Genomic DNA, 141,681 nt, shown 5'->3' with positions numbered 1-141,681 from the left:
GCAATTTATTGTTACAGCAGCAGCAGCAAATAAAGAAATACTGCTTTAAGTTTCAACTTTCTCTTAAACTCAGTCTAATCTATTTTTGTAATGATGCTCTTTCTTGGGGGAAGCCTTTTGAAAGTGGAGGATTGGCTACATCCCATATCCGTGGGCAATGGGTCTGTGAGTATTTCAGGGATTAAGATGTGGTTGATGCTGTAATTGATGAACTCCTGACCTACAAAGCTGGGTTTACTCATAGTCAGACTGCAGGATGCAGATGCAGAGGCTGGAGCTTTGCTTCACACTTAAACTGTGTTATAATACCATCAGGGTTAAGCGGGGCAATCGCAGAGAGGAATTTTGCCTGTTGTTCAATAATTATCTGCAAATGATCATATAATTATCAAGGTTCCACCCGATTTGCAGATCAGTGGCACAGCTGACATATCTGCAGGTAGACATGCTAATTGCCTGGCAGAAAGTAACACAGATCTGCTCCATAATACTGAATGTTTTTAAGGGTACCTGACTCCTTGTGAGAAGAGGGGGGGTTTTAAGTGATGGGCTGCAAAGATGAGGTCTTGTCCTTCTTCTGTGATAGTACTGAACCTTACCCAAGGGTCTTTTCAAGGCAAATTGAACTTTTCAGTATGGGCCATACCTGGTAGCATTCAGCTCCACAGATGTTCTCATCTGCAAAGGAAGCGTCCTCCTGTACTGGAAGGACAGTGTAATACACTGGTCTCAGAAACAAATTCCCTGTGTCTTCTTGGGAAAAAGCCACTCTAACAGTAATTGACCCTGGTATTGTCCCATCAAGAGCATATTACAAATGTGGGGAACTTTATTTCCTGTCAAACTTTGATTGCTCTTTGCATGCACTATTTTCCTTTAGTAGTGGAAGCAAGTTGAAGAGATGTGATACATGACTTTATCGAGCACTTCTGGCAGCATCAGCTGCCTGCCACTGTATTCCTCAGGGAAACCTTTGCCCATGTCCCAAACTGTAAACCCATTAAAAGAGCCAACGTGTAAAGAAATAACAATCACCCAGAGGTAACTCTTCCTACTTCACTGAGCAGGTGGTGTGCAGGCCCTCAGGTTCCACCTTTTCATTGTGCCAAGATTCATGGAGACGCAAGTCTGGGCTGAGGGCTGGAAGGGAAGACTGCCAGGAAGTCCACTGCTCACTTTTCATCATGTGAAAGTACTGAGATATCTGAAATTGCAAGTACCATTTTAGATTACATTATTTTTAGACATTTTTATAGCTCCTCTGCTGCACGAAGGCTGCTATAAATGAACCACAGCTCTTGTAGATTTTGATTCTCTTGATGAATGCAAGAATTTTTATTCAATGTTTGATATTCAGAAAAGCTAAGCAAACAGCAAGTAACCCAGAAACACAGTCTTGTGCTAATAGAAGTTTTACATTATGCTGTCATATTTTAGCTGCTTTTTCTAACCCTGACTTTCTGATCCATCTGTTATGAGTTAAAAGGTCTGGAACTGAGTTAAATTGACTCTTGCTGGTAAAGGATAATTCATATTATTAACAGTATTCAACTACAACAAAAACTGCAGAAGCCTGGACCATTACATTAGGAACCCCAAAGTGATTTTGATTAATTCAATAAACAAAAGTAAAAGCCAATAACCACAAAACTCCATGTGATACATTCTTGTTACTTTCTTATCTCTTGCAAGAAACCACTGAATCTTTGAATTAGCCTGTTTTTCTAGCAGAATCCATCTTGGAGAAAAAGCCTATTGAAATTTGTTAATGCTGAATTCAGGAACATTAGAATTTCAGTGTGTGAGTCACCTACAGGAAAGTTTCCCTCCTGACTAATTTATTTCTGTGTTTTTTTTTTTTTTCCTTTTTTTTGATACGTTAATGCTTTGCTTTTACTCCAATACATTCTTATATTTTTTAAGGAAGCAAAATGCTAATCCATGCTCTCAGACCAGATATTTTTCACATTTTCTGACCAGTGCTATTGGTTTTTCTAACTTCTGTTGTATGGATCCAGTGTTATGTACTGCAGTATCTATGTAAAGACATTAGTTTCTCTGTGATGTTGAAAAAACTTTGCATTTTTAACTTAAAAATGGTTGTTCCATGCAGGAAATAACTGAGTCTGACAGCCAAGTCACCTATCTTCTTTTTTTTTTAATTATTATTATTATATTATCTTATAGAGTAGGAGAAACATGCCTAGAGAAAAGTTAGGGGAAAAAATAGAAGTAGCTTGTTACTGTGCGCCTTCCATTTGGGATAGAAAAGCTCCACATGTCCTGCACTCTACCTTTTATTCCCTGGCAAAGAAGTCATATGACATGAGATGTGTTTGATGTTCCTACTGCATTCACTAGCCTTCGTGGTGCTGGTCAAATCAGTTCAGCTCATCGTGCCTCAGTGTCCCCAGTTCCAAACAGGGCAAGATTTTAATTACGAAATGGTATCAACTCTGCCTGTGGAGGTTACGTATGATTATCAGCTCATGGTCTGTAGGTTTCCCCTCACACACACACACACACACACACACACACACAGAGCAAATGCTGAAAGAGAGTAACACCTCGTCTTTCATAAGCAACCTGGCAAGAGTTCAGTGCACGCAGAGCAGTAATGATTACAGCGTAAGTCTAAACCAACATCTTTTAGCCAAGGATAGACTGAAGAATGGAACAAAAGGGAGCGACTGGGGAATTACAAAAATCAGCATAGAACAGTCTTAGTGCTCTGTTGTTCTGACATCTTGCAGGTTTTGAACTCAGCTTTTTGAAGCAGCTGAAGGAGAGTGGATCCTGACAACTCATTTGCTCAATCCTTACTGTTCTGCTGTCACATGTATTATTTTAAAATATTATTATTAAAAACTAACGTGCTTGGTAGAAGATTGCCAGGCCCTCTCAAGACAGAAGTTCAAATCTCCTGTCTAGACATGGATTTTGAAAGACCGAACAAGTTTGGCTAATGAGGAACACCGTGATATCAAAATTCATTTTCTCCCTACCTGCTGAAAGGGAAGGAGTTAAGTGCCTTGCTGGTAAAGGAATCTGAATAATTCTTTTGCAGCTGCTTCTCACTTGCAGAATGAGTAGGGCTTTCTGCTCTCACTGTTGTGGAAGTGGATGATTTGGTCCTGCAGTGTCAAGGTTGCTCTGCTATCTGGGAAGGAAAGTTTATCATCAATACTTGCTATTTCTCTGAGATTTTCTCTGGCTGCCATGTGCATTAGTGGAGTCCTTCAGAATTTTTAAAACATTTAGACTCACAAATCCTCTCTGAACTAGGAAAAATGACAGAATTAAGGCTCAGAGAAGAAGGTTTTTTTGCCTGAGGTCATCTGGGCCGCCTGTGGCATGAAAGAACTGGAGTCTTTCACAGAGGGTAGGACTAAAATCATTAAACTATCCTCTCTTCTCCAAAGTACAGGAAACAAGGAAGTCATTCTCAAAATACTTTTTTTTTTTTTTGAGGGTGGAGAAAGTGGAGAGTGTTTTTTTTTTTTTTATGCACACTCAATATTTCAACATCAGCCTATCTTGCTGTGGAAAGCTGCTTTGTGATATTAAATGACATTCACATTATTCTTCCCAGTGTCTTTTGTTGTCTACAGTGAACAAGCAGTGAAGCTCAAGGGAATCACATCAATTTTTATTTCGACCCTGGCTGACAGAGATATGAACACTTAATTAAGAGTTCTTTCATCTCATGAAAATAGCTCTGAAGATCTGAACCTGACATGTGAGCTGCCAGCGATGCTAGTCAAGGCAAAGTGTCCAACTGCAAGATCTTCATGGGAGCACTTGCCCTCACAAACCATTTCACTTGGGAATGAAATCTAGGTGTTTTCAAGCGGATGCCCAAACTCAAGCAAGAGGCTACTGGTTTCTCTTAGCTGGTCCTAAGGATTCCTGATTCACACAGGGACCAATCAAGAGGAGGGAGAGCTGCTCAACTTTGCAGGAACAATGCAATCAGTTCAGGCGTACAGTTGGCTTTGGCTTCCCAAGTGCCATTAGTGAGAAAACTGATTTATTAAATGACTGGTTACAACAAGATGCACATTCCTTTTCTATTTATTTACATGCATGCATGTGTATTGATTAAAATCAGTCTGGTTTTGCTACATTAAATCAGAGTGTTGATAATTAAGCATCTGTGCACAGGGCTTAGAACATTAGGTGCATTAAAGAAATAAACAATAGTTTATAATAGGATCATTAGAGCAGTCTTAGCAGCACTTACAACATTTTTATTCAAAAATGAAATATACCCTAAGGAAGAAAAATACCAGCTGTGGAACACAGGGGATTTAAAATAAAAAGGTCAGTTTTAAAGTCTTTAAGTAAATAAAGACAACTCAGCAACAGCTCATGTTTAAAAATAGACTAAGTAGCTAAAACAATAAAATGTGTTAATTGTAGGATCTGGAATATATCAAAAGAACAAGTACAGCCACCCTCATTACCTTCCCATTGTTCACAGTGAGGAAACTCAGTATTAATACTGACAAATGACATACATCTTTGTGTATATATGCACAGCAAATACTTACAGACCTAGGAGTGTTGGTTGTACAAGGCCAAGAAGGAAATAATTGCAGATGCACCAAGGTTAAAACAAACTGCGTGCGTATCTGTACCAACAGCTCAGGTCTGCAAAAACCATCAGCTGCCCCTGAGTTGGGGGAAGTTTATAGGTCCTGCTCCTACAAGAATGTATCACATGGAGTTTTGTGGTTATTGGCTTTTACTTTTGTTTATTGAATTAATCAAAATCACTTTGGGGTTCCTAATGTAATGGTCCAGGCTTCTGCAGTTTTTGTTGTAGTTGAATACTGTTAATAATATGAATTATCCTTTACCAGCAAGAGTCAATTTAACTCAGTTCCAGACCTTTTAACTCATAACAGATGGATCAGAAAGTCAGGGTTAGAAAAAGCAGCTAAAATATGACAGCATGATGTAAAACTTCTATTAGCACAAGACTGTGTTTCTGGGTTACTTGCTGTTTGCTGTCCAAGTGGCGGAGCAACCTCTTAACCCATACACATACAAAGGCAGCACTTCAATTTATACACATTGTTTCTAATTAACATAGGTATCTGGCAGCATCTGCAATTTTGAGTGTGACTAATGTGCTATTATTGTTACCCACTCATCTACAGGGACTTTGGCTCACAAAAAGTAAAGCAACTCTGTAGGCTAAAACTCTCCTATTTACCCTTTTATCACATATCCTCTTAGCATGTAACACAAAATATTAATAATTTCATCCAAGAAATTAAAACAAAAGAACAAACAGTTTAAACGAATTAAACCCTGTACAGTACTGGCTGGATTTCAGCCAAAGCCATGGAATGTTGGTAGCATCTCAAAGAAAGCCACTTCGGGCTCTACTAAGGAGACAACGCCTCCCGTTTTTCATGGAAGGGGCTGTCGCTGGGCAACACAATCGTCTCCTTAGGGCTTTGGCTGCCTACTCGGAGGCCACAACCGACTCTTTGCCCCGGCGAGCCTTCACTGGCACTGCGCGAGGAAGCACCAGAGCTGTGCCTCCGTAGATCCCGGAGAGGAACAAGGGGCCGAGAGAAATCAGCCGTGCGGAGGGGCCTGAAACAGGAGGAAGGAGATTGACCTCAACACGGTGAGAGCACAGCACCCCACCCCATCCCACCGCTCCAGGTAAGCGATAAGGCATCGCACTCAGCGGTGCTCTGGCCTGCGGCTCCGCCAGTCTCCTGTTGCCGCGGCAACGCGTAAACCCTCCCGCAGGCACTCCCCGCGCGGCGACTGATTGGTCAGAGCGGCGGTGACGCGCGCGGGGGTTTTATGGTTCTCAGCTGGAGGGGAAGTGGCTGGAGAGGGTGAGTCGTAAGCTCGCAGGCAGGACGGAAGTCGGCGTTGCCGCCGCCGCCATGACTTTTAAGCGGAGCCGGGACCGCTTCTACAGTACCCGCTGTTGCGGCTGCTGCCATGTGCGCACTGGCACCATCATCCTGGGCACCTGGTACATGGTGAGAGCCCGGCGTTGGTGGCACGGCGCCGCTGAGGGGGCGGTCATGGGTGGGGGGAGGGAGACGGGTGTGCAGCGCGCATGCGTGGAGCTGGGGCTTTGCTCAGCTTTGGTGCGCAGGTGTGGGACAGCGCGCGTGCGGCGGGGCGGGGGTTTTGAGGGGGCTGTGGCGGGGTTGTGGGGGTGGGCGCATCGGGGCTGCTTCTCACCGCAGGAGTTGTCCCCACTCGGGAGTCGGCTGTGTCTTGCCAGCTGTTAAGACTGTGCCTCGTGCCGCTCCCGGCGGGGGAAGCTGCACGGGTTTCCTGCAGTCATCCGCGTGATTCGAGCCCCTCTTCCTTCCCGGGGTGTGTTTCGGGCTTGCCTAACACAGTTGTTCCCCAGCGGCCTCATCTGTGGCGGCTAGGGAAAGAAAATAATGTAGAAGTTCAGGGCATCTTAATGTGGCTCTCTGAGGGGTTTTGTTACTATTACTTTTCTTGGATTGGAGGGACAGGGACATGTTATGTTTCAAGCAGTCCTGCACTTATCCTTCGTAAGACAGGAGATGCGTGGGGAGATTGGAATTTGGGTATGTCAGGGAAGTTGTGGCTGCCTCACCCCTGGAAGAGTTGAAGGCCAGGCTGGATGGGGCTTTAAGCAACTTGGTTCAGTACAAGATGTCCCTGCCTGTGGCAGGAGATTGGAACTAGATGAGCTTTGAGGCCCCTTCCAACCCAAACATTCTGTGACTTTATAATTCTAAGATGTGGTTCCCCTGAGTAGTGTTTAACCTCTGAGAGGAAGGTGAAGCTCTTCAAAATGAGCATGGCTTCCACTTGTTCCAGTTCCAGTTGTTTGGTACTCTGTATTCTCAACACAGAGGGGTAATACAAACAGATCTGATTTCCAAAACACCTCTTGTTTTCTGACTGGTTGGTGCTTTTTCTGAGAGGGTGCTGTGGTGGTGGAGCTGATATGTTAAAGGAATATTTTTGCAGTAGAGTGAAATACTGTTTTCACAATAGTACCAGCAAGTTAAGGCATGGAGCGTTAACTTCTCTTAGTTCTCTTAAAGGTGAGCTGAGTTCCTCTTTACTGAAGTCATTTCCTCATTTTTCCTTCCCCTTATGCTCATGGGCTGTAAAAAATGTGAAGTTAGTTTAAAAGTGTTACATCATACCTTTTCTGTTCTCCTGAAGCTGTAACCAAAGCCTGTATTCTCCTTTATCATTCCCCAGATTGTAAAAATAAGAAAATTCTGGATTTTCATGCCTTGATATAAAGGAGCTGTGTACAGAAATTGCTTTTACAGGCAGTGTGGGGGTTTGAAGTTTGCAGAGTTTATGGTTTATCTTCAGCAAATACATGGATAGAGTCTTTTTTTTTTTTTTTTCATCTTGGTAGTTCCACTGATTTAAAAAAAATACAGACGAACAATAAAATGGCAGGAGAGTGGAGTGGAAGAAAAAGCAAGGTGGGTGGTGGGAAGTGTACCAAAACTCTAGGAAAGGGGTTTTGGGGGTTTTAGTTTGGTTTGGGTTTTTTTGTTTGTTTGTTGGGGGGGGGGGTGTGTGTTTGGTTTTTTTTCTGTTTGTTTTTTATTCTGTTTGTTTTCTCCTTTTTCAAAAGGAAATTAAAAAAAAACCCAAACAACATTGTGGTCTTGATTAAGCTCTTTTAGTTTGTGTAAAATAGAAAAGTAAGGTCCGTTGCAGTACTGGACAGCAGACTTGTTCTGGTAACCTGCAGACACTCCAGAAGTTTTACCCCGTGCTGGTGGAAGAGATCAAGAATACGCTTCTGTTACCTCAAGTAAAAGCATAAATTGTTAACAGTGAAGAGGCACCCATTCTTGTTACAAACCTTCTGCCTTCCCTACTTTAGTTTTCTGCTTGCAGGAGTATCTAGAAACCCAGCAACTTGGTGGAATGGTGGGCAGGGATGTATTTTCTATGGCCGCAGACCCAGTAGTACTTACAGCTTCTACCTCTCTTGCTGTGCTTCTGTTGCATCTTGTTGCTTGGATGCAGTACCTCTTCCTCCTTCCTGGGTCTCTGCAAGTATTTGTAGTACTTATGGACCGACAGTGGAAAGTTATGTGGGTCATCGATGAGGCTTCAGAGCTGGAGCAGTGTGTGAGACCAAGTATTGCTTTGTTCTCTTGTAACTGCAACAGATTCAGGCTGCTAGAAGGGAAGGACATAGTGAGTTCAGGGTAGTAGTGTGCATGTTCACAGCTGTGCTTTTTCTATAAACTGTATCACCTTAACTACGTATTGAAAATATTTACCCATTTCTTTCCAGCTGTCAGCTGGGAAAAGGTGATAACTCTTAAGTCTGACAACTGTTAGCTGATTGAGCTGAAATAAGTAAGGTCTTACCATGAAGCCTTAGGTGGTCTTGCCTAATGCTTTAAATCAGAACTCAACTATAATTCATACCTTTTGAAGGCCAAGTATGATTTGGACAGTGGTAATTAAACTTACTTTTCTGCTGACCAACAAAAAAATATTAAATGGCCTAGGGCATGTTAAGGTAATTAATGCAACATTTAAGTGTGTCACTAACTTCAGTCTTTCAGACACTAGCTTGTGATAAGTATGTCTAAATTAATTTAATAATTAGTGCTTGAAAGTTGTAGTGGGACAAATAGTAGTAACTCTTTTAGGGTGGGATTTTTCATTTATTTGTGGGGTTTTTTTGAGTTTATTTTCTGTTGGTTTGTTTTGCAAGGGAGGTAGCTTTTTGGTGGGGGAGAATGCTCAGTTCAACAATAGCTTCATGTTACTGAAAATCTTGGTCAGCTTTTATTTACTGGATAGACTATGTTCTTGTGCTGAGCAGTCCTGAAGGGATTTGATACCAAACACAAAATGGAGTTGCATAGCAGTCTACTCCAGATGTTTTTAGTAAGATAAGAGTTTTGGCTACTTAATACATGTGTGTTATTCTTATGTAACAGTTTCTTTAGGCATTTTCCTATTCCTTGCTTATTTGTGTACTTACAAGCCTTGCATCTAAATAACTTGTCTCCTCACTAATCCAATTATATCGCTGTCCTTATTGTGTACTTTAGTGAGTCTACAGAGACATATAAGGTGTCATCTTACAAAAATGTCTGCTGCTGATGCTGTGTTGTCGAACTGTGTGTTTTAAGCATGCTTGGGTCTCTGTGCTGTTGTTTCTGATAAATACATAAAGCTGTATGTGCAAAAAGATGAATTAAGAATGTTTCTAGCATACTCATCCTTAAGTTCCTGTGCTAATATAGTTTGGTTTACTCTGCAACACCCGCTACTGTCTGTGTAGGAAGGAAACAGAAACCTTTCTATTCCAAGCTCCGTAATTGCAAATGTGTGGTTTTGGAGTTTGTTTCTTCCTGTAAGCTTTCTTACTAGGCACAGTGTTTTCCAGAAACCGGAAGCATGAACACTGTGCTAGCAAAAATCAGATCAGAGTTCAATAAACACTCCAAAAGTACTAGCATTGTTTCGGAGGGAGTGGCTGTTTCGTTCTGGCAGCAAACTTCAGGGATGGAATCAAAATGATGCAATTGCTACTGGTTAGCAGGAGGGTGAGGAGGATCTCGAGTCAGTTTGTTTACTGAACAAGATCACCAGAAATGAAGAAATGTAACTGGTCCCAGTCTAATCTTGAAAGTGCTAGAAGGTCTGAAGCACCCCATTTAAAATTATTTTTATTATTTCAGTATAGTTAAAAACCAGAACAAACCCCCCATCTTGGTTTGTTTCTTCAGAAGCATATTTAAGAAAAAACACAGGGAAAGTCAGAGATGAGAAAGATGAGAAGGTGGAGTAGTGTAAGGCAGTTTTCTTCGTTCTTGCTCATAAAAGGGAATAAACAATTTATAAGTTGAATTCTTGTTTATGTCCAAGACTTTTAGTTATTTGCAGCTCTTGAGGAAACCTGGACTTTGTGCTCAGGCCTCCAGAGAGACAAAGCACTTGCATAATTGGGTTTTAAATGTATACCATGGAGATACAGCTCACTGATTGAAAAGATAATGCTTATCCCACAGCCGTTTGAGTTCTGATCATATGGGGAGCTAATATTTCTGTTACCAGTTTGTAACAAAAAAAGCTGACTTTCTATTTTAATACCAGATACTGTATTTTTTAATTTGATATAAGCTACATGAAACTTTAAGATCAGTTATGCCAACTATAACGGCAAAATACATTTCTTAAATTACTACAAAGCTAATTTTTTTCATCTTAGTGGAGTAATCTTTTGAATAAGAATTTGAAGATCCATTTTGTACTTCATTTTTCTCTTTTTTTTTTTTTTTAACTTTCCAACAAAAAAGGCTAGGTTGGAGACTGCTGGGTCTCCTGAGGTATCACCTCAGAATAGGGCACTGTTCACCAAGTTGGATTTGTCAGCTCTTAAGGGGATGGTGGTTATAATCTTGAGTTTACAGTGATGCTTACCTGTGCTGCGAGTTTTCTGACTTCCCCATGTACACCATTTGTGAACATATATTTTATTCACAGCGAGTATGTTCGTTGAAGCTCTGACGATGCCTTGCAATTCAGACCGTACTCTTCCTGCTAGTCACACTGACTATCAAGTTGAAACCGGCATTGTGGTCTTGCTATTAAATCAAGCTTCTGTGAAAGTTGAAATCCATATATTGAATATGATGAATTGCTTAGTGCTGTGATGTGATTGACAAATAGTAGTAATGGAGTCCTGGAAACCCTGGGGTGTTTATTGGCAGAACTTTGGGTTTCTTGTTTTTAAGTTACTATTTTTATTCTCTCTCACTGTTTGATCCTAATAGATTGGATTTTGAACAACTCTTTAATTTTCTGTTTTCCTTCATGCCATTTCAGGTTGAGAAAATAATACTTAAAACTGCACTCAGTAACTAGTGAAAATTGCAGAGGACTTCAGTATGCTAAATTAGGACCATGGATAGAATGAAAATAGGATAAAAAAGCAACAAATGCAGGATCAGTCTCACCATTCCAAGGCGTTCAGGTTCTTCAGTACTTCTATATTAATTCAAGTGCTGCTTGCGCTTTGCCTTGAGGCAGACTGCCTATCATGGCAGTAAAACTTGGTATTTAAATAATAATTGAATTTTGTCCTGAACTTTATCACTGTTTCAATTATAATTTTGACTGTGTATAAACAATAAATGAATGTGCCTCTTTGTGTTTTATGAAGTAGAAATCGGTGCTTCAACTGCCAGAGATCTGAATCTTGACATAGGCTTTTTAAAACAGGTATAGAGCAGGAAGTTGCTTCCCAAAGTGTAGGTCTTTGGTTTACTTTGAGAGGAGGAAATAGAAGCCTTGAAAATACCTTGAGAGCAGAAAGCCAGAGTAGAGAAGGATGAAATGGGAATAGTGAGAGGATGTAGTATTCTATACATTTGAATAATGGGGAAGCAAAATACAAGATTTAGACAAGTGGCAGATGAACAACTTGACAGTAAGCCCTGAAGTGTGTTGTGAGGGGGAATGCTTGTTTCAAGGCTAACGATGTTGGTGTCTAAACTTAGTTCTTCACTGGCAGCTGTACTAGTTACTGTGTTTTTTTACATTCTAAGGCATAAAATGGAGGATACAAGTGGCTGAAAGTACCTGGAATTTCTAATAAGTTTGTATAATACATGATGACATGATAGCATTTCTACAGAGCAATCAGCTTTGATTTCACTGAAAGGTTCTTCTTAGCAGAAAGAGTAAGCAAGCTTATTGCCGTGATAGCTCTAAACCTTGGAGGGGGCAGAAGACACCCAACACACTAAAACTAAACCAAACAACAAAATCCTGTTTAAAGGGAGGGGTGGGGGGAGGGAGGGGAACCCAAAAAACCAACAAAAACCAAAACCTGGTAGCAACAGTGAGTTGATGGTAGGAACTGTAAGTCTTAAAAGCTAAAACTCCTTTTAAATGGTCAAAAGGTTTTTTTACGTTACTGAAAACTTTTGTAACTGTGCATAGCCACTACTGCTATCATTAACTCCTGGAACCAAGCCAGTGTAAGAAGAACTATCTGGCAGATATGTGTAAGTTGTAAGAAAGTGCAAACCAGTTTGGCTATTTTCTCTTGAGGCTAATTGTAAAAGATCTTGCTGGCAATGCCTGCACTGAATACTGATCAGCAGCTTCAAAATGCCACCATTACACTTCTTTTTGTTACGCAACCTTTGGCATGTTTCTCCACATACTAGTAACAGAAACTGTGCCCTGTAGGTCTTGAATAGGTTATAAATACTGTGAAGACATGGGTTTTTCCCCCCTGTCCCCCGAATCTTCAGCTACTTTTGATTCTCTTGAGCTTACTAGTACTGAAAGCATTTCTGGTATTTAACAAAATGTGAGGGGAGAGACATCTGTATGTGCATTCACTCCTTCTTGTATTAAATTATCATTTCTTGGAGGAAACCAAGAAGCAAGCTACATTTGATCAGAGCTATAGTCGAAGTTATTCCTCATGTTCTCGGTATTTACTGTGTGATGCTTACACATTGCCTCGTTCCGCCTTCCCCCTCAGTGCTGTCTTGAGAGAAGGGTACAGTACCGTATTTGTGCATTGAGTTAACTCTGCCTTTCAATTTGTTGTAGAAAGCAGAAACCTTCCAAATGTTCCTTGTTGCATCTGTTTCCTTCCTGGCCTCTTTAACTGTTTCCAGTTTTCTGGTTCACGGATCTCTGCATTCATCATGCAGCATTTAAACTATATCATTTGCTCTCTACAGACCCTGTCCATCCTGTTTATTTGCAAAGTTGTTTAGTTGTGATTCATTAAAACTAGCAAGAGTTCAGTGCTCTTCTGGGTGTTTTGATAGTAGTTTAACTAAAGCATCTTGAAAATTTATTCAGTTCTGTGTTGGGTGGTTTTGTTCTTTTTTTTTTTTTTCCCCACATACAGGTAAAGCAAAGATTCTTTCTAACTAAAATAAAAGTTTTATTAGTGTGTCTTTGAGAAGCTCATAGCTGTTGCAGCATAAATAACCTTTAGGTACCTGTGATCCTTCTCAGGTGGTGAACTTGCTGATGGGCATCTTGCTGACGGTAGAGGTGACTCATCCAAATACAATGCCAACTGTTGATATCCACTATGAAGTCATCGGAAATTACTATGCTTCTGAGAGAATGGCTGGTAGGTGTACAACTCTGTTGTCTGATTAGAAATAAAACATGCAATATCATGGTGTAATTGCCTTACACTAGATGTGTAACATGCATACAGCTTTTTTATATGGTTGTCTTGTTGTCTGAAGTTCTTTTTAATTATTCTGGGATTGAGTTGTTCTACGGGACTGTTTTGAGGGTTTGAGAGTTTTGTTTTATATTCTTCATGTTAATTATTCATGTTCTGGCTTGAGGAGCTCTCTCTGTTCTGACCTGTGACTGTATCTCGCGTTTGCTAGTAATGAAATGAGAGTGGAAAAGGGCCAAACACCTCTGCCAAGATTTCAAATGAAATTAAAGCAGATACATGTAAAATGTCACACATTCAGTAATGACTGTTGGTGTTCTTGGTAGCCTTAAGCTTATATGACTAAAATACATTTAGTGTAAAATGGCTATCATGTGCTTTTGACTCTAGGATTCTTGTTTCCCATGTTAGGATATAGGCCAGAGGGGTTTGTATGCATGAAGGGATATTACAGTTTTGATTGTGCCATGTGGATATTGTGAGTAACAGTACTTGCTGCTTATGCTGAGTACTTGGGGTTTCCTGATCAGTGCAGTAAATTTTGGTCATGGGAGGACCTCCTTCTTGATGCCAGCTGTGTGTGTAGATATTATCTTGTACTGAATTGGGTAAATGAGCACTTCTGCATTGTATCTTCTCAAATCAGTTGCAGACTGGAAAGTTATGATTCTCAGATAATCTCTTTCAAGCGTGGGAACCACAACAGTTTGGCTTCAGCATTGCTAAAAACATTAACTTACCACATCTATAGACTCTCAAACTGGTTTCTTTCTCCATGTTTAAAAACATAAACTGTGCTTGCTGAATGAGAGTATAATCTAACTTGTGGAAAGCGGCTGTGCTTCTGTCATCAGTAATTGTGATGCACAGGGAGAATCTTTATCATTCATTTTCCCTGAGTGTCCTGGATTCTGCTACCACTTGGCTTCTGTTCAACTGCCTTTTCTTGTAAATAATGGTATACCTTCCATGCAGTGATTTCCTGTTTTCCTTTTTGTTACTGAAGGAACAGTGCTACTCCTGCTGCCAATGACTGAATTATATAATCAAACCATCTTAAAGTGTAAAGGTTGATACTGGGCTGGCTTTACTTAAAATTCTTTCCAGTTGTAAAGATAATCACCCACATAACTTTAGCACTGACATATATTGCAAATCAGCATCTTTATGTTGTATTACTATCAGTCTGTGTCAGGCTTCTAACTCACGTATCTGAGCTTTGTTCAGCCTTTTGATTAAGGCAGAGGGATTTTTACAAATGCCTTCTGGTTTTCTTGAACCAGGTCTTCTCCCATTGATAAAGGTGAGACTTACCTGGTTCTGCTGCTGCTCGTTTGCACAAATGTAACTGTTGAGAGCAGAACCTAGTGATGGTAGAGCTCAGGTATCTGTCAGATGCAGCATGACAGCTACAGGAAATGACTGATTGTTTTTCTTTTAATGCAGAAAATGCTTGTGTTCTGTTTGCAATCTCCCTCCTCATGTTCACAATCAGTGCAATGATGGTGTATGGTGCAATCACTGTAAGTATGTTTATAGCCCCTGGTTTAAAACTTGCTACTTGAATTTTTAACTATCTTCCAGAATGTCACTATTTTTCCTTTATTCCCCCCGCTCCTTAGCATCGTGTAGGCTGGCTCATCCCCTTCTTCTGTTACCAGCTCTTTGACTTTGTGCTCAGCTGTCTAGTTGCCATCAGTTCTCTAACATACCTGCCCAGAATCAAGGATTACCTGGATCAGTTGGTAAGTGTTTGTTCAGCTTCAGTTGATACTTTACATGAAATTAAACTTTGGTTTAATTGTGTGACTGAGCTATAGTTACTTTCCTGTGCCTAAGACTGAGGAATTCAGACTACAGCAGCCACAGGGGGTGAGTGCTAGGGTGGTTATGAGAAGGAGACCTTAACAGAGGTGGAAGTGCTAAAGGTGTGCTTGTTCCCTAGAAGGAAAGCCAGTGAGAGTAAAGAAAGAATTGTGATGGGAATTGTTGGTTTAAACTGTCTTAGCTGCATTTGTACTCAAAACAATAACGTTCGTGACCCTTTGAGCAGTGTGGTTCTACCATACTTTTGCTCCTGCAGATTGAAAATGTGTTGATGCTTATTTGGTGGGGAAAGGGAAGAAAAGCATAGATAAGGGTAGCTATACAGGATCCTACACAGTTATGGGATGGAATCTGAGATTCTGAACATTCTTTTTACATTCTGCATGGCTCTTATTTTGCAACAATATCTTCTAAGAAAACTGTAACAGAGTTTTCATTAACACTGCCTGTATTTTAACTGCAAGAAGACTCAATGGGTAGAATATGCCAAGTTAATGGGGGTTACAAGTTCTTTCTGGCTGGTGTTTACATTTTTCAAGTAGATGTTAAAAAAATTACTTTTTAAAACAGATTAAAAAGTTGTATTGGAGAGAGGCTTTGTTACTGTGGTCAGGGAAACAGAAGAGTGAAACTCACAAGTTGTTTTAGCTCTTCTGAACCTTGGGGAAATTTTTGCATTCTACTTTGCACACAACTTACTGTTGCACTGACAGGAGGTAATCGACATGTAACTCTCTGAAGACTTGTAGAGGACCACAGGTACAAATGTTGTGCTACAGCTGTTAAAAAGGAAATTTCATGGATATTTGTATCAGCATGGGGTTGAGGAAGTGAGTAGGGGCATAGTACAAGGCTGCAGTATAGGTAGCCCTTCTCTGAAGTGAGCTATACTTGAAGGACAGGCAGTATGAATACTGTGCTTCATGGGAGGATAAAGAAGAAACTAGTGAGAAACAGAGCTCTTTGTTTATGGGAGAGTAGTTTATGCAAGAGTTTGATTGCATTTGGTGTGACATTTGGATGTTCTGTCATATTTGTTACTATGCAGTGTTCATGCTTATCTGTTCCCTTTCTCTTACTTCCTTACTTTTTTTTAACTAGCCGGATTTCCCTTACAAAGATGATCTTCTTGCCTTGGACTCCACCTGTCTCTTGTTTATTGTTTTGGTGGTCTTTGCTTTATTTATTATCTTAAAGGTAAGTTAAAACTTAACCATGTGTCTGTTCCATGAGTTACTATATAAAGATGTTATCAGTCTGAGTTAATTCCCAGTGCTTGATGTTGTCGCTCACTGTGCCTAACAAACCAGGGGTGAATGTTTTGGAAGGAAGGCAGTGGAAGGAGGAAATGCATAGGTTAATTCAGAGCTGCATCTTTCTATCTACTGAAGGGTGATATTACCAGTTATTTTCTTATTGAAAATCTAAATACAGAGGCATTCATTTGAATTACAAAAACTATTGTGCTGACAAAGCAGGTTAGAGAAATGAGTTGGTAATATACATTGGCCATGACAATATTCCTTTATTGCATTCATATTGTATTTAAGAAAAAATGAAGTAACAAAAAAGAATTTTCCTAATCCTCTATACTTTTTCCAAGAGGAATGTCTTGCTGGGGGAGTGGAAGCCTAATATGGTAGAGTTTTGTAGTGATTAGAAAATTCAGTACCTTGTGTATAACCATATGCTAGCCTGACAATGAAAAATTGAGAGATTAATGTTATACAGATGATAATAATAAAAATGTAATACGACAGGATGTCTTTCTGCAGCAGTTAATGTGAACTGAAAGTCCAGGCTACTCTGCTCTGCTATCTTCTTGCCTTTCCCAGTTGTGTGTTTGTGCTCTCATTTTCTCACTGGTAGCTGGACAAGTAGCAATGTTATCTCAGGGATGAGTAGGACTGTGCTGGTTTATCTTCCTCCTCCTCCTTGTCTTCCTCCTGGCAAGTTTGGACTGATATCCACAGAAGCACAAGCCAGTCGAGGATTAATTCAACTAGCACTGCAGAGGCAGATACATTAGCTGAATTCTTTTGCTAAAACCTGTGGCTCATGCTCTGAGTCATTGTTACAGCAGAAGCTAAATGCATGGCCACATCTGGGAAGTGGCAACTGTGCTTTGGGGATGTGTTGACTAAGTTGATTTATGCTCCTTTATGTCATATGAATGTAAGCCAGCATCTAATTTCTGAATCAGTTCATTTGTATGAGGTGTTTAAAAAGAGAAATTTCTCTTCTTTTAGGCATATCTAATTAACTGTGTATGGAACTGCTATAAATACATCAGCAACAGAATTTTGCCAGAGTTAGCTGCCTACCCGGCTTTTGAAGCTCCTCCACAGGTAAAACCTCTTTTTTGAGATAAAAGGAACCTATATCGTTTCATTTTGAAGTAGAAAACACACTGTATCATGTACATTTACAACCCTTTGTCCAGCTTTGTAAACAAAGACTAGAAAGATGGGAAAAAAAGCTAAAGCAGCTGATGTTATAGTGGGTTATTTTTTAGTTACAATCTTACAGTGAACAAAGTAGGAGGCTTTATAGAGAGGAGTCTTTGAATGTTCTTTTAGTGCAGCTTTCTGATGGCACCAGTCAAATTCTTCGTTGCTGGCTTGCAAAACCAAGAGGTGGTGGGGTGGAATGGATGACCTTTGGTTAGGTTCAGCAGAGCAGTAAACACCGTTGCACCTTCTTCCACTTCATCACTATCTTACTGAAAACAGCAGCAAGTTCTTCTTAAACATTTACTTGCAACAGAGGATTAAGTTGCTGATGGGGCAACAATGCTTTTGTTCTTTTGTTTGTTTTTTTTTTTCCCTAAAACTTTACGTTAATCTCTTCAAAATGTCTTCTCCTCAGTATGTTCTGCCCACCTATGAAATGGCAGTGAAGATGCCTGAGAAGGAACCTCCACCTCCCTACATACCTGCCTGAAACAATTTTTATGTTGATTAACATCTGTACCAGCTTCCTGGGGGTTTTGTCTTTTAATCTTGCAAAACTGCTTAAGTAATAGAAATATTCAGGGCTTTAGGAGCAAACTGTTCTGTTTAAACTGTTTGATACAAACTTTACAAAGCAAAACACATCTGAGAATGATTTTGTTTGCTTTAATTTTTGTTCTCCTTAATGCTGTTAAACATTTTATTGCCTTAGGGCCTTATACTGCAAGGATTTATGCATGTGACTAACTGGTGGCTTTTAATAATACCAACTGAGCCAATCTGCGATTGAAGTTAGCTACAATTATAAGTGTCTGCAGGATCATGCCCTTAATTTATATAATTTTTTTTGTAAAGTAGGTCATAAAGACAATCTGGTCGTGCAGCAATATGACAGTTTGCCTTTATCCAGTTTCTGGAGGGGAGCAGGGTTTGAATGTGGTATATATGCGACTTTTTTTACTTTGCACTTTCCTGATGTTATCTTGCCTTCATTGTGTTTTTTTTTTTTTTTGTTATCCCATGTCTTGAAACATAGCAGTTTTCAGGAAGAAGTGAGGGTGGCACAGGACATCTATTACCATGTGCTCCAAATGCAAGAAAAATTAAATAGAAATGTGAAGATGGTTGCATGCTTCTAATCTTATATGTATTTTTCTCTTTGTGATAAAGGATACTTAAATAAATCTTTTACAAAACATTTACCAGTAGCCTCACTTGGTTTGTCTGTTGGGTTTCAGTGTGCTGCAAGTGGTCCCACATACATGCAGCTTCATGTACGTGAGCTTCCTATGGGTTGTTTAGTGGCTGGTCTCTTCTTCAGCAGATGTCTTCCTGTGGGTGGAGAATGGGGATTCCCTTTGAGGTATTATGCTCAATTTGCAGCCTTTGCAGGTCATGTACTCAGTTGTCTTCTTGTCTGGTTGCTACTTACACATAAGCTGGGAAAAGGGAATTGTACTGGAAGCTTCAGGCTCTCAGGGCAAATTTGATGTCTGAAGAGCTCAGGCATTAAGAACAGGACAGACACCCAGAGGGACTCCAGTGTGGTTTACACTGGAAAATGTCCTAAGTTACTGAATGGATGTTCTAAAAAAAGAAACAAACGACAAACTCAACTGAACAACTTCCTACTCTTCCTTCTCTGTAGTTAAGAAGTTAAAAGATAACTTGGTGATCTGCTAATGTATCTGAAGAAAAAATGGCTTTCTACACTGGAAGATAAAAAGGGAGTTGGGATAAAACTGGGAAAAAAAGGATTCAAATATCTACAGCACAAAGATTGTTGGTTATTCCAGCCTGTTCAACCATGTCTCCTTTCTGTTCCCCTAACATGTCTGTAAGTTCCCTCTGTCCTTACCGTGCCATCAGTAATAGTTTCCTGAGTTTTCCTTTCACTGAAGTTTTCCTTTACATGCATTTTCCTTTTACATCTGTGAGAGCACATTAAGCCACGGTGGTCCAAGGACCTTGTGCTGCTCCTCTGGCACCACTTGCCCTTCCAATCACCCTGTATACCTGCCTCTGTTGGCAGAGGTGCTCAGTGTCCAGGTTTCAAAGGTACTGCACTGGGGCTTACAAGAGGACCCCATAACCAGGGAATCTGCTGGCCAAGCACCTTAACTTGGGGAAGGTGGGGGGGGTGGGGTGTTGGTGCTGAAAGACCATGTGAAACTGAAGTGGTATAAGAAACACAGCTGGAACTGCTGGGGTCATGTGTTGTACTCGTGTGCCCATCTCAGCATACACTGTGGCCACAGCCCATCTGCACCAGGGAAAATCCCTGTGTGTTACAGAAGGAAGCTAAAGCCTTGGTCTGTCCTTTGTTGGCTGACTGACCATGAATGGGCATCAGAGGACTTCAGTGGGTTGGGTATGAGCAGAGCCTGATGGGGGCACTGAGGCTTCCTGAAATACAGCAGGGTGATCTCACGGGTGAGCAGTATTTGGCAGCAGCGGACACTGCCTGAAGTTGCTGTGAGGAGTGTGCATGTGCTGTTGCTCAGAGCTGCAGCTCCCTCCAGGAGATGAAAGCTGGTTTACTCTACCAGACCATGTTCTGTGGCTTTCTGTGTGAAGGAAGGTGTTCCCTCTCCCCTGATGCTGCTTGCAGTCTGTGAGTGTATGATGGCCTCATCTACCAGGCAGTCAAGACTACTTGCTGAAGTGGGGCAATGCCTGCCTGGGGCGATACTGTTGGTGGGTTGTGAGGGTGTGTGGAGTCCTGTTCCAAATCATAGAACAGTTTGGGTTGGAAGGGACCTTAAAGCTTATTCAGTTCCAGCCCCCTTACAATGGGCAGGGACACCTTCCACTAGACGAGGTTGCTCAAAGCTCCATCCAACCTGGCCTTGAACACTGCCAGGGATGGGGCAGTTACGGCTTCTCTGGGCAACTTGTGCCAGTGTCTCACTAACCTCGTAGTGAAGAACTTCCTAGCGTAATCTTAATCTACTCTCTGTCATGTTAAAGTCATTCCACTTTGTCCTGTCCCTACATGTCCTTGCAAAAAGCCCCTCTGCAGCTTTCTTGTTGGCCCCTTTAATGTCTCCCCAGAGCCTTCTCTTTTCCAGGCTGAACAAGCCCAACTCTCTCAGCCTGTCTTCCTAAGAAAGGTGTTCAGCCCTCAGAGCATTTTTGGGGTTCCTGTTCCTCTTACAGAGGTTAAGGGCAAAATGGTCGCCTGTGTCAACTGTGGAGTCAGCAAAGGTGTCTTCTAAAAGACTGTGCTGCAGATTGCAGTGGATTCGTGACCTAAATCGTGCTTTCCTTTACAGTTTGCCGCAGCTTCCCACAGGAACTGGCAGATCTGCAGCGCCAGAGACCAGACAAAGTGCCGTAGGTTAGGTCTGACAACAGGGGAGGTGGTTTATTGTGCCTCGGTGATCACGCTGTGGGGGTTTTCTCCCGTTCTTTGCAAATACTGGCCCAGAGCTAAAGCCTTAAAACCGGAAGTGCAAAGTTGGCAGATCCTGATCGAATGATTCCAGCGCTGGGAGAAAGGCCGCGGTTCTGGTTCAACTCCCGCTGCTCCCAGTTTTGAAGTCTGTCTCCGCCCTGGCGCTAGCTACCAAAGCCGAGCTCCGATTCCCCCAGCCCTTCCTTCCCTCCCGGGGCGGGGCGGGAGGCCGAGGGCAGCACCCACGGGCGGGGCAGAGGGGGGCAGTCCTCAGTCCTATCCCATGCCGTGGCCCCTACTGCTGTCGGCAGCTTTAAAGGCGGCGGGGAGGGCGGTGGCGGCGGCGGCACTATGCAGCAGGCGCTCGGCATCCTCGGCTGCTGCCTGGCACTGCTGCTGCTGCTGCCCGCGGAGCGGGGCTCCCCGCACCGTCTGCGCCGGCAGCCGCGCCCGCCCGGGAGCCACGCCGGTGGCCTCGCCGTCGCAGGTACCGGCCCGGCCAAGGGGTGATCCCTCCGCTCGCTGCCTGCCTCGCTCCCTGCTGCACTCGCCGCTCTCCAGCGCTCCGGTGTAGCCCGCGCTGCTTCTGTTCCCTGTATCTTACGTGCTGAGCTGCTCAGAGCATTGCCGGAAACCTGCGCCCCAGGGACACCTCGCTGTAGCTGCAGTGGTCCGAGGAACGCTCGCTTGCAGGGACAAGTGCCAACTGATTTTTCTTGTGCAAAACTGGCCTTGCTAATCTCTAAACCAAACAGCTCTTCCCTACCTGGGTTCACTTCTTGAAACGTCTTTATTTCAGAGTCACGGAAGGATCAGGCTACTGAAAAGGTTTTGGTTTTTTTTTTCCCCTTAATCTAAAATGTATTTTTTTTTTCTGCCTACAAGCCTTGTATTTGTTTTTTTTTAGGACACGAGTTACGAGTCTTTTTCTTCCATGTCTTGAGCTACATGTCCATGTACAAACATTTCTTCGTTTTCTCAGCTTCCCAGAGGGCACAAAGCCATTCTTCTAAATCATTATGCAAAAAAAAAAACACCTGAGTTGTGGACTGCGTGTAGAATTGTCTATAAGACACCCGGAGGGCATCCTAGCTCCATCCAGTTCGTTGCTCTGTCCAAAGGCAAAATCAACTCTGCTGCTGTGTTTCCTGATAGAAGTAAGCTCTACCTGCGCAATTTGATTTTTTTCCCTTCCTTTTCCCACAAGAGAAAAAAAGTTTTTTAATGCATTGGAAGAAAAGTTTTGGCTTTTCTGTTTCTGTGTAGATTTCTATGTCAATGAGGAATTTTGGAAGCTGTGTAATTTATTTTTTTTTTACATGCACAATTACTTCAGAAGTAATTTCTTTTTTTTTTCTCTGCTCTAGAAGCCTTGGAACGGTAACAACTTATAAAGAAGCCCTTATCACATCACCATTTGCATTTCTTCCTGTTGGCCTTTATTTCTTCTTGTTGTGTAATTTGGATTGTGAGTTACAAACAAGAAATAATTTCTAATCAGCAATCTGTATTGTTAGGACCTGTTCATGATGTAATCTAGCCTGTTGTTTTACCATTTTATTTCTGTAACTTATAAAAATGGAATTCAGGCTTTATCTTTATGAAAATAAAAAGTAAGTACATTATATACAATTGCTAAATTTCTGCATTGGCTGTTACATGTGAACACAACCCTTTGTTTCAAGGATAGTTAGACATTTTGTGAGCTCAAATGTGGACCTATCAGTTAGTGCTTAGAAAAATTCAGTTATTGATTACTTGTCAAAATTAACACTTAAGAATTTCTAATGTGTTACTCCCTATAATTTTAAGCTTTTTAGGAAAGAATGAAGGTTGCCAACATCTATCTGGTAGGAACAGTTTGCCATGACAACTCTCACTGCCCAAGGGGGAGAGCTCTGGTCCTGTGTAGGAGATGACTGAAATGTTTCCCTTCCCTCTTGACAGGCGCTGCCTGCAAGAACCAGCCCCTTGACCTCGTCTTCATTGTAGACAGCTCCCGCTTACAATCTTAGGCCAGCGTGGGTTGTTATTCTCATTTACAGAAGAAACAGGTCATGTATCTGGAGTATTTAGAACTTCCTATAGATAGCTGTGACACAGCCCTACTTGCAAAAGTCAAATTACAACATTTTAACAGTTAAAAAGTCATATGAAGTAGAATTTTCTAATAGATTTCTAAGGAAATTTCTTGTAAATGTGTCTCCATCAAGTAATGGCTAAAATTGGGTGCAAAGAACATTATAAGAGCATTAAAATAACAGCCATTGCCTCAGGAACTTGGTTGGCAATGTCTTGCTTTGTTATTTCAGAACCTTACTAAAAATTACCACCCATACCTCTTGAATACATTCAGAGTGAATAGATGTCTTTTTGTAGGTATGAAATAAATGTATGGAACTATCTGCAGGCAGGACACTTTGCCCAATAATTAACATAGGAAAAGCCTTGAGGTTTGGCTTGACATCATGTTGGGTTGCTGATGTGACTAGACCCTCACTCTGGTAGCAGGAAGGGTACAAGTGCCCATCTAGCTGGACAGGTATGTGTGCTGTGAACATAGCACTAATTCTCCACTTACGTTCTTGCCAAAGCAAGTCCTTTCATAGCACCATAGAAAAATCTCTTGTTCTTAAGAGTAAACCCACTGGAAATTATGGTCTTACTAGGCTGGAGGATAAACCAAGGAGAGCTCACACATATACACTTCCAGTGTAACTGAATGCAGTTAGCCAGAATCTGTGGGATTCATGAACATGAACAGGGTAAAAGGAATCATTTTTTAAAAGGTTCCTACAAACCAAATGAATCTAAAAGGGTCTTGTAAGACTTTGTGGGTAAACTGGGTCTTTTCCAGCTCCAGGCTGCTTTTGCTCAGAAATCTAGCCCACCAGTGACAATTAGGATTTTCTTTGCTTTGGCCAAGGCAAATAAATTTGTTTGTAGGGTGAACCAAAAACAGTGAAACTAATGTTCAGGGGCAAAATGGTTGGCTAACATCAAGTTCTTGATGCATTGAGAGCATCATTCAACATGAGACCATCCTGGAAGTGGAAAATCTTAGTCTTGAATCTGTCCAAGTCAGTGGAGGCTAGACTTTCCTACCACAAAAATCTGACCATTTGAGTCTGAGCTTCTCAGTTATGTTTGAAAATATCACCCACAGATTTTGTTCATAAGTCATGGAGATGAATTCTCCTATTCCCAAGGGTGTAGCAGAATGAAAAGATGTGGATTGGTTTCAGATTTGTTTTTACAAATGGAAGGACAAGACCTTATAAGCCGTATTAGGGGACATCAAAATTGTCCATTTTATAGAAAAACGGAAGTGTTGCCTTGCATTCAGAAATACATGAGAAGATTCAAGCACTCTGTCTTCTCATTTCTTATTTCACCACTGTGGCTTTCCAGTTTAATTTTACCAGTAGTCCATCACCACATTGTAAGAGTATTTAGGTTTCTTTTACAGTCTGTGGGGAGAAACAGAGGCACCAAAGAAGTGGCAGATCCAAAGCTAGATACACTTGAGAAAAACTAATCAGTAATTAATAACTTATTTGGTTAGACCAGCTGTAAAGGAAAAGACTGTCAACACATATAGTGCATTGCAGAGATGGCCCAGCATTACCACAGTTGCGTCGTGAGTCCTGTCACCACAGCACACATAGATCAGCTGTCATCCATCACACTGCTTTTCCTATCACTGTTTGCTGTTTTCTCAGTCTGATGAGGCAGATGACCTTACTGTTTGCTGAGGAATTAGCTGGTCCCCAAGAATTCAATCTCATTTTGTAGTTCGCAGTTTCAGCTTTTCAGTTCTCTGAGGTTTGAACATTATTTCTGTACTGTCCTTCAATTCAGAGATCCATGTGCATGTAAAGCTACCTTACTGTAGAAACTTTATGTTTTCTTTTGGTCTTGACTTTTTAATCTGATGGGTCAGGGCAACTGCAGCCCTCACACCCCCATCTTGCAATGGTGGGTTTTTTTGCTGGCTGATACATCTGGATTATCATGACACAGACACTTCTTTATCCCTGAGGAGACAGTGTTGTTATCCTAGCACCTCTGAGTCATTTTTCTTGTCCTCCTGGTCTTGAAGTTTTTTCTGTTGCTATTTTTGTTTTTTATTTTATTATTTTATTTTATTTTATTATTTTCTGTTGCATTTCAGTTTACATGGGAGTTTTTTACAGTGCAGCAGGAATTAATAAATCAGGTTTTATGCCAGTGAGCAGAAGTTAGTAAGCTGCCAGACAGTCACATATGTTTTGGGATTATTTCATAGAATCATAGAATAGTTAGGGTTGGAAAGGACCTTAAGATCATCAAGTTCCAACCCCCCTACCATGGCCAGGGACACCTCACACTAAACCATATCACCCAAGGCCTTGTCCAACCTGGTCTTGAACACTGCCAGGGATGGAGCATTCACAACCTCCCTGGGCAACCTATTCCAGTGCCTCACCACCCTTACGCTAAAGAACTTCTTCCTTATATCCAATCTAAACTTCCCCTGTTTAAGTTTTAACCCGTTACCCCTTGTCCTATCACTAGAGTCCCTAGTGAAGAGTCCCTCTCCAGCATCCCTATAGGCCCCCTTCAGATACTGGAAGGCTGCTATGAGGTCTCCACACAGCCTTCTCTTCTCCAGGCTGAACAGCCCCAACTTTCTCAGCCTATCTTCATACGGGAGGTGCTCCAGTCCCTGATCATCCTCGTGGCCCTCCTCTGGACTTGTTCCAACAGTTCCATGTCCTTTTTATGTTGAGGACACCAGAACTGCACACAATACTCCAGGTGAGGTCTCACAAGAGCAGAGTAAAGGGGCAGGATCACCTCCTTCGACCTGCTGGTCACGCTTCTTTTGACGCAGCCCAGAATACGGTTGGCTTTCTGGGCTGCAAGCGCACGCTGCCTACTCACGTTCATTTTCTCATCAACCAACACCCCCAAATCTTTCTCCACAGGCCTGCTCTGAATCTCTTCTCTGCCCAACCTGTAGCTGTGCCTGGGATTACTCTGACCCAGGTGTAGGACCTTGCACTTGGCATGGTTAAACTTCATGACGTTGGCGTCAGACCACCTCACAAGCGTGTCGAGGTCCCTCTGGATGGCATTCCTTCCCTCCAGTGTACCAACCGAACCACACAGCTTGGTGTCATCGGCAAACTTGCTGAGGGAAGGCAAGGGACAGGTGCTTGTAATAGAAAGGGACTGGATGAAAAAGACCAGGTCTTTTTCATTGCTGAGTTCTCATTTCCAGTATTATGTTACAAAACGCTTAAAATCACTCCTCTTGTACCCTTTCCAATCCATCCTGGCTGCCACCTCAGGCGTTGTGTTATTTCAATGCAGTTGTTCCAGTGTCACAGTATCACAGTATCACAGTATGCTAGAGATTGGAAGGAACCTCAAAAGATCATCTACTCCAATCCCCCTGCCGGAGCAGGAACACCTAGATAAGGTTACACAGGAATGTGTCCAGGTGAGTTTTGAATGTCTCCAGGGAAGGAGACTCCACAACCTCCCTGGGCAGCCTGTTCCCGTGTTCTGTCACCCTCACTGAGAAGAAGTTTCTTCTCAAGTTTAAGTGGAACCTCTTGTGTTCCAGTTTGTACCCATTACCCCTTGTCCTATCATTGTTTGACACTGAGTAGAGCCTGGCTCCATCCTCGTGACACTCCCCCTTTATATATTTATATACACTAATAAGGTCACCCCTCAGTCTCCTCTTCTCTAAACTATAGAGACCCAGCTCCCTCAGTCTTTCCTCATAAGGGAGATGCTCCACTCCCTTAATCATCTTCGTTGCCCTGCGCTGGACTCTCTCCAGCAGGTCCCTGTCCTTCTTGAACTGAGGGGCCCAGAACTGGACACAATATTCCAGATGCGGTCTCACCAGGGCAGAGTAGAGGGGAAGGAGGACCTCTCTCGACCTACTAACCACTGCCCTTCTAATACACCCCAGGATGCCACTGGCCTTCTTGGCCACAAGGGCACAGCGTTGGCTCATGGTCATCCTGTCATCCACTAGGACCCCCAGGTCCCTCTCCCCTACACTGCTCTCTAACAGGTCGCTCCCCAACCTATACTGGAACCTGGGGTTGTTCCTGCCCAGATGCAGGACTCTACACTTTCCTTTGTTATATTTCATCAAGTTATTCCCTGCCCAACTCTCCAGCCTGTCCAGGTCTCGCTGGATGGCAGCACAACCTTCTGGCGTGTCAGCCACTCCTCCCAGCTTAGTGTCATCAGCAAACTTGCTGATAGTACACTCAGTTCCCTCATCTAAATCATTGATGAATATATTAAATAATACTGGTCCCAGTACTGACCCCTGAGGCACTCCACTAGTTACAGGCCTCCAACTAGACTCCACCTCATAGACTACAACTCTCTGGCTTCTCTCCTTCAGCCAGTTCACAGTCCACCTCACTACCTGATCATCTAGACCACACTTCCTCAATTTAGCTGTGAGGATGCTGTGGGAGACTGTGTCAAATGCTTTGCTGAAGTCAAAGGTAGACCACATCCACCGCTCTGCCATCATCCATCCACCGTGTTATTTCCTCATAAAAGGCTAAGAGATTGGTCAAGCATGATTTCCCCTTGGTGAAGCCATGTTGACTGCCCCTCATAACCCTCTTATCCTTGATATGCCTTAAGATGGCACCAAGGATAAGGTGTTCCATCACTTTCCCAGGGATGGATGTGAGGCTGACCGGTCTGTAGTTACCCGGGTCCTCCTTCTTGCCCTTTTTGTGTCGGTCATGACCTCTTTCTTCTGGCTATAGAATGATGCAAAAGATGCCTGTAACTTTCTGTGATAGTGACAATGCACTGACCTTCACTGCTACTAATCCAGCAAACAATGCAAGATGTACTGTTGTAAGCATAAATTATTCATGACTGTTTCTTTCCTTTGGGATAACTGAAATTCTTTTTCTGTAAATACCCTTTGTAGCTGTGAATGTGTGTGCACTTGGAGCCCATGACTGTGAGCAGATTTGTGTGAGCAACAGTGGATCCTACCTTTGTGATTGCTATGAAGGCTACGCTCTGAATCCAGATAAGAGAACCTGCTCAGGTATTACTCCTTCAGTAAATATGCGCAACTAGAAAGATACCACTTTTTAACACCATAATGGGATTTGAGAAGCTACTTGTGTATTTCTGTTGAAATCGTGAACATCTGTATCTTAATAAATAAAACTTTGCTGCAAGTAATGGTGAGAAATAGTTTGATTCTATCACCATCCTTGTTATCTGTATGCCTACAGATACATTCATTAGGGCCAGATGACAAAACAAAGTCTTCAGATGTAGACATTATATAGATATTTTCTCCTACCACTCTAATTCTTTCAATTACTATTGCAGTTTCTGAGCTGATTCCAAATCTATCTGATAATGTGAATATGAACTTCATCTTAAACTGCTTTTTATTAACAATTACTTGTTTAAACATGTGTTTTGCAGCTGTGGACACATGTGCACCTGGAAAACACGACTGTGATCAGATCTGTGTGAGAAACAACGGATCCTATGTCTGTAACTTCTATGAGGGCTACACCCTGAATTCAGACAGGAAGACTTGCTCATGTAAGAGTTAAAGGCTGCTTTAATATATGAAATTCATGGAGACATGGACATGTTTTCTGTGAGTTACTCTCATTGTTTCTAGTTGAAAAATTGCTTACAGACATCAACTCTCATTTTAAGAGTTGACCTGGAGCTTTTCCCCTTGGTTCCAATAACAGCAGCACTGCATTTTTCTTTAAATGCATTGATAAAAAAAAAATGCAATGTGGCACTTACCTACCATTTTATGGTCTTCATAGTACTTCATAAACTTAGTCCCTGAGGGAGAATGAACTTACTTGGAGATACCCTCCAGCACTGTGTCTCCACTGAAGAGTGAGTGCCACAGATCCATAGAGAACTTAGAGCCTGATGATTTTCCCATGTCCTCTCCATCTTTCCTGTTGAAACGGTTTTTACAGCTTGCTGTTTCTGCTCCCGAAGTTGTGTAGGGTTCTGCTATACAGCAACCCTGGTCTTATACTGACAGCAGCTTCTTCCTTTTCTACTCCTTGAATTGGCTCTCTGAAAAAAACAGCTTATTATAAAAACTTTTTTCTCTCCAAATACTTCTCTTTGTTGTTTCTTTTAATCCAGAAGTTTTGAGCAGCACCAGCCTTAGGGTAGCTATTTTGTAAGTGCATCCCTCCCTTTGAGAGCACATAAGCATTCTTCCCACTTAAATTTTCACTCTTCTTATTTGTGAAGAGAGAACATAATCTTCTTGTAGTCCTGCTTATTTGTGCATTTGTTTTTTTCTCAGTATGGCGTTTTAGCTTCATCCTTACTGGGCATATTCAGCACTGTTATAATTGCTCATGAAAATCAGACTTGTGTGAGATGTGGTGTAGTAATGTCTTGCAGTCCTGGTATGTACCTTCTGCATTAAATAATTACTAACTGAATTTAGCTGTCTGCAGCATAATATAATAATGTAGTAGGGTGCTGGTTGAATCCTAATTAAATTGTATTTATGAATAGTGAAGCATTTAAAATGCTTGAGTGTCTGGGAGGGATTAATAGGTTTCTTTTCTAAAACATGGTTCACCGCAGCCACGGACATGTGTGCACCTGGAAGGCATGATTGTGCACAGGTGTGTTTGAATAATGATGGATCCTACAGCTGTGACTGCTATGAAGGATACACTCTGAATGCAGACAAGAAGACTTGCTCAGGTGAGACCTGATTAGGGAAATACTGTGTTAAGCTAAAAGCAAGTAGCTCTTAAAAACCATGTTAATTTGTGTTATTTCTCTGATAAATTATTCAAGAGTTTCTCATCCATACAGGTCTTTGTGATGTAACAAAAATAGTCTAGGTCCAGGAGGGGTCTTCACTTTTCTTTTTTAAATTTTTCTTTCCCTTCATTCTTTCCATCATTCTTTCTTTCCTTGTGCCTTACTGGACCTCCTTACTGCAAAGATATCCAAATATAGGAACTCCCTGTCAACTTTCCCTTTCAGAGCTGATGTGTAAGATTTGGCAGAAATAATTAGCCTCACACAAAAGGTGCCCGCTTTGTAACTGGCAGAGAGGGCCAAGTCTCTTTTTTATTCAGCAGCCATGTACTCTTCTGTTTATAACGTTTTCACTCTGTAAAACAGTGTCTTACTCAACCCAATTAGAGCTGAAATCATGCCAAATAATTTCTTAAAATCCAGTTATTTCTTCTCTGAAATTCCTTTGGATAATTACCTTGCCGCTGGATCACTGCTAATTCAATTCCTTTTGCAATCTGTTATAACTGCAAAAGTGTTGCCAATATTCCAAAAATTGTATTAATTTTATGATGCTAATTGCAAGATGGAAACACTCTTTGTTTTCCCTGCTACGGCTAATAGTGTCCTGACATGCAATAAAAACATCCTGGTTTGATTCTAAATGAAGATATGTTTGCAAAAGGGGACTACTAACACCAGTTTAAAAGTCTGAAGATCTGGGTATTGACTAATATTCTTCTCTCCTCATGTTGTGTTCCTTAGCTGTGGACATGTGTGAACCCGGAAGGCATGACTGTGAGCAGATCTGTGTGAAACACGATCTGTCCTATACTTGTGACTGCTACCAAGGCTACACCCTGAACCCAGACAAGAAGACTTGCTCAATTAAGAGAAGATTGCTGTTCTGTATCTCCCATACCCTCCCCAGCTCAGTACACGTATTGAAGTAGAATCATAGAATAGTTAGTGTGAGAAAGGACCTTAAGATCATCTAGTTCCAACCCCCCTGCCATGGCCAGGGACACCTCAACACTAAACCATGCCACCCAAGGCTCAGTCCAACCGGGCCTTGAACACTGCCAGGGATAGAGCATTCACAACTTCCTTGGGCAACACATTCCAGTGCCTCACCACCCTTACGCTAAAGAACTTCTTCCTTATATCCAATCTAAACTTCCCCTGTTTAAGTTTTAACCCGTTACCCCTTGTCCTATCACTAGAGTCCCTAGTGAAGAGTCCCTCTCCAGCATCCCTATAGGCCCCCTTCAGATACTGGAAGGCTGCTATGAGGTCTCCACACAGCCTTCTCTTCTCCAGACTAAACAGCCCCAACTTTCTCAGCCTGTCTTCATATGGGAGGTGCTCCAGTCCCCTGATCATCCTCGTGGCCCTCCTCTGGACATGTTCCAACAGTTCCATGTCTTTTTATGTTGAGGACACCAAGTCTGCACACAATACTCCAGGTGACGTCTCACAAGAGCAGAGTAAAGGGGCAGGATCACCTCCTTCAACCTGCTGGTCACACTCCTTTTGATGCAGCCCAGAATACGGTTGGCTTTCTGGACTGCGAGCGCACACTGAAACCGGCTCATGTTCATTTTCTCATCAACCAACACCCCCAAGTCCTTCTCTGCAGGGCTGCTCTGAATCGCTTCTCTGCCCAACCTGTAGCTGTGCCTGGGATTGCTCCGACCCAGGTGTAGGACCTTGCACTTGGCATGGTTAAACTTCATGACGTTGGCATCAGCCCACCTCACAAGCATGTCAAGGTCCCTCTGGATGGCATTCCTTCCCTCCAGTGTACCAACCGAACCACACAGCTTGGTGTCATCGGCAAACTTGCTGAGGGCGCACTCAATCCCACTGTCCGTGTCACCGACAAAGATGCTGAACAAGACCAGTCCCAACACCGATCCCTGAGGGACGCCACTCGTTACTGGTCTCCGATTGGACATTGAGCCATTGACTACAACTCTTCGCATGCGACCATCCACCCAGTTCTTTATCCACCGAGTGGTCCATCTATCAAACTGATGTCTCTCCAATTTAGAGACAAGGATGTCGTGTGGGACAGCGTTGAATGCTTTGCGCAAGTCCAGGCAGATGACGTCAGCTGCTCTACCCCTGTCCATCAGTTCTGTAGCCCCATCATAGCAGGCCACCAAATTGGTCAAGCAGGAGTTCCCCTTAGTGAAGCCATGCTGGCTCTCACCAAGCCCCTTGTTGATTTTCATGTGGCTTAGCATGCCTTCCAGGAGAATCTGCTCCAAGATTTTGCCAGGCACAGAGGTGAGACTGACTGGTCTGTAGTTCCTTGGGTCATCCATTTTCCCCTTCTTGAAAATGGGGGTTGTATTTCCCTTTTCCCAGTCATCGGGAACTTCATCTGACTGCCATGATTTTTCAAATATGATGGCCAGTGGCTTAGCAACCTTATTTGCCAGCTCCTTCAGGACCCGCGGATGGATTTCATCATGTCCCATGGTCTTGTGCATGTTCAGGTTCTTAAGATGGTCTCGAACAAGATCCACTCCTACAGTGGGCTCAAGGTCTTCATTCTCACAGTCCCAGCTCTCATTAGAAGGACTGGATCTATCTGACAAATTTTCACATGCATTCACATGTTATAAGACAGTTCTGTATCACTTTGCCTTTACCACTTTGAGTAACATTCAGAGATATAAAGCACTTCATATGTAACAATGCTAGTAACTGCTTACCATTTGGCCTTTATCATCTTAAAACTAAAGCCTTCACTCTATATATAAAATATGCAATATTCAGTGAGCCTAGAACTGAGACATAATTAAAGAGAGAAGAGTTGGTGTTAAGTCACACAGTAAAACACTTTGCAGTACTGTGAATCTGTGTACCACCACGCAGGAGACAGTTTGATGTGATGTCCTCCCCTCCCAACTGAATTTCATGTTGCTGTTTGTTTCTTTAGCTTCTCAGGGACTTTGTGTCATAGTAAATATGCAATCATTTTATAAGGGTTTTTTCCTTCCCTTCCCGGTCTCCTGACTAAAGTTACTGTGTACTGGAAACTTTTCCTAGCATGCCTTTGGAGGTGGTCTAGCACTTCATATCCGGTGAGGCCAGGCAGCTGCCATCCTAATGAGCACAGATTGTGCAAAGTAATCATAGTCAGACTGGAAGGGACCTCAAGAGGTACCTAGTATGATTTCTGGTTCAGAGCAGGAATAACTTGCCATTACACCACGTGGCTAAGATCCCCATGTAAGAGCAAAGTTATAAAATAGGTGGATATAGCCAAATGCCATCTGTAAATATAGTAATTTTTAATAGGTCTGGACTTAAACAGTGTAACAGTATAAACAGTAAAATGCAGCATAAAAACATAACTCTAGCATGTTTAGTATGACTTGTTGAGCATCCCAGTGGCAATAGGGGTGTCCAAGATTCTGAATATCAAATACTGGAAGACTACATTTCACAGAAGGACTGTAGAAGAATTCAGGGTACCCTTGGGCAGTTGCCAAGGTTGGCTGGAAAAGTAATTTTGTTAAAATGGACATAATCCAAGGAGGATCTGTATCTGGATCTGTATCTGTCATTGGAGAATTTCATTTGAAACATAAAAAAACCCCTGACAGTTGGTTAGAAACCAGCCACGTTGCTGTGGTGTTTGGAACTGGCCTTCCTCCAGCTGACTCTTGAACAGCTCTTCTTTGTACATTGACCATAAAGCCTGTGAAATGTTCCAAAGAAGGGAGATGAACAAATACCAGTTCGGTGGAATCAAGGAGACACCAGTTTCAACACTGGCTCTAAGACAAATTAATTTCTCCATGCTAGAAATGAATCTGTTCATAGACTTTGCAGTTTCCCTGCAAAATGCAAGTACCAATGGCATGGTTGAGAAACAAAAAAATGAACCCAAAATTCAGAAAAAAAAAAAGAAAGGAGAAATTGTATCCAGGTATAATATTTCTATTGTTTTACTATTATAATGCTCACCTTATTTGTTCGGTATTTATTAGCTATGCATTTATATATCTACAGAAAAAAATTACTGAATAATCTGCTGTCGTTGCCTTTGGAGGCAATGTAAAAAAAAAAAGCATGTATAGATAGATATTACATGCAGGTACTACCTCTTGATAACTTGTTGAAAGGGTATTTCATACTTGTGGGCCCTTTTTTAAGAAGGCTCTACCTTTGGAAGCTTATTATTCTGGTCTCAGATGTAGATGGTAATCTCACTACAGTACTTGTGCTTCTGTAGCTGTTGATATGTTTGTTATAAGCCTGCAGCAAGTGGTAGATCTTAATTCCTATTTTCTTTGTAGAGTAGGTGAGGTTAAATTGCCTTTCACGTAGCTAAGAACTCACATTATACCACAATGAAATTATCATCTCTGAGCCCTGGTTTTGGGGTGGATTATGGCGAAAAAGAAATTCTTCAGGACAGCTGAGGCTAGTCCCCTGTAAATTTGGAAGACTGAGGGCAAGACCTAGGAACAGATTCAATGGAACCACTGTGGAGTAGGGCAATGCTTGCTTTCTCTTGCTTAACAGATTAATGACTTCTCTATCATACTATCTGGCTCCTCAATTAATACTGCTGTGCCTTTCTACTAGATTTTAAATTCATTTGGGCCTATTTGAATGCGATGTTCCCTCTATCCATATTCATGTGACATTGGAATGTTCACACCACTTGAATCAAAAATTATACTCCCTATGCATGTATATTGCAAATGTTACAAACCAGTAGTACTTGTGGGGTGATACACATTGTATCTATGATACACATTGATAATCTAGCTGAACTCTATTGCTTAGTATTTTAAATGAATGCATGTGTTCCTGGTTTCATTTTTGTATTATTTGCCAGTGGTAAATTGTATTCTTCTTATTTCTTCCCAAGCTGAGATTTCAGTATCTAATTTCATCTACATCTCAGAAACTGATGGAAACTGATGAATCTCTGACACTGAATGACTCTTTATGTGGTTAAAATCACTACGTGCTTTCCTGCTTAGCTTGCAAAACTCCTGGAAGCTTAACTTTGGACTAATGCATTCTCAGGAGTGCTGTGTTTGGCAATGATTGATACCCCAAATGCCATTAAAGTCCAGCTTTAACACGGCAGCAACCTTGACTTTGTATAGATTTAGATTCTCTTTAGATACATTTAGATATAAGTAAGAAATTCTTTACTGTGAAGGTGGTGAGGCACTGGCACAGGTTGCCCGGAGAAGCTATGGCTGCCCCATCCCTGGCAGCATTCAAGCCCAGGGGCTTTGAGGAACCTGGTCTAGCAGAATTTGTGTCTCCACACCAGCCCTTGTCCCTCCTTCCCAACTGCCCTGGGTTTCAGTGCTTGCTATAGTCTCACAGCAGGAGGTCAACTTCCATTGCAGAATCAAGTGTTTCCCTGGGATTTAAGTGTTTGATAATTGTCATAAATACTGTAAATGCTGTTTTCTTTCTTAGGAGCCACAACAAGCAGTCTTGTAACTACTGAAGAGTCCTGTAAGTGTGAAGCCATAGCTGCCCTGCAGAACTCAGTCACCTCACGCCTTGAAGCTCTGTCTACAAAATATATCCTTTTTCTTACATGATCTTCTGCATTCAGTCATTTACTAGTATTTTAGAGATACCTGTTTTGATATAAGCTGTGGAACGAAAATACCTTAACACAGGAAGCAAAATCTCATTTATTTCAAATACTACGTTTTCACATTTTATTGAAGGGCTTTGGTACCAAGATAAAGATAAAATACATATACCCATAACCCCTAGGTTATATATGCTATGTTGAACTGCTTTATTCATAGTTTTTCCAGATGACTTTTACTGTTACAGCAAATGCTCAGTTTTGATCCCTCCTATTATGTCTCAAATTTTCAAGACAACTTCACAGGCAGGGTGAACACAGTCCCATCAGCTGCAGTATTCCTCTGCATCCCACCTCTGCAGGCAGGCATTGTACCAAGCAATTTTGATGGACCTTCTTCTTTTCCATGAAAATGTGCTAACCTATGAATATCCAGCTGCTGGGATATAGGAGAATGGGAGAGCTTCAAGGCAGGGTGATGATGTTGGAGGCAAAGCTTGGTTCCATGAAACATCCAAGTACAGGCTGTTGGGTGCGAGCCCAACATTTTACAAACATGTGGGAAAGGAAAAGACAAACAAAAAAGTGATAGTAGTGAACCCTGGACCACAGCAAACCTGAATGATGTAATAAATGCCCTCAGATGGCACAGCAGGAACTAGTAACTGGAAGTTAAAGCTGGGAAAACCGTGATTCATCATAAGGCACAATTTTTAGATGTGACAGTGATTGATCACAGTTTGCCAAAGATTTGCCGAAGATTGTGATAGGTTTTTTTGAGACTGCTTGCTTTTTTCTTGTAAAAGATGCTCTTGTTCAAATAGGAATTGCTTTAGATGAGCATTATGCCTGTGGTTGTCATCCTGATCCCTGGGGCTTCAAAATCAAGGAAGAGTGGGGTATCTAGGATTAATCAAAGAAGGAAAGCAAAATAGCAAGTTTTATATGTGAACTCATTTATACAGATAAACTAATTTCTCAGGTTACCAAAGTTTCTGAAGGGCAAATGAAAACTTCTGCCCATGACACAAGACTTCCCCACTGCTTGAATAAATTCAGAGTTATTTTTATAAAATCTGATTGCAAATCCCTCTTGCAGTGTGCTTGGAGTTCAGTCTGGAAACAGTGAAGGGAAGATGATGATTTTCCTTGGATTGTAATATATAATTCCATGGAATCCAAGTAGTTAAAACTGAGCACCAAGATAATGAAACCTGTAACATCATCTCAATAGTATCCTGTCCTTCAGAGATCAGTCTTTCTTCCCCAAAGATATGGAATAAAATGCAGTGGTTTCATGTTAGGGATATACTTTATTACAAATAACTGAGGCTTTCTTCTAAAGTTATTCTTTGGTGGGCAATTTGTATCCCTAGCATGCTTTCAAGGCAACCTGGAAAAAGCAGCAGAGACAGTCACCTGCTGCTCTTCAGCTCTGAATGTCACTTGGTCCAACTCCTTATAAGCAATTAGGGTTGGTGAGATCATTTGGGAAGTTGCCAGACATTGACACGTCTCTAAAATGTTTTGCAATCTCTGGTTCATCCATGTATTGATCTCACCTGGAAAACAGACTGTTTGTTGAAAATGTAGCAATGAGAAAGTTTATAGAGAAAACAAACCTTGTAGACACTGAATTTTTTTACCCTTAACAACTGACCACTAGACAAAGTGTCTGAGAAGCTGGAGGCATTATCAAGGTGGACAGCAGGTTGTCTGAGCTATCATTCTACTTAATCTTCAAATACTCTTTCAGAATCAATCCTTTTTATTGAGTTCAGCAAGCTTTATTTTGTTGCACAGCTCACAAAACAGCAGTTGGTTTGTTGTTATTGACAAAGAATATGTCAAGAAGACTTCAGGAAGACAACAGATCCTGGATCTTCATGTGCAGTCACTTTATAACCATAAAGCTGTCTGTACCTGCTCTGCTTTGCTGTACAAGCAGTAACTGCATTTTCATTATCTTGTTTAAAAGTAAATAAATAAAAGGATACACTATATGACATTGTATAAAACTGTGAAATGGCAAGGCAGAGTAAATAGTGTGCCCATGTCTTCTATCCATTAAATGAGAAAGTAAGTTGGGATCTTGTAACTTATTTTAATAAAATAAAGTATGTTATGCACACTGATGTTGGAATGGTTTGTATATTTAACTGAAAAATTATGTGTGTTATGAAATAAAGGGTTTACCAAAAACAAGGAAACAAAACCTCAAAGATAAAGGAAGCATAAATGGCAGACATTGACAGAATTAAACAGGGGACTATCCCCAAGCCACATAGTTGGAAAAAAAAGTGCTTGATTTTAAAACCTGAAAGTCCTTGTTAATATAGATAAAAGGTTTTAAAGTAATTTCAAGTATTAATAATGTTAACACTCAGAAGGATAAAGGTGTCCTCCAATTTTAGTTTTTTTATACTGAAAAATTTATATTTGTTATTAGTCAGTTATTTCTGTTCTCGTTCCATGGACTTTACTGAGACTAGTTGTGTCAGTTTGGCTTGTCGGACAAAACATGCAACCTAACAATTAAAAAATGTAATCATTAAAGAATCCACTCATTTTGTGCACTTGGCATTTATAAGAATCCAAATACTTCAGAAACTAATTTTAAATACATTTGAAGATGGAGTCAAAACTACAATTATAACAATACATTGTTTTAAGAATTGAAAAATCCAATGTATTTTGTATAGATCTGCAATATAGTCACACAAAATATTACATCAGTAGCTGGTATGCCAAGGACATATTATAATGACATCTGTGCTTGCTTCATACCCTGCATATAATAGATACAAACAATTGCAAGGAAAATCAGCAGGCGAAGTTTGGTGACATGGACAGTGGGATTGAGCGCACCCTCAGAAAGTTTGCCGATGACACCAAACTCTGTGGTTCATTTGATACACTGGAGGGAAGGAATGCCATCCAGAGGGACCTTGACACGCTTGTGAGGTGGGCTGATGCCAACCTTATGAAGTTTAACCATGCCAAGTGCAAGCTGCCAGCTGGGCAGGCTTTTAAACAGCTAGGCCTGGGGCAGCTCTGAGGTTGGGCTGAGGATGTATTGATGCATGTTACATTAAAACCATTATGTACAAACAATTTGGGATTCAGAAGCTTTCGAGTTTCCCTCATGTAAAAGCCGAGCGACCTTTATTAATGAATTATCAGTGCTTTCTACCCAAGGTGTGTACGACCGTCAACCACTGAGGCGGGGTGGGCAAACTCCCAGCCCACCTTCCCTCTCAGAGGAGCTATCCTCTGCCGTGGCTGTCGGCAGGCGGCAGGCGACAGGCGACAGGCAAAGGCAGGACAGTGCCTCATGGCTGCCACCGCCTCTGGAGGCACCTCTGGGTTGGGGCCTGATAGGTATGAGGAGTTGTGCCTGGAGCCCACTGCAGGCAGCACCACAGCAGCCCCCACCTTTCTCTTCCCACTCCCGGAAATAACAGAGCGCGCGCGCGGAGGGCACTTCCGGCTGCGGTTGCCAGGGTGACGCGGCCCACCGAGCCGTGCTGCCGTGAGGAGCTGTGAGGGGTGGCCCTCTCGCTCCGCCAGGATGTTCATCTACCTATGCAAGAAGGTACTCCTGGGGCACGGAGGAGAGCCGGGGCGGGAGCCCCCGGAGGTTGGGAGCTCTGAGGCCTCGGGGCGCTGAGGGGACTCCTTGGGACTCTCCCGCTGGTTGCAGCTCTGCTGGCGCTGGTGGTGCGGTCGTGGGGTTGGCCCTTGCCCAGAGTGATGCCCTGATCTGCCCTGCCAGCTCCTTCGCGGCCTGGGTTCACGGCTTGGGGCTTTGGTCTTTGCTCTTGAGATGTCGGTTCAGCTCTTGTCAGAGCTCTGTGCATCCCTCTCCCCTCCTTCGTTGCTCATAATGCCTTCTCAGCACACCTTTGAAGATGTCCTGCTATCATGATTTACTGCATGTATTAGGTTACCTTTTCTCAAGCTTTGTGTTGCAGTTTCACTGGTGCTTGTAACTCTGTCTTTTGTTTCTTTTTGCACGTACTGATCTGTTGGTAGAAATAAGTTTACCTGATGTGGTATCATAGGTATCTTTGAGGTGTTCAGTTAGAGTGTTTTTAAAATAAAACATGATTCTTATAGCTGTGTAGAGATACCAAATGCTTCTTTTTCAGATTGCAATTCCTGGTAGTGTTCGATTAAGATGTATTTCCTGGAATAAGGATCAAGGCTTCATAGCCTGTGGTGGAGAGGATGGATTACTGAAAGTCTTAAAATTAGAAACACAGACAGGTAAATGAGTGGGTGATTTTAGGTTTGTTTGTTTATTTGTTTCTTTGTTTTTCTTAAGAACAAAATCCACTGCACTTCAGGAAGCATAACTGCTTCCACAAGTTTCTTGATGGTATTGCACCTTTTAAACCTGTACATAGATATGTATTTGCCAAAACATCCAATGTTCTGTTACTTTCTTTTGCACAGATTTCCTCCAGCTTGTCTTACATGGCGCATGTGTAATTTGTGTACCCGTTACGTTTGCTGAAGTTTTTTTTACTGCTTTTTTTCTTTTTCAGGGCACATGTTTTATTCTTGTTCATTTTGTATAGGCTTTCAGGTTATTTTTGAATTTATCTTATGATTTCTTTATTTTGTTTCAATGTTGTCTAGCATCTTCATTATTTTATGGAGAAAGCTGTCAATTTTTGTCTTAATAAAAATGTTCCAAGAAGAGTAAAATCTAATATACTTCCAAATTATTTTTAACTTCTTTTACTGAGTGTTACAAAACATGATAGCCCTGGTTGTTTTTTTTTAATGTGTGGGGTTTTTTCTTTTGTGTGTATGTTTGGTTTTTAGTGTTTTTTTTTTTTTCCCCTGAAAAACTGCTTGATCATAAAGAGTGTATGAATTTGGATGACAGATGTGAATAGCAAACACATTGAACTGAGGGTGGAAAATTCATTCTGCAGTTACAATTTACATTCTTTTAGGTGAATAATTTTATCTGTGTAAGCAGTGAATGGAGCTGCAGTATTGATAGAGACACAGTAATATGTGTGCTTTGTTAGGCTGATTTTATAGCTAGTTTTGTTATTTTCAGATGAAGCAAAAATAAAGGGACTCGCAGCTCCTAGCAATCTTTCTGTGAATCAAATTCTTGAAGGTCATAGTGGTAAGTGGCTTTGAGTATTTAATGTACTTTTGCTTAGAATAAAAAAATACAAGATTTTGTGACGTTAATAGAGTAATTTTGCCATAACTTTTTATTACAAGTCTGAAACAAAGATTATTACTGTTCAGCTCAGGTATATAATATCTTGGCTATCTATTTTTTCCAAGTTATCTGATGAAAGACCTACAGTCATGATCCGTGAGTGAATTACTGGGTTGAGAATCAAACTGATGTAGCCTAACTTCAGTTCTCATGGCTGATGTGTAATGCAAAATGCGTGCTGCACAAACCAATCTCGGCTCTTTCTCTTACGATTTAAAGTTTACTTATGGATTTTGCAAGTCTAAATCTGTGTCCTTTGACATTACAGCCTGGCTTGTGCTTTGTATTACCTCAGGCTTTGCTTTTTCCAAATTATTTGGTACCCATTCATTATCCTGAGAAAGAAATACTGATTTTTATTTAAGTGGATGATGCTGCTGTATGTGTTATATTATAGACAGACTTTATTATTTTTTTTTTAATCATGCAGTGCTACTGGTATAGCACTTGTTATCTCTGACTTTAGCATGGTTAATTTGGAAATGCTACACAGTTGCATGGGACTGGAATATTTTTTTCAGTGTTTATGTAGAAGATCATGATATGTTTGTTCACATACTACATTTGTAGATGACAGATAAAGAATGTTTTATATCAGAAGAGAAAAGCTAAACAGATGGGCAGTCAATGCTGAAATTGCTGAGTTAAACATTTACAGTTTTACTGTGGTTCTACTGTGGTTTCTTTTTCAAAAAAGGAGAACAATTTTCTCTTGCACTTTTTATATGAAGTTTTAAATTCTATATAATAGGCTAAAATCAGAAATGTCACTAAAAGCCTCTATAAGCATTTTTTCTAGAAACATATGTGGATGGATAAGCTTTTAATTTTTTATGGTATATGAGATTTCCTTGTATGTTATGGTAGCTTCACATTTATTCTGAAGAAATCAAATTTAGTTCAGTACACCCATTTTTTGCCTTAAATATATCTTTGTTTTCTCTTTATTGACAAATTACAATATGTGTACGTACATGGACTGCCGTATAGAATCACAAAATGGTTTGGATTGGAAAGAACCTTAAGACCATCTAGTTCCAGCCCCTCTGCCATGGGCAGGGACAGCTCCCATATGCAGACAAAGTTTATAGAGGTTAGAAAACAGGCTAGAGAAGGATAGTGTGTGGAAGTAAAAAATGGATGCAGGGAAGCATTAAACTCTTGTGAAAGAAATGTTAAATGATCATCATCTATGGACAGTGGGCTATGAAGAGAATGCAAAATCCTTACATTCTTTGAAGAAGTGGTCTTTTCATGAGGATTTGCAGTTGAAACCTGCTAACAGTCAGGGTTAAATAGTTAGTTAAATATATAAAAAAGTGAATTTGTTTAATGGATATTTTGAATGGATGTTTTAAATTCTGAAATAGATTACTGTTACCTTCACAAATTCCTGACATTCAGGGTATCTTTGATTGCATCTGTTGATAAAGTTCATGATTAAAAGTCTGAAAAATGGAAAGGACACAGAGGAAATGGATGACTAGCAGTGAGGACACGAAGGAATGTGATGCTTGAAGTGGCCAAGTTCACATCCAGTGTTGAAATCAGATGCTGCTTAGAAGCCACTGTTTGAAGATGTCTCGGGTCAAATATTTATGAGTAGGATCCATATGAGACTTGAGAGTCTGCAGGAATTGAGTTTAGAGTTCTCTTTTTGGTAATCGTGAAGGAGATTTTGTTTTAAAAGTGCAGCATTACTGAGGATCAACATACTAAGGGGAAGAGAAAACTAAAACTTATTATGACAGTAAAGTTTTCTTGGCTTCACAGACTAACATGTCAGAGATGGTCAGAAACTGCAAAACTATAATTTGGGTTTCACATATTGAAGCAATATTTTGAGCAGAATTTGGAGAGGATGTTAGTCAAGTGGGTGAATACAGAAGCAAAAGGAGCTGTTTAGCAGGATTTTGAAAGAAGAAATGAGAGACACAAAAAGAATGCCCAAAATTAGAGTCTGAAGTGCAAATTTCTGGAAAGCTCCAGGCTGATCAAGTTGGATGTGGTGAGTTTTATTAACTTACTTAAATGATGTAAATAAAAAAACTGTATCATTTTCTAGGTTCTGTTCAAGTAGTGACATGGAATGAACAGTATCAAAAACTGACTACAAGTGATCAAAATGGACTTATCATTGTGTGGATGCTGTATAAAGGTACTCTGCAGGATAAATCTGAGATGGGATAATATTCTATGTTGTGAGAAATCTTTTTGTTTTCTCTCTCTCTTTTTTTTTTTTTTTTTCCCCCAGCAATTAAAAGAATTCCTACCCAGGGCTTTTATTCTGCAGACTGTAAAGCTCAAAATAGATTTAAAAAAATTTCCAAGTTTTTATTGTAATACTTGTCAACATTTTTCACAGTGTAGTCAAATATAGAAAGGTGTTTGTCCTGTAGAGATACCTTAGGAAAAGATACAAATTTTTAGCCACGTGCTTTGTAAACTGCTCTAAATTTCTTGTTTTCTTCTATTTTACTTTATTTCCTTGGAGGAAAGTAGTATATTGAACCAAAAAAGAAGCAGTGCTTGTTTGTATAGGTTCTGTTCTGGGTATTGTAGTATTAAAAGTTCTAAAAGTGCATCAAGCTCAGACGTATTGGTGGTAGAACTGCAAGAATTAAGCAACCCTGCTGAGAACATCAATTATATACTTTCATAAAAGCAGCCTTTAGAAACGTGTAATTAAGGCAGTAGACTAATATGACTTCAGGAAGGGATTCTATAGGTATGTAGCGAATAAAAGACAGACTAGGGACAACGTAGGCCCCTCTGGAAGCTATCAGGAGAGCTGGCTACCCTGGATTTGGAGAAGGCTGAGGTTCTTAATGACTTCTTTGCCTCAGTCTTCACTGGCAAAGACTCTGACCACACCACCCAATTCTGGGAAGGCAGACACAGGGACTGTGAGAATGAAGACCTTGAGCCCACTGTAGGAGAGGATCTTGTTTGAGACCATCTTAAGAACCTGAACATGCACAAGACCATGGGACATGATGAAATCCATCCGCGGGTCCTGAAGGAGCTGGCAAATAAGGTTGCTAAGCCACTGGCCATCATATTTGAAAAATCATGGCAGTCAGATGAAGTTCCCGATGACTGGGAAAAGGGAAATACAACCCCCATTTTCAAGAAGGGGAAAATGGATGACCCAAGGAACTACAGACCAGTCAGTCTCACCTCTGTGCCTGGCAAAATCTTGGAGCAGATTCTCCTGGAAGGCATGCTAAGCCACATGAAAATCAACAAGGGGCTTGGTGAGAGCCAGCATGGCTTCACTAAGGGGAACTCCTGCTTGACCAATTTGGTGGCCTTCTATGATGGGGCTACAGAACTGATGGACAGGGGTAGAGCAGCTGACGTCATCTGCCTGGACTTGCGCAAAGCATTCAACGCTGTCCCACACGACATCCTTGTCTCTAAATTGGAGAGACATCAGTTTGATAGATGGACCACTCGGTGGATAAAGAACTGGGTGGATGGTCACATGAGAAGAGTTGTAGTCAATGGCTCAATGTCCAATCGGAGAAAAGTAACGAGTGGTGTCCCTCAGGGATCGGTGTTGGGACTGGTCTTGTTCAGCATCTTAGTCAGTGACACGGACAGTGGGATTGAGCGCACCCTCAGCAAGTTTGCCGATGACACCAAGCTGTGTGGTTCGGTTGGTACACTGGAGGGAAGGAATGCCAACCAGAGGGACCTTGACATGCTTGTGAGGTGGGCTGATGCCAACGTCATGAAGTTTAACCATGCCAAGTGCAAGGTCCTACACCTGGGTCGGAGCAATCCCAGGCACAGCTACAGGTTGGGCAGAGAAGCGATTCAGAGCAGCCCTGCAGAGAAGGACTTGGGGGTGTTGGTTGATGAGAAAATGAACATGAGCTGGTTTCAGTGTGCGCTCGCAGTCCAGAAAGCCAACCGTATTCTGGGCTGCATCAAAAGGAGTGTGACCAGCAGGTTGAAGGAGGTGATCCTGCCCCTTTACTCTGCTCTTGTGAGACGTCACCTGGAGTATTGTGTGCAGACTTGGTGTCCTCAACATAAAAAGACATGGAACTGTTGGAACATGTCCAGAGGAGGGCCACGAGGATGATCAGGGGACTGGAGCACCTCCCATATGAAGACAGGCTGAGAAAGTTGGGGCTGTTTAGTCTGGAGAAGAGAAGGCTGTGTGGAGACCTCATAGCAGCCTTCCAGTATCTGAAGGGGGCCTATAGGGATGCTGGAGAGGGACTCTTCACTAGGGACTCTAGTGATAGGACAAGGGGTAACGGGTTAAAACTTAAACAGGGGAAGTTTAGATTGGATATAAGGAAGAAGTTCTTTAGCGTAAGGGTGGTGAGGCGCTGGAATGTGTTGCCCAAGGAAGTTGTGAATGCTCTATCCCTGGCAGTGTTCAAGGCCCGGTTGGACCGAGCCTTGGGTGGCATGGTTTAGTGTTGAGGTGTCCCTGGCCATGGCAGGGGAGTTGGAACTAGATGATCTTAAGGTCCTTTCCAACCCTAACTATTCTATGATTCTATGATCTATGATTCTATGATTCTGTAGCTTTCTGTTTGTTGTATATTACACTGAAAAGTTATATGTAACTCACCATCTCATGTTTACTTCTAAGCAGACCATTGTCGTCTTTCTCCATTACATTGAACTCATAATTTGATTGCTTGGTAACTTATATATATTATATATATAACTAATATATTTTATAGTACATGTTTGTTATGTATTTATTTTTTGAACAACTTCAGGAATTCATATGGCTAAGAAACATCATTACCATCCTATTTGCATATCTTTTAAAATGAGAATAGTTTTACTGTTTGGATTCAGTATCTTGCATCCACTAGGTGATTATCAAATCAGAAGTATAACACAGTTTTTCATTCACTACTAATAGGTACTTGGTACGAAGAGATGATTAACAATAGAAATAAATCTGTTGTTCGAAGTATGAGCTGGAATGCTGATGGAAAAAAGATTTGTATTGTGTATGAAGATGGTGCTGTGATTGTTGGATCGGTGGATGGTAAAATTTAAGCTATACTAATTATTGTGGTATTACATAGCTTTTTTTTTTATATATTATGTAAGTAGTGGCTCTTTGTCTCTAGATAAACAGGAGCAATAGTTACTTTCTAATTGTTGCTTTGATTTTCTTTAGCTATTTTAATTTTTACATTGGAAAATTGAATCCTATTTTTAACTTTGTGTCATATTTATTAAGTGCAATCAATGTCCTGTTACAGGTAATCGCATTTGGGGAAAAGACTTGAAAGGTACCCACCTGTGCCATGTGGCCTGGTCCTCTGATAGCAAAGTTTTACTCTTTGGAATGTCAAATGGAGAGATTCATATTTATGACAATCAGGGAAATTTTATTGTAAGTTCATGGTGATATAATAAAGGTATTAACAGGCTTACTTAACTTACTAAACTTAGCTTACAAAAACTTACTTCCTGTTAATGTATTTCATGTTTGTTTAGTTGGTGGAATTCATAGTTGGTAGACTTCAGTACTGAGAACTGGACAAGATCTTGTGTAGAGAGTTTTTATTCAAGATTTATGCATCTGCAGCATTTTAATATAAATATTTTTTTCTTGGTAGCTAAGTAAATATCACATCAACTAATGCCTTTTTGCCTTGCAGTGGTTACTGAAAATGTGAAAACATGTATGTGGTACTAATTAAATGAAGTTCATGTTAAAAGTACTATTGTAGTATAAAGCAATAGTTAGAATAAAGCAGTGTTTTCCATTGCTGCTGTCATTCTTTATTACATAAGGAATGTTACATGCTTCAGAGAACACCCAGTAATAAGTGCGTTCTGCATTCCTACAACATTGGCTTGTTTATTTATTTTTATCTACTTATTTGTAGTACTGGAATATATGATAATGCTATGGCAAAATGCTAAACAGAAGTAAAACACAGACTTTGAAATGAGTGATGTTCCAAAGAATCATGTTTACTTTTAGATACCTTTTATGGTGAATTTCCTGTTTGCCTTCTCGCCTTCCCACTCCCCTTTTCTCTTTCTCATCCCCCTTCTCCCCTTTCCTTCTTCAACCCCCAACTGTATCTTTCTTTCTTCCCACTGCTGTAGTCATGGTGTTTCTACCATGTGCTGTAGATTATTGAAATTCTTTAAGTGACTTGTTGTCCCTCCCACCCAACATTATGTATGGCTGTGCGTGCTAGCCCTTGCCCTCTCTTCCATAACTTACCTGCTAGCCCTTCTTGAAGTGATCCAGGTGCACTCTTATCTTTCAGAAAAAGCCCTTTTCTGTGTTACCAGGTGTCCAGGGCTAATTACTACAAAAGTAAACTTATCTTAATTGCTGTCCTAATTTGGACGTGTATTTTTTCCAATTATTTTTATATATTATTCAAGTGATTTTTGTGAAGAAAAAGCTGACAAAATGTTTCCTGTAAAAATCCTGTGGCCAGGATTGGTTTAAATTATTTGTATTTTTTTTGTAAAGTTCCAGTAGGATTCTTTGGGTGCATGCTTGTGGTGGTGGGTTTTTGTTTGTTTGTTTTTTTTTTTTTCCTTTGAAAAGTAACTTAAAAGCAATGAATGAAAATGCCAATATTAAAGTGCTTCTTTGTAGTTAAAATACGTGGTTTTGTACCTCTGATCTGGCTTCAAATAAGGAAGTTTTTCAAACTTAAAATTTTGAGAATGTGAAAATTTTTCTTGGGACAGGAAAAAGATTTGCGTACGTATCTGTTCTTTTGCAGTATATCAGTAAAGATGTAAATTGTTCTAAATAGCATGTTGTATATGACTTTAAATAATTAATGATTCTTATTTAGGTGAAAATGAAACTGAGTTGTTTAGTGAACTTAACTGGAGCATTCAGCATTGCTGGAATACATTGGTATCATGGCACAGAGGGCTACATTGAACCAGATTGTCCTTGTCTTGCTGTCTGTTATGACAATGGAAGATGCCAGATAATGAGAGATGAGAATGACCATAGTAGGTACCAAATGTGGGGTGCTAATTAATGAGCTACTCGTGACCCAAAATGTTGACCTGTATTTATATTCTTTATTTCTTAAAAACTAGATCCTGTTTTGATTGACACTGCTATGAACGTAGTATGCATTCAGTGGAACCACTGTGGAAGTGTATTGGCGGTGGCTGGCTCCCTAAAAACAACTTCTCAAGATAAAGATGTAAACGCTGTACAGTTCTATACTCCGTTTGGTGAGGTAAAAATATTTAATACATAAATTTTTTTTTATATCTTAGTATGATTTGTCTATGTGGTTGTTACTGGTTGAATCTGGGTGCCAAAATGTGGGTGTTTAGTGTGTTTAATGTGCTCTAAGGTATCTGGGATATCTACCTGATCTGGAAAGATGACACAGGATCAGGTCACCTTTTAGAACAGCGAGTTAGTGGTCAGCATGAAAATCCGAGTGCATCTCATAAACCACTAAATGGTGGGATATGCGTAGTGTCTAATTTTGAACACCTGACTCTGATACCTGAGTTCAGACTTAGCAGTAAGTGATCATCATCTACAGAGGTTTCCTTAGTTGAAAGTATTAAATGGAACTAAAGGTTTTGGCAATACTGTTATCAGGCTTCTAATGTCCTTGAGATTAACTGAAACAGGTGTGCCAGATTCTCTATCTATTATTTAGAAGTAAATCTGTTAGATTTTAGAATTGTTTTGTTCTAGTTCTCATATTCAAGTACAGGCTTAACGTTTTGGATGACTATATCTTGTGTGAATAATGTGTGACCAGTATGTGGACTTGGTATTTGCATCTTATCAAAGGCATGAAATAGGTGCCACACTATGCCAGTTCATTAATAACAGTTTATTTAGGCACAAAGTTATGCCCTCAACAGGCAAGTTAGATCTAAGCATAGGTATCAGTGGTCTGCTTGGTAAAATGCTGTATTTTTTTGAAGTCCAAGACTATTAAAAATCTGACAGTTAATAATTGATGAATGTATCCTTTATTACACACATCCATATTATTTGCAAACAAAAAGCTTCACAGAAACAAGTGCTCTGTGGGACTAAGGTTACAGTTCTTGAAAACTTCTTTTTCAGTTGTTTCCTTCGGTCAACTTCAAATTCCATGGCAAAATAAAGATGGAAAAAAAAAAAAAAGATGGAAAGTCTGTTTATTTGTTAGCTCTTAAATTGGAAATGGACATCTAACTGCCTTTTTTAGACTTTTTTTGAAAGGGAATAAAGAGGAAAATGCCCTTTGCCTTACTACGAATTGTGTACCCATGCAGCTAATTCAGTGCATGTTCTTGACATAGATTAGCTATTTGTTTTTATTTCTTTAAACCATCAGGTAAGGGTGTTGTATATCAACTGGGGCATGTCAGGTAGTGGTGCTACTGTTGTGTATATTTTAGTAGGAATTGAAATTATGTAGGTGATTCAAGTTACCAAACAGGAAAAACTGTTTATATTGACATTCTCCATCTGTTACTTAGTTTTGTAAGTTTGAACTACCACTGAGTCCTGGTGTTTCTTTGTATCTAGGAAAAAAAAATAAGGCAAAAGAATACTTTACGGAAATGCATGTTAAATATCTGTTTGCATGTGTATTGTACTTGGAGAGTCATTAAAGGGTTCTGTAAAGAGGATCTATGTTTGGTTTTCATCAACTATCAAAACTGTTTTCCTATGAGAAATACTGACTCTTTTCCTTTCCTTGTTTTACACAAGCATTTGCGCACACTCAGAGTGCCTGGCAAACAGATCTCTGCTTTGTCTTGGGAGGGAAGTGGACTGAAAATTGCACTGGCTGTCGATTCTTACATATACTTTGCAAACATTCGTCCTGATTACAAGGTACATAGTAATGAGGCACTTAGCTACCACATAATAATAGAATCATAGAATCATATAATGTTTCCTGTTACTATGTTTCTGAGTGTGTTGAAAAAGTAGTTCTCTCTAATACATAAATCAGAGCTTAATTTATGATTACTGCTTGATCAGCAGTAGCGACTTGAAGTTTTAGTGGACTGTGAGTGTCTTGGTGGTGGAATGACTTTAGCTATTGCTTTTACAGTGAATTTATGATTTTATTTTCATAATATGTAAACATATGCTTTGTTAATATTAACAGAATTGGGCATGTTTCTCATGTTGGTAGTAACTGGGGCTTGTCACGCAGTTAAGGTTCCAGTGTTTTTATTGCTGTTTGGTTAAAATGTGTGGGCTAAGTGATACAGTGGTGTTTGGTTGAGCCTTAGTTTTACTGTCATACTTTTGGTGGTGAATTACTAGTTTGAACCGGGAGAGTTGTTTGGAAATTTGAACAGTAGAAACTAATACAACCTGATAGGCACATTTCCTACTTTTACTTCAGTTCCAAATATACTTGAAGAAAGTGTGAATTCAGCTAATTCTGAATCATGTTTTTATCTTGTCTGCCACATAGGGTTTTTGTTTGTTTGGCTGGATTTTTTTTCTTTAGAGTTAGGACTATTTAACTTAAATTTACAGTTTAATAAAAAAAAGCAATTACTGTCCAGTATACAGTATTGTATTCTTTTTTTTTCCCACCATATTACATGTTTTTAATTATCCGTGTGTAACCGCTGTGATTAAAGAGACAGAATGTAATGTGAGGAACATACTGCAGCTATATTGAAATGTATTGTTCCACTCAGTTGTGAAAAATTATTGGTCAGGGAGTTATATACACCAGTCTGCTGGGAAGCCATTTCAGGTAGCTTGTTGTAAATCTGATGGAAATACTTTGGAAATTTGAGCTGGAAATTAGTCTTGCAGGAAATGCTACTTAATGTTTATTCTGGGAAATGTGTAACAGCTGGAGCACAGGCCTATTGCTTTTTCTTAAAATCATCAGGATATATGAGACCATGTGTATTTCAAGGTCTGGCACAGTTTGCAAATGAATAATATTTTGAAATGTTAGTTTCAGGAACTGCATGTGTAAGCTCCTTTTTTTGTTTTTGTTTCCCTTTGCATATTTAAAGTGGAAAAAGGTGTGCTCAAATGAATTTATTTCTGCAGCAAATAAACTCTTAACCTCTTGGTAGTATGCTCAGTTTCAATGTTAAGTATTTTTATGGTGAATGTTATGTGTTGTCCTTCAATAAATAACCCACATTACTATTGCTATGTTCTTTCTGATTACATCAGTAACTAGATATTCTAAAAGGTTGCAGTCATTAAACGATAGTGATTCAAAGATGTCATTAATTTTGGCTGGATTGGAAGTAATGACCTGGAGATGGAGTGTTAGTATCACATTATCCATCTCCTGAATAATTTCCTGTATTTTTCAGGTATTATCATAATAAGAGAAAGGGGTTCTAAATTAATATGACAGTAAAAACTATGAATAGAGCCAACCTTTTTTAAGCTATTCATAGTTTATATGTAATCTCTTTGGAGTTGAAATACTAATTTAGATTCTATGCCTCTAGTTGCATTTCTTCTGGTGTATATTACATTGTTCAAATCTACATTGGATTTCACTTTATATCCTAATCATTCAGCATTCTGGGGTCCTTTGCCACTTTTTGAAATCAGTTTTATATTTGACAAACCTGATTTACAGTTTACTGACTTGTTACCTGATAATTTACTCATAAATTTTGAATATTCAGAATAGTATAAGTTCTAGTTTGCATCTCTGGGAAGGATCTGGTGGGTAGTGCTCTGATTGGAATAATGGTAGTTTTTTTACAACTCTTCTATTTTTCTTCCTGTATCCAAAATGAGCTTTATTTTCTTCAAAATCCAAGTTGGTTGTATCAGTTAGGTCATCTTCATTAACACATCTGTGGCCTTTCTGAAAGATAATAAATGATAATAATAAATGAATGAGGTACAACTTCTAGGGCTAAAAACATGATGACCAGTGTGTTGTATTTATCCATAATCATCTAATCCCATTATTTATTTATTTATTTATCACATTTCTACCTTGTGTGAAAGCTGGATTTACTGATTTGTGATTCCAAAAATCAGTGCTTTTTACATCTGCCCACTTGTTCCTCTGGCTGTCTTCCACAGCATTATGTTTGAATTCCTGTTGAACTCGACAGATAACCTTTGGGTTCTGACAATCTCACCTGGAGTATTGTGTGCAGTTCTGGTGTCCTCAACATAAAAAGGACATGGAAGTGTTGGAACAAGTCCAGAGAAGGGCCATGAGGATGATCAGGGGACTGGAGTGCCTCCCGTATGAAGACAGGCTGAGAAAGTTGGGGCTGGTCAGCCTGGAGAAGAGAAGGCTGCGTGGAGACCTCATAGCAGCCTTCCAGTATCTGAAGGGGGCCTATAGGGATGCTGGAGAGGGACTCTTCATTAGAGACTGTAGTGATAGGACAAGGGGTAACGGGTTAAAACTTAAACAGGGGAGGTTTAGATTGGATATAAGAAGGAAATTCTTTCCTGTTAGGGTGGTGAGGCACTGGAATGGGTTGCCCAGGGAGGTTGTGAATGCTCCATCCCTGGCAGTGTTCAAGACCAGGTTGGATGAGGCCTTGGGTGATATGATTTAGCGTAAGGTGTCCCTGCCCCCAGCCAGGGGGGTTGGAACTAGATGATCTTAAGGTCCTTTCCAACCCTAACTATTCTATGATTACCATTCAGTTTATAGATCTATTCTAAAAGTTATTTTGATGATAGTTTATTGCCTCTGTTTCATTCCCTTTAGAGTGTGGGTACCCTTCTGGCCAGCTCTCTACCAAGCTTTCTGCTCTCTCTAGTAAATGTTGATGCAGAGAATTCTAGTAGTTTTTCTACAATTGCATCATCATCCTTAAGTGGCTTGCTTTATATCTCCTTTATTGGTCAGCTTCACCTCTTTTCTGAGATGTCTTCTGGATTTGCTTTTTAGAAAAGGTCTTCATTACTAATTTCTATAATTTAAATTAGTTGAATGCAATAAAATACATCTTAATGGGGTTTACAGTATTCATAGAATCACAGATTGGTTTGGATTAGAAGGGACCTTAAAGATCACCTAGTTCCAACCCCTCTGCCATGGGCACAGACACCTTCCAGTATACAAGGTTGCTCAGAGGTGCTTGAATATTCCATTTCTTCTTTTGCCCTTTCTCCTACCTGTTACATGAATAATTACATTCTTCTGGGCAGAAGGGAGGTTTTTTCTCATGTTGTTAATATGGAAGATGTGATGTGAGTTAACATATTGCTTTAATATAATTGGTTATTTTTGTCTGCTTCAGTAATTGCACTGTTTGAGGTGTTTATTTTATTTCTCTTGGGAAATGAACATTGAGTTTTCAAATCAATAGTCATAGAGCAAGTATTTTCATGGCAAAAACCATCTTCACAGTGGGTATTTCTATGTACCTGCTGAACAAGTAAGAAACAGGGGAAAGTGAGATCTTGTTTCATTTTGAGTTTGATCCTTCAATTCTGATTGCAATTGGCTATTCTGGTGATAGGAAGGCTTCTTTTGCCAGTTTAATACTATGCCAACAATGTATTACCAGAACTGTGTTCACATGCTTTTAATAAATCAGTTCACCACCAGAACAGTAAAGAGTACTGAATACTGATTGTGTATATGGAATAAACACTTTCTTTCATAGCTGTGAACAATTTATCATTGAATTCTTGTGATTTATGATGGGCTTTATCAAAATTGTCTCTCTTGGCAGTGGGGTTACTGCTCCAATACGGTTATTTATGCATATACTCGACCTGATCGTCCAGAATACTGTGTAGTCTTTTGGGACACAAAGAACAATGAGAAGTATGTAAAATACGTCAAGAGCTTGATTTCCATAACAACTTATGGAGACTTCTGTGTTTTAGCAACTAAAGCAGATGAAAATCAACCTCAGGTAAAAATTCTTTTAATTTTCATTTGAAACACTCTGTTCCACATGTCAATGCTTTACAGTCAGAATAAGATGAAATATAAAATTCTGAATCTGTCTCAGTGTGTCATTCAGTTGTCATTTGACAGAATGGCACTGGAATGGACTCAGTGTTTAAAAACAAAGAACCCCAAAAAAGTCATAGCGATAATGTGCAGAACTGATTCATTGCCTCTATATTTTAACTCCTTGTAGCCATTGGTAACTTACTGAAAACTGCATACTTCCAAATTAATGTTTCTTTAGAAATAGTTAAAGAAGCTAAAAGCAGGAGAGGATCAGAATGGTAATGAAGACTTAATCAGTCAGAAGTGATGGGAGGGGAAAAAAGGAAATTTTTAGGTAAATCCCATGTTCCTACAAACTGTTCCATTTATTTATTTTAAATGGATTGACAAATGATATAATTTGGTTAATGTATGTTTGGTTAGCATGATGGATTTTCTTCTTGTGTTTGCTTCTGAATTCTTTCCTATATCACTTGTATATTGCTTACAAAGGAGGAGCATGAGATGGAGTCAGTTGGTGCAGCGGTAAAAAATATGCTTTTTGCTGCTTTGCTTGATTGCACAATAGGTGGTGTACTGTCATATGAATTGAAAATCTGGTACCCATGGCCAAAACCATTTGGTGAAGTTGAGTGCAATAAAATGAGATTTTTTTTTTTTTCCTGTATTTTCCTTTATAATAGGAAACAGTGGAGGGACACAGTGTAACTTTCCTGAGCATTTTAGCATCTAAAAATTACAGATAATGAGTTTTTTCAATTCTTTTGAAATGGCTCCAGTGTAATTATTAACACTGTTAATGAAATGAAGTGAACAAGCTTATCCTTTGGGTAGCAGTTCATTAGAGTTGCTTTCTGAAAAACAGATTTGTTTTGCAATAGATTTTGGTCATTAGAATTGTGATTTCAAGATGGCAAAAGGTAGAGCAATAGCTGATGGAGAAAAAAGATTAATTTCATCAGAAACTGTTCAAAGGTGAATGTGATTAAGTTACAAAGAACTTACTGGTGATACCCATAGCAAGGTTTGAGCTTTCTGCTTTCATTAAATCAGATGATGATTTGATCTTCCTGCTCCTGGCACCACCCTATATGTTCATGCAGCCTCTGTCTTGGATACTGTTACGCCATCGCCTCTTGGCAGTCCTTGATCTACTGAGTTAGAGCCTCAGAAATACGTAAAAGTGCATAAAAGAGAAACTGATTATAGAGTGAATTGATTATAGAGTGAATTTTGGGATAATTTAACAGAGAATAATTAATATGAACATAATGGAAACAAAAAGCCAGGAGTGGTTTCCTAAAGAGGTGGAGACTCAACATAATTTTTTTTAAAAGATAAATTTGAGAATGCTGGTGGTATGTTTAGCTCATGAACAAATAAATAAAACCACTACTTTTGGGAAGGTTTTATTAGTGGCAGAGCCAGAATAATAAGGTATAATAAGCTAATTAATTCACAGAAATGGTTGTTCATAACTTTTTCATTGAAAGAATGAAGTTCATACAGCAGCTGAAACCTAAACTCTGTCATTCTCATGTAATGAATGAGCTATCAATCTGTCAGTTTCAAGGGGTAAGCTGTACAGTCACTGTAGACTTTGCAGTAAAAGTTGCTACTTAATTTCTCATTCAAGACATTCTTATTTCCTTGTGCAGTAATCATAAAGTTATTTAGTCCTTAGTTTAGATCTGGAAAAATAAATACATTAGCAACCACAAGAAACGCTGATGTGTAGGTCAATTTTTATTTATTTGCTTTTTCCTGAGTTTAATAGACTAAGCTGAGGTATCTATGCTATCAAAGCCTTCCCAAGTGGGATTACAAGAAGGGCTAAACTAACAAAACTCACTAATTTTGTAGTATCTGCAGTACTGCAGAGTAGAGGATAGCCTTATTCACAATTCTCCCCACATGTAGCCTTCTTGGAGGTTCAAGGAGATTGAGGTCTGTGAAGGACTGTTGGTCTGTTCTGACTTCTGGGAGCTAGCAAGGGGTTCTGATGCAGTTTATTACCTATTGCATAGACAGCTATGCAACAGTTGAGTCACTGAGAAATTGTTGGTGTGTCATGCTAGTAAATCATTGCAGTACAGCATGTGCCTCGCTCAGCAGGGTGGTGATGGGACACTGGCTGTCTTGCCCATATGCTGTCTGTGGACCCTGCTGGTGGGTACATCCATGTATTGTATTTTGTCTGGTAGATTTGCTCCTTTGCTGAAGACAGCCGGTCATTTCCCTGTTTTGTGCTTGGCTTCGTTTATAGTGCTAATTGGCAAATACCTCATTACTCTCGTGCTTAACGCTGCTTTATATTTACTGCAGTCGTGGTCCCTCTGTTTTTTTGTTGCTGACCAGCATTAGATTGTGTGAAATGTGGGTTATTTACAAAAAATGTGGTTGTAATGACACTTGCTTTTATTTTCATACAGTATGTGCTGGTTCTCTGCAATTCTATTGGCACTCCCTTAGACCCCAAATACATTGATATTGGTAAGCAACCCGCAATAGTCTGTTGTATTTTTTTCTAGTATTTATAATGAAATTCTTATGCAGGTCTGTTGTTCAATGATGAAACAATCACTGTGTGGTAACACCCCTGGCATCCAAATGTTTTGATCTTCTGTTCTATACATGGTTTAACTATGATTTTTATACTGGCTTCTTACATGGACTTAACTCTCCCTAAATGTATTAAATGTGTGATCAGGGGTTTCCATGTTGTGAACCGTAATTTGTGTTGGAGATGGCCTATTCTCTCTGCAAAAAGTAACTCTTCCATCTTAATCAGTCTTTTTAGAGAAGTTAATTCCAAGCCATAATGCTAATACTTGGTGTTAATATTAAACAAACAGCCATTCTGTCTGATAAAATAGATGGGAAAAGTGTCTAGCAAAGTTTTGGTAAGAGAGATGATGAGGAAACTAAGGTGAAGAACTATGAGACAAAGAGGTAACAACAATTTATAGAAGTAAGGAAGTAACAACAATTCATAGAAGCATAGAGGTAGGAAAAACTACCAAGCCAAGTATAGAAATAGTTGAGGTCATAAATATCACTGTTTTTCTCAATAAGTGCTACTGTGATTGAAATCTGAAATAAATGCTCTAACTAGAATGACAGGTTAGACTACTGAACAGTTTTTATTTTATTATACAGTAGGTTTGTAAGTGTCATTTTCTAACGTTGTTGAGTTTTTCAGTGACAGCAGGAGGAAATCAGCTGTGAGTCATATGTGTATATTGTGAAATTCATGGCTGATATTGTAGATCATAATTGAAATGAAGAGTATCCTGCTCTGATGAATCAGTTTTGTCTTCTGGAATATGTGTGAAATACTGTGATACTTCAGTTTTTATGTCAATTTTACAATGGATGGAGGAGAGAAAACAAACAAACAAACAAACCAACCCCTCTAAAAAACCCCAAACTGAGCACTGAAGTAAGATGGTGTGGTGGGTGGTAATGGTGTGGGTGGGGTGTCTGTTGTGTACCTCCTGTCCCGTCCTCTTCTGTATGCCTACTTAGTCTCCTGGGCTGACTTGACAGGTGGGATTGGAGTGGTGGGAGGAGGATTCAGGGAGTTACAGGAAGTAGTTTCTATCATTTCTACAGCTGACATCTAAAATAAGTTCAGTGGCTCATTCCTGAAAAGGGTCTTTTTGCCTTCTGCCAAGTACAAAGAAGCCCAGGGCAACCACCTCATCTCTGTCAGAGATGTCTAAAAATAGGTGAGACAAATCTCACTCAAATGGTCAAAATTAGCTTTGCATGTCCACCTCTAAGTCTGCATTTAAACTACATTTTTCTAGTGTTCTGTTTATGTGAGCTTTCTAAAGCTATCTGTGATAGTTTTATTTCTTTATGTTATAAGCAAAGGTATCAGTTTATGATCCCCCCATTGCAACCTATCTCCTTCAGCTGTCTGAACACATTAAAAGAATTTTACCCTATGACTGAAAACAGTAAAAAAGAAATACAATTTAACTGAAAAATGCTGTAGTTGTTCCAGCTGGGTTTGAATTGTGCTGAAGAGATTAAGCAATCTGGAAAAAGCTACTCTTCCTTTAGCTTAACTAGGCATTATGCAGTCTGCTGCTGTTCCTTCCAGTGTCAGAGGATCAGTTTAGTGCATAGATCTACAACGTGGTTTCCTAGGGTGAGTTCATTTGTGAAAATGCTAGGGGTTATAGACTTCAACCTCATAGACAGGCAAATAGCTGATGTGAGGAATATTTAATTTTCGAGTCCTGAAAAATTTCTGTAGTCTCAATAGTTCAAACATAACAAGCAAGCCTTTCTTTGCTGTGTAGTAAACATAGCCAAAAATTCAACCTTTTCTTAATATGTGCAGTCTCTAAGACTCCTTTTAAGTTAACCCACCAAACTTAGGGAAGGGACTTAAGATGAAAGTGAAAAGCAAGCACCTACAGTTGCAAGACAATTCCAAAGACCATGTGCTGGTTTTATCATAGTTGCTTTCCTTTTCTGTGATCTCTGAAGGTACAGCTTTATAGAACAACTTGAAATATTTATAAGGTCAGTTTGTGCAAGATGTAGACTCCTGTACACAGTCAAGGTCTTAACATGCAGTGTATCATGCTGTTTATCACAGTTGGAGCTTCTTGGCAATAGAAAATATAATTGCTCCAGTTTGACAGGGTGCTGAACTTAAGCAGCTGACTGGCCTTGCTGAGATCAATAGAAGAGAAGACCTTGTGAAACCTTAAAGGCAGAAGACCTTCTGTAAGGTTTTTCTAAGATTCCAGTTGGTGCACACATCTGAATTGTATAAATTGTCAATTTATAACATTTTATAAAATTGTTTCAACAAAGTAGTATTAATCTCCTGATGACAAAATAATTGTGACCATGCACAACGTTTGATTCACCCCCAGGAGGTGCAAATCTTACACAAGTAGCTCAAGAAGGGCTCAAAAAAAGTGCTTATTCCTTTTATTCTGTTGAATTTTAAATTATGTCATTAGCTTTCTGATGATTGCCTCTGCTAAGGGTGGCAAAATAGGATTAATCAGTCATTATCTGGTCAAAGGCCATCCCTTCAGCTTTCTTTAGATCTTAATGTATGGTTACACCTTAAAGCTCTTCCTGGTGTTGCTGTTTATTTTGACCAAGGGTATTTTTCTTTCTGTGCTTCCTGTGCATTGTGTTTAGGGTCATTCACAATAGCTAGTGTTTGCTAGGCAGTAAATTACTCTTTGTCTCCATTGTCTAGCATTATTATGTTCCATAGGTACAAACATTAACCAACACAGTTTCTTCTGTGCTTGTTTTACAAGCTTTCTGTCAAAAGTCCTTTCATGAATAGCTAAATATATATTATAGAAGGTTAAATATCTTGTTATATAATATCTTTTTAATGGAAACACAGCAGATGGTATCTGCTAAGAATGTCATGCAGGCTGGATTATGTCATCTTCTTATATGTTTTTAGGAGCATGGACATAGCAAAGTGTCATTTTAAGAAATGATAATCTACAGATTAGGGATTATAATGAAATGCTGATCTACATGTGAAACAGCACCTGAACTGCTGTTATTTAAAGTTGATAATTTTAAACTATAACTGATCTTCAGTATTTTGTTGTGTTCTCTAATCCGTGGCCATTCATGAGTTGTCCCATGTGCAGTTCAGTTTTCCCTGCTGCTGTCTGATGCTTTTTTCTATTTATGAGTGAACAGTTCTAGAGACATTTGAATCAAGCTCTAAAATTAGTCTTATCAATAACATCTACTTAGGTTGGTCACAGGTTCTGAGGAACAGCCTGTAACAGGATTGTATGAAAGCATCAGTTCAGTCTTGTGTCTGTCTGTCAGATTGCTTCCTTTCAACCAGATTTAGGTGTGATTACTTGTCTCTCATGCTTGTATATCCCATTTCATATACTAGAAAGTGTCTCAGCTTTTTCATGCAGTGAAGTAATATAGTCATGCACTAAATCTGTTTTCCGTTATTTTTTAAAGAAGATTAGACATGAAAGCAGGTGTTTTCTAACTGTTTTGAAGTGAGATGCATTGAGTGTGGATGAAATACTGACATTACAAAAGGTTGTTTGAGATTCCTGGATATATAAGAAATAAACTTTCTTTCCTTCAGAGAGGAGGTTTTATGAAGGGACAGTGAAGAGAAATGAGGTGAGAAAAAAAAGGAGGGCCAGAGAAAACTTAAAGGACAGTTGTTCACGTTGATGTTGTTTTAATGGGGTGGTGTGTTTAATCCTTTTCAGTATTTGATCATTGAAAAGTAAGACAACTGTTTAAATGTTTTCATTATCCGAAAATTAAGTATTAAGATACTAATACTGAAGTTAGCTATCTGCAGAATCTGTGGGAAGAGCTAGACAATCTAAGAAGTCTACGTGTTTAGCATTGAAAGCTGCCATGCAGTGGAAATGCTGACTAGGAGAATATCCTCTTGCCTCCTCCCTTATGATGCTTGCTTTTCTGTCTGCTTAATAGTCAGAGCATGAATTCTTTGAAGGGCACTGATGCCCAAGTGAGCAGCAGTTGCTGCTAAAATTGAGGCCACTGCATAAGATGATAATACTTCCCTACACTAAAGGAAACTAAGTAGTTAAAACAGGTGAGTAGAAAGGAATTCTAGATCTTCCTCTCTTTGAAGGGATTGAAACGAGCATCTTTCCTTTTCCAGGAAAGGACAAACCCCATTCCTTCCTTCTCTGCTTAGCAACAGCCCTAACTTGGGAGTGGCTGGGTCATCCTTTCCTCATATTCAGTCTATGCTGTTAACACAGCCAAGAAGGAAAGCATTTTAGGAGCAGAGTGTAGCCCAGTGATTAAGGCTCTGAGGTGAGAATGGGGAGTAGAATCCTTTAATTTGGAAGTGACCTACAAGGATCACCTAGTGCAACTGCCTGACCATTCCATGGCTGACCTGGAATGCACATTATTAAGGGCATTGTCCAAATGCCTCTTAAACATGGACAGGCTTTGGGTCTCAATCACCTCTCTAGAAAGCCTGTTCCAGTGTTTGACCCCTCTCTCTGTGAAGAAATGCTTGGATTTTAGTTTCTTTTCCCACATATTTTTCTGTTTCTAGTTTTTTTTGTTTGCTTGTTCAATGCTTGTCTAGTATAAAATGCTAGAGCCATTCTAGAAAAAATTCCCATATGTTGTCCTTTTATGCAGTTGTTAAGGCTATGTAGGCATTTTTGTAAAAGGTCTGGTTCCCACACATAGATGCCGCTTTTCCGGATGTGTTTCTGAAAAGATGTGATACTGATGATTGTGTCTGTGTGCTGTGTATCCCTCTCCCCTCTCCCTGTGATTTCACATTTGGCTTATATCACACAGAATCACACAGAATCCCAAGGGTTGGAAGGGACCTCAAAAGATCATCTAGTCCAACCCCCCTGCAAGAGCAGGGTAACCTAGAATACATCACACAGGAACTTGTCCAGGCGGGCCTTGAATATCTCCAACGTAGGAGACTCCACAACCTCCCTGGGCAACCTGTTCCAGTGCTCTGTCACTTTCACAGTAAAGAAATTTTTCCTGATGTTCACATGGAACCTCCTATGCTCCAGTTTACACCCATTGCCCCTTGTCCTATCACTGGACATCACTGAAAAAAACCTAGCTCCATCATCCTGACACTCACCCTTTACATATTTGTAAACATTGATGAGGTCACCCCTCAGTCTCCTCTTCTCCAAGCTAAAGAGTCCCAGCTCCCTCAGCCTCTCCTCATAAGGGAGATGTTCTGCTCCCTTAATCATCTTTGTGGCTCTGCACTGGACTCTTTCAAGCAATTCCCTGTCCTTGAACTGAGGGGCCTAGAACTGGACACAATATTCCAGATGCGGCCTCACCAAGGCAGAGTAGAGGGGGAGGAGAACCTCTCTTGACCTACTAACCACACCCTTTCTAATGCACCCTAGGATGCCATTGGCCTTCTTGGCCACAAGGACACATTGCTGGCTCATGGTCATCCTCCTATCCACCAGGACCCCCAGGTCCCTTTCCCCTTCACTACTGTCAAGCAGGTCAACCCCCAACCTGTACTGGTACATGGGGTTGTTCTTCCCCAGATGCAAGACTCTACACTTGCCCTTGTGGAATTTCATCAAGTTTCTCCCCGCCCAACTCTCCAGCCTGTCCAGGTCTTGCTGAATGGCAACACAGCCCTCTGGTGTGTCAGCCACTCCTCCCAGTTTAGTATCATCAGCAAACTTGCTGAGGGTACATTCAGTTCCCTCATCCAGGTCGTTGATGAAAATATTAAACAGCACTGGTCCCAGCACCAACCCCTGAGGGACTCCGCTAGTCACAGACCTCCAGCTAGATTCTGCCCCATTGACCACAACCCTCTGCCTTCTTCCTTCCAACCAGTTCTTGATCCATCTCACTACCTGATTATCAAGCCCACACTTCCTTAGCTTATCTATGAGGATGCTATGGGAGACAGTATCAAATGCCTTACTGAAATCAAGAAAAACCACATCTACCGCTCTACCATCATCCATCCACCTAGTTACTTGCTCATAGAAGGCTGTAAGATTGGTCAAACATGACTTCCCCTTGGTAAAACCATGTTGGCTGCTCTTAATGACCCCCTCATCCTTGATATGTCTAGAGATGGTGTCAAGAATAAGCTGTTCCATCACCTTTCCAGGGATGGAGGTAAGGCTGACTGGTCTATAATTACCTGTGTCCTCCTTCTTGCCCTTCTTGTAGACCGGCGTGACATTTGCCATCCTCCAATCCTCAGGCACCTCTCCTGTTTCCCACGACTTACCAAAGATGATGGAGGGTGGCTCGGCAATGACCTCCGCCAGCTCCCTCAGCACCCGCAGGTGTATTCCATCCGGACCCATCGATTTATAGATGTCCAGATTGCTTAACTGATCCCTAACCCAATCCTCATCTACCAAAGCAAACTCCTCCTTTATCCTGACTCTTTCTGGGGCTATAGGAATCTGGGTCCCCCGGGGAGAGTCTGCAGGAGTAAAGACAGAGGCAAAGAAGGCATTCAACACCTCTGCTTTCTTTATATCCTCTGTCTCCAGGGCACCCACCTCATTCAGCAGTGGGCCTATATTGCCTCTTGTGTTAGTTTTATCCGCTATGTATTTGAAGAAGCCCTTTCTATTGTCCTTAACCCGACTTGCAAGATGAAGTTGCAAGGAGGCCTTAGCTGTCCTAATTGCCTCCCTGCATCCTCTAACAACTGTCCTATATTCCTCCCAAGTGGCCAGCCCCTCCTTCCGTAATCCATAGATTCTCTTTTTCTGCATGAGTTTGCCCAGCAGTTCCTTGTTTAACCATGCTGGTCTCCTGGCTCCCCTACTTGACTTCCTACCCATTGGGACACTCTGATCCTGAGCTTTGAAGAAGTGGTCCTTGAATGCTGACCAAGTATCTTGAGCCCCTTTACCACCTGGTAACCTTTCCCATGAGACTTCCCTTAGCAATTGATTGTATCCTTCCATTGCTGTTGGAAAGAAGGGGAAGCCCTGCCCTCCCTGCTTGCTGCTTGTTCTTGCCCTCTCCAGAATTAGTGATTTTCCCTTTAATCCAACTTAAAACTAATCTTTTATTTATTTAGTTTTGAGGTCAGTTAGATGAATGAACTGATCCAGCTTACTCCGTGGTCAAACTACTGCTAGAGCTGATACAGAAGAAATGGCAGGGAAATGTGCCAGGGGTTGGTATGTGGTTGTGTTTTTTTTTGATAGCAACAATAATTTTAAGTCTTAGGCATGCTCATAAACTGTCTAATTGATTGTACTCCTCTGGATAAAGCATGGATGTCGCCATCTTGTTTCTGTATGACAACAGAGTTTATCTGAACATGCTTTTTTTTTTTCCCCCAGTTGAGATACTTCAAGGTATGCACAAATCATAGAATGGTTTGGGTTGGAAAGGACCTTAAAGCTCTTCTAGTTCCAGTCCCCCTGCCTTGGGCAGGGACACCTTCCACTAGACCAGATTGCTCAAAGCCCCATCCGAACTGGCCTTGAACACTTCCAGTGATGGGGCAAATGAGTAAGTTTAGCCTCTATGGGAGCTGTAGGTCAAATGGGAAGTCACTGGTGAGTCTGAGAAATGCCCACAGCTTTCAGAGATGGGCTTAGTTTAGCCTTGTCTTGGAGTAAAGTGTTTAAACATTGACTAAACTGAGTCCAAATATGAGGCTTAGTACTAAAAGCTTGTAATTTGAGCAAGAAAAAACCTTATTTCCACACAGGTCAGAAGAGTCTAATGTTTCATTTTTAAAGGACAAAAGCATTGATTGTTACAACATGTACAGCTGCGAGGTAATAAGAGAACACAGCAAATACATATAATGTATTAATGCTGTTAATGAAACAGAAGAGACTGCATCTTCAGTTGTATATGACTAATTATTGAAATGAATGTGCTATATGAAGTACACTGAATTGCACATAATGTAAACAACTGTATTGCTCACATGTTAAGCTTCATCGCTAAGCCTTCTTCCCCAGTATTTACGTTTGTAGTGGAAAAGTATTCTATAGCCATCAGGTAGCTTATGTAATTCTCTTGGTTTTAAAGAAATAAAATCTGCTCAATCAATCTTTGGCCCTCTGTCTCTCCTAGTTCTGCTCTTCTTTATGGCAGGCTTATAGCTCCCTCCAGAGTTCTGTTCCTTGCTAAAATACAGAAAAAAATGTGATTGCTGTAAAAGTATCAGATTTTGTGCTCTCAGCATATTATCTGTATGACTCAGTGTTTCACTAACAGCCTGGGCTACACAATTATTGTGAATTTGCCTGTTTTGTCTAGTAGCATACTGATTTACCTGTAGAATTTAAAGACATTGAGGGATTTACTTAATAGGTTTCAACATTTTTTCTATGCCTTTTTATGTGCACTCACTGGTTTTCAGAAAGATGAATAAAAGGATTGTAAAAGGGAAAAAAATAGCCACAATGCAGTCAAGACAGTGTTTATAAAGAATAATGTAATGGTTTGAGTATATAAATGTATCATATATATTTTTTATTTTGTTCACCAAACACTGTCAGCAGGAATGAGATACTCAATCTATCCACATACCCTAAGTGGGCTTGGGGCTAAAGTATAAAAAAATGCCCAGCCTTCCTACACTGTGATCTTTGGATGCAATAAAGGAAGCTTAAGTGCATACTTTGCTAGATGCTTAATTTGCTGCCATGCAGATGAAGAACTGTTTTTTGGCCCAGCTATTAATTAAGACACAAACAGCACTTCTAGTTCTTGTCTAACTGAAAATTTGTTAACTGCTTTTAAGTGGTGCTAATCGAAGAATCTGGATTGTCAACTTTTGAGTAGTCTTCCTTTTATTTATATTGGAATAATTACAGGTATGTCAGATATGGAGGTATTTTATAGATCTTGTTGGAGATGGGAAATACTCCTGACCTGGGCATAAACCTGATTATTCGTTTATATGTATTTGATGTCTTCTGCCTTAGCACATGGAAAATTGCTGAAATAATAGGGAGAACAGTGCTGATTTTAAAATCGGAACTTGTGAATATTTCTCTGTTCTCCTGACCAAGGCCACAAGGCCCCAGTGACATTTCTTACCAATTAATGAAAACTGTGGGTTTGGTTTTGGTATTTTTTGGGGGGTCCTTGGTTTGTTCTTTGTTTGGTTTTTTTCATTTTAACTCATGAAGATACGGTGTCATCCATTTGGGAAAAAGTTTGCAATTGAACATCTAGTCCAATACTTGCCACTCTAATTTTATAACCATTTGGGTTTCGTAACAGGGCCATTGTTTGTCACAATGACTAAAACGCATGTGATAGCAGCTTCAAAAGAAGCATTTTACGTCTGGCAGTATCGTGTGGCCAAGAAGCTCACAGCAATGGAATTTAATAAGGTAGCACGGACCAGAAAAGAAGGCAGGGAAAGGTTTGTCTTCTGGCTTTGTCATTTTTCTTCCTTTCCCTTGGTATCATTGATAAAGGTGGATTTTCCCATGCTTAGAATGGGAACACTTCAAATTTTTCTATTCAGATTTGCTGACTTGCCAGCCTCTAAAACTAACTACCAAAGAATAGTTTTTCATAACCAAATCATAGAATCATAGAATAGTTAGGGTTGGAAAGGACCTTAAGATCAACTAGTTCCAACCCCCCTGCCATGAACAGGGACACCTTTCACTAGACCATGTTGCCCAAGGTTTTGTCCAACCTGGCTTTGAACTGCCAGGGATGGAGCATTTACTACTTCTTTGGACAACCTGTTCCAGTGCCTCACCACCCTCACAGTAAAGAACTTCTTCCTTATATCTAACCTAAACTTCCCCTGTTTAAGTTTGAACCTGTTACCCCTTGTCCTATCACTACAGTCCCTAATGAAGAGTCCCTCTCCAGCATCCTTGTAGGCCCCCTTCAGATACTGGAAGGCTGCTATGAGGTCTCCATGCAGCCTTCTCCAGGCTGAATAGCCCAAACTTTCTCAGCCTGTCTTCATACAGGAGGTGCTCCAGTCCCCTGATCATCCCTATGGCCCTCCTCTGGACTTGTTCCAACAGTTCCATGTCCTTTTTATGTTGAGGACACCAAGACTGCACACAATACTCCAGGTGAGGTCTCACAAGAACAGTACATGGGCAGGATCACCTCCTTTGACCTGCTGGTCGCACTCCTTTTGATGCATCCCAGGATATAGTTGGCTTTCTGGGCTGCAAGCGCACACTGAAGCCGGCTCATGTTCATTTTCTCATCTACCAAGAACTCCAAGTTCTTCTCTGCAGGGCTGCTCTAAATCACTTCACCACCCAGCCTGTAGCTGTGCCTGGGATTGCTCCAACCCAGGTGTAGGACCTTGCACTTGGCATGGTTAAACTTCATGAGGTTGGCATCAGCCCACCTCACAAACGTGTCAAGGTCCCTCTGGATGGCATTCCTTCCCTCCAGTGTATCAACCGAACCACACAGCTTGGTGTCATCGGCAAACTTGCTGAGGGTGCGCTCCATCCCACTGTCCATGTCACCGACAAAGATGTTGAACAAGAGTGGTCCCAACACTGATCTCTGAGGGACACCACTCATTAGTGGTCTCCAATTAGACACTGACCCATTGACCACAACTCTTTGTGTGGCCATCGAGCCAGTTCCTTATTCAGTGATTGGTCCAACTGTCAAATTTATGTCTCTTCAGTTTAGAGACAAGGATTTCGTGCGGGACAACACTGAATACTTTGCACATGTCCAGGTGGACAACATAACTACTCTTCCTCTATCCATCAGTTCTGTAGCCCCATCACAGAAGGGCACCAAATTGGTCAGGGAGGATTTGCCCTTAGTGAAGGTGTAACCAAGTGCCTTGTTTTTCATGTGCCCTTTCATTTGCTTGCTGTGTGGTTCCCTTACAGAGCTATTTGTCTACATGTTTTTTTCCTCCTCTTCATTTTCTCCTCTATACTCTTAGTTTCTAGGCAGCTGTATTGCTTTGGTAACTTTAACTGCTTCTTGTGTGTCAGTGGCTGTAAGGACGTAGTCTATCCAGCTAGTTCTTGCCTAAATACACTCGTATCTGATTGTATCTTTGATGTCTAAGCCTGTATGGACTTTTATCCTCTCAAACTAAACAAGCCCAAGTCAACATCTTGTTGCCTCCAAAATATATCCTTCCCAGGTCCTCATTAGTGGCATTGAGTTTTCTGTCACCTCCACAAACTTGCAACTTTGTTATGATTTTCTTTTGTGTTATGTTTTTTTCCTTAGAGATGCTATAGCTTTCTATAAATCCACTGTCTCCTGTCACCATATATTCATAATAATAACTATTTGTACATGGTGTAATAATTAACATTGTTCTAGCACCTGAATGTCCTAGCCTTGAACAAGATCGCAAATTTGACAGAAATGCTGAAAAAGTAAATCATCGTAATTCAGCATAAAATATTATTTTAATATTGTAAGATCTTTTCTAATGCTAATTTTGAAGGCAAAAGAGAAATCATAATGAAGTATTAAATACAGTAATACATATGTTTTGTGAATAGGAAGGTGAAGTTCTTCATAAGTATGGAGAAGAGCCTGCCTGAGGAAATACGGAATGCATGTTTGAAAAGAGATAATTGGGGTGGTTGATGATTTGCAGGAATTTCTTGTTGCAGAATGAAAGTTTATAGATCACATGGGAATAGACCATAAGAGGCAGTGAAAGTGAAAGCAAGTACCATATCTTTATATCAATACAAAGTAGGGTTATCAAAGGGGATACTACTAGAACATAAGAACAGGCATAGCTTTTATCCTCTTTCCCAATTGCAGTGGTTTCTTCTCCAAGGATTGAGGATACCTATATGCTATCAAAAGTAACCTTTTCTTTGGGCACACTTTTTCTTCTAACTTCCCTTTTCTATAGGATTTATCATGTTGATGACACCCCTTCAGGATCTTCAGGTGGACATCTTGATTACAGCAGAGCTATTGAAGTGAGTGATGGTTTTAACTAGTTAATTGTGTTGTCACTGGTACCTTGACAGAGAAGTACTTAGCATTTCTTTTATTTACTTTCACAGATTTTTATCAGCAGAAGTGGTCATGCTGAAACTTTTTTTTAATGCTATGTTTTGAACATAAGTGTTATTTTTCTTCCCTCTGGTTAGTGTGTTGTTACTGTGCTATTATGTATTACTGGAAATATACACTAAACTGTAGGGAACGTCAAAAAGTATATTGTGGGTCCAGTGCGTGGACATCTCCTGTTTTCTTGGTGAGAACCAGCTCCCTATACTTCATTAGAGTATAAGCTCGTTGAAACTCAATAACCCTTGTAACCTGTTCTAGTATTTTTACCCTTTTTCACTTTATGTGTGTGTGTGCATGTGCATGCTTGCTTTTGTACTTACCAATGTACCTGAAATTACTGGCCTTACAAGTCAGGGATAGTTGCCTTCTTGTGTTTTCTATGAAACAAACACCTGTTACATTTTGAGTTTCTTATTTTTCTGGAGGAGAGGCAGGGGAAGAAAATAAGTTGCTTAATATTATTATTGTCATGATTCCCATAAGAAAGGCTGCTAATATCATAAACGATCCACATATTGTATGCTGACAAGGTTTAATAGCTGCTTTTCATGTGGATACTTAGCAACATTCTTGTGTATTTAAATAACACTTCTTTATCAGTGCGTTATTACTGTTGCATTAAAACTGACACATATTACTTGTATAGTTTCAGGGAACGAGAGATCCAATTTGTGCAATAACAGCATCTGATAAGATGCTACTTGTGGTAAGTTACATAATTTTAATATTTTTAAATACTCCTAATTGCCTCTTTTGCTTGTAGGCAGGAGATTCTTCTGCAGTGTGTTCATGGGCAGCCACAATTTCAAAGCATTTTTGAATTTAGAATATACACAGATAAAATCTCATCCTAGGTGTCCTCAGTGATAACTTTTAACAGGTTCTTTCATTAATCTGGACTATTTATTTAGGAGGGCTGGCTCACTAAGTTCTTAGAATTTAAACACAGACTAGTTGCCTGAGTTAGTACTTACATATAGGGTTTGATAAGATCCAGGTCTGAACTTAATTCTGTAATCTGAGTTGTAGGAAGTCTCTTCTAGGCTGTATGTAAATGCACAAAGATTTGCAAAGTTTGTACCACTAATATGTAAATAGCCAATGTGCAATGTGTACCATGCCAAACAGCTAGTGCTTTTTTTTTTTTTCTAATGAGAAAAGAGTGATCTCATTAGATAAACAGACATATGGGTGGGCTTTAAAACAAACCAACTGAATAGAACAAAGACAGAAAAAGAACACTTTCTAAATTTTTATCCATGTTCCTACCAGCATCATACAGGGATCTGTTCCCTGTTCTCCTCTTTTGTTATATAGACCATCTCTGAAGGTTAACTGGGAATTGTTGGGCTCCTGAAACTGCTCTGTGGGCTGTATGTGGACATTAGATATTTCTTTTAACAGCCCTGATTTAATCATATCTGTAAATTGTAGGAGCTTAAGAAAGTATTTGTTTAAATATAGTTGATGAGAAGCACAACATAGAATCATAGAATAGTTAGGGTTGGAAAGGACCTTAAGATATCAAGTTCCAACCCCCTGCCGTTGGCAGGGACACTTCACACTAAACCAGGTCACCCAAGGCTCTGTCCAACCTGGCTTTGAACACTGCCAGGGATGGAGCATTCACAGCTTCCTTGGGCTACCGATTCCAGTGCATCACCACCCTCACTGTAAAGAACTTCTTCCTTACATCTAATCTAAATTTACCCTGTTTAAGTTTAAACCCATTTCCCCTTGTCCTATTGTTACAGTCCCTGTGGAAGAGTCCCCTCCCCAGCATCCTTATAGGCCCCCTTCAGATACTGGAAGGCTCCTATGGAGTCTCCACTCAGCCTTCTCTTCTCTGGGCTGAACAACCCCAACTTTCTCAGTCTGTCTTCATATGGGAGGTGCTCCAGTCCCCTGATCATCCTCGTGGCCCTCCTCTGGACTTGTTCCAACAGTTCCATGTCCTTTTTATGTTGAGGACACCAGAACTGCACACAATACTCCAAGTGAGGTCTCAATGACAGCAGAGTAGAGGGGCAGGATCACCTTGCAGCCCAGAAATCCAACTGTGTCCTGTGCTTCATCAAAAGAAGTGTGACCAGCAGGTCGAGGGAGGGGATTCTCCCCCTCTACTGTGCTCGTGTGAGACCTTACCTGCAGTACTGCATCCAGCTCTGGGGCTCCCAGCACAAGAGTTGTGGACCTGTTGGAGAGAGTCTGAGGAAGCCACAAAGATGATTCGAGGGCTGGAGCACCTCTCCTATGTAGACAGTCTGAGAGAGCTGGGCTTGTTCACCCTGGAGAAGAGAAGACTCTGGGGAGACTTTAGAGCAGCTTCCAGTGCCTAAAGAGAGTCTACAAGAAGCCTGGAAAGGGGCTTGTTAGCCTTGGGGCATGTAGGGATAGGACAAGGGGGAGTGGTTTTAAAATCATAGAGGGTAGATTTAGATTAGATATTAGGAAGAAGTTCTTTCCTGTGAGGGTGGTGAGGCACTGGAAGATGTTGCCCTGAGAAGCTGTGGCTGTCCCATCCCTGGCAGGGTTCAAGGCCAGACTGGACAGGGCTTGGAGCATCCTGATCTAGTGGAAGGTGTCCCTGCCCATGGCAGCAGGGTTAGAATTAGATGAGCTTTAAGATCCCTTCCAAACCAAGCCATTTGTGATTCTAAATAGCAGAATTTGGATCTTTCAAGGTGATGACATTCTCCATTTCCATTTCTGCTCTGTCACTTATGCAAAAATTCTTTTGTCTAGGACAGCATATAAATAAAACATTTTTAAAGGGTTTATTAATGGAAAAATTCTCTCAATAACCAAGCACTGCTTTTTGCTAGGGAAGAGAGTCTGGCACTCTTCAGAGATACAGTCTTCCCAATGTTGGAATAGTACAGAAGTTTACCCTGAACTATCATGCATATCAGCTGTCTTTGAACTGTAACTCCAGGTAAGTTATAGATCTGCTTCTAATGTAGGTATCCAATTTTAAAATAAACCTATACAACATGAGTTCTGTGATTCTATAATAGCTATGTAGTAATTTAGCTTTAATATAAACTAATTCTTACTTGTAGTTGTTATTAATGGTTGCTTAAACATTTATTTATTACCAATTAATTACACTTGGCCAGTCATCAGATTGCTCAGAGAGACTGCATTAGTAAAGCTGTCTTAGGTTTTGAACTTTTTACATTGTGTGTGAAGATTCAGGAAACATACATGGAAATATCTGTGTGCTACTAGATGAACCAAACATAAGCTTCATGTGATCATGACATGAATTGATGAAAATATGTCATAACTTGAAATTTTACCTCTCTAAGGCGTCTTTCTATTTCTGTGTCTATCTGATGCCTGGAAACTTTGTTTATCCCATGTTAATTTTCCACTGTTACAAGTTGTAGCTGGTGGCAATGCTTCTGGCAAGACTCTTTCTCCGAAGCTTCAGCAGTGCCAGTACTGAAGATGCTTTCTACTTAACAGCTATTTTTTTTGCAAGAGAGAGTGCAAGAGTCTTGGCAAAAAAGACAAAAATATGCTGACTAAAGAGAACTTATAAGACAACTTTAATCACTTCAAAATAACTTTATAAATTCCAATAAAATTCATAATGCAGTAGATCACTTACTTGTTTAGGTATAGGCCAAAAATAGACAGCTTCACTTAAAAGTCAGAGTAGAATCATAAGTTGGAAAAGACCTTTAAATCAAGTCCAGCCATTACCCCAGGACTGTCAAGACCACTGCTAAACCATGTCAAACGTGATCTAGTCAGAGCTGCACTGATTTTGCTTTGAACCCAAGTTGCCTTCCTAAATGACTTTGTTCTGGTGAAAAAGGCTCAGGTCCATAAGTATTTTGAAGTTCACTTTCTAAATTGCTTTTGAAATTTTAACAGGGATTAAGGCTGTCTAAATAACTTTCAATAAATGCATTTAAAATGGCACTGTAGTAAATACAGACTACTATGATTCACTGAAGACCTATTTAATTGGAAATTTTCCAATGTAACCCCTCAGAAATTATATTTTCCCATATTTTAAATTACTTCAAAGATTAATGGGGTTATACTTCACATCGTGTGGAAAAAATCCTAAAGAATATATGTAGAAATAGAAGAAATCCTGTTTTTGAGACTAACACTTTACATTTCCAGACTTTTTATTTTAAGTATCTGCTTCGTTGCTTCCTAGTAATAATGAGCAACAGTTCTGTCCAGTTGGTAATTTTAGGCTCTCTCAAGAAAAGTTTGGTGAGGAGCAAAACTTGCAATTTACCCAACATGGTATCTGAACTACTAAGGATCTTCAAAATGTTGGATGAAAAATGGGCATATTTCAGAACTTTTGCAGGGCCAGATTCTGCATGAAGAGGTGAAAAGCTTCTTTCCAGGTCTCTGGTCTCTCTCTGCTGTGCAGATAAATGAAAACCACATGCATCTCACTGAAGCGGTGGAATAATACTGGTATTAGATTAGAGGGGAAATTTGTCCTGAGTGTGCCAGTTTAGGGAACTATTTCATATTTACAACCTTCAATAGTATTATTTGACTGCCTTATTTTTTTTTTCCTTCTTTTGTTTTTTTTGCAGTCGTGTTGCTGTCATAGACCTTTCAGGTGTTTTAACTTTCTTTGAGTTGGATACACGGGTGCTAACCAGTACAGGACAGCAAATGGTAGGTGAGCAGCTGAAACTGGAACGCAAAGATGTCTGGGATATGAAATGGGCCAAAGATAACCCAGATCTGTTTGCAATGATGGAGAAAACAAGAATGTATGTTTTCAGAAACTTGGATCCAGAGGTAAATATTAACATATGTAAACGACTCATTTTGCAAACTCTTTTGTAATTGAATGGCTCTGTGTTGAATAGTATTATTCTTGTGCTTACAATTTAATTGGGCAAGTGTTTATATAGTCAAACTTGCTTCTGGTAATCTCAAAATCTTGTTAGCTCTCACATGGGACTGCTGTTTAGGAACAAGTGAGTAAAATGAACTATTGGTCTTGGAAAGATAAAAATGCTGTCATATTTTTCTTAAATGTATGAGATTTTTCAGGAGGATATTTTTTGTATGTTTTGGAAAATGTAAACACAATTTCAGTGCAGATACTTGTCAAACACAGTTCAGCTGAATCTAAATATTGGCAAGTGTGGCAAGTGTTCCTTTACCTCTTTGTCATAATTTAGTTATAGAAGATATTTTAAATTATGTCTGTATATATGGCATTGTCAATAATGTTACTGATTTAGTATTTGTTTCCTGTTGGAAATGCAATTAAATCCTAGTTAGGGGACTAAGAAAGTCTCTCATGTTATACACAATGGATTTGGTTAGGATTTAATCAGACAGAATACAAGTTCATTCCTTTGTAACTTACTTAACTTTAAGGAACCTATACAAACTTCTGGATATATTTGCAACTTTGAAGACTTAGAAATCAAATCTGTTCTTCTCGATGAAATATTAAAGGTAAGTATAATTAATTTGTATTTTGTAGGGAAAAGTCTGTCTTGATGATTTGAACAGTAGATATCTAAGAAGGGTGAAAATAAAGGTGACATGGAATAAAATTATGTTTCTTTATCCATTATGTTAGAATCCTGAACATCCTAACAAAGATTACATCATCAATTTTGAGATTCGGTCATTACGAGACAGTCGAGCATTGATTGAAAAAGTTGGCATTGAGGAATCTTCCCAATTCATAGAAGATAACCCACATCCCAGACTTTGGTAAAATCTCTTTATAAGCCAACTTTGTTTAAATTTGTGTTCTTTTGTATTCCTTTCCTGTTCAGACAGATCTACTATTAAAGTAAAAAACCTCCAATTAGAATCAGCCAAAGCAGTACCCACTTTAAACATATCATTTAAGAAAAAGGATAATAAAGCCCCCAAAAGGTAACAGTGCTCTGCTGCACTTTGAAGGACTGCTATTCTGAGAACATCTCTTCAGTGGGCTGAATTGCCTCCCAAGGAATATTACAGCATTATGGGAACACTCAAAGAGAGCCTTGCAGTCCCCTGCCAGCCTGGCTCCCCACCTCTTTCACAGCTAGTGTGTTTGGGCAATGCTGTGTGGCATTATGATTTCCAAGAATGCAAGAAAAGGAGGATTTTGTTCCTGAGCATTTGAGAATTCATGTTTCAGGAGATGCTGATCAAATGTTCCAAGACTTCTCAGCAGCCATCTCAAAAAAAAAACTTGGGGCTAGTGCTTCCCAGGGCTCCTAGTTCTTGAACCCAAAGAAGGGGGCTGTTACTAAATTGGAACAGTTGTTTTATTACCTAGAATAGAAGCCATGTGGTGTGTGTCATGATAGTGGGTATAGGATACAAGCTCAGGACATCTTTTTGCTCTGTACTGCATGAACCCTGAAATGCAGTGCTCCCTGCTTGTAGGGGTGAATCTAAAGGATATGAAAAAGCTGGCAGAAAACTAAGTTGGTTAAATCAAAATTCAAATTGGTTATAAGTTGAAAGGGTATTTATTTATATATATATTTTATATTGAACATTGATGACAAAAAGCTGGCAGAAAACTAAGTTGGTTAAATCAAAATTCAAATTGGTTATAAGTTGAAAGGGTATTTATTTATATATATATTTTATATTGAACATTGATGACAAAAACCTTAAAACCCAGAAAAGGGAACACATAGCATTGGATGTTTGATTTGCATCATGGCAGGTTGCAAGTTCTCTGTTAATTTTGACAGTTCAGAGGGGAGTTTGGAATTGCTGAAAGACCGGCCAAGACAACTTGCTTTTAAAGTTTGCCCCAGAAAGCATTCCTTCCTATCCAGTTCTGCTTTTGTCTCCAGAACGTACGTTTTGAGAAAAAGGATTTGACAGCTGCATGTTGAAAGTTTCTGTAATAGTACTGCAATTTTATTAGTTTGAGTGTGTAGTGTTTTTGTGAGTCTTCATTTTTACTAATGTCTTGAACTAGCTGAAGATTTTTTTGAATTTTAAAGTTGTTCAATGCCTTTTGCTAGTACCATGTATTTATTTAATATAAAATGACTATGAGTTTTGAAAGTCTGTCTCAGTAAAAGTTTTATATTCTAAAGTAACAAAATATATGTTAAATGCTGTTCATCTTACTCCAAAATTACCATGAACTTAATTTTCATTATGCAAGGAAATGTATGTCACATATTTATATACAAGAAATAGATTGGAACTGCTGGATATAAAGTAAATGCTCAAAATGGGACAGTGTCCTTAGTGCAATTGAGTTGAAAGGATACTAATTTCAGATTGATTAAAAAATACTGAGTTGATTCTGCATAAGCATGGCTTAAGGCACTGAATACAGAAAATATTACTTGGTTTTGTTGGTGCCTACTGCACTGACTTTGTTTCACAACATTTACTTAGCCTTATTTTTGCAGAAAATTCTAGAGCTCATTCAAGCACCTAATGGACATTGGTTGGCCTGAAGGTGGAAATTCTCTATTTGTAGAAGTAACCAATGGGGCAATACCAGTCCAAGGTTTCCCAAACCACCCTGCTCATCCAGACTGCTGTCCTAACTGGACAAGGAACATTCAGGTGGATTAGAAATATAACTTTTTCTTCATGGCCAATTTAGTTGGAGGCCTTCAGACTGAGGCTGCCATCAAGGCTTAAAGTTATGACATATGCATAGGTAGAAATATCTAAATGGAACTGCATTGAGACCAGCAACCCATTTCACATAAGACAACTGCAATACTCAACCCTGCTCTGTGTCTCCCAAGCCAGTGTCATTTGAACACCTGAACAAAAGAATATTAGCAATTATTTGAACATCTTTCCCTGAGCAAGTACATGATAGATCACAGAATGTACTGGGAACAAACGTACAACTGAATTAAAGATTAGTTAGTAAACAATACCACTGCAGTAACTTGCATATCTACTTTAAATAATTATGAGTTAAATGGATCCTGCTTTAATTTACTTTATTGCTGTTTTTCAGTCTATTTTGTTTACGTTTCACACAGGCGTCTCCTGGCTGAAGCTGCTCTTCAGAAGCTGGATCTGCAGACTGCTGAACAAGCTTTTGTACGCTGCAGAGATTATCAAGGTATTAAATTTGTGAAGCATCTAGGGAACCTGCAGAGTGAGTCAATGAAGCAAGCAGAAGTGGCAGCCTATTTTAGCAGATTTGAAGAAGCTGAAAGAATGTATCTGGATATGGACAGAAGGTAATTGCATGTAGTCACCTCAGCAGCAAATAGAGAAAAAAAAGCCTGAGTGGGTCAAAAAAGCATTCCTTAATAAGGAATGGCTGTTTTAGCACTGAAGACTCTGCCAGTTTCAGGAAAGACAGAAGGATCAGATGGAAAAAATTTTGTTGTATCCATAGATAACCAATTCTATATGGAAATCAGTGCATGCCAAACTGATTGCAAAACCTTAGTGCTCCAGGTAGCGTTGAGTTTCATACATGTTTTTTGCAAGTGTTTTGTTGATATTTCAACTGCAATTCAAAAACAGTCTCAACTAGCATTTAATTTATGTAGTGTTGCTCTTAGCTAGTAGCCAAATACACATTCTTTCCAATTACATATACAAATAACAGAGTTCTTAATGAACTGTAATCTCTGGAGAGAGTGAAAAGATTCTGGATGAAACTGTGGATCAATCAATAGAATTTTTGCTCAGGAATGAAAACAAACAAAGCAAAATTACAATATTACTGGGAAATGTAACACTAAGTAATTAGCTAGAGCACTGTCTTTACTGAAAAAGGCTAATGAGGCATAATAAGCAGCAGTTGTATGATGTAGCCTGTAGGTCATATAAAGAATCACAGAATCATAGAATAGTTAGGGTTGGAAAGGACCTTAAGATCATCTAGTTCCAACCCCCCCTGCCATGGCTAGGGACACCTCACACTAAACCATCTCACCCAAGGCTTTGTCCAACCTGGCCTTGAACACAGCCAGGGATGGAGCATTCTCAACCTCCCTGGGCAACCCATTCCAGTGCCTCACCACCCTCACAGTAAAGAATTTCCTCCTTATATCCAATCTAAACTTCCCCTGTTTAAGTTTGAACCTGTTACCCCTTGTCCTATCACTACAGTCCCTAATGAAGAGTCCTTCCCCAGCATCCCTATAGGCTCCCTTCAGATACTGGAAGGCTGCTATGAGGTCACCACGCAGCCTTCTCCAGGCTGAACAGCCCCAACTTTCTCAGCCTATCTTCATATGGGAGGTGCTCCAGTCCCCTGATCATCCTCATGGCCCTTCTCTGGACTTGTTCCAACAGTTCCATGTCCTTTTTATGTTGAGGACACCAGAACTGCACACAATACTCCAGGTGAGGTCTCACAAGAGCAGAGTAGAGGGGCAGGATCACCTCCTTTGACCTGCTGGTCATGCTCCTTTTGATGCAGCCCAGAATACAGTTGGCTTTCTGGGCTGCAAGTGCCCACTGAAGCTGGCTCATGTTCATTTTCTCATCGACCGGCACCCCCAAGTGCTTCTCCACAGGGCTGCTCTGAATCTCTTCTTTGCCCAACCTGTAGCTGCGCCTGGGATTGCTCCCACCCAGGTGTAGGACCTTGCACTTGGCATGGTTAAACTTCATGAGGTTGGCATCAGCCCACCTCACAAGTGTGTCAAGGTCCCTCTGGATGGCATTCCTTCCCTCCAGGGTATCAACTGAACCACACAGCTTGGTGTCATCAGCAAACTTGCTGAGGGTGCGCTCAATCCCACTGTCCATGTCACCGACAAAGATGTCGAGCAAGACTGGTCCCAGCGCCAATCCCTGAGGAACGCCACTCGTTACTGGTCTCCAGCCGGATATTGAGCCATTGACAACAACTCTTTGTGTGCGGCCATCCAGCCAGTTCTTTATCCATTGAATGGTCCATCTATCAAATTGATGTCTCTCCAATTTAGAGACAAGGATGTTGTGTGGGACAGTGTTGAATGCTTTGTACAAGTCCAGGTAGATGACATCAACTGCTCTACCCCTGTCCATCAGTTCTGTAGCCCCATCACAGAATGCCACCAAATTGGTCAGGCAGGGTTCCCCCTTAGTGAAGCCATGCTGGCTGTCACAAAGCCCCTTGTTGTTTTTCATGTGGTTTAGCATGCCTTCCAGGAGAACCTGCTCCAAGATTTTGCCAGGCACGGAGCTGGGACTGGCTGGTCTGTAATTCCCCCGGTCATCCTTTTTCCCCTTCTTGAAAATGGGAGTTACATATATTTCCCTTTTTCCAGTCGTCGGGAACTTCACCTGACTGCCATGTATTTACCACTAGAAAAATCTTAATAAGGATCTACCATAAATCAGGCTGAAATTATTTTTCAAATAAAAATTTCTTTGATAGATGCAGACTGCACTGACTTGCTGTTGCCTTCCTTAACTCACTTTTGAGTTAGGGCATTTTTAAAAGAAGTGTATAGATCTCTGCTATTTATGTTCTATGCGCCTGCAGAATTACTTCTGTGTGAAGTAACAGAGATTTATTCTATATGGTAGAAAAAATGCGCCAGGCAGACACATGGTGGGCCATACGTATGCATGAATAATAAAAAGGAAAGACTACTTCTGAGTCCTTTTTTCTTCATCTGAAGTCATCATGAATCTGAAAGAGAAGTCTCTGAAATCCATTTTATTACATCTCAGCTTTAGCCTCTGTTATTCATATTCCTTGCTCCTTAGCCCTTCCCCTCATCTCCCTTCGGCTTTTATCTTTTTGTAGCTGCTGACATCTATTGTAGCAGTCATAGAATCATAGAATAAGTCAGAAGTGAAAGTTAAGGAATAGTATACAGAATAAGAGGAAACTTGAAGTAACATCAGTCCCAGCTGTCTCACCAGCTGCGTTTAACTTCTCACACAGAAGTATGGCTAATAGGGAAGTGCATGTATGATATAACCTATGAGCTCTCCGAGTATTTGCTTTTACAGAATAATGTTTCAATTGTAAAGAAGGTATCTGGGATCACTGTTACACCTGTAGTGTAGGTTATGAACATGAAAATACTTTGGATGCTTTTCTCAAGGTTTTTGTTAGTAATATTATTGTCTTTGACTTTTTCCTGCTGTGTTTTGTTTATACTAGAGATCTTGCCATTGGACTGCGGATAAAACTGGGAGATTGGTTCCGAGTATTGCAGCTATTGAAAACTGGCTCAGGTGATTCAGATGATGCCCTTCTTGAACAAGCATACAATGCGATTGGAGATTACTTTGCAGACCGTCAGAAGTGGTATGTTCTGTAGAGGAACTGGTAAGAAGGAAATTACAAAGGAAATTATACGACTGATGACAAGACTTAATTTATGAGGAGGGACAGATGTCAGGGAAGTCAGGATGCAATAATTTTGGAATGATGAGATTTAGCTCAGACCTTTATGGTTCCATCAATGCATGTACCTTTAAACAGAAAGCTGTTGATCATCTAAAGAATGAAGGTGATAGATAAAAATCCAAGTTTTGACAGAAGACTGTCTGCTTCAAAGGAAGGGAGGAGAGAGAATTATTAAACATCAGTGAATTTCAAAACTAACCACAAGATTTCTAGAATGCTTAAACTCACAAATACTTGAAAAGGTCCAGAGCTCTCTCTGGCCTTGCTGTCTGCTGTTACTATGCAAACTGGGTGCCCAAGGAAGACTTTTAAGCAGCACACACATGTAATGGTATTCCTCCAAAAAGTTTTGCAGTCAAGTACTTACTGAGCCAGAAGTGATGTCTTCATAGTTAAGAACTTGCAGGGAATTTTTTTTTCATGAATTTCTCTTGTTGCCTTCTAATCCCATGTAAAGTTTTCACATCCAGAACACTCTGTCTCCACAGCTCCATTATTTATTGCAACTAGCCCAAGTATATTATCACAAAGAACTTGGGTCCCAAAGAAGTTTAAAACTTGTGATTAGATTTTGCAAGTTGAATATTTTTTTGGATGGTTTAGGTAACTTTGGAGACTGGCCTTGGAGATCTTGGTGCTTGTGTTTTAAAATGTAGAGGCACAACAGTAAAGCTCTTTTCTGAAAGTTTAGTTCTAAACTGTTGTCCGTTATCAGCCATGACTTGTGCAGATGTGGGAATGCAGTTTTAATTCCTAACCTTATGCTAGTTGCAGAAACAGTCTTGCTACTACTTAATGATGTCTGAAAGTTAAACATTTTAGTGCATTTTAGAAAAACAGTGAATTTCTAGCTACAAAAGCTCTCTCAAGCAAAGTTATCTATTTAAAATAATGTCATTTTAAATCCACAAATGCAAAAGGCTTACAATGAGAAGCTTCACTTGTGTTTATATACCAGAAGCCAGTACACTTTTTTTTCTTTTTTTCCTTATTAGGTTAAATGCTGTACAGTATTATGTACAAGGGCGAAACCAGGAACGTTTAGCTGAATGTTACTACATGCTAGAGGACTACCAAGGACTGGAGAATCTAGCTAACTCACTTCCAGAGAATAATAAATTGCTCCCTGTAAGCAAAAAGCATTTTTCAATGTCTTATGCTCAACCATTTATTTAAAATTTCCCATCTTGGAAGTGTTACGTAAGAAAGAGAGAAGGAATGGAGTATGCGACCTACTCGCTTAAGCATAATGGTGTTACTTTGTACTGATCTCAAATATTCCTCCATCATTCTTCCTTTCCTGTATGGTTTAGGTTCCCCAGAAAGACCTGATTATTCATCATACTTTATGGCTACCTGGCTAAGTCATAATTTATTGCACCCCTCCCCAGATAGTGACATTTCTCTCTGAAATACCTATACTTCACTGAGAAGTCACTCTTCATGTCTGGACACTTCAGTTTTCATCTTGAGTCTAGCCGAGGGTTTTTTTTTTCCTTGAATTCTTTCTGGTTGTTTATCCCTTTAACTTCTTACATGGTACCTCTGGTGGGAATGCTAATGTTCAATGAAAACTGAAGATTCTCTCCTGTGAAAGGAGGAAAGTGGGTGGTATAGCCTAAAATGACCTACTAAGCAATAGCCAATTTAAAACTGATATGATTAATTAACCCAAAATGCTTGAAAAATGCAAAACATGCTTATTTAATGCCATTTTCAGTTGTCTGAACAAAGCAAGACAGCACTTTCTTTTTAGCCTCTTCTGTGTAAGAACAGAGTCCTTCTGGTATGATTTGACAGAAAAATATTTAAATGGCTTTTATTTTTTAATTCAGAAGCCGTGTGTGAAAGTAGCACACTGTTCTAAAGATTTACAGCAGTGCATGTTGTCTTTCCAGAATCCATGAGGCAAACAACCTCTTTCCCCCAACTTCTTGAAATTAAACTAAACAAGAATACAATAATATTGCAGTTGCTGTGCAATGTACTAAAAATCTGGAAGTGAGTTTATTAACATGGTGCTGATGTGTTTTGCAGGATATAGCTTATATGTTTGTAAGAGTGGGGATGTGTGAACAAGCTGTGTCAGCCTTTCTGAAATGTAATCGACCAAAGGATGCGGTAGATACCTGTGTACATCTCAACCAGGTAAACCAGCAGTAGATAATCTGCTTTGCCAATCCAGATTTCTATTCTAATGCCCAGCTAAATACAAGTCTGTGTTAAGTGTCTGATGATTTGTCATGATTTCTGGAAAATTCATTCTTCATGCTTCAGAAAGTTACCTGAAATCAGGATTAGACCCCTGGAGGGCCAAAGCTAAATTCAGCAGTCCTACTTCTGTCTGTGTGTGTGGTAAGTGTGCTCAGCATACAGACACTCGTGGCATTTGTAGAGCCAGGCTATACTGCCTCCTGATGGAATGGAAGGAAGACTGGAGAGCTTCTGGCTGCTCATTTTCTACGTCCCCCTCCTTTCTGGTACAAATGCAAATGTATTTGTGGCTGCATTAGGATGTAGCTGGAAAAAACCTAATCTGAAAAAATGATCTGTGTGTTTACAGCTACCCCTGGTCCCCAAGTATGACCTAACTGTGCAAATGTTTGTGTCAACACAAATAAGAATGAAACTGAGGATGGCTGTGAGGAACTTGATGCATGGGAATGGCACGACTGGCTAGTGCTGGCTCTATGTGAACACCTTCCTAGTTTATGGATCTTAAGGGCTACTAGGTTATGAGATTCTATAAAGTCTCTGAGTTCTGCCAAACTTTTGATCTGGGGCAAACACAGTAGCCAAGCTGTTGAAGATCAGGAAAATTCACAGACAAAATGTGTATAGAAGGATAAATAAAGTGTTACTGTTTGTGCCTTAAGCTTATGGGCTGAAATCTTCTTTTAGACATGCTTTTGAGAGTCTGAGTTTTAGTAATTTCAGAAGCATTGAAATCAATGTGAGCAGCAATGAAGTAATTTTTGCAAAGCTTTTATCAAACCAGAAGCAACTGCCTTGTATGTGGTTTTGGACAGAGGTCCAGCATTTGTTTCACAGGCCACTGCCCCATGATTGGCAATGATGTTAGCTTTTGTTTTCTCTTGCTTTTTACTTTAATTTTATAGTAGCCTGGTTCTAAATGGTGATGAAATATTGCACACAAATGTTGCAAACTATTCATGGATAACCAGCTTGTTCTGAGAAAAATGAGGTCTGCTTTCTGTATTTGAAAATGGTAATTCTCTGCTTTCATTTCTAGTGGGATAAAGCTGTGGAGCTGGCTAAAAATCACAACATGAAAGAGATTGGATCCTTGTTAGCCATATACGCAAGTCATTTACTGGAAAAGAATAAAATCTTTGATGCTATAGAACTCTATCGTAAAGCAAATTATTTCTTTGAAGCTGCTAAGCTCATGTTCAAGGTATTACAGGTTTTCTTTTTATGTCAAATAACTGGGGTTTTGGACTAGCTCTTATTTTTCCATGCTTTTTTTTTTTTTTTCTTGTTTTTATTTTTTTTTTACTTTGGTTTTCTTGGGGTTATTTTAGTGTTAACAATATACAGGCAATAAGCAGGTGTCATATAGGATACTGCAAAGATGAATCCAACTCTGAAGTTCAGGTGTCTTTATCTGAAATAGTTACCCTAGATGTCCTTTGTAGCCAATGGAGAGGAAACTTTCAGAACACAAACCATCTGACTGTTTTATTTGGAGACTTTCACTTCCGAATGAGATGAACTGCACCTTGGAAAACATCCTGTTGTCAAGATCAACGATTACCTAGTAAAGGAGTATAGCAGACCAGCCTGGGTTCATTTTTCATGTTATTTTATATGTTGTCTGGGTTAGGTTTTTATCGCCTTTATTCTTAAATTTTTATAAAAAATAAATTTAGTTATTTTTTGGTATTTCTTCAATTGGTTGTTTCAATTAGAAAATGCTATGGTGTGCCTTTAAGGTAAGGATGTTGCTTGTATTTGGTTTGTCTGTAGAGATTTCTGTACATGGCTCATAAAGTCTGTAAGAGTGATATATAATTTTTACAGCAAATATTTAAAGTAAAAAATATGTATTTATATGCTGTTTTCAAAAGCCTTCTTTTTTTCTAGGAAAACCATCAGGCGTTATTGAAAGCTACATATTTCTTAGACTTCAGTGTTTTAAAATGACTATTTTTTAGTTTATTTTTTTATATTGTCAATAGACTTATACAGGGTTATACTGCATTATATTTCCTGGGAATCTGGCTTTATATACTTATTAGCTAAATAAATATAGAGAAATGTGCATTTTTCACTTTGACATTTTAATTTATAGTTCTGTTTGCAGTCTGAATTACTATATTTAACTGCAGGGTATTTTTTTGTGGCATGATTTTTAGGTTTGTACAAGCATGCAGTTATCCAAGAGAATGAAGTGACTCTTCTAATAATTTTTTTAATCTACATTAAATTCCTTGGTTTTGTTTTTAAGATTGCAGATGAAGAGTCAAAGAAAAGGACAAAGCCTTTGCGAGTTAAAAAGCTTTATGTGTTGTCAGCCTTACTTATAGAACAATGTCATGAGCAAATACAAAATGTACAAAGGGGAAAAATTAAAGGAAAAAGTTCAGAGGTAGAGTATTTTCTTTCTTTTTTCTTGAATTCTGGTATGTGTTACCTCGGCAGAATAAAGCAAGCTGTCTTAATGAGGCTATTACAGTTTTTATTAAATAACCTTTTTTCCTCCTAAGAACAAAGCTTTCCTTTAGCAAGTCTTCCACAGAGACATAATGTTTAAAGTATTATTTGCAAACATTTAAATCATATGTGTTAATAGATATTTTTCTTCTTAAGTGTAATGTGTTAATATTTTCACTACAACAGTGAAAATCATACTAAGAAAGTCCAGATTTATTTTTTCCTGCAAGACTTTCACTTTCCTGTCTTAATGCTTACTTAATACTTAATCCTGCTTAGGGTTAAGTATCAATCCAAAAGACAGATCTGTGATTAGATTAAGCTATCTTGGCTATAATTGAACAGGGAGATGCCTCCAGATAGGGGGGAAGCAAATAGAAGATTTTTTCTGCTCAAGCTTTCATCTTCACATGCACAAATGAAAGAGTTTAAACATTTTTAAGAGCTCTGGTGTTGAAATGCAGTATTAATCCGAACTATGAACCAGTCTGCAGATGTGCACATAATATATTTGTACACATGTATATGACATTTATCTTCTAAAATGTGCACCATATGTTCTGCCTATGGACTCTATAAAATGCCTAACAATGCTCACTTTAGGTCCATGTCTTTATATTTTCCCTAGTTAACACAAGACAGTGGTGTAATCACAAAATGCAGAAAAGTTCTTTTCATATACCTCCATTTCCTGCTGTATCTGGTTCATATCAAAATTACATGTGATATTGCTTTGTTTTCAGACTGCTTCAGCTCTGGCTGGTTTGCTAGAAGAAGATGTTCTTTCTTCAACTAATTGCTTTGCAGACAATGCTTGGCGAGGAGCTGAGGCTTACCATTTTTTCATACTAGCGCAAAGACAGCTCTATAAAGGTTCTGTACAAGCAGCACTTAAAACAGGTAGGACTTTATTTTTAACTGTGTAAAGAAACTGTTCTTGCTTGATCCATGGAATTTAAGACCATAGAATCATAGAATAGTTAGGGTTGGAAAGGACCTTAAGATCATCTAGTTCCAACCCCCCTGCCATGGGCAGGGACACTTCACACTAAACCATCTCACCCAAGGCTCTGTCCAACCTGGCCTTGAACACTGCCAGGGATGGAGCATTCACAACTTCCCTGGGCAACCCATTCCAGTGCCTCACCACCCTTACAGTAAAGAACTTCTTCCTTATATCCAAGGAAGGAAATCTAATGAATTGAATGTGGCTGCAGTCAAGATACCTGGAAAGTAGTTTCTTGGAGACAATGCAAATATAACTCGCCAAATGTCACCTGGTTAAATTGGACAGTCTCTGTGGATGTTCTGTTGTCTGTTTCTTTCTTTACATTATAATGCATGTCTGAATTCACATTGGACCTCTCTGTAGAGCTTCATAAAAAGAAAATTGTGGGAGTTACACACGCAAATAATGCCCTATATTTTTTCCAAGTAATGGAGATCCATTTCAAATACTTATAATAACATGTTTTCAAACAAAAAAAAAAGTGTCTCAGACACTTTAATTCCCCACTCAACCCCCCTTACTTATTTTTAATGCATCCTTCACAGTCATGTCAATGAAAAGACATTGGTTCATTGTGCCCTATTTGTGAGATTAATGCTGTCAATTAGTAGCAAGTATTTCATATAATGCCTGCACTTCTCAGAAGACATCTAATAATTTCCTTGGAATTTTTCATTTCTTAGCTCTTCATTTGCGAGATTATGAAGACATTATCCCTGCAGTTGAAATCTATTCTCTTTTGGCACTCTGTGCATGTGCAAGTAGAGCGTTTGATATTTGCTCAAAAGCCTTTGTTAAACTAGAATCCTTGGAAACAATTAGGCCAGAGCAGAGACAACAGTATGAAGACCTTGCTCTAGAGATATTCACAAGACATAGTCCGAAGAGTAACAAAAAGTCTGACCTGGATGACATGCTTGATAGGTGGGTTTATAGTTACATGACATGGTAATAATACCAGCATTTTTTTTCTGCTATTGTCTGTATTTTGCATTTTAGCAGGTTTTGTGTGACTGAGTTCATTTGTCATTTTGCTGCTTTAAACCAAATATTGGGCAAGAATGATGCAGGTGTTTATGCTGTCCTGCAAATACCTACAGCACAAGTTTGTCTTGCTATTTTAAAACTATATTCTTATTCTTTCAGCTTTATTTATTTATTTTTTTCTTTTTCCTCCAGTAGCATAGATGGGAAACTTCCTGTATGTATTGCAACAGGAGACCCGATCCTGGAGCAGCGGTTCTGGATGTGCAGTGTATGTAAGCACTGTATGAAACCCAAAGAGGCAAGCAGTCGTAGCTTTTGTCCTCTGTGCCACAGCACAATATAGGAGAAGATAAAGGACTATTTATACTCATATATGTTTCAGATCCTAAAAAAAGTCTCTAAAATGTTAGTGATTAATGTGCTAATATTTTGAAATATTGTATTCTAACAGATATTGCCACTATAGGAGAATAACTTAAAAAGCGAAACAAACCAAACCAAATAAACCCCACAAAATCCCCAACCAACCAAAAAAAAGCCCCACCAACCAAACAAAAAACCCAACCAAATGAAACATAGACCTCAGAAAACCCATAAGAAAAAATCTTTCCATTTATATGAAGACTGTATTACTACACTTTAATTTTTAACTTTTTTTTTTTTTTACACAGGTTTAAGGTAAAAGTATTCTGTTCTAATTGTAAATTGAACCTCATTTCAAAACCATGTGAACTGAAAGTCAGTTCATCTTAATACGTTTTACTCTGGGCAAACTCCTTTTTTCATTTTCATAATTCCATAGGAAACTATTGGGTTTTCTCAAAATTTACTGTTTTTTAAAATAAATAATTCCTGAGTTTAAGTAATACCACGGTAGTTCTGATAATATTGTATATGTTTTTTCTCCTACTGTTTTACTACAGTGATGGTACCAGTTTAGGCATATATTTGTGCTGTTTTCTTTAGTCAGCTGTTTTTAAAGCTAGGAGAGCAATAAAGGGCTTGCAGATATTTAGAAATCAGTGCCGTTAATCTTTGTTTGGGTTCTTGAGCTGTGGTGGTGTCTTCAGCCAACAACGGGAGCCTCTGTGAACCTTCAGACTGGAATCTGGAAACAAGCTACTCCTTTAAGTAGCTTGAAACAAGCAGCTGATGTCTGCTGAACAGATTTCAAGAGCTGAACTGTCATCCTTGTTGTACACAGCAGTTTAAGGAATCACACAACGATTTGAGTTGAAATGGACCTTAAAGCTCATCTAGTTCCAGCCCTGCTGGCATGGGCAGCAACACCTCCTAGTAGACCAAGTTGCTCCAAGCCCCATCCAACCTGGCCTTGAGCATTGCCAGGGATGGTGCATTTACTACTTCTCTGGGCAACCTGTGCCAGGAAAGAACTTATTCCTAATACCTAATCTAAATCTCCTATCTGTCTGTTTAAAGCCATTCTGCCTTGTCCTGTCCTTACATGCCCTTGTAAAAAGTACCTCTCCAGATTTATTGTAGACCCTCTTTTGGAACTGGAAGCTGCTCTAAGGTCTCCTTGGAGCCTTCTCTCCTCCCAGTTCAGCAAGCGCAGCTCCCTCAGCCTGTCTCCATAGGAGAGGTGCTCCAGCCCTTTGATCATCTTTGTGGCCTCCTCTGGACTTTCTTGTGTTGTCCTTTTGGTGTTGCACACAGGTTTACTTTGAACTGTGCTGTTGTCTTTTATGGCCGAGCTTGAGCCCCGGCTAGGGAAATGCTGCAGGCCCTGCTCCATGCAGTGAGTTTCCTGAGACCAGCTGGACATCAGCCACCGACCTCGACCCTGACATCGTGTGTGCATCCAGATGTTTCTGGGAAGAGACCGCAGTGCCTCTTCTGCACAGCCTTTCTGTGCCTCTTCTGCACAGCCTTTCTGTGCAAGTAACACCTCTCGCCTAAATGTAGGCCAGGTGAGAATAAACCCCATTTTGCACGGAAAATATTAAACACTACTGTGTATTTTTTCCCGTCCTGGTACCTTCTCCTTCGTGAACACGTCCATCAGAGGGCAGTGCCCGCCCCCTTCGCGGCTCCCTCGGCGCTCGGTCCGGTGCCGGCGCTCGGCCGCCGTCCTGCGGCGCGGCGGAGCTGCCGCCATGGAGCGGGAGCGTGCGGGCGGCGCGACGAAGTTGCTGGCGGCGGCGCAGGCGCAGCTGGCGGGGCGGCGGCTGGCGGCAGCGGAGGAGCTGTACAGCCGCTTCATCGCCTACGGCGCGGGGCCTGGGTACGTGCCGGGGCGGAGGCTGTGGGTGTGTGGAACGGGGACCGTCTGTCGTAATGGCTGCTCTCTGTCCCCGCGCAGCGCCGACCACCACCTCGCCACCGCCCTCAACGACCGGGGCCACATCAAGTACTTACGAGTAGAGTTCGCCGCCGCCATGGAGGACTACACGGCCGCCATCGAGTGCCAGCCCGGCTTCGAGGTGCCCTACTACAACCGCGGCCTGGTGCTCTACCGGCTGGGTACGGGCCTCGGCCGGTCACGCCAGCGTTCTCCCGGGCGACCTGGGGCAGGGCTGGGCGATCCTGGCGGCGGTCCTTGCCCCGGCACAGCCTGGCCCCGACTGCCAGCCCCGGTCACCTCCGCCAGGGGAGAGAGTTCTCCCAACGCCCTCCCAGGGCTCACTTAAGAGCCCAGGGCGATGTGTTTGTCCCAGGAGTCACCTGAAGCCGGAGCATAATTCCCTCCGTTCTGCAGATGGAGGGACCTGCCTGGCACAGGGAGGGGGGGTAAAGACCTCCTACCAGAAATGGACGGTGCAGATAGAGATACGCAGTTTTCAAGTAATTACAGGACATTTTGGCTTCAAGTCTGGCCTATATATGCAGTTAGATACTGCAATTTGCAGAAGCGTTGATGTGTCATTTGAAATTATGCTATTCAGGGAAAAGTAAGGAGAAAGATGCAGTTCCGGTTTTGGAAGAAATTGTGTTCGGGTAATACTGGCCATTTCCGATGGTTGCCATTAAACTGAAGGGAATGTATCTCTTGGCCTTAGCTGTAGTGAGCACGGCCTTCTCAGCCAGTGATGGGCTCTCAGCCCACTCTAGGGAATTTGCTGCCTGAGTTTTGAATATGCCAAAAGAAAATGACACCCCTGTGCTTTTTGTTCGGGCTTCTCCATTGCAGAGTCAAGACCCAGAAGCTGAGGGACTAGAGAGAGCCCTTGAAGGCCGGAGCCCAACCAAGGGCACAGGCTGTGAAGCAGTAAGCTTGTGTTCTAGGTGTAAGCTAGCCTGGCTATTGGCAAGGACCTTTTGGATACTTCTTTTGGAATAAGCTGGCTGAATTGGGCCTTAAGGCCCTTTGAGGTTCAAAAATAGCACATTCTGGTTCATGCTCATAAGACCTATGACTCCCACTTGGGAGAACCCAAATGTAATGAGTCCAGTAAGTACAGTTACTACTTTTTGTCAGTGAAAATATTAGGAGGTATTCTTCAATTGTGGTATGTTAGTTACAGAAAGATGATTCTTCCTTTCTTTTTCGGGACAGGATGCTTTGATGACGCCATGAAAGATTTCAGGAAAGTATTAGAGTTAAACCCCCAGTTTGAAGATGCTGCACTGGGTCTAAAGCAGGCTATTCTTGATAAAGAAGAAAAACAAAAGCGGGGTTATTGAAAATTCGGCTACTGGTGTGCAAAAACGTGGGATTCTTGACATCGATGGATGAAGCACAGGATCATTTGCATCTGTTACGGCCTGCTAAAGAAACCCTGTTTGGGGTAAATAAGTTAAAAATGGATTATGGTTGCAAAGTGAACTATTTTTGTATATTCTTAGTGTTGAGGAAAAGCATAATGTTAGATCTCCGTGAGACACTTGTAGAGATTTTTGTACAGAAGTAGTTTATAAACACACTGGAAGCCTACTGACAGCAGATGAAGTCTGTAGTTCTCTTGTTATAACTGTTTCTGTACTCTCATAGATTGTTTTGAACAGCCTTTCATAGGGAAGAAAAATCACTAAAACATGTAAGTACTTAAGATTGGAGCTTGTGAGAAGTACAGTGATTTAATAATGATAGTGTTTGTCCATGTTCAGATGTAAATTTAAGCTAAATATGCAGTTAGTTACAAGGTGGTGTACTGGAGATGTTGCAGTAACTGATTTCAGAGTGTTTCTGTATTAAAAAACACTTAACAGAAACACTGAGATTTCTTTAGGAAACACCATCTGTACCTGGCATGGGGAATGTGGCACAAGCATTCAGTCCTCTGTAAGTTGATTCACCCGTTGAGGTGGTTTTAAATTACCTGAACAGGCAGGATCTAATTTTTTTAATCCTGTTGTAAAAATATTGGACAGAGTAATAATTGAATGAATAAAAATGAACACATAATTTTAATCTCATGGTTGTCTTTATGGATCTTATTTCAGATAATGTAGTTGGGCTGTTCATAGTAGGAGTTGTGGCTTTCTTCTTGTTACATAAAACGATTGCTTGAAAAATACCATGTGAAATCTCTGATAGGGCTGCCTATGAATGCCCAGGCAGCTTCACTACTCCGTCATAGGGAGGACCATTGCTAACATCTGTAAATCATCAGTAAGAAGCATCCTTGCCTGTTCATAGCAATGCAAGTTCTAATGAAAGAAATACTTTCTGATTGCCCACATGAGCATTAGAACTTTTGTTTTTTTAAAAATAGTGCTGATGGCAGTTCTGCTGCTTATAGTGAGTTTCTGCGTGGATGATCCTAGAGCTTGCACAAATTCAGGGCTTGCTGAAGATGGTGGGACCTTCTGGGTAGGTCATGAGAACAGTCTCTGAACTGTTCCCCAGTGACCTTGCTGTGGTCACTTTCAGCTTTGGGATGGAACTGCAACATTTGCAGTCAGCAAATTTGGAGCAAGAGGCTGAGAAGATGCTGCATTTACCTCTCATGCTCCTGCCACTTGCCAGCTGCAATTTTGAAGTTACTTAAGTATCATAGAATGGTTAAGATTGGAAAGGACCTTAAGATCATCTAGTTCTAACCCCCCTGATAAATAAATACAATGCATGATAGCAGGAGGTAGCCATTTGCAGTTTGGAAAGCAGGTTGTGATGTCGTAACAATGACTTCTTTTTTTCTGAAAGCTTAATTATGGCTTTTCTGAATATATTAAGCATGTGCTTTGCTTCCATTTTATATCTTAGTGCTCTGCCTCTGAAACAACTTAAGGACTTGACATGTTTTATGCCATGTCTGTTTCAAAACCTGAGAAATCACACCAGCTCTTGGCTGATGGTAAGGTGAGCTAGAATTAAGCTTGTTCCTGACTTACCATGCCAAGAAAATTGAAAAGAGAGTATGAACAGTTGAATATCACCTAGGAAGTTTTGCTTTAAGAGGAGAGATCGCAGATATGGTTCTGCACAGAACACTTGAAATGACAGGATGCAGAAAAAAAATCAGAAGATTAACAGCAAATAAGTATTTTAGAAAAAAAGATTCTAGTGATAATATCCCTCTTAATTTCCAGCTTGTGGTGTTTTGTGGACGTGGCTTAATTACTTCTAACACATTGTTGACATGTAAATACTTCACTGGACTGGGAACAATTTTATTGCAGATTCTCTGCAGTATTTCCTTGCCTCTTCTGTAAAGTATGAACTGTCCTGGTGCATTTTGGTGTAATTTGAAATTCTTTCAAGGTAATTTGGGCCAGCAAAGTTCTCACATTTTCCCCTCTCGTGCATGTGAGTCACTTGGTTCTCTGGTTTTACATCACAAGACTAATTGGGGTTTTCAGTCTGAAATTATTAAGTAGTAGTATGTGGTGTTCTTTCACTTAGGGCTGTTGAAAGGGTACAAACCACTCCTATCCATATGAAAATAAACCCAAACTTGAAGAGGAGGATGTGTTTAGTAACTTCCCTTGTCCTGCAAGTAGTAAAATTTTTTTTTATGTAATGTTTCCACATGAAATTCAGACAAGGTCTCAGCTTGTAAAAGGAGCAGGGCTTGTGTGCTTTGGATGCTTTGCGATGCAGAGGTACTGTGGCTTTACACCTTCACTGGGCTTCAGGGGTTGTCTCTGCTTGAGAATTACAACTCTCAGCAGAGCATCTGGGTCAATCCTGTCTGCCCACTCTGTTGCCCTTGTGAAGTGTTTGCTAGTCAAAAGTCATGGCACTGCACCAGTAAGTCTAGCAGGTGGTTGCTGCTTATGTACATTGTCTCTTTACTCTGGCCAGAAATGTTTCAGATGTAAGTAATTCACAGCTGCTTTCCCAGGGTTTCCTACCTATAAACCTACTTTCTAAAACCCTCCGACTCTTTCCTTCATGCAGCCTTCACTGATAGCCCCTCCAGTTTTTTCCCCATAGCTGGGATTAATTTGGCAATGAGTAACAGCATGTTCTCACCTGGTGATTGACCTCTAAACTTACAAAAACTGTAGGATTTCCTCAATGCATTACAGAATAGTGTTGGTTTCTCCCCCCTCCTTCTATCTTGAACAGCAGTCTCTAAAATCTAACTTGCTCAGAGAACAAGGCAAAGAACAACATCACCCTGGGCTTTTCCCTAGTATTCAATTTGTCCTACTGAAACACAGAAGGAGGAGTTGTCTAACAACTGTAGTGTTACGAGGCCTTTCCCTTGCTTACACAGGAAGATAGGAAGCTATGATGAAATCCTGGGTTAGCAGGGCACAGAGCAGCATGAGAAGTGTTTCACGTAAGTTTAGTGTGAGATGCAGCATGGGGAACAAGGGGAGCCATTCCAAAGGGAAAGCTGTGGCACGTTGAAGGGAAAGGGATGGGTCAAATGGCCAGAATGTGTTCCTTTTCCATGTGTGTTCCCTTTGAATGGACAACAGAGGTAATTCAGCATTAAAACCTGAAAATCTTTGGCTGTTAGAGCTGAGGACTGCACTATGTGCTGTCCTGTTCAGTAGGTAACCTTGGTAAAAAGCAGATCAGTAGTGAAAGACACGCTATTCAAATTCTGTGGGGAATGAACACCCTATCAGTCAAGCTCAGCTATGCAGGTCATGCTCTCCCCTAACTATCAGAAAGGAGGTTCAGAAAGAAGCAAAAACAATGTTTAAAACTGAAGATTGCTAGGTGAAAGATGATGGTCTGTATTCTTGTGTGTTAGCAGATTATTGTTGGTCTGCCTAATCCTTTTAGTAGAGGCAGAGGCTGAATCGGTACAACAGGTTCAACCTCAGACTGTGGTTCTCATGCATTATGGATGGGCTGGTTGCTTTTGATGAAAAAAGGCTTGTGAGATCTGGTCAGTGTGGAGGGTCACCTAGCAGTATGCCGTGATCATTTGAGTTGAACTCTAGCCTATTTCTGAAGATTAACTATTTCTGAGATATTCCTTATAGGATCCCTTTAGCCTAAGAGCATGGAGGGATTGGATGCAGTCCACACCATTGCTTCCTACAGCTCCCAACAGTCATGGGCCTGAAAACTGCAGTCTGCCCCATCTACAACACCTGGGAGGAAGGACTAATCCCAGGAGAACCTAGATGCAGAGCAATACACCATGTAAGAGCATGGCTGAATCAGCTTGGGAGAGACACCCTCAAAGCTGAACAGTGACTACCTAACCCTAACACACTTGTGTGATTCAGTGTAAAAGAATACCAAACATCTGTAATGAACAGCAACCAAGGTAGGAGAAGGGAACCAAGGACATGGAATTTCTCTGGCTTGTCTGTGAGAATGTGGGATCCTGAAATGCCTGTTGAAATGGGAATGCAGGTCTGTCTCACCTTCTCCCTTTTCCTCCCAGCATATCCAGAAAGGTCTCCCCTTTGGCCAGGTGGTGGGTGGATACATATGGAGCATTGCTGCACCTCATCCTGGGTTTCCAGGGCAAAATGGAAAGGTCTGCGGTATCCCACTTGCTGCAGACAAGTTTACCTGAGTCTACTCTGCAAGACTGCAGAGTGAGGGAACCTTTGCTATGCAACGACCTCATATGTGTGGAGGTAGTGTCCTGTCAGCACTGGGGAATGAAGAGCTGGCATCTAATCATCATTATTTAACCTTCATCCCGGTTAACAAAATTTAAAAGGACTGCTTTTAAGATTAACAGAAAGTTAATGTAAGCTGATGAGTTTGTTGCTGTTACCATTGAAAACGGAAAATGTGCTGTCCTGGAAAACGTGTGGAAGCAGTAAACTCGCTTGATTCTGCACTGTTAGCTCGGGACAGTAGAGTGCGCTGCTCCTACAGCGGAGTGGAAGGCGCCACCCAGGCTGCTACGGACGGGGTTTCTGGGATCCCAGTAAGCTCCGATTCATTTCCACAAAACTTAGTCCTTCAGTAGATTCAGCTTTAAGACTACATTTATACAGCAATCATCACAGGCATGACTGCAGCCTTTGGGAAGCGTGCCACGTACATGCACTCATCAGCACACGTAGCTAGCCAGCCTGTGAAGACAGAGGCTGTGCAAGCTGTGCAAACCCAGCGGGGGCTGCACAAGTGTGTCTGCTATGGCCTGCACCGGCGGCAGGGCAATGCCCCCGCTGCTGATGAGCACCTACTTGTGCTGCAGGCAGCGCTGCAGTTATAGCACAGGCACATCCTGAGAGTGGTCAGGGCCATTGGTCGTTATGTCTGGTGTGGCCTTGATTTGTAGGAAATAGTTTAAAATGTTTTCTGTGGGCACAGAAAACAAAATGCCAGGTAACTTGTCCTTTTACTTGTGTTAGAGCATCCATCTTCTCTTATTTTGTAAGTTAGCCTTTTCCATACAGGGCCAGGTGAGAGGAAAATAAGGAAATACCACGTTTGCAAGACACTCAGGTCAGTGCAATGTTATAGACAAAAGCCTGCAATAATGGAAGAAAACCTGTGCTGTTGTGTTGCATGTGGAAGAGGCCCTAAGCGGCACATTGCTTGGCTCTTTGAAGCCAGTGTTGGTACACCAGATGGTTGCTTTTGCACATTAGCAGGGAGATGGTCTGCCCTTATATTACTTTGTACATATTTTTATTTGACTTTTCAGATTTGCACTTTATATTCACATGAAAGGATTGGCAGTCACTTTATGAAATATTACAAGAAACAGCTTTAATCAGGGTTGGAATAAATTTCGTGATCTGCAAGTCCGTATTTCAACCACAAGAAGGAACAAGAAGTGTTATTTTTCAGCGTTGGGGTATTTTCTGATGTTTTGTTTTGTAGCCACTTCAGAGAGGCAACAGGTTATAACTACTTATCCTGTTAGCAGACCCTAGCACTTTCCAGTGTTGTGGTGGTGTTCTGAGTCCCACTGTCTGGCCTTTTCACTTCAAGATAGTTGTGGTGGTCACTGAAAGATGTAGCTCCCATGCCTGGTGGCACTGTTTGGAAAGCAGCAGCACAGCAAAGCCTTCAGGTACTGTTGGGAGACACACACAGAGGAGTGAGGCTGTGGACACAGATGAATAGCTCTGGTTCTCCAAGGGCAGATGAAGTTCCAGTGTGGAGGATTTGGACCCTTCAAAAGAGTTTGGAATGTGGCAGTGATTTGTGCCGTAGTAACTGATTCTGAAATTTTGGATCCCTTTTCTTTCAGACTGGTGGCTGCTCAATTGAAACTTGTTGAAAAAATACCAGTTTCCAAAGCTACAGCCCAACTCCAGCATGCCCTGCTCTACTGCTGGCATCTGCTCCAGAGCCATGCCACCTGTGTTTGGCTTGACAGGTGACTCTCCTTCCTTCTCTTACGGGCTCATGCTTAGACCAGGAGACTGCAAACCCTGCCTGTTCCCTAGTTCTTGTCCCGGAATTTATGGGTCTGAGGTCTTGAAGGACAGGCTATGAATTGTTTGTTCCACAAAGCATGGCGACCTCTCTAGGTGAGTATGCAGGGCTTGGTATTCTTACCAAATTCAGTTTACATGCATCATCTTAGATCTGGATTGACAATCCAGACTGGTCCAGCAAGTACGTAGCCCTGGAGGCTGGCTGCAGAGTGACCTGGAAAGGCTGAGAATGATATACAGTGTATTTGTGTAGTTTTAAAAAAATACATACGTGCTGCACATTAAGTCCTAATGTATTAACATATAAACTAAAGGTAAAGTTACACTGTCCATGCGGGCCAAAGCCAGATGTCCTAAATCCCTTAAAAACATCAGATCAGGAGTGCTTTGCAATGGCTCTTTTTCTCCTGAACACCTACCCTTCCTCTTCCTGCTTGAGCTGCGCTGTCCTCTGCAGGGGCTGCCAGGTAGCGTGTTGGCAGGAGAGCATGCTGCCACCAAACAGTGCACATACACCTGAGGAGGAATAAAAGTACTGCATGGTCTGTACCAAAGCCTGCTTTGCAGAGCATTTTTTTGTCCATCTTTAGCAGAAGTCACAGCTGATCAGACTTAGGCTGAACACTTTCATACAGCACCTTCTAGCTGAACCTTCCTTGAATTTCAAGCTTGGTGTCAAAGAAGCCCTCAGGCAGTTTGGTAACTGAGAGGCTGAGACAAGAGAATTTAAAGCCTCATGAGCTGCAGTGAGGCGATGTATCAAAGCTAGACAGAAACACAATCTAGTGCTAGATGCAGCTGTGCACTTAGGAAGCAGCACAAGCCAGAATTGCATCATGTTCATTTCTAGCAAGTTCACAAGTTGAACTGCTTATGAAAGGCCAAGTAAAAATTTATGTGGCTACTTAAACTGCCCAAGTAGGGGTACTGCCATGGCTCATATCAGTACATGTGCTAAGGTCCACTCAACTGGGTGCAGTAGGAGCAAAGCATCCTCAGGTGACTGTCCTGGGTTGTTCTTTGCTCTTCTTAGACCTGTTAGAGGAGGATAGAACCTCAAAAATGTAAGACCAAACCCACATGCCTCTGCTTCCCTGCTCTTGTTCTGGCGTCTTAGAAGATGCCTGGCTGGCTGGGACATATGGGAGACAGCAGAACTGACTTCATGTGAATGTTATTGCATATAAGATGAATTTTCTGTTCTAGACATTTTGAGCTGAAGTGCTGTGACTCTGATCCTATAAAAAGTCAGGAACAGCATATAAAAATTATATTTACATACCAAACTCTTTTGTTTACTCCAGCTAGTCTGATCTCAAGTCATTGAAACCATGCTGCAGAACAGATTTGAGAAGAGAACTAAATTAAAGCTGAGCACCTGTCAGGCTAGTTAGGTTTGATGCTGGCTGGGTCTTAAGTCTATGAAGTGTGTAAATTGGCTGTTTTTAAAATGGTCTGAAGTTCAGAGCATAGTGTCCATGAGGGAGGTGAGCCTTTCACTTAATCTTACCTGTTCCAGTTGATGAGCCAGGGTCCTTACTGCTAGTCTTTTGAAATGAGAAGGGTGTCTTACCCTGGGGCTAACTGCTACTGGACAGAACTCTGCAGCATATTCACTGCCATTAATCTCATACCTGTTTGAGAGAAGGAATCAACAGATCAAAAAGAAATTAGGGCTTTGCTGATGAGCGTTTTGGTCATTCAATAGCTACTTGCCCGTCCACAGTGATGTTCCATCTTGGGCTGCTGTTGGAGTCTAGAGACCCAGTTACCCAGCAGTTTTCCAAGTATAACTCAGTGTCGGGGCTCTTGTCTTTCAGCTCCACCTCGAGAAACACAGGCTCCACATGTTGCTTGAGTATTGTCATGTTTGGCTCATAGAATTCCATGAAAGATTCATCTTCAGAAAGTGTCAGGGGATTTTGTTGTTGTTTAATTTTATTTAAATTAAAACATGTTTGGAAATTTTCTGCATTTCCAAAGGAGGCTTACCTTTGGACACTCTTGAAACTACATTCAGGGCTTGTCTTATCCTTCTGTGTACTGCAGAAAAGGAAATGTTAGTGGGGTTCTTTAGTAGATCTTAAGGTCCTTTCCAACCCTAATGATTCTATGATTCTATAAAGCAGGGCGTGAGAACTTACAACTGAGAAAGTCACAGAAGTTTAAAAATGGAGGAAAAGAATTGCCTACCTGCAACATTTGATCTTGGTATCATTGTACCAGAGCCAAAGGGAGGTGATGTGGATGGATCACTAGCAAAGGCACCTAGCACTATGGTCTCTTTTGCTCGATAGTAGCACAGGACTGTTAGTCTGTTAATAGGAGAAAGAGTAATTTTTGTGTTTGCTTTTTCTTCCCAGCTGCAGTACCAAAGTGAGCAGTGTCAGCAGTAGCTCCTACCTGTAGTCTGGATCTCTTGTGATTGTTGGTATGCTCTGTTCTGGGAGAGTCTCTTTCTCATAAGAGATTTCGTTTTCATAAATAATATGATCACCTTCAAACTGTACATATGGGAAGTGTGTTAAAAACTGGATCGTGTTGGGAGCTAAAACAGGAGAACAAAACAGAAAATGCAGGAGAGACAGAAACTTCCAGCAGATGTATCTGCTCCAGCCATGGGCTTACCCTTGCTGAAGTGCCACAGGTAGTGACGTGGAACTTGAAGAAGGCATGTCGTTCATCATGCTCTCTAGGCTTGCAAGAGCTATCCCTTAGTTTCGTTTTACTCATATCAATGGCAGGAACTGTCTTCATTTGAGCAGATACCATTATGGTACCATCTGGGTGGCATACTGAGATAATTGGGGGGGTGGTTATAAACTCAGTGAAAGAATCAGATCATTTTATTGATCGATTAGTTGTATAACTTACCTATAAACTCTGAAGAATTGAAACTGCATCTAATGGAGAACATCTGTAAGGTGTCCATAGTTCTCACTTTCTTTAGGTCAACATCAAACCTTGCTTTAATTTTCTGAAAGGACACTTCCTGTGAAGGAGGTGATGGAAGAAGTCTCCTGTTAAGGCATGTGATTCATATGTACAAAGTTCTGCTTCTTGTGCCACTTGAATACTGAGAAGTCACAAGAGTTAAGTCACTGTGAAGACTTGAGCCTGACACAACATGGGGGCAGAAGTTTTCTTGTATGAAATAATTGGTCACTGTCACAGGGATAAATTTTGGCTGATTGTTATAGAACAGTGCAGATGCTTATTACAGCACCAATTTTCCCCTGCCATGTCTTAACATTTCTGCAGAACATTCCTTTAAAAGAACTTCTTTCATAAAAGCTATATTGAAATATTGTTTCTGGCTCGGTGCAGGTGGGACATTTTGCCTCACCTTACTAAAAATACTGAGGAGTTAGTCTGTTTTTGAAGGCTCCGTGCATATCATTTAGAGACAACTTAGCACTGCAGATTGCATAATGCATGGCACTATCAGAAGGGTCTGTGTCTGATATCTCTTGTCCTACTTGCACTGGCTTGGAGTCCTTCCCTCTGGAGATTTTCCAGTACCTGGAATACCACAGCGCCACAAACTGTGGCTGTAGGACTGTGGCTGTATGAGCAAACAGCCCTATGAGCTTTAAAGAAGGCATTGCTATATGGATTGTGTACCTCGTAGATAACTCCTGCAGCAAACAGAGGTATTTGCAAGATCAGGTGTGTAGAATTGGTAACTGCGAGATACCCGTTGGTAAGTGCAACATGCCGGTTCAGGAGCTTATTACCAAGATACAGGTTCCAGTACTGTTGCAAGCCAAAAGTAGGAATGGCTAGATACATGTTTTCTTCATCACAGTAACCAACTGCTTCTGGTAGTTCTGTGGGAAGAAGGAGGGATAAAGAGGTAGCAGTGAAGGAATGTCTGAGTGATGATTTGGCCCAGTCAGGGAATTCTGTCATGGGCAAAATTTGAACTGGCACTTCAGCAGTGCTGTTATGTGCATGCTGGCATCGTCTGCAGGGCTTTGGCTGTGTTTTGAGTGTAGCAGCTCACAATCAGTGTGATCAGGAACCCTCATGCTTTAGCAGTGGCCTGCCAGATGGCTTCCAGGACCACTCCCTGTTTTAGTAAGGCAAGCTGAACTATGTATGTAAATGTATTTTTTTGGTCAACCTTCTTTGGGCTGAACCCAGAGACATTTCAAACATAAAATAGGACAGTGAGGAAACTGTCACCTTCATGGCATCCAAAATCGAAGAGGTTTGAGAAAATACCAGTCAGACCTCCCAACTGTTTCAATAACCTGCTAAGTACAGTTCTTAGTGTCTCCTTGCACAAATATATCTTTGGAGTTCACAGCAATTTATTTGAGTCAGTTGAGTTTTGCCCTGGACACATATGCAGAATTGCGTTTGAGGACAAACTGAAACTCATAGCAATGTCTGATAGCTTTGGCAGTAGGTGTATGTTCAAGTTATGAGGCATCTTGTTCACTGAGTTTGCAAGCCAACTTCTTCTGTACACTAGTATTTATTGCTCTTAGTGTCTTGAGGGCAGACACTCTTGCCAGTATGCAGGAGGGCTGCCATCAGAAAAGCAGCAAGTGGCTATGTTACCAGTGATGATCTATTGAAGGGTGGGGTTTTCCCAAAAGCTCTCATCCTTAGCCTAATGGGGGTTTCACTGAATTCAGTGAAAACCTGATTCATGCAGTTGATGTAAACTGGTTAATATCAAGGAAAAGCTTACCAATACCAGCAATCACACACTCCACCTCTGCTGAGTGATAATAGAGTGTCATCTCCAGACCCACACTTAGAGTGTAGTTGATGAGGAGGGTATATTTTGTTTCATTTCTGTTCACATACTGAAAGAGAGAAATGCAATGCTGCAGTAGCAGTACCTTCCAGCACAGACAGGCATATATATCCTGAGCAGTACTAAATAATTATTCCAACACACTCCTCTCCCCTGCAAATAGTTCAGTCTCTAAAGACATCGCTTCAGTTGGCCTAAAACTATTCAGAAATTTGGACTGGATTCAACAGCTCTTTCAGCCAAACATAAATGTAGAGAATGTAGTGCCTGTTCATAAAATGGAGGCAGAAGTGAATGCAGTGGTGTTTCCTCTGTAGCCCACTGGTGAAAGAGCTCGTAGAGAGAGATCTGGGTACAAATCCTTATTCTTCTTTTCTCAGAATGTAGACTGAACCCAGGAGAATAAATAATTGGTAAAACAGAAGGTGTGAGGTAAGATCACACTCTATCTGATGCTGTAAGAGATCCCTCATCCCTCTTTCTACCCTCATTTAACTCACTAAAAGTGCTCCCAAAGCAAAACCTGCTGTTCAAGCTGAAAGAAATCCTTCTGAAATCTTTTGGCTTCCTTTGATCCCTAATGCAATTTAACTGTAGTTTGAATGCAGCCTGAAAGCTATTTGAGCAAATCCTGATCCTGTGTTCACAATGTTGTTCCTTGTAACAGAAAATAGCATTGCATGATTCAGTTGAAACAGTGGTAGAGGGCTTCCTCCCACTGAAACAAGAGGCTGAATTTCCCTTGTGAGTTTATACTTTTTACAAATATTGAGATTACAAATGGTCTGAAGCTTAACAAAGTTACGTTTAGAATACCCTGAGCCTGCCTCTACATGTTTGCATGGTGCATGGCCTGTGCCAGTGTTCAAATGACTCTGCATAAACTGTAGGTTCAGGAATTACTGGATGTTGGTAACTGGTGTTTGCAGGACTGCAATAATTAATTGTTTTATTTCCAGGGCAGTTCTGTATCACGAAACAGCATTTAATAGAATTTTTTCAAGCTTCTTCCTGCTGGGCACGCACTCGGACATTAGCCATGCTGACAGACACTAGAGGAAGTCATACCTCATATCATCTAATTACACTTGATGCTGCATGTCTCCCAGAGACCTACAGAGAGCTAGGTGGGGACATACAAGCCTCTAACATTAATTCAGATGAGCTTGGATGCATTGACACTGTTATGATCAAGTAAGAGTTGTTGGTTAATAAAAGACAGACTATATTCTGAAAAGGGGCTGCCCTACCTCCTCCACTCAGCTGCTGAAGTGACCTGCTGTATCTTACCTCCTTTAGAACATATGGATCATCAAAAGAGACTTCCAGGATAAATCCTTTCGTTCTATTAGAAAAGGGAGTTTCATAAATTTTAAACCCTTGGTGCTGTGCTTCCCTCAGGGTAAATGGCACATTTCCTATTACAATTGCCACTAGAGAGACATCGGGAAGAAAGTGTCCAAATGCAACATTAAATAGCCTTTCCTCTGGCAGAGTGTCTGTAGGGAGAGAACATCGAATTACTGCTGATGAGGATCGAGTAACGAAGACGGTTGGGGCGCCCTCCCATTCAGGTTCCAGGAAATTTAGCCAATAGTCATCTCATTAATGGCTTTGATTAATGAGTGTTTGTGTTCTAGTCAGATCGGAAATACTCAGAGTACATGAGAATTGCTTCAAGCTGCAGGAGATTAACAACAAATACATACAACTTTATAGAAAGTGGGTTCAGTAACTTTCTAGAAGTGCACTACGATGTGCAGTGGCTTTCCTGTAAAGAAATCTAGAATCTAGTTCAGCCACACAAAATATGGAGAAACTGTCATAATGTATGTGAAGAGGTTCCTTTTCCATTCTATGTCAGTTGTCCAGACAGCTCCAAACAGGTTTAGTGTCTTAGTGCATTCGAAAATACCATAAAAAAATTACTGCACCACTGAATGGCACAATGATTTCTGTATGCTCCCAAGATAACAAATGTAGTCAGTCTGGAGGAGAAAATGCCATCAACGAAGGCTGTCCTCAGACAGTTGCTCTCCCGAGTGTGATTTACTGCACACCACATCTTTATTCCAGGGTTCCAGTGCTCCCTGGAAAAATTTGGTTTTTAGTGTGAAAGGAATGTTTATGTTCTTATCAGCAACTTAAAATTTCCATCTCATCCCATAATGACATCTGAGTAATGGTACATCCATTAACACTAAATGTTTGGGGTTTTTGATAACACCTTGAACCTTGACTTCGGCTAGCAAATTAGAGTGGGAGTTGAGAACATTTTGGTGAATGTAAGTGTGTGGCAGAGGTCGAATGGAATAATGTATAACACAGCAAGAGCAAGAGAGCGGTAAAAGCCAGTAAGAAGAATGACTTACTGTTGATAACAGTTGGTATTTGTGGCATGAAAGGCGTGGTGATGGATTTGATGACTGTATACTTTGTGGTTTGCCAATCTGCATCTGTCCATGTGTGCTCCAAAAACAAGTCAATACTGTAAATGATTCCATATACACCACCAGATATGGAGCTCTAGGAGGTAAAATTTGGATTTAAGTCTTAATTTGCAATAGGTAAGTAGAAGAATGACAGAATATGGTTAAAATTCTTACTTTACAAAGAGAATATGTTATTCTAATACAGTTTGGGATGGATTTTGATGGGGGAGCTTGTTTGATTGTTTCTTTGCTTGGTCCATTTGTCTGGTCCATGTTTGGCTTTGGCTCAGATACTGCTGAGATTCTCAGTAAGGAAGTACCCGGTTGAGGGGGGTGTCCTCATTGTTTAGTAAGCAACCATACTTGCATTTATATTTTTACAATCCCTGTATTACCAGTCATGTCTCTCATTCTGTCCTAGGTCACTCTAAAAGTTTGTTGGAGCTTCCAGCATTTCTTCAGACTAAGCCTGTCTGGTGTCTACACATAGGGATCAAAGTGTCCATTGATACACAAAAATGTGAATTTCTGAAGGGGGTAAGTCAAAATCACAGCAATGTCACCTTCACAAATGGAACTGGTAAAGAGCCATGTGATAATACTGCTAGCTTCTTTCTAAGTGCTGAGGCTCAGGTTGAATGAGAAACCTGATCTAGTGAAAGATATTCCTGCCCATGGCAAGAGACTTTGGCTAGATCTTTAAAGGTGACTTCCAACTCAAGCCATTCTATTCTGTTCTGTTCTGTTCTGGAATATATTATTTCCAAAGCAGCTGCACCTAAACTACATGCTCGGGACCTGTCTCATGCTAATTCATCCTGTCTGAATGGAAATTATCTGGGAAACTACTCACTGGCCCAGGCCAGAAACTTACCAGGACTAGTTTCGTAATGTAGCAACCCAAACAATTGAACTCCAGTGCTAAGGAATCCCTTCACTCTTAATTTACTAGTATAGTTTATAAACAAAGACGGTCTCTTGCTTCTGTCATGTTTTGTAATCATAGATACTTAGTGTCTGATTAGTACTTAGTGTCTGCTCCTGATGCAGAGGAGTACCTAGGCCTTCAAAGATTTCTTGTATCTAAGAATTTTAAGCAGCAGCCAATCACTATTTGGAATTATCATGATTTAGGAACATCTTTGAGTGCAGGCCCTCAAATGTATTTATACTAACCTTTAGCTTTCCTCCTTCTGCTCCAATAGGGATGGTTACTCTGATGAGCGTCTCGTTGTGCTCCAGTAAGTAGTTTTTCTCCTCTGGGTTTACTATGACTTGGTCATCAACTCCCATTAAAATGTTTTTAGACAGAAAGGTGGATTCTTGAACCACTAATGTGGGGATAACACTTGGCACAGTCCATGTTAGCGCAGTGTCAGTGAAACTGATGCCATCTGTTGAGTTAGATAGTCCCAGAAGTCTGTGTAGTTACCAGTCAGTCTTCAGTCTGCAATAACTGTCTTTCCCTGACTGCTTTCTACCAGGGTACCTTTACAACTTTCACTGATGAAACACCTTGTAGGATAGTAGCCAGCCAATGGCTATCTTGTCACAGAAACCCTGGTGCTCAAAGTAGACTGGAAACCGAATCACCAGTTTCAGGTGACTAATTAGTTTATTCAGAAGAACAGACAGTCAAGCTCCCAAATGCCTGCTCTGTTGTCCTTTTGGTCCCAGGCATTTTGCCTTGCTGGCAAAAGGAATGGGGCACAGAACCACTTGTTTGGACCTTCTTATGGCTTTAAGGTCATGATAACTTAAAACCTTCTGCCTCCTCATCAGTTGTTCACGTTAATACTGTTCTGTGAGAGACAGAAGGTGCAGCCACCACTGTTCTGCAAAAAGCCAGGCTAGTTCTGCCTCTCCAGCAGAAAGGACTACATGAGTCCCAAGGATGCGGAGCTGCATCCCCCCATGGAGTTTTTTGACAGGAGAGGCTCCCTGGCCCTTCTGCAGCAATTTTACTTGACTCCATTTCCCTGCATCTAGCATGGGGGCTTGAGAAATTGGACACACTGCATTGGGAACACAAGTAATGTGGCATCACAGCAGGGAATGTGTTTGTCCAGGGCTAAAGCCATGGACTCTTAGCTCATGTTGCTCTGAGGGCAGCTTGTGAACCTCTTCTCTTACAGAGTAGGTCACAGGGAAAGGGGAAGACTGTTTTTTACTAGCTCCTTAGGTGGTTATTTTTAGTGAACAAGGAGGAAAGCCTTACCAACAGGACAGGAGACAGTGGTATCAATCAGCAAAAGCAGCCACCGCTGCCTGTACATGGAAGTGGAAGTGACCATGTTCATATTGACACCACTAACCTGTTGGGATGCAAGCAGAAGAAAAGAACATGTTCCAGAGCAGCAGTGGGAGCAGTACAGCTTTGTGTCCCACTGAGGGCAATAACTCACCACGCTGATGTCAGACTCGTTGCTGTGATAGGGCGCACGGAGGTACACTCGCGACAGCGTGTTATTAAAGCTGTAGCCCAGTTTTGCTGCATCGCTTACCATTATTCTCTTTCTCCCTGACGGAGAAACAAACATCAGTTGCCATAGCTGGTATGCAACATTTTGAGTCTGCAAGAGAGAGATGAGCTGCATCAGATCGAAGTCTACCAAAGCCTCTTAAAAACTCTGATATTGTAGCACCTACTTTCCTGTTAGAAGGTGGAGTAACTGGAATGACACTGGGCACTGCTACTTCACCCCAGGCAAGAAATACCCTTAATTTATATTAAGATAAGGAATTCTATAGTTCTTTAAGGCATCTTTAGAGATAGTCTTTTAGAGGCCCTGGAAGGAAGTTAGATTGGTGGTCTTGAACACATTCCCTTGGACAAAATGCCTGTGCTGTTAATAAAATGGTTGCCTTCACGTCTCTAGATTGCTGGAGCAGTCTGAAGGCTAAATGACAGACTTCCTTTTACAGCATGTATCCATAGTGTGTCAAAAATAGGAAGAGAGGGATGACTGTACTGGTCTAGAACAGAGGATCCTGAAATGATCACCATATGAGATGATAGTCAAAAGGGAAAATGGGCATATTGAGCAAGTAAGACATGAGAAAAATAAGACAAGTGTATATATTCCCCCCTAATACTTTCCAGCCTCAAATAAAACTCAGTGACTCCTATCTGTAGCTTCTTTGTATTTTGCATGTCTTATTGAATATTTCTCAGTCAACTTTTCCAGACTCTTCTTGAGATCAAGCAAGCTTTTAGCAGCCACAACATCTTTTGGCAAGGACTTTTGACAGATTCACTACCCACTGTGTGAAGAACCACATACCTTTATTTGTCTTGAACTCAGTTTCTACTAATGTAACAAGCATATGGCTCTGTTCTCCCACCTAAATGTCTTTTTGCAGTCTAGATCTCTAAGAAAACTTGAGAGGTTTTTCAGTACTTGATGGCATCTTTACCATCTCACTTTTTTTTGACAGAGATGGAGCTATGCCCCAGGAATGACTCATGAGACTAGTGAGAAGAGGCAGGCTAGGAACTGTGAGGAAAGTTCCCCCTTCCATACCTCTGGCAGCGCCGACATCCATGCTACAGTGTAGTCATTTGAAACTGCAGGGACATCAGTCTTCACTGACACCTGGGAGGACAGAGCAGATTCTTTGGGAACAAACCAATCTCCATTATTACAGTCTTGGGGAGCAGAGAGAGGGCTTTCAGGTTTCTCCTCCAGTGTCTGTTGGGATTTAGCAATTCACTGGAGGTTATGAAAGTGTTCCCAAAGAGGTTCTTGATGGTTGTAATTTCCGTGGCTTTAAAATTAAAGCCATGGCATTTATGGTGGTGCATGTACAACAGAAGGAATATGTTATGTATAACTGGCTAAATAAAAATCCTTTTTCCTATTTGCTAAGAAATAGATCCCACTCTGGATACTTTCAGTGACATCTGGGTCTCTCCACTGGAAGTATAAGGAAGCAGGGTTCCTTGGCTTCAACATGGTTCCCTCTTCCCATGCAGGCTGAACATCTGAAAATGCAGGATCCCCAGGACCTAAGATAAATTCTATGGTGTAAATCTTGCTAGCATGTGCTGCAAAGGAAGGCGAGTTCTGGACACCGAGGTGGGGGTCAGTGTTTGCCTCAGACATCTGTACCATGGTGTGTGTTGCAACGCCCAGATGTGACTGCACAACCTCAAGTCCTAACAGGATAAAACCAATTTCTTTGTCTTGCCTATAGTAGGTGTGTACAAAAGGCAATGAAGTCTCTTTGGTTCAGTGCCTTATTTCTACATTGGTATGTAGATACTGGTAACAGGCTGGGCTGCCTGATGGTACCACCCAGTGGGAGGCATGGTCTGTCTCACAGTGATGTTATGTGGGTTGTGTGATGCAGCAGGGGTGCAGCTCTGCAAACTCTAGGTTTTATTAATTCATATAGATGAGTGACATTCTCACAGATGCTTCAGCACTTCATAATGTAAAGGTGCTCTTGTGAGTTAAATAGATTGGCCTGGCTGGCTGCTGATTTGCTTGCAGTGGCCTGACTTACATCATCTGTACAGTTAACTGAATTTCACTGCATCCAAAATACCTGTGACATGTAAATGTGTTACTAATAAGCATCTACAGTTACACCCTCTCCTGAATATCAGCACGTTGCTATTATGCCTGGTACATAGTGTAAAATCAGCTTCTGATAGGAATTTGTGGAGTTTGTTTTGCCTGGCAGGGAGCTTGGATGTAGTTTTGCCTTTGGTGGGAAAGCTTTTACCTCCATGTAGTTTTCTTCACACATGATTTCTCTTGAAGCCCAGGAGGAATAGGAGCAGTACATAGGGTAGGTGTAGGTCACAGCTGCCCTCATGCTCAGAAATGAGGAGACCTTGATGTTCACAGTCAGTGAAAACAGCTCATCTGCCTGGGAAGGAAAACAGGCGATTCAGCAGGTAGCGTAGAAGGTCCCAGGAGCAGCTGCACGGCACCATCTAGCCCAGTGTCCTGTTTCTGAGAGTGTTTTGTAGTGATGGAAACAGTTTGAGAGCTGCAGTGACAGCTCCTCCAACATACCATTCTGTATGAAGTGGTTTGTGCGCATGGGCTTTCTGAGCCAGATATTGCCTCAGTACTTAGAGCCTTAGCCTCAGAGCACATCTCAGCACTATTCTTGCCACAGTATTAAGGAGCAGCTAGTCAGGGGAACTGACCTACCTCACCATGTGGCTCATGTTCCTTTCATTCATGACTGCTGTGTGCCTCTGCATGAGGGAAAGTACTGGAGCTTTTATTTTGGTGTAGGTAGCTCAGATCTCTCTTAGACTCTTAAATGTTTAGAGTCTAGCTCTAAAGTGACTAGCTTAGATATGAGCTCCTTTTGGTCCTTCAGCTCTCCAGGAGCCACACATGAAGCCATGTTCTGTGCTTCTGTCTGACATGGATGTGCATTTTCATGCAGAAGAAGGGAAAGCCTTTCCAGAGAAATTTCCAGTCTGGAAATCCTGGTCATTTGACAGCACACTGTACACCCCCTGTTCTTGTTAGCATAACCTTTGCCCATAAAATTTTACCTTATTTTGTCTGAGGGGCTTCCAGGACCAGCCAGACTAAACATGGGTAAGCAATGAAGTTTCTACCCTGATATGTTCTGTTTCTAGGTTCATTTCATCTCAACTAACACTTCGAAATTGGAAATCCAGGCTACACTTTTACACGTATTTTAGGAAGGGGTGAATCACCTTCCAGAGAATCCTGTTTCTCTCCATTGACTATTGTGGAAGCATAAACAACTAGTTTAGACTAGACATTATCTTTCAGATGGTTAAAGTGAGACAAATCTGGTCTAATAGATGTGTGTGATCTACATTCCTAGGCATGTGTTAACAGGCACATTACCACACAAATTAAGCCAGGAAATGATCTGCCAGAATCACACTGCAAATGTTGCTTTTTCAAGCAATGCCTACTTCTTTCCAGAGAGGCTTTCAAAAAACTCTCTGGCAAATCAGCAGCTACAAGGATATGCTTGAGAACTGGCAGCTAGTCAGCAGCATTAAGCTAAGTGTCATTTCATGGAGAGAGGAAATCCCATGTCAGTCACACTGAACAAACCTCATACTGGAGAGCCTTTGCCTATTCATTTCTACACACCATCAGTACTAACTCCTTGAGTTCACTATTTCATGAGTTCTCAAAACATGCCAATAGAATGCCATATAATATCTCTATGTTGTCTTTTTTGGAAAGGATGTACTGTCTGAGTTGTTTTCAAGCCCATCTCTGGGTCTTACCTCGTTGGCCACGTGGCAGCCAAGCACCGACGCACGGAAGACAGGGTTGCCCCACACGTCTTCTGACAGGACATAGCCACAGCGAGATGCTAGTTTCTCGTCCAGCAGAAGGGGGCCAGCATAAGGATCTGCAGAAAAAAGGAATGATGCATGGGATGGAACGCTCAGGGCTTTTAAAGCACAGGGCAGAGTAGCATTGAGACCACCTTACGAAGCTCTCCTCTGAAAAGAGGTCCAGCTGGGTTGGGTGTTCTCCAGCTGCATGTGCAGCTGGTGAAGCTATTCTGTGTTAGGGTTCATGAGACAGTTTAGCATGTCTCAAGCTCATACGCATTATGTTCACTTTAACGCCCATTTCTTTGTGTCCAGAGGCTTGTGCCACAGTCACTGTGAAGTACTGTTACAGAGAGTTTTTCTGAGGCATCACACTCATTACTCCCTCCCTGTCCTTGCTCTCTAGAAATAAGTCATGCGCTATTGAGCCCATACATTTCTAAAAATCCTCAAATTGGGTAATCTGCTGCTCATTCTTGTCAAAGGATGCAGTCACGCGCCTATTTTGGATGGGCATTTCTACAAATTGTTCAGGTTTGCTGCTCATCTCTGCTTGGCAAGGCACTTCATGCTCTTAAATTTAACTGAGGGAGCCAAGGAAGAAGCATCATGGGGTCTGGCTGCGCTCAGCTCTTGATGCTGGTAGAGTTAATAACATCATATTTTGTTAATTATCTGCCCTCTGATTAAGGAACTATTTTAGTCTTGGGTTAGACACAAGAATCTGTACAAGTAGAGTTTTAACTAGCTGTCATTGCAATTTCTAGATTTGTCTGTTATCTTTGTATGTTGAACAGTACTAATAACTGCTGCTTCAATACATGTGGTCTTGCAGCCAGGGTAGACTAAGGAGATAACTGAGGAGAATTTTGGAAGAAGAGGGAATAGCTTTTATGAGACCAACTGATGGATCTGGAAGAAACAAACAACCTTATTGTGCCTGAAGACAGGTCTGTTTTTTCCAGCAATATCAGTTGCTCTCATAAATGCTATCACTTCCCCCCACACCCTTGCTGTACTTCACTTTTTCAGTTCTGCCTCCAAATCAACTGAAAAAACCCAAAACCCATGAAAAAAATGGACTGATCTCAACAGAAAGAAATCTGGTTTGAGGTGAAATCACATACTTTTTTCAATCTGATAGTGAACATTTTCTGGTTTTCATTTTGTTAAGTAGATTTTTCTTTCCTCAGCAAAATGGAAACCCTTTGTTCAATCTGAATAAAGGGTATTTAACTGCCATTGTGGTGGTAAATACAAAGGAAATGAAAATAAAAGAATCTCTTAATTGCTTAATCACTCAGCAGTCACTGATACTGTGTTTTCTAGGTATTAACCAGCTTACACTGGTGGTGTTATTTGTGCTGTCCAGGACACATCCAAGCTGCAATATCACCTTTGTTTTCCTTGCTAGACATGTGTAAGGGCTCAGCAGAGATAAAAATGAAAGCCAAATGACATTTCTTCCTCCTCAGACCATATTTTCTCCTTTCCCCAGTAAGTTAGTTGTAAGGGGCAAAGGGGACTGTGGCTGTAGATGCAGGCTTTACTCATCTATATGGATATTGACCAAATTGAGTGCAAGAGGCCAGATCTAGGTAGTAAGAATATCTGCAAGTTCTTTGGGGTGGGTTACCAATTATCGTGTAGGTGGCAGCAGCATCCAGATCACAGATTTTCAGCTCAGTTAGGTGATTTCCCAGCCTTCATGGTCTTCAGGGCAGCCATTTGTGACTCACCATTAATTTCAAGCTGGAAGAACTTTCCCTGGAGCAAGAGTTTATTCAGTTTCATCCAAAAAATCCTAGAGCGGCAACTACTCTCTACAAAACCTGGTGGGAACACAAACAGAGCAGATCAGCCAGTGGGACCAGAGGGCAGAGAAGAAGCACGTCTTGTTACAAGCAAAATAACCAAGTTTTCATCCTTACTTCACTATACTTTTGTCATGTTTTCACCAACCTGGGGGAGCCATCTGCCTCCCTTGTCCCAGCCAGATCAGTAAGAAAAGCAGCAATATCCTGCAGTGTAAGTACATGAACAAATGATGAGGTGAATGGAGAAAAAATTACCAGGATGGAAAATGAATGAGGCAGCACCCGAAGTCCCATTACCTGCACATAGAGTAACCTACAGCCTCCATCTGTCCCCAGAGACCTGTGCACGGGCAGCAAAGTCTTCCTCCCTCTGAGGTAAAGCTGACCCAGCTGTGTAGAGGGAACCTTGTCAGACCCAGGAGGAAAAGGTATAGCTGACCTTTTACGACAGAGATTGTGCTCTCTTCCCCAAACCTTGTCTGTGAATCAGGAGAGGTCAGTAGCTTCTTTCGTGGAGGGCTGAATCCTGCAGTGCCCTTCAATGTTATCTGAGCTCTGGCAGGGGGAGGCAGCCTATGTCTACCTGGGAGGACAGAGCACCCTTTTGGCAGGTATTTACAAGGTCAAATGCTGCTGCTAAGCCTAATTTTAATGAGTGCAGCATAGGGTGCTCCGTGCTTTCCATCAACCCCTGGAAGAAACCTTATTCCTTACAAGCCAGTTAGGTAGCTTTGGCTTCAGGTCTTGAGCACATGAAACATTCCCCCTGAGGTACTTTAATTGGGTCTACAGAGGAAATACATTTTTGTTTCTGTGAAATGTCCCAGTGACCCAGCCATGCCAGAGATAACAGCAGTTCTTTGGCAGCTGCATGTTTTGCTTTTATGGATCCAGTTAGGTTGCCCTTTGATTTGTTTGATTATCTGAGAGTGTTTTGGGGAAAACATCTTGTTTTTAGAAGTGCTCTGATATCTCTGGATCAGTCAGACCATGTGCTGGTCGGTAAATGGCCAAACATATTGTCTGGGAAGAGAGTCATTGCACCTGAGCGGAGCTCTGGGACTGCCAGTGCCCAGAGAAAAAGAAAGTCTGAGAGGTTTGGTAAGCTAAAAACACAGCTTGTGTGGTGTAGATGAGCTGAGTTATGGTGGAATGAGAAGTACAGGACATTTAGGTTGATGTTTTAGCCATTGAAACTCAGGGCTTATTCTCCTCTTTGTCCCCATTTTGCTGCGTTACTGAACCATTCTTAACTTACTTTGGTTCACATGCATGAGCAGAACAGTGCTGTACAAATGAGATTGTTTTTACAGCATACTTCATACTGCTTTGGGATAGAAGAAACCATTGAGCACGTACACTCCCAGGACACAGTGCAATCAGTGTAATCTCCTCCGCTGTCCCCCTCTGTCACAGAACCTCTGCAGAAAACAGCAGAACCCACACCACTGTCCTGCCAGATACGCTCACTTTATACAAGTGTCAAGCTTGTGTGAGTGCTCTGGAGTGGAGCCCCAGGGCTTTAGCAATCTCCTAATTAATGTCCTTTGGCCACAAGACCCTTCTCATTCAGCAGGAGCTGAGCTCCAAGTTCTGCAACAAACGTCTTATGAGCCCACGCAGGACTCGCTGCATGATCCTGGCCTGTGTTAACTCTGTGTCCCCGTACCCAAAGTGACTCTTCATTGAATCCAGCTGGGGCTGGAATTCGGCTTGAAATGGCAATACTCCAATACCACAGTGATGAGTGTGGTGTAACAATGAGATTTTGGATTTTGAGTGAAAACTTCAGTATATTTGGATAGAAAATGGTTCCAATTTTGATAAGACACTTCCAAGAGCCATGTAGCATCTCTCCGAGATACTGAGAGTCAAGGTCTGAGAGAGCCATATTTGAGAGAGCGTGATTGCAATTTATTAATGAACAGCCAACCATCAGGACAGGTACATGACTGCAATTAGCTGCATTCTTTGCACAAGTAGGGAGGGATGAATTTACGTATTTTTGGACAACTCAATGCATCGCTGTTACTCTGTTTCTGGAATTAATTGTGGTTCTAAATGTGGCAGAAATTACTTCGGATGTGACATAGCAATTGTGGTCAGTGTGCAGTAGCCAGCTCTTAGCCTGTCAACTGAGCAAAGCGAAGCAGGTCCAGGTCAAATGCTTTTGGCTTTCAAGGATCGCTTAAGTGATGTGGAAAGCACTGTTAGCATTGGCAGTTGGAAGCATCTGCTGCTTGTGGTCCCTAAAGTCCCTCTGGTACTCATTATAAAGGTAGGGAGGATAAACTTGTGCATTCCAGGTTATTACATTTGTCTACATGGTTTTCCTTGCTGTTTTGGCTGCATAAGAGAGCCCATCTTAATGTTCTTGTAGGGTGATAAACAGCTGCTGTGTTTCGATGCTGAGGTGATTCATTCTGTGATGGATAAGATGATTCATGGCATGGGTTCTTTTGGGCTGAAAGGTACCGTATGACTGTAATGCTTTGGTTTCTTTTTTTTTCCTGCATGGGTCTGAAACTGGATTTTGTATTACATGGTTTGATTGAAAGTTTAAAACTGGCCACTTGGAGCAGCTGAGTGAGGCTTGCTTTAAGTGGTGGAAAAAGGCTCCAGCCCTTTGAGTCATGGTGTTTGTCTTTCTGTTGTCCTATGGCACTGAAATCCCCAGGTTACCTGAATCCTACAGAAAAAAGACACTCATATTTCTGTCCCAAGTCTTTTAATTATAACTTTATTTTTTTCTGGCTGGTTCAAATGCAAGGAAGTATTTTTTTGTTTTTCACTAGGTCCCCTGTGATGATCTTAGGTAAGTTTGATACTTAATCTGAGTGTAGAACAAAGTAAAATAGTACCTGTTATTGGGTAAAGCCAAAACTAGTGAACAATGGGGAAGGAAACAGGGTGAAGTCTGGTTTTAATGTACTGAAAGCAGAATCTTTGCTTATATAGAGTTGGGAAGAGCCAAGATAAGGGAACCCTGCCCTCCTTGCTCTCTTGCAGCTGCAGGATTGGCAAATCTGAAATACAGATAAAAATATTGGTATGTCAATATTTCTAAGCCTAAAGTGGCTGCCCAAGAAGGTGACCTAAGATGTAACACCCAACTGGACAGAATCACTAGGGAAACTTCAAAACTGAGATGCTAGAGGAGATGCTTCTCCATGGAAGTGCTATGCCTTAGAGTAAGCTGAGAATGAGACATTCAGGTCATGGGTCCAGTGTATGAGAAATGGGAATGATGTTGATCTTCGTCTCTGAGAAACATTTTCTCAGGGTGTGTGCCTGTGAGAGACAGAGAGGTACAAGACGTACCTCCACCAGCACTCCTGTTCTGGAAGGGGCTTGGTCACCTTGGCATGAACATGTACCTGAGCTCTGCTCTCTCCTGCATGTGCCAGGAGCTTGTAGGTGCATTCAAGGGGCTTATAAATCCCCAGGGAAAAGTAGCATACAAGGGTAGTTCTGGTTTAACGTAATACAATGCTACAAGATAACCTCACTGATGCAAGTAAAATACTTCAGAGGGCTGAAGCCTCACTTGTGTGCAGATGGTCCAGAGGAAAATATGCCCTGTAAGGAACAACTATAGAATTATAAGCTGAAAGAGGCAATTTGTTTCTATCCCCATGAGCTAATAGTTGATTTATGCCCTGAACCGTGAGGGTTTACATTTCTCATTTGTTATTCTAAGATTATTACTATTATTATTATTTTTATATGTATAATGTGTGTTTAGAAAGTGTCTCTGTGTTTATGCCATTTTTGTCTTTAAAATACTCCACACTGAAATTCATATGAATTCCAAAAAGCAACACTTGCTATAACTGCATGCCACTAAATTGTTAAAGTGGTGGAAAAAACACAAATAAGCAGACCTGTATAATGATGGGCTTTTAATTTTTTTTTTTAACGTGCTATTGGTGTTAATTTTTGTGTGCCTGTTATGTTTGTGTTCACTATAACTGAACAATAGGACTTTGTTTTTGTTCTTTGTGTAAATTAAAAACATCTGTTCTCTTCATACAAAAAGTTGTTTTTTAAAAGAAGCTGGTCTGATCTAACTAAATACCAATGCTGTGTCCACAATGAGTTACTATTAATATTTGGGAAAGGCAACCATCCAAAGCAAGTGTAATGTCAGATCACTGGCAGGAGTGCGTATTTATTGCTTGAAGTGACAGATAAAAATGCAGAGGTTACAAAAACAAAATTCCTGTGGATGACTAATGATGCATATATATGCCCCCAATGCCCCATCACCACATTTACAGTTGGCAGGGTGTTCTCCACTGCCTCCTGCTCCCCAGGATTAATCAATAAGGAACTGGTAGCTTGGCACCCTCCCTGGAGGAGCAATGCTGCTCCCACCTTCCCTACAGCAGACCCTGCATGGAGTGACCTTCAGGGCATGCTGGAATTTGATCCCTCTATTTAATTTGTCTGACTTTTCCCCCCACCTCGCTCTGGTATTTGACTGCATGGGTTGATTTCCCACCAAAGGCATGTATATTTTCTTTCCATGCAGGTGGAGGAGGTAGAGCATCCGTTGCATGTTTCTGTAGTGCCCGTGATGCTGGCACAATGGTGGTCTTCAGAATTGTCTACAAAGTTCTGATATGAAGGAGGTTCCAGACCAAGACATGAATCTGTCATCTTTCTTGAGAGGAGCAGCCCTGCTTTCAGCAGTAGTCTTGCTAAAGTAGTAAGAAGTTATTTCAGAGCAAAAAACCCACATTATTTATCATTGAGCATGGGTGGCAGAACTGAGGTCTGAGAGGTTCAGCAATCTGCCTGCCTGGGTGGCTATATGGCTTTGTCACTTATGTACTTGAGGACCTCAGAGATGATGATATTGTCCTCACAGGCAGATGTCTTTTGAAGGAGGTATATCTAATTAACATTTCTTGATGAAAGGCCTGATTCAAGAAAGCATCTCTATTGAGTGCAGCACTTTGTTTATATCTCATTTATTTCATTAAGATTTAAACCCAAGTAAACCCTTTCAGGACCCCAGTTATACCTTTGCTTCTCCCCTTCCTGCTGCTTCTGCTGTCCTATGCCAAGTGCGGCAAGAACCGAGAGAAAAAAGCTTGTCTGTGTTAAAGAATCAGGTATTTTGTTGGTATGCTTATTGTAGTCAGAGCCACAACAGCTACCAACCTATTAGCAACATAACTTCTCCCTCTTAAGATGCCCCATCCCAGTGTATTCTTCCTTTCTTCCATTCTCTTGCAGAGGAGCCCTGTGCTTTTTCCTTTCCCGTGGCCTTTTCCTTAACTACCCTTAACACCCATGTTATTCATCTCTATTCTTCCCACATCATCTCCACTCTCCCTGTTCTTTGTACTGCAGTGTGGGTACTGTGGGTACCTGCTTCCAACAGGTACCTGCACCAGTGCTGGCTGCAGCCCAGGTGGTGGGCAGCTGCTTGCCATGGAGGTTGGCTACCATCAGCTGGTTGGGGGTATTTTGCCTTTGTCTCAGACACCAATGGCCGCCTCCAAGATCCAGCTGAGTGCAGAACTTGCTGAGTCACGTTTTCACCGCAAAACCACTCATGTGGTTCTTGAGAGTCACACAGTTATAGGCATGGTTTGGCAGGAGAGGAGCAGAGAGCTTTCACCCTGAAGCACATCCAGGAATGCTGGCAAGAAGACACTTTTAATTTCCTATCTCGGGTTACCGCAGCATGGATTAGGACTACAAGAGCTTGAAATCCCTGGCAAGCTAATGCTGTACATCTGTCTAAGATGACGGCCAGCGAGGGCAACCATGGACTTCAGCCCATGACCAGTCTGAAGTACTTTATTCCTGGCTGAGCAGCTGTCATTAACAGTGATCTGTGAGGTTTCTTCCCAATTTCACTCGGTGGTTTGCATGGCTGCTCTGTTCTCTGGTGAGATCTCCACACTTGCCTGTTTGGCTGCAGAGGTGATCTGCTGTTCGGCCTCACCGGCTGATTGTTCTTGTTTTGTAGTTGGGGGGCTGTGTGCTGTTTCTATCAGCCTGATGAGCTGCAGCCCCACCCCCCTCCCCTAGGGGGATTAAAATCTGTAAAATGGGAACAGCACTTGGTCCCTGGGATGATTATGAGGGAGTAGCACTGAGTGTTCTTAGGGAGGCTCAAGAGGAGCTATAACTGTCCAGGACTGCTCTCTCTGTGAGTAGAGGTCTGTTTGGGAAGATGATTTGTCGAGTCACTGCTGCATATTACTGGCATGTTATGTGCCCTTTCTATGGGCAGATATAGGTGAATTAAATTGGTGCTGCACTGGAGAAACTGAGTGTTTGTCTGTGTTTTGTGGGATCCATCAGCCTTCCCTTCTTCTCAGTAGGACCTGGCCCTTGTGGTCCACAGCGAGGGGGAGAACAAGGTGCAGTGTCCTCTTTTATTCCCTTGAGAGTTTGGTTACTGTCAGAAACTATTATCCCCAATTATCCAGGTTGATCTTATGCATGATGCTGCTCTCACCTGCAGCCATGACATTTTTGGTGTAGGGGTAGTACAACTGTTGCCATGGCTGGCCGTATTTCAAAGAGTAGTGTTAAGAGCAATAGTTGCTTGGAGCTTTGAGGGTTGTTTGCCCCTGTTTGCTCTCCTGGTGGCACAGCCATGGTGCAGCTGGGACCCTTGCACAGCATGGCGGTGCTGGCATCAGACTCTGTGCAGATGCTGCTCTCCGTTCCCTTCCTAAATGCCTTTCCTCCTCCCTAGGCCACTGTAGGACAGCACTGCAGGTCTTTGGCTTTCACCCGTGCTTTCCTGTCCCTAGTCCACTTGTGCTGTGGGTGCTTTTTTTGCCTGTTCCCATTAGGTGTCTCCCTTTTCCTCCTTATGAGCTAGCTGGAGCTGTGCATGTTCTGGCAGTGGTCACCCATCAGGTACTGGCCTGAGCTGGGGCAATCAATAGGTCACTGCAGCTTGGCGTCCCCCTTTCCCTCTGAGGCTGAACTTCTGGCTCAGGCCATGTTGCTGAATAATATTCTGGGATCTTTGCACAGGAAATTTCCTTGGTGGGATGAGGAAGTGGGACCTTGCCACCAGCCCCACTGGGCTGTGTCTCCTGCTTTTTCCACCTCCCAGGCCATTGCACTGCACTCCTCAGGCTCTTTGCAGTCTGGGGCAGAAGGCATCCCTGCCCGAGGAGGCAGATGTATTTGCAGGCAGTGGCAAACCACTGAGAATCCATACAACTTACTTTGCAGCTCCATCAAACCCACCTCGATGGAGTTTCAGGCTGAGCCCAGGTTTCCTGGTGGCAGGAAAGCAAGCCAGTAATGTATAAGAAGGGCTTAGAGAAGGATGGTTGCCTTGTAGCAGGTACTATATGCCATCCCTGTTTGGGGCCTAGGATGTTGCCCTGTGTTACAGATGCATGAAGAAAACATGCAAAGATGGCCACCTGATAGTGCAAACATTCCTACCCTGTCCCTGAATCCCAGTGTGGAATGATGGCAATGATACTCCTAAGCCTTATTGTGGAGAGGAAAAGGCACTTTTGGCAGTGGAATTTCTGGAAGGATTTGCCTCTCTTTCTGCAGCTGATTTCAGCTCCTGCCTCTGCTGTAATCAGTCTGGCCCTGTGTAGCCTCTTGTGACATCCCATCCAGCTATCTAAAATTGTTCAGGTTTTGTGTATCTTGACACTAGACACAAGTTTCTGCTGATCCAATATTATTTGTTGAACAAAATATTACAGGATGTGAAGGCAATTCACAGAGATGATCCAGTTGCTGCCATGGCTTGCTCCTCATTTGCAGATCACTTTGCATGGAGATTTTTATGGCACTGAAAGTTTTATAGCTGATTGCATTATTTTATTCTTATTTCACGTGCAATGCTGATGTGACAACACTGGCACTCCTGACAAGGTTATCTTGTCACCATTTCGTAGATGAGAGGACTTAAGCTTGAGACTAAGACACTGTCTTAAGATTTGAGTGCTGGAGTCTTTTGAAAATTTTGTTTTGATTTTTATTTATTTATGAATTCAGGGCATGGGCTCCTCTTGTTGGCAGTGCTGTTGGTTCAGCGGTCACACAAGCAGAGTTTTGCCCCCGATGCAGCTGCATCTATAATCTTTGGGATAGGTTGACTTATTTAAACAACATGTAGCATCTGGTCTCTGTGGCTTGGGTGACTTACTTGGAGGTCACACAGCAGAGACTGGGAAACAGCCCAGCTCCCCTGCCTCTGATCTCTGTGCTCAAAGTTTTGCAACTGCTTCCTTCACCACAGAGCAATGCTAATGTCCCCAGGGAAAAGAAGCCACACAGCTGTAGCCAAGCCTGGGAGATGTGGGATATGAGGTGGCTGAAAAGCTGGTTGGAGTGCTGAGCTTGGAGGTGAGTGGTTAATGAGCTGAAGCCTGGCTGGTGATCAGGACTCAGTGGGGTTCCTCAGCTGCCAGTATTGGCACCTTCACCTGGGCCCCAGGCAATGGGATGGCAGGCACCTCAGTGGATGATGCCTAGCTGAGGGGGGCATTGAGTGAACTGGAGATTTGACTGCTATTCAGAGAGACATGACAAGCTGAAGAAATGGCCTTATGGGGCCTCAGCGTGAAGAACAGGGGTGGAGGGGATATCTCACCTCACTGTTGTGTCCACCTGCCAAAAGGAGGGTGGCTGTACTGGACTCAGATATTCATAGGAAAAGGACAGGAGTCAATAGTCACAATCTGCAGGAAAGGAAATATTGACTGAATATAAGGGAAAAAAATTCACAGTCAGTGTCTAACCACTGGCATAGTTGCCCAGAGATGCTGTGCAATCTCCTTCCCTAAAGGTTTTCAAAACATGGCTGAACAAAGCCTGGATAACCCTGCTCTAACTCTGAGCACAAGTTTTGACCAGATGACTTCCAGGAGTCTCTTCCAACCTAATTTATTCCATGCATCTACAATAGCTGGACACTTTAGGTATAATTCCTGCTGTATTCTCCAGTGAATTGAACTGAATCCTTTGTCAGTATTGTTTTCACAGGCACACCTTTCATAACCACCACATATGTCACAAAAGAGGAAAAAATAATATCCAACACTGGGAGGAAAAATTGAAGCAAAATAATGTGCAAGAGCTATACAAAACCTCCAGTGTCTCAAAGCTGCTAGTTGCTGCTAGTGTTGGCATGGGAGAGAGCATAAAGTAGATTAAGTGCAAGGACAAACAATCTGAGGCATTCTGCTAGCAGAGTCTCCTGTCATCCTTCAGCTTCCCAACATGATGGTGATCCAAGCTGTGCACAGCCTTGGATGAGGCTCCAAGTGCTGAATCACTTTGACTCCCCTCTCTCCCCTGCAATGATCACACATAGAAAACAGACATGACTGAGAAACTTGGGCCAGTTTATAAAAGGAAAGTAACTTTTCAACACAACTTGCTATGAAAAAGGACTGCTTGGTGTTGTCACTTAACAAACACCCTAATGGCCTGATGAGAAACATATTTGTCAAGCTGAGTTTCCTTCCTCAGGCTTGAGGAAGGTGAGTTTAGGAAACTGTAGTTGCTGCAAAAAGGTCATGGTAGCCTTGAGATGGAATCTGTCCCTTGATGGCCTTCCTTCCCCATGGTCCCTGGTCATGTTTCAGTACCAAGATGCTGCACAAAGGTGACAAACGTATCTTCCCTACTGCCAGAAAGACATATTGACAAGGTAATTTGACGAGGTAAAATGACATGAAGCCTTTTGTATTAGAAGAATATTAAGGCTGCAAAGTGAAACTCTCAAAATGTTATATTAGTAACACTATTGTCTCATTAGTATGAAAAAGGGAATGCCTAATTGGCATTGGCTCCTGTGCACATGGGAAATGAACCCTGGACTAGATCAATCTGGCAGCAGACCAAATGGTGAGTGAATGGGTGCTTGGGGGAAGGGCCTCTGGGCACATCTGTATTGGTATTCTAGACTGTGCCAGAGCACAGGCACAGGTCATTGCACACTTCTAGCACAGGAAAATTTGTGTACTTTACATTTCCAGGTACAGTCTGAAATTTAGCAGAGGCAGCTTGTTTCAGCCCTGCCTGTTCCCATTCCTCTGTTTCCTTCCCCAATGCATTCTGCATTGAAACTACTTTCCTTCCGATCCCTGGTTTTGCCACATCTTGTCTCTTGAATGTACTTTAGATCATCTCCTTGACTTACAGGCTTTCCCTGTATTCTTCGTGATCTTGCTTCACCTTTTAACACAGCCGTTACTCCTGTGGTGTCTGACCTCATTTTGCCTTCATTTCTACCACTGATTCCAGACTGACCAAAGTAATAGGCAGATCTATGCTGTTGCAGTAAAGCTGCTTTCCTCAGGCTGCAAATCAGAGGAACACTTCAGTATGTCCTTAAGTCTATCCCCATTGGTGTGCTGAAGCATGCTCTCCTGTTGCCCCGAGCAAGGAGGATGCCTGCTGCTGAGTGAGGCAGGATTGCATAGTGAATTGATTTAGGCTCCTGAGCAATATGGAGCAGTTCAGAGCCTGGGCAGGACTGATGTTAAATCACAGACGAAAACAGCAGTCTGTCAGCAGTGTTTTTCCTGTTGTTGTTGTGCCACAGACAGTTGTGCTGCTGAAAGGCCAAAAGTGACATATATGAAGAAAAGAGACCAATTAATAGAGGTCAAGGGTAATATTTAGTATACTGTATTCTAAGCAGTAAAATGCAGGAAACAAGAAAGGGGCAGGCTTTATTAGGATGAGCCTAGGCTATGCCTAGGGATAATCCTCCCTAGAAACTGGTAATGTGCAACAACCTGGGGAAAATGGATTTGCAACCAGACATGCCTAAAGCTTCAATTGACACTAGCTCAGTCAAGGTTGCCCTTACTTGCATTTAGTATCATACTGAACCCAAGATCTGCAACAGAACTCTTTCTATGCTGGCCAGACTTTGAGACCTTGATAATCACTGTTTCCTTCTTTGCATCTCTAGAGTTGATAGAGATTGCTTTTCTTTGCACTTGCAAGGTTTGCCCCCATCCTCCAACATAAAGCAAAATCTCAAGGCAAATTAATTCAAATATTTTGAGAATATTCTTTCTGTTGGAGTGAGTACACATGAAGCTGCAGCAACTCAGTTCCCTTGTAAAGGGAGAAATCACTATAATTACTGGCCATGTCCCCCTCTCTCTCTGGGATTTGGGTAGCTTCAGGCAATGACAGGTAATTAGCAGCTCCATGGTTAGGAGGAACAGTTTCAAGCAGTAGTTATAACCATTTCTCACTCTTTTTACCTAGCAGAACTGAACTGCTACTTGCAACCTGTCTCACTCCCTTCAAAGCCCTTGGCCTGTTTTTGGACATAACCCAATCACAGAATCAACTAGATTAATTGTTGATTAAGATAGTCAAGTCCAATTAAGAGAGTCAAGTCCAATTAAGAGAGTCAAGTCCAATTAAGAGAGTCAAGTCCATCACCATTCTGAAGTTCTGCTCATTACACACATGCCAGGTAATCCTACTTCAACAAGCCAAACCCACTGACTCCAGAAAGACTGCTCACGTGCTTCAACTTACGTGTGTTTACATGCAGTGCTTGATGGGGCTTTACCTTGGGTTACCACCACAGAGACTGAGGGGAAGTCTGTTCAGAGGGTAAGAAAAATAATGAAGCATATGTCTAGCAGGATTTCATTCCAGGCTTAAATTATATAAACACTCTTATAATAAGCATCTTTGGCAAAATCCATGACCCAGCTGTGCCACTTCTCTTGCAGTACCTCTATTCCTGGATCCATCCTGCCAAGCTTCAGGAAATCTTTTGAAGTGCCTAAGTAAGCACCTCTTCAGGTCACACTCCTGCAGCATTCAATAGAGGTCAGCTTCTCCAGACATCACATTGATCTTAGCTCAACACTGCTCTGGAAGTTTAACAAAGCCTGTCTTTTCTTCTGGGAATGTATTGGGTATTTATGGTGCTTGGGCTCTGAAACTGAACTTGGTAAAGTCCCTAAAGCTGGGGTCAGAAAGGGATACCCTCAGGTATTAATTTCAAAGAACCACCTATAAGAAAGTTATTACTAAAGCCCTTGCATTCAAAGCTCCCCCTGACCTTGAGCTGGTTGTTCAAAGTTACTGACCTGGTCTTGCTTCTGCTGCATCTCCTTGCGTGGGTCCTGAACCAGAGCCACGGGCTCAAGCAGGGCTGTGGGTGACTGCAGCTGTCTGTCCTTTGTGCCCAGAGCTGTGAGATCAGAGTCTGAGCATCCACATTCTCCACGCTGATGGTTTTGCACTACACGTATGAACCAGATTATTTTCAGTGAAGAATCACGTATCACACAACAAGTTAAAAAGGCAAAACTCTTGCCCTTCAGGAATTGGTTTCTAGCTATGGAAAATAACAGAAAACATGTATCCACAACAAAAAAAGTAGAAAATAATCTCAAGATTTAAATTGGATTAGTACAAAATACTACATGAACTATAACTCAGGATAGTCACTGTGTTCGTAAAAATCTTTCTTATGCAGCATTTTAAATGATTAACATTTTTTTTAAAGTAATCTTTTTCCAGCTATTCTGTATTAGTAACTATTTACATAATAAGTGATTGTAAAAGATATACACATAACATACTTCTTTGAAGATATGCAGTGGATAACTTGGAATAAATCCTACCTCATTTAATACAGATTTTCTGAGACGTGTAGAAAAATGAGAGTCCTGAAAAACCTGGAAAGAATTCAAATCTGATGAAAACCAAAAATATTATATATGATTAAATTTTCCAACCAGCTTTAATAAATACACTGATATTTAAAACAGAGCAAAACAGAATAGTGAGGTATGTCAACATTTTTCAAGACTTCTAATCATTTTCAAGAACATGAATACTGCAACTTTATATCCAATTATCATTGTTTTTCTTCTATAAATGTCTGTAAAATAATTGAAAAGGTAAGCCAGTACTAGAACACCTAAATCTTCTTAACTACAAACGACATAAAATGTCTATCATTATAATGATCAAGTAATTTAAAAAATAAAATAAACACATCAAGAAAAATCTTTATAGCAGGGAGGAGAAAAGCTAAATATAACATCTTTATACAAAATTGAGGTTCATTAATAAGATCAATCATACTTTTGCCTTTTAAGTCCATATCACATGTAAAGTGTTTTAAAATCCCCATTTTTTTAAATCCTGTCTGGGTTTTTTCTTTTTTTTTTTGGCATTTTAACATTAGAACATACTTTCTGCATGTAGGATTCAGCCCTTCATTCGGTGAATGTGAGTTTTTCAGGCACAGTACCTGAGGTTCTGCCACTATTTCGTTGTCTGTTTCAGAGTACTCTTTCCAGACTGTCACTCATACTTTTTAAATTTAAACAGAATTGAAATAGGGAAATTAAAGCAAAACAGAAAAGAAACTGAAACATGAGTCTGTTCAGCTGCGGCACAGCCTGTCTGTTAAAGGAGATCTGAACACTAATCTCGTTGATTTACATCAGATTCCTTTACCTTTTTGTCTGAGTCATTACTGAAGCTGTTCAAATCAGTTTGTAAATGTAGATTGAAGGAGCAATTTATACCATTACCTTGACAGGCAGCTTAATCAGGATAATTAATTAAAAATATCTGTTTAAAACTCATCATAGAGGCAGAGGATTTAATGTTTTCCTTTTTCAAATGAGTAAGGATGATTTACTAAGGAAATGGGGAATTGAAACACTTCTTTTAAACTTTATTTTCTAGAAAACAGATGTACTTAAGGGCTTACTAGCTTGCTTTGCATTGATGTGATAATGCATGATACTTTCCAGGCCATGAATAAACCTTTCTAAGGAACCTGTAAAAATTACTTGCAAATTGTAAAGTCCAAATTTTTAATAAATAGATGTTTACCAAGTTATAGTAAGAGAAATAGTGTCCAGACTAATAGAGATTTATTATGACTTTAAAACACAGGTCCCAGTTCAGCAAATCGATTTAACATGTACTTAGTAGATGAGCAATTCCCTTAAATTAAATGTATAATGAACTCTGCCACTGCCATAAAGTTCAGACATCTAAACCAGGAATCTTTCCAGTAATTAGTAAATAAGTAAGGTGCTCACTTTTACAGACCTGCTTTCCCACATGCTCCAAATTTAGGTCCTGAATAGGGTCACAGGTTTTCTCAGCTGGCTCTTACCTATTAACTTCAGGGATAGATTTGTCCTGATGATTTTCCTGCTGAGGAGGCCTTATTTGCAATTCTGTCAGGTGGATCTTCTCATCACATGCAACATCAAAAAGGGCTAGCGGGCTTGCAACTTCTGTAAGATCAGAGGATCCCTAAACTTCATGCATACTGGACCTTTTGCAGGTATGCATCTTTTGCCGGCTTTGAAGGCTGCTCTCTAGTCAAAATGTGAAGTGAGGTACTGGAAGGATTTCCATGAAAGATGCTAGTGAAGAGCAGAAGGCTTCTAGAATGGACTTCTGTATATTGGTGTGAAACGAAACCCAGATTTTTTGAACTTAAGAGAACATAATTCTTCTTTATAGAAGGTGCCTAGATGTTTTAGAGACAAGAGTCCTATGGAGGAGTTAGTGTGTTGTTATTCCACACTAAGGCACAGAAAACTTTTTTCGTAGTATCACAGAGGCAGGCAGTGGTAGAAAGACTCTTGATCTCTGATTCTATAATGCGACATGTTCTCATTGCTGTTTCTTTTCTTGTGGAGTTATTGACATATTTCTGTCTTGTAATAAATAGATACTTATGATATTTTAAAATATGCTAGGGAAGAAAATGGGAGCAGAGTGTGTTAGTTAATTAGATATAAGGAAGAAATTCTTTACTGTAAGAGTGGTGAGGCAGTGGGACAGGTTGCCCAAGGAAGTTGTGAATGCTCAAATGTTCAAGGCCAGGTTACCTGGGGCTTTGAGCAACCTGGTCTAGTGGAAGGTGTCACTGCCCATGGCAGGGGAATTAGAACGAAATGATCTTTAAGGTCTTTTCCAGCCCAAACTATTCTATGATGGTTCTAAGCCATATCAGTAGAAACATCTTAGTCTTTTTAGTTTGCATGTTAAAAAAGTGGAAAAGCTAATGGAAAAGTGAAGGCACAACAAAGCCAAGAAAGTTTTTAGTATTTATGAAAGCAGACTTTTCCATAAATGCATAGACAACTAGACAGATGGAGGAAGCAGAGGATTTACTGAGCAAGGGGCTCTGCTCCTGCCTAGTAAGATAATTGGCTCTGTGAGGTTTGCCCGGGGAGTGCCCAAAATGCCTTTACTCTGGAAGCTTAACATGCTTTTAGAGGAAGTTTTAAGCAGATGAGGGCTGTTTTAACCTTTTCAATTTAAAGGGCTGCTATTCAGCACAGAATGAAAATGATGAGCTTTCCAAACAGCGAGATACAATGACAGAAATTGCACAGCAGCACTGGAGAATAAATACAGGCATTTCAGGCTGATAAGCATCGGGGTACAAACTGAGTATGAAGATAATTTATATTTGTTTTTCCTTGGCTATTATGAACTTTGATGATTTTCATCCTAATTTAATAGCACAATAAATCATTTTTATGAATGTCATGCTCTTAAATTGCTTCCTTGTTAAATGTGAGCTAATTGTCTTTGGTCTTGGAATAAAACTTCAGGGAAAATAAAATGCAGTTCTGAATAACCCAAGCCTCTTAAGTCCAACAAAGTTGTGGCAAAATGCAAATATCAGAACAGCCTGCTGTTGTGTTCCTTGCTGGAAATGATAAAACTGAAAAGCACTAGTTATTAGTTATTGCTGTTGGTAAAGGGCTGTGGCTGAAGAAATTCTAATGCTGTGACTTAGCCTCTGACTACCTTTTCATACCGTAGCCACGACTGATGCCTAAAGCCCACTTCTCTTGGCAGTCCTGTGCATCTGCACTGAACATGGCAGTGCTACCCTCTCACAAACGTAGCACTTTCAGTAGAGAAAGAGCTTTGCTGCTCAAAACCTTGTATGCCTTCTCCTTGGGAATGACACCAAAGAATACCTTATAAATGAAGTATGCTTCCCATTAGGGATTACAGCATCATTTGATCAAAGTCCACTGGAAATAGCTCTTGGCAGCACAGCCGCTCTCTGTAACTCTTCACTTTCTGGAGTCTGATTGTCAAAGTTGGGAAAAGCAAAGCTCACTTGAAGGCTAGAGAAAAGAAGGACACAACAGGGGTTTTATTGTTGTTTTTGTTGTCTTTTTCCCAGTTTTAAGGAATGTCTGTGTGAAATTGGGTTTTAGGATGCAAAGAAAACATTAACAATGTGCTTACCCATCTATGGAGTTGATCGTGCCCCACATGCTGGCTCAGCTTGTAAAAAGTAATGCAGTACAGGCATTCATTGCCTTAAAATTAAACAATTTTTTGGCAACTCTGGTGAAATATATTGTCATCAGTTGTAGAGCACCGACACACTTGATAAAGAATGTTTGGAAGATTTCAAGCTCTCTCTGGTTTGAGTTTAATGAAATCTGGGCAATCAAAATGTCTACCTGGCAGCTCACAAGAGACACTTCGTGTTCATTATTTTGTAGTTAAACTATCTATCTGCCCCAATGTGCAAGGCTACAAATTTGTATGCATTTTTATATAGTCTATTTCCATTGTAAATTACCCATAAATTAGTTACAGACATTTAGGCACCTTGGAGGGGTTTTTCAACCTCTGTTTTGTTATTAGGGATAGATGTTGCTGAGTTTTGTTCATTGGTTCCTCTCTTGAGAAGATCAGTACTTGCAGCTGAGTAAGAAATACATTGCTCCACTGCCTCTTCTTCCCATTCTATAGGCTATAAATCATGACATTTAAAAAGATTAAATACTGGTGCAGTGCCATTATTTATGGCTTTTGTTTGAAGACTGAAGCATCTGACAAATGTAAATTGATCCTGACAAAACCTCAATGAGTTATTATGCAGCTGAATATGTCCTCTGTAGAGATGGCAAAAAAAAAGTGATATGATTTATGAAAACTTTCATACCCCATAGTACTAGCTCCTCAAATACATTGTAAGCATAGTGCTAGTTAAATAGGTTTGAGTCAGTTTTCTTGTTGCACATAAATCTATAGCGCCTTTAAGACCAAAGGCAGAGAGCAATGAAGAGAGTAGATCCTTCTTTTCTGTCATACTGTGCCTGGCGCTTCAGTGTTTCACTTCAATGCAAGAAACACAAGGACCAGTTCACTGACTTCACTGGACTTTGTCTTGATCCCAGGTGATGGTACCCAGCAGGTCTGGACACAGAGATGCAGTTTCCCTTGTCAGTGGAGAAGATGAATTCCTGCTCCCAGCTTCCTCTCCCTACTTGAAAATGTACCATAGAGAATGGAGGATAGGAGTGCTTTCCCACTGAAGCAGGTCCTAGAAGATTTCTCTGAGAGGTCTTCAGGACTTTCTCACCCCTTTTGTCTCCAGACACACATGTTCCAGTTAATTTTACTTTTATTTCCTTTATATGAGTGTAATGTGCAAATTACGCAGCTGTCTTTTTGATTATTAAATGGGGTTTTATAGTTTAAATATGTCTCATGCCTGTGTATATAATGATCCCAAGATGTTTATGGCAGGTTATGTCATTGATTCCCTTGTTAGGGAAACTAACAAAGCTTCTCCATTAGCTTAAAAGGCTTGGGAATTTTGTGCATCCTGTTCTTGTTGCTGTATGTCAGTGATGGGCAGATTGCCATTATACCTCTGTGCATAATTCACTGGTTAAGAACATGGGAATATGTCTCCCTCTAATGTGTGGCTCCAACAACAACCTGCTCATTCCCCAAAGCCAATGAAGGCAGTCTTGCCAATTCTTGTGATTTTATTGTGAGTCCCTTGACATTTGGTGTGTGCCTTAAAAAACACAGCTCCTGGAGTTGAATGCATAACAACCTCAGCTTTCATTTGAAAAATAACATAAAATAACATATTCTGAGCCTTCCTGTTGTGAAAGTGTTTGGACGTGGAGCCCAGTGGTTAAAACCCTAGACAGTAAATGCAATCAACCCCAAATGTGTTACTAAAATCATATCTTGTGGTGTAATTTTTATTTAAAGACAAGTTCATGAGTATGGGAACCTGTCTGTAACTTTTGGATGGCTCAAGCTGGCAATGTAAGAGATGCTGTTTCTGTTCAAGTACTAGGCTTTTATACTTTTGATGGTAAAATTCCCATGCTTGATTCCCAATGACAAATATAGTGCTGATCTGTGTGAAGCTTGGGGTTTGTCTCATCTGCAGCCAGCAGCCTCAGGCTAGCCGATTGAACTGAAATCCAGGTATGTTGCACTTGGTCAAAGACAACTCTGCTTTAGTTCTTTGGCTTGCAAAAAGATCAGACCTGTGCAGGTGCTAAGCAAATTCCTCCCTGACTACATCTGAGGGACTCAGAAAGACCTCAGCTCCAGAAGCCACACAGCCATGTTAACACAGCCATGTTCTCCAGTTAGTATATCCTGCTTTTCAGCATGGTAGTTAGTCTGGGCACTCTGCTACACTAATACAGCTACATCTTCCAGACAGGAGCTGGGTTGCATCTGGCCAGCTTGGAATTCCGGGTAGAGTGCATTGGCCTGTCCACACCACTGGAAGTAGACTTAAGAGTGCTCAGGGAATTGCTTCTTCATGGTACACTGACAAAAAGAGGCTCTTTCTTTGTGAGTGAAGCTGAAGGCTGTGCTTTCTAACACACTGTACCTGCAAATGTTTGACAACTGCCATGCTGATACATGTGCAAAAATGGAGTGTCCCATACTGGATGTGCAAATTGTATCTTGAGCTTTTAAATATCTGCCAATGCATGTATCTATAAACATCCTCTTACCTGGACTGGACTTTATGAAGGTCACAGTCCTTTCATCAGAAATTGGTGCTTGTAGTAACTTCAGCACTGGCTTGATGATACTTAGTGCTCAAGTCCTTTATATTCTTCATCTTGCTGCCTTTTTCCATCCTTTTCCTCCTTGGGTTGAGCCAACACCTGTGGTCCCATACGGCCAAATCTGGCAGGTCCGGGGGATGGATAACAAGCTCTGGAATATATTTTTCCAACTGTGTCATCTGGCTTATAGGAGAACTCTGGCTTAGCTGTACTGCCAGTACTGGAATGACTCTTGAGCCGACTCCTAGTCAAATGGTTGTAGAGCTGGCTGGCTTGCTTTGCTTTCCTGGACAGTGTATTGTCTTTTTATTTTTTATTTTATTTTTTGATACATATAATTTTATTCCTTTTTCACATTGAGAAATGTGGTCCATGCTAAACATCTGACATTAAAGCCTTGTTTTAAATTTCTTCTGCAGTTTGTGTGCTAGGTCTAAAGATAAAAGTAAGTCTTTTTCCAGTGTCTGTATGTGTTCTCATTGTAGCTGGGAAAGGAATTCTAGGAACTACCTGTTTCTGCTTACAAACATCCAGATCTGAGCTCTAAGAATGGGAGTAGATTTCCTCACTTGCGAAACCACAGCTGTGGTTAATGACTGAAATGGAGGTGAAGCAGCACACTTTCTTGTGAACATTAGTAACTCCTGTGAACATTGTCCACATTTTGCAACCACATTTTCAAACCACTGCATGTTTTTCAGAGGACAGCTGTTTGAGGGAAGCCTCTTACTACCAAATGCTAGCACTTTGTTGTAAAGGTCTGAACTCGATTTAAAGAGTAGAAATACAACAGGACTTGTGGCCCAGCACTAGAAAAATCAGCAACCCTATAAATCAGCTAGCTGCTATTGATCTTAGTTTCCCCAAAAATGGTATTGGACTTCAGCATTCCTCAGGCTGAAGGGAATGAGAAATTCATTTTTGAGTGCTTGCCATAATACATATGTCAGTATTTGCCACTAACTTTCCCTCATCACAGCCATCTGCAACCCTCCCGAACAAAATCATGTGCAGCATTGTGTTTAATGTTCCTGAAAGAAAAGGGAATAAGTAATAATTATTTTAAAATAAACAGCAAAGGGACAAGTACTGTGTTCTTTGGCTTAATTCATATATGGATGAAATAATTTTTCTAAACAGGCCTGCCAATGTCTTGTTTCCAAGTCTGAGCCTTGGAGGAGTCCTGCAATCACTGAATGAAGTGTTGGCCATCCCTTCCTCCTCCCACCGTGCTCCCGGCTCCACGGCAGCCCAGTGAGCTGCAGACCACAGCCACCACAGCATGATGGCTAGGAGGCATGAAATATCAGCTCAGAATAAGAATACAGCATGGGCAATAAATGTGAGAGAGTACTTGGGTGATCTGCATCAGCTGGTTCAGCTGGCTGCAGGCTTTGCCTCCATCCCAACGTGGGGCAAATGCATGTGCTAGTCACATGTTCCAGTGCATGGCTTCCCACACATGGAGAATGCTCTGTTGTTGGCTCAATGGATCCAAGAACTCTTGTGGATCAGCCTTTTCCACAGGGCAGTCTGAGGACACGTGGGTCCTCCCAAGTGATAGGAGATGGTCCTCACAAGATGCTTCCCACCCTGTCTGGCACATGAGCTGCTGCCAGCTACACCATTGGGGTCTGCACTACAGGAAGGTGTAGCCCACCACTGTGTCTAACTCCAGCATGTGTGTTTCAGCTCCTGACATGGGCAGCATTAGCCGGCTGTGTAGGTATATAATTTCTTGTGTGCATATTTGATAGGTATGTCCACTATCTCTTTCTGTGCCTCTTCCTTTCTTCCCTCCCAATCTGTCTCCCTTTTTTTGCAGCAACTTCTGTGCACCTGAAGAGACATCCCCAAAGGCACCCAGACAGCACAGTGGCAGCAACACAGAGAAGGGGTCCAAGTTGGGCATGTAGCAAAGACCATCCTGAAAATCACACCAATCTGTCTGGACCTTAGCCCACATGAGACAGGGCCACTAGGCTAAATGTATGAAGATGCTGGGATCCCTGTTGGTTAATCTAGGTCCGGGGTGGTGAAGTTCAGAATAATGTCTTGCTTACATGTGTTTCAAATGCTTTTTTTCTTTTTTTTTTTTTTCGTGAAATGATGAGGTCAGGAATAATTGCCATTTGTGTGATCATGCACAGTTGCAGAAGTTGACGTGATGACCTCTGCAGTGTCCTGGCCAGGCTACCTGTGTGTGGGGACAGAGGATCAGGGACTTGGCAAGGACATTTGCCACCTCTTGACACCACTGTCCAGTTTAATTTTTAATTACCTCTGAGGCCAATCTCAAGATATCACCAATGCCCTCGGAGGGAGTTGCATCAGCCTGCATTCAGAAATCACCCTGAAAACTCAAACTTTGCTTTGGCATTCATTCTGATGCACATTTTGAAACTTTGGCATAATTGAGATGAAACCCTGTAACTGACTTGTGTTTTGTTTTTTTTTTTCCAAGCCATTATTTGATTTCTCAGAAATAGTGACTGTCTTGCCCAACAGAACATGGTATATGCACTATTTATTTACTGTTTATAGGAAAATCTGCAAAACCTCTCCCATGCAAGGGGCCCATGTAACACTCCATAATTCTATAATTCCCACTTATCAAGAGTTGAAAGAAGTGAGCTTTATCTTGCCTGTCTGCACCAGGCTGACTTTCCCCTATTAGCATCATTGCTTTAGTGCTGAACAAGAATAATTCATGCCAATGAATGCTGTGCCAGCATGAGGAGCGTTTACAGACAAACCATCCTGCACTTGTAGACAGCGCAGAGTTAGAATATAAATGCTTCAAAGACTTGCAGACATCTCAGTGCGAAGATGCTAATCCAATGAGCAACATCCTGAACAGATGTCTGCTCTGAAATTGCTTGTGTGCATGTTAACACTAGCAGGTGATGATCTGACCACCAGGCTGAGTGTGCCTGTATGTGTGTGTGTGTATGCAGGTGTGTGTGTGAAAGAGGATGACTTTCTTGATGCTGACATTTCGATGCACAGTAGTGTTTGATGAAATGCATCATTTTCCCTAAAGAGGGACCTGATCAATCACAATAGGTTGACCTCTGTCTACCTAGTCTTAGCCACGTTAGTCAGTGGCTAGGGAGAAAATTGTTACTCCCCAGCCCGAGTAAAATGAGTCATGAAAGAAGGCAAAATGCTGGCTAGAGATCCTGTGTGAGTTTGATACAATGTTCACTATGTGTTGGAAGAGCTATTTTAAGAAGAATTTGGCCAGAATCCTTGACTTTTGATTATTCTTTTTAACTTCTCCTTGCATTTTACTGTTTCCCTGTAGCATGTTCTAAATGTTGTGTCTTGATTTATATCTGTAAATAAATCTCCTTATTTATGAAGATGTAATGTCCCTAGGGTCCAAGAGGCCCCAGCAATTCCATGTAACTGAAAGAGACATTACCTAAGTGGACCATGAATCAGAAATGGGGCAGACAGGGAGAGCTATTTTTACCAATCCTGTTGACTTACGAGGAGGTCTGCCCAAAAGGCAAGTGGGGGCAGCTGTTGGGGGGACTGGGGGATGGGAAGGTGCTAAGAATTATACCCTGGGGTATCATTTCTGAGCATTACAAGGTGCTTGGGCTGTGCTGAATTACAGAACAAGGGGAAGGGAAAAGAAAAGACAGTGGGAAAGCTTTTCATGTGCTAAGCAATAGGAAGGGCGTTCTTAACAGAGGAAGAAAGGTAGAAACTGGTGGCAGCTGCTAAAATGAGTAAGTTACTTTTTGTTGCTTGCTTGTGAGCAGCAACCTGATAGGAAGCGTGTAGCAGCGTAAGTTAGGTTGGTCATCATGGAATTACGATGAAGATTTTCTTGAAGCTTCGTAGGCTTCACTTTCTTTCCTCCACTGCCCCTCTGATACCCTGAAATTAAGCCTAGTGTTAATGATGCTATTTCTGGCTAGTGTCCACAAAGACATTACTTTTCCATTCAGGTTCTGGTTGGAGAGGTGTGGTGTGGTCCACAGCAACTCCAGGTCATGAGGAATGCAAGTTCTGTCACCCAACTTTTCTCTGTATTTATGGCCTTTTTTGGTAGGGCAGAAACCTTGTCCTAATGTGAGTATAATTTCTGTTGCCTTCACTTGGGAGATTTCACAGACTAGGGATCAAAAGTCTTCTCTTGCTTATTTTATTTTTTAATTGGAATTTATTTTGGGGGAATTTGTTCTACTCGTTTATCTTGTAATGATAGTCTGCTACCTCTTCTTGGTGAACTGAAGATGAAGAATGGCTTTATGTACTTCTACAGATAGTTTTCAGAGTCTGTTGTCCTGAACTATGGTTAGAAAAGTAACTGTCTTGGAAATGCCCTCTTCTCACTCAAAATATCTGCTCTGGGTTGATTCTGAGTTGAAGTTATTATTGCCAGTGATTACTAAAGATAATGTCTTTATTTCAGTGAACTAACAAATGTTCTACTAGCATGTTTTGTTTGAAAATGTAAATGGACTTTTGCCTTAAAAGGCTCTACTTTCATGGGAAGATTGGGTCTTCCACATGAAAAACGCAAAGATTTGAGTAAACCCAGGAAATATTGCAGGTGAAAAACATCTTAGAAGTTGCCATTTCAGGCCACCCTCATATTCTCACTTTCTCATATGGCCTTGATCCCCATCTGTGTGTCCTGCTGTAGTCACGGTGCCTCGTCCTGCTTCCCTTTGCTGTATGAGGACATCATGGTGTACTGGGAGATGAAATTCAATCAACTACTGTCATGAAACAAGCAGCATAACAACTCAAAATTAAAATATTTGTTCATCAGCTTTTCTCCCCCATGAGGCAACGCTGGCAAGAAGGGGGAAAACCACACATAGCTAGGAGGCTGACTGCATTCCTTGACATGTCACTTCGATACACTTATCAGCTTAGTAATGATGACAATGTCTTATTATAAGTAGTGAAGTAAGTGGCAGAAAGCAGCCAATATGCTTATCAAATCCCTTGAGGAGTTTGGAGAGTGACAAAGAAAAAACATCTTTCATCTTGCACATAGACCAAATATGATATGTAATCACAGAGAAAGAGCACACAACAAGCCAGTCTTTGTCAGCTGTCTAATTATAGTTGCAGCCAACTAAATAGCAGCAACATGCAGTCCTCATTAAATCTGCTGTGTACAGAAATTATTAGGGTCCAGATAAGCTGGGACAGAGAGGGACTGGACAGAAGTCATACAGGGGGAAAATGATACAAGGTTGAGGAGCCATTCTATGGACCCCCATCTTTGTTGTCCAAGGAGGTGAAACACTAATATTACCAGGACCAGTCTATTATTTTTAGCAATTCGATTTATGAGCCACCCAGGAATGCTAAGGACAATTATTCAGCCACTATCTGTGATACTTTTTGAAGTGCTTTCCTGATGAAAACTTTCCTTCCACCTTTTTATGATTATGTTTTTCTTTGCTTTGGACTTTTTTATGTTGTTTTGTTCACTGGTAGGAGATGAGTCTGCCACTCTTCTCAAAACACATGAATGAATAAGTAAATAAACCTTCTAGGCTTTTGGTACAAAAGAATGCTGGTTGCATGTGGGCAGCTGTCATTAGAGTAACTGTCTTCTGCTTCACTTCTGATCATGTGCAAACCAGACCCTCAAACTATATTAATGTCTTAATACAGTAGCAGTAGCTGAATGATACAGGAATAGATCAGATCAGCATTTTTCTCATGAAACAGTTTTTTAGGTAATCATGAGATTAAAAAGTAATGATAACTTATGCAAGAAAACAAACACCCCATGTTTTCCTTGGGCCTGGAGATGTTTAAAAGCAACCTGAAAAATCCTGTGAATTTTTCTACAAAAAGCAAATGACTCTGCAGGCAGCTGCCGCCAGGACAGAGAGCTCTTGCTGTGTAGCCGGGAGCAGGCAGCACAGGGAGGCTTCTGTCAGGTGGAGAAGGGAAATAAGCTCCTCTCTGCTTCTGCCTCCCTCACCTCCACCTCCCTCCTGGCACTGCTGGGTCAGCAGGAAGGAGTGAAGGGCTCCATCCACTGTCATCTTTCCTTTTTCATTAGAGCCTGACAACCATTGTTTCTAGACTTAAATGTTTTCAACTTTAAATACATACATCTGAGCAGAGGGGTAGTATATACAAGCTTGTCACTCAGAGCCAGGGGGTATCCAAAGGAGCTTTTGGGTCTAGAAAGGCATATATGCATAAAATGCAAGACATATTACAGATGATTTGCTTCTATTTATTCTCAAAGACCAATGTGAAGGAGTTTAAGGGCTGAATTCGTTCTTTGCTGTACACTGAAGTCAACAGAGTTAGACCAGGACTGTGTTTGGCAGTATTTCCATATCCTCCAATTCAGCATGGAATATGTAATCATCTGACAGAGGATTCAGTATGTTTAGTTGTATAACTGCTAGAACAGATAAAGGATCAGCCAGGCAAACAGTGAAATATGAAAACGGTTCTCGTAAAAACATCCCAGCCTTGGGGCATGCATCTGCCAAGACTACTCCATGGTGACATGAATGGACATAGCATTTAACTACTCTCCAAGAGGAGAGAGAATTACAAGGAGGTGGGGAAAGCAGAAGAAGCCAGAGCAATCCTGCCAACAATAGCAGGTTGCAATACTTAATCTTATTGCTCGTGCCAATGCGCTTCGAAGCTGCTGTTGTTTTTATGAGGAAAAATGCAGAAAAGACTAATCTGTGTATTTATGTCTGTCTGGAAATGTTATAAGTGCCGTGTGGTCATTCTGATTCCAGAACCAATGGGGTCGGTATTCCCAGGATGGGGAGATTTGGACAGGGTGCCATAACTCAGCAGCTACATGTGGAACCGAAAGCAGAGAGAGTGAGTAAATGGAGGGGTTCAGTAAAGTGGGAAACAAACTGGGAACCTTACCCACATTTCCAAAAAACAATTTTCTATGGCTATTTAAGCTCAGTGCTACAAATCATATGCCCTTGAGAAGTTCTAGAGCATCATCTTTAGTCCTTTCATAACAAGCTTCCTTCTTATGCAGTTAATTTGCTCATTTTCTTTTTTTTGGTATGACTGTAACTGATAGTGTTATTTTGCAAGAGTTTATGCTAGTGAGACAAGCATCCTGTGTGCCATAAGCTTTAATGAACACACAGAAAAAGTTCAATAAAAGGGCAGTGGGAGCGTGAACTTCCTTCCATGACAGTGTTTTCCTGTGTTTTCCTGTATAACATTATATAGCATAAAGGACTGCACCTTATTATTGACTCCTCTTTCTGTTCTCAATTGCAGCAGAGCATTTCTTTAGAAAATGTGGTGGGTTTTTAATGGTGGCTACTGTGGTTTGGTCTTTGGTCCCTGTGAGAAAATGGAGGACATTCTTTTGACAGTGACAGCATAAGTTGTAAATATAGTGCTGATTTTTTGTGGGCACTAGGGCCAGTATACAGATCACAGGCACACTGCATAGGTTATCAATCAATATTGGTACAGGGCAGGCTTAATGTGATAGGTGTCTGCATTCTGCTCCTGTTCCCTACCTACTGCCATTCCCACTAGCTCCTGGGGGAGTGGGTGCTTTGGTGTCAGGTTGTGTCATTGGTCATAGAGCAAAAGGGAAGAGTCGGGTTTTCTGCTGGCTTTTCGAAAGGTCTGCAGAAAAAATGGAGTTGGATTCAATGGGACATGCATTCCCCAAGGAAGGTAGAAGAATAACACAGATGAGTTGCTGCTACTTCATACTACTCTTTGGTTACACAAAAACATAATACACTTATCTGTCTTTCCTATCTGATCCTGTCATAGTAGTCTCCGTGCTGTCTAAGGGTTTGTTTGATAATGTGTCTCTGGTGGTTTGAACAGTTTTGCTTTAATCCAGCTAAAACTTTGCTCTGTTTGACTGGTAAAGACAGTGACATGTAGAAGTAAGGCTTCTTTGGCTTTCTTTGTTGGGTAGGACAGATACTTGGCAGATGAGTTACCCAGGGACCTAGGGATTAAAGTGAACCTTGAGTTTCTTTCTTACTTAAAAGTCTCTGTCACTCCAAACTTGACATTTTTCTTCTATATAAACCCTAAAGTACTGCAGGCAATAAATGTTTTCTAAATGACAGCTGTCCATGAATGGTGTAGCAGGATGTTAATTATCTGTGATGTGTTGCACATCTCTATATAGGATCTCTTTTGTCAGTGAAGTGTTACTTCTGAGAGAAATGAGACTTATGTTGACAGGTAAGGAGGTGAAAATTAACATGATTCTTGTCTAAAACAGATTTATCTGAGCTTCAGAAAAGATTTCTTGGTGAACCGGCCTAAACCTGGACTAACCCAAGCCCTAAATATTTTGCTTCCATTAGATATATCTGTAAAAGCTTTAATCTTTTAATAGTTCAATACCTGTTAATGTTCCTACAATTTTTAAGGAGTGGAAAGAGCATTTCCACAATAATAGGATCATATTTTGATATTCACTCAAGTTTGTGACCTTCCAGATCCACATCTGACTGTTTAACCTGATAGCCTTACACAGCAAAACTGAGATTTCAGAAGTGTCCTATGCTAATGGGAATTTGAGCTGAAGTGGAAGACTGAAACACTTCCTTTGGAAAAGAAATAGGTAACAAGGAAAATGAAAGTTCAACATCAAGGTGCTTCAAATACAGATTCCCACATATTTTGTTATAATTTGTATTGTTAATTCTGTTGAGCCATTTCTTCTTCATGTTATCTGGGACTACGTTTCTCAAGGATACAGGATGGAGAGAAGGAGAAACTGTCCATCAGATTTAAATAAAAATAGATCAAGCAACAAATAAATAAACTTTGCACTCATGTAGTCAGACACTCACACTGCGTAATATCATATGAAGTTTATCAGAGGACTTGGAACTCTTACGTTGGCTTCATTGCCAAATTTCTCCTGGGCAAATTACTATCCGTCTTTCTAAATTCTCTTGGTGTTTTCTAATGGAGAAAGAAAAAAGGTTTGCCACGTGCTGAGGCTCTGGACTGCACTTAGGTCTGGACTCATCGTCTGTCTCAGTGCATAGTCCCTGTCTGAGAAAGGCAGTGGTGCCAAGCTCTGTGGGTCAGTTGTCCTCTGGGCTGATAACTTGGGATGGATGATCAGGGAATGAATTATGGAGGCAAGCCTTAGCAGGTGAAAGTCTTCCTCATCCCCTGTTCTAGATATCTGCATGCTGCTACTGTAATAGCTCCAACTCTTGCTTGCTTTTTTTCCTTAGAAGCTGTTACATTTCACTAGTACTAGATGGGTGAAATGACTCTTGCAAGCATGTAGCACAAATGACTTGTATGAGTGCCACAGTACACGGAAGAAATCTGAGTCATAAATCATCATTAACGTGCTGGAAAATGTATCTGTGCCCCAGCGGTTGTAGGTTACTCTGTCGGAGCACTTGACACAATATCCACAATTGGTGTTGTTTGGTAGGGACACAAGTCCATAAAGTTTGAGTGCTAATGGCTGCTTTAACAAGCATGTCAGATTTGGCTTAATGAATTTGTTAATATCAAGCAACTTTCTTACTCCAAACAATGGTGTTGGTAATTCACAAGCTGTTATTCTTGGAGCCCCACTTTAACAAAAGCCAGCCTCTCTGTCTGAATGTTGCTGCTTTTATATTTTATTGCAGAAATTACACAAAAATATTTGGCTTGTCTAATGAGGGCTTGACAATATAGTATATATTGCTGAAAATGTGTCATCGCATTATTCCTACAAAAATAAACTTTCGTGTTTCTTTTTCCTTGTCCACTGGCATTTTGCTAGTTCAAACTGGGGAATACGGGATGTCTATGTAACTTGTCTAATAATACAAAACAAATGATATGGGTGTAATGCTGGCATTATCAGGGCTACATAGATCGTTCCTTTGCACTTACGCTTGTTTTCCTCCCTCTTTAGATCTATAGGTTTAGACTGCTGTTGGCATCTGTAGTTTCAGAGGCTTTAGGAACACTGTGTTTAACCTCCCTGAATGTCCTTGTTAATCCGTGTTCTTACATGTGCTGGATCATGCAATTTGTTTTGCAGGAGGCCTTCAGGGCCAGGAAAGCTTATTGTGGTTATCTAATCTGACCTATTTCATTATGGAGGTCACTGAATAGCCCCCACAGGATTTCCTGCAGCTGGGAGAGAGAGAGTACTTGAAGAAAGTTTTCCATTGTGATCAGAGGTGCCTGAAGGCTTTTTGGCAGTGTAGGCAAAGTTTCCTTTCAGGGCAGCAGCAGAATGGGTTGTGAGAGGAAAAGGGCTGGAATGGGCCAGGGGATTTCAGGAGGTGGGGGTGAGGATCTGGGACTGGTCAGGAAGACTCTAGTATGGCAAGTGTGAGATCAGTGAGGTTTTGGACACCACAAGTGTCAAACAGCTTAGGAAAAATCACGGAGGACTGAAGAGAAGATATGGAGGTGATTAAGGTTATTTTTTGGCAGGTGTATGATTCAGGAGGAGGTCACAGGGCAAGCTGCTTTGAGGTAGAATCTTCTCACATAGATGGAGAAGAAAGGTCATGGTTTCCAGAGAAGGGATGGAAGAAGGGAAACTTTTGTGCGAGGTCCAAGTGGGGGGCCAGGAAGGATTTGAGAGACTTGGAAAGTTTGAGGGGACTGTCATTTGAGGCAGAGATCTCTCTTCTTCCCCCCTCATCCAATCTGATCCCTTTCCCTCTGGTTTTGCCTTAAAGCTCTCCCACTTTGGAGGGGTGTGAAGCCCCAGCTGTGCTTCACACAGCAGCTGATCCCTCTGGGTGAGAAACCCATATCTATTTTACAGTTCCTATTTGTCGTACCATGCCCCAGGGGACTAAAGCAAATGGATGGGAAGGAAGCATGAGGCTGAAGGGAGACCTGGGGAGCAGTCCTATCCACTTCTGCTGCTAGAAGCCTCAGGATGGGGCATGAACTGCTTCCCACTCCACCTGTGCCCCATCACCAATCCCAGTTCCTCCCCTGGGGCAGGATCAGGGCATTACCCCAGTATCCAGCTGAGCTCCACCTCTTTTCTGGCACTTTAGGAGAAGGCAGCTTGTGGATCTCTTCTTCCTCCTTCTTGGGGCTCAGCCCTATTCACCTGCTGCTATGATTTGGCTCTGACCTTAAATAAAAGCCACACAATTGGTGAAAAGTCTATCAATCAATGCTCTTGGTAAGTCCTTTCAAAGAGTGTTGTGAAAAACACACTACTTTACTAGTTTGAATCTATTTGCCACCAGAAGCTTGGGAGAAAAAGAAAGGGAGCAGAAGTGCAAAGTTTGGCAAGGCTGGTCAACTGCTGGAAAAATGGATGGCAAAGAGGGCTTTTCTCTAGACACAGGGTTAAGAAACACAGGGCAGAGCGAAAAAGCTGACATGAATTGGATTAGGCAGCTAATGAAAGATTGAAGCAATGTATTATATTGCTACTGCGGAGCAAAACAAATACCTTCTTCCCAGAGATGAGAGATGAGGAAACAAGTGGGTATTTATTCAGTGTAGAGTGCAAAAAACTGATGGTTGTCCTGTTGGAAACAGGATTGTTGGCTCTGTGAGGGAGAAAGTGGGGAAGACTTAAGACTTTCAAACCAGGACTAAAGATTTATAAACTGTTCTTGTAAAAACAAAGGAGAATTTTGCTTTTATCACCAGAATTTGTCAAATATTGTATCTTCTGTGTCCACTTTAGTATGCCCAGACCTGATTTTTCAGAGGAAGTCAGTGTGCTTTGTGTAACACACAGAGGAAGTAGCTCAATCCTGTGGAGGGGAGTCAGGCAACCTAAATATGAAAGTACAGCCATTGGCTTTGTACTCTCTCCTTTTCTATTTGCCATGCTGCTTGACCTATGACTGGAGTTGTAGTTAGTTGAGGACTTTCTGAGGGCTT

The 141,681-nt window shown here is 41.0% G+C and overlaps 5 protein-coding genes across 11 annotated transcripts; 4 read left to right on the top strand and 1 right to left on the bottom strand.

Annotated features, from left to right (window-relative positions):
• Positions 1 to 5,867: 5,867 nt before the first annotated feature.
• LAPTM4A (lysosomal protein transmembrane 4 alpha) lies at positions 5,868 to 18,674 on the top strand. Its single transcript, XM_061460911.1, has 7 exons — positions 5,868 to 6,014; positions 13,012 to 13,132; positions 14,639 to 14,715; positions 14,815 to 14,937; positions 16,121 to 16,216; positions 17,269 to 17,367; positions 17,888 to 18,674. Exons 1-7 carry the CDS (start codon positions 5,916 to 5,918, stop codon positions 17,960 to 17,962), a joined length of 690 nt encoding a protein of 229 aa, XP_061316895.1. The 5' UTR covers positions 5,868 to 5,915; the 3' UTR covers positions 17,963 to 18,674.
• Positions 18,675 to 27,679: 9,005 nt separating this feature from the next.
• MATN3 (matrilin 3) lies at positions 27,680 to 37,205 on the top strand. The gene is given in 8 exon segments (XM_061461785.1): positions 27,680 to 27,752; positions 27,837 to 27,959; positions 28,352 to 28,474; positions 29,507 to 29,629; positions 30,437 to 30,559; positions 35,138 to 35,245; positions 36,925 to 36,953; positions 36,955 to 37,205. Coding segments are annotated over 8 exon segments (729 nt in total). The 3' UTR covers positions 36,982 to 37,205.
• A 1,621-nt stretch (positions 37,206 to 38,826) lies between these two features.
• On the top strand, positions 38,827 to 86,459 carry WDR35 (WD repeat domain 35). Of its 3 annotated transcripts, none has more exons than XM_061460888.1 (27): positions 38,827 to 38,856; positions 39,413 to 39,530; positions 40,339 to 40,410; positions 42,578 to 42,670; positions 45,410 to 45,538; positions 45,759 to 45,892; positions 47,331 to 47,496; positions 47,587 to 47,732; positions 49,223 to 49,348; positions 53,170 to 53,355; positions 55,832 to 55,892; positions 65,163 to 65,307; positions 67,774 to 67,843; positions 68,587 to 68,646; positions 70,766 to 70,875; positions 72,518 to 72,728; positions 73,320 to 73,400; positions 73,528 to 73,664; positions 75,923 to 76,126; positions 79,006 to 79,152; positions 80,250 to 80,382; positions 81,292 to 81,402; positions 82,508 to 82,672; positions 83,726 to 83,866; positions 84,675 to 84,831; positions 85,624 to 85,864; positions 86,123 to 86,459. In XM_061460888.1, the coding sequence occupies exons 1-27, from the start codon at positions 38,833 to 38,835 to the stop codon at positions 86,268 to 86,270; spliced, it is 3,516 nt and encodes a 1,171-aa protein (XP_061316872.1). In that variant the 5' UTR covers positions 38,827 to 38,832; the 3' UTR covers positions 86,271 to 86,459. The 3 variants fall into 3 exon arrangements, with proteins under 3 accessions (XP_061316872.1, XP_061316871.1, XP_061316873.1); XM_061460887.1 differs by having other exon boundaries at positions 86,120 to 86,459; XM_061460889.1 differs by lacking the exons at positions 55,832 to 55,892; positions 65,163 to 65,307; positions 67,774 to 67,843 and having other exon boundaries at positions 86,120 to 86,457.
• Positions 86,460 to 87,965: 1,506 nt separating this feature from the next.
• Positions 87,966 to 90,304, top strand: TTC32 (tetratricopeptide repeat domain 32). Of its 2 annotated transcripts, XM_061460878.1 has the most exons (3): positions 87,966 to 88,172; positions 88,251 to 88,411; positions 89,445 to 90,304. In XM_061460878.1, exons 1-3 carry the CDS (start codon positions 88,045 to 88,047, stop codon positions 89,570 to 89,572), a joined length of 417 nt encoding a protein of 138 aa, XP_061316862.1. In that variant the 5' UTR covers positions 87,966 to 88,044; the 3' UTR covers positions 89,573 to 90,304. The 2 variants fall into 2 exon arrangements, with proteins under 2 accessions (XP_061316862.1, XP_061316861.1); XM_061460877.1 differs by having other exon boundaries at positions 87,966 to 88,411.
• Positions 90,305 to 94,873: 4,569 nt separating this feature from the next.
• On the bottom strand, positions 94,874 to 114,220 carry LOC133273027 (uncharacterized). Of its 4 annotated transcripts, XM_061460901.1 has the most exons (22): positions 111,269 to 114,218; positions 111,117 to 111,175; positions 110,894 to 110,986; positions 109,101 to 109,228; positions 107,588 to 107,734; positions 106,381 to 106,452; positions 105,262 to 105,429; positions 105,075 to 105,171; positions 104,033 to 104,250; positions 102,797 to 102,950; positions 101,715 to 101,923; positions 100,356 to 100,473; positions 99,278 to 99,483; positions 98,528 to 98,645; positions 98,282 to 98,448; positions 98,057 to 98,157; positions 97,847 to 97,968; positions 97,646 to 97,696; positions 97,164 to 97,553; positions 96,073 to 96,169; positions 95,775 to 95,876; positions 94,874 to 95,286 (listed from the first exon to the last, which is right to left on the bottom strand). In XM_061460901.1, exons 1-19 carry the CDS (start codon positions 111,295 to 111,297, stop codon positions 97,351 to 97,353), a joined length of 2,460 nt encoding a protein of 819 aa, XP_061316885.1. In that variant the 5' UTR covers positions 111,298 to 114,218; the 3' UTR covers positions 94,874 to 95,286; positions 95,775 to 95,876; positions 96,073 to 96,169; positions 97,164 to 97,350. The 4 variants fall into 4 exon arrangements, with proteins under 4 accessions (XP_061316885.1, XP_061316888.1, XP_061316886.1 ...); XM_061460904.1 differs by lacking the exon at positions 107,588 to 107,734 and having other exon boundaries at positions 111,269 to 114,220; XM_061460902.1 differs by lacking the exon at positions 96,073 to 96,169.
• Between the last annotated feature and the right edge of the window lie 27,461 nt (positions 114,221 to 141,681).

Source organism: Pezoporus flaviventris, unplaced genomic scaffold (genome assembly GCF_033815535.1).
Source record: "Pezoporus flaviventris isolate CSIRO_AGI_PZ_B2104156 unplaced genomic scaffold, CSIRO_AGI_Pfla_v1 ptg000031l, whole genome shotgun sequence".
Classification (NCBI taxonomy): Eukaryota; Metazoa; Chordata; class Aves; order Psittaciformes; family Psittacidae; genus Pezoporus; species Pezoporus flaviventris.
The sequence above is the reverse complement of the archived record's forward strand: the minus strand, read 5'-3'. Positions and strand labels throughout refer to the sequence as shown.

What these genes read in the sequence shown, in the direction of transcription:
- WDR35 (XM_061460887.1), top strand. Translation starts at nt 38,833, where the DNA reads ATGTTCATCTACCTATGCAAGAAG. An exon ending in CAGATGAAAATCAACCTCAG is followed by an intron (nt 53,356 to 55,831) that starts GTAAAAATTCTT and finishes ATTTTCATACAG; the next exon opens with TATGTGCTGGTTCTCTGCAA. An exon ending in AGAATAATAAATTGCTCCCT is followed by an intron (nt 80,383 to 81,291) that starts GTAAGCAAAAAG and finishes TGTGTTTTGCAG; the next exon opens with GATATAGCTTATATGTTTGT.
- TTC32 (XM_061460877.1), top strand. Translation starts at nt 88,045, where the DNA reads ATGGAGCGGGAGCGTGCGGGCGGCGCGACGAAGTTGCTGGCGGCGGCG. An exon ending in CCTGGTGCTCTACCGGCTGG is followed by an intron (nt 88,412 to 89,444) that starts GTACGGGCCTCG and finishes TTTTCGGGACAG; the next exon opens with GATGCTTTGATGACGCCATG.
- LAPTM4A (XM_061460911.1), top strand. Translation starts at nt 5,916, where the DNA reads ATGACTTTTAAGCGGAGCCGGGACCGCTTCTACAGTACCCGCTGTTGC. An exon ending in TGCTTCTGAGAGAATGGCTG is followed by an intron (nt 13,133 to 14,638) that starts GTAGGTGTACAA and finishes CTTTTAATGCAG; the next exon opens with AAAATGCTTGTGTTCTGTTT. An exon ending in AGGATTACCTGGATCAGTTG is followed by an intron (nt 14,938 to 16,120) that starts GTAAGTGTTTGT and finishes TTTTTTAACTAG; the next exon opens with CCGGATTTCCCTTACAAAGA.
- LOC133273027 (XM_061460901.1), bottom strand. Translation starts at nt 111,297, where the DNA reads ATGGAGGCTGTAGGTTACTCTATGTGCAG. An exon ending in GTGAAGAAAACTACATGGAG is followed by an intron (nt 106,453 to 107,587) that starts GTAAAAGCTTTC and finishes CTGTCCTCCCAG; the next exon opens with GTGTCAGTGAAGACTGATGT. An exon ending in CACTGTCTCCTGTCCTGTTG is followed by an intron (nt 104,251 to 105,074) that starts GTAAGGCTTTCC and finishes CTAACTCAACAG; the next exon opens with ATGGCATCAGTTTCACTGAC.